The 144,179-nt window shown below is 40.3% G+C and overlaps 5 protein-coding genes across 20 annotated transcripts; 2 read left to right on the top strand and 3 right to left on the bottom strand.

Annotated features, from left to right (window-relative positions):
• Window positions 1-2,339: 2,339 nt before the first annotated feature.
• LOC114907273 (zinc finger protein 615-like) lies at window positions 2,340-43,801 on the bottom strand. 5 transcript variants are annotated; one of them, XM_029242774.1, is made up of 7 exons: window positions 19,097-19,121; window positions 14,329-14,355; window positions 14,174-14,210; window positions 13,624-13,827; window positions 10,744-10,870; window positions 10,368-10,463; window positions 2,340-6,415 (listed from the first exon to the last, which is right to left on the bottom strand). In XM_029242774.1, the coding sequence occupies exons 4-7, from the start codon at window positions 13,636-13,638 to the stop codon at window positions 4,455-4,457; spliced, it is 2,199 nt and encodes a 732-aa protein (XP_029098607.1). In that variant the 5' UTR covers window positions 13,639-13,827; window positions 14,174-14,210; window positions 14,329-14,355; window positions 19,097-19,121; the 3' UTR covers window positions 2,340-4,454. The 5 variants fall into 5 exon arrangements, with proteins under 5 accessions (XP_029098607.1, XP_029098636.1, XP_029098617.1 ...); XM_029242803.1 differs by lacking the exons at window positions 10,368-10,463; window positions 10,744-10,870; window positions 13,624-13,827; ... (1 more) ...; window positions 14,329-14,355; window positions 19,097-19,121 and adding exons at window positions 24,410-25,798; window positions 26,107-26,202; window positions 26,477-26,603; window positions 30,024-30,239; window positions 43,660-43,801 and having other exon boundaries at window positions 2,340-6,043; XM_029242784.1 differs by lacking the exons at window positions 14,329-14,355; window positions 19,097-19,121 and adding an exon at window positions 19,144-19,160.
• A 4,021-nt stretch (window positions 43,802-47,822) lies between these two features.
• On the bottom strand, window positions 47,823-63,948 carry LOC114907352 (zinc finger protein 432-like). The gene is made up of 5 exons (XM_029242900.1): window positions 63,811-63,948; window positions 62,169-62,343; window positions 57,025-57,151; window positions 55,211-55,306; window positions 47,823-50,875 (listed from the first exon to the last, which is right to left on the bottom strand). Exons 2-5 carry the CDS (start codon window positions 62,181-62,183, stop codon window positions 49,155-49,157), a joined length of 1,959 nt encoding a protein of 652 aa, XP_029098733.1. The 5' UTR covers window positions 62,184-62,343; window positions 63,811-63,948; the 3' UTR covers window positions 47,823-49,154.
• A 1,771-nt stretch (window positions 63,949-65,719) lies between these two features.
• LOC114907299 (zinc finger protein 613-like) lies at window positions 65,720-91,360 on the bottom strand. 10 transcript variants are annotated; one of them, XM_029242861.1, is made up of 12 exons: window positions 91,264-91,360; window positions 90,131-90,243; window positions 88,777-88,977; window positions 86,084-86,210; window positions 85,712-85,804; window positions 75,111-79,136; window positions 73,557-73,636; window positions 72,454-72,656; window positions 69,700-69,843; window positions 69,337-69,432; window positions 67,818-67,874; window positions 65,720-66,747 (listed from the first exon to the last, which is right to left on the bottom strand). In XM_029242861.1, the coding sequence occupies exons 3-6, from the start codon at window positions 88,795-88,797 to the stop codon at window positions 77,407-77,409; spliced, it is 1,971 nt and encodes a 656-aa protein (XP_029098694.1). In that variant the 5' UTR covers window positions 88,798-88,977; window positions 90,131-90,243; window positions 91,264-91,360; the 3' UTR covers window positions 65,720-66,747; window positions 67,818-67,874; window positions 69,337-69,432; window positions 69,700-69,843; window positions 72,454-72,656; window positions 73,557-73,636; window positions 75,111-77,406. The 10 variants fall into 10 exon arrangements, with proteins under 10 accessions (XP_029098694.1, XP_029098647.1, XP_029098671.1 ...); XM_029242814.1 differs by having other exon boundaries at window positions 90,708-91,344; XM_029242838.1 differs by having other exon boundaries at window positions 69,700-69,827; window positions 90,708-91,344.
• Window positions 91,361-96,638: 5,278 nt separating this feature from the next.
• Window positions 96,639-104,433, top strand: LOC114907357 (zinc finger protein OZF-like). The gene is made up of 3 exons (XM_029242913.1): window positions 96,639-96,798; window positions 100,958-101,462; window positions 102,175-104,433. The coding sequence occupies exon 3, from the start codon at window positions 102,240-102,242 to the stop codon at window positions 103,818-103,820; it is 1,581 nt and encodes a 526-aa protein (XP_029098746.1). The 5' UTR covers window positions 96,639-96,798; window positions 100,958-101,462; window positions 102,175-102,239; the 3' UTR covers window positions 103,821-104,433.
• A 6,992-nt stretch (window positions 104,434-111,425) lies between these two features.
• Window positions 111,426-131,859, top strand: LOC114907359 (zinc finger protein 649-like). 3 transcript variants are annotated; one of them, XM_029242941.1, is made up of 5 exons: window positions 111,426-111,522; window positions 120,086-120,284; window positions 122,538-122,664; window positions 122,939-123,034; window positions 127,776-131,859. In XM_029242941.1, exons 2-5 carry the CDS (start codon window positions 120,270-120,272, stop codon window positions 129,338-129,340), a joined length of 1,803 nt encoding a protein of 600 aa, XP_029098774.1. In that variant the 5' UTR covers window positions 111,426-111,522; window positions 120,086-120,269; the 3' UTR covers window positions 129,341-131,859. The 3 variants fall into 3 exon arrangements, with proteins under 3 accessions (XP_029098774.1, XP_029098757.1, XP_029098766.1); XM_029242924.1 differs by having other exon boundaries at window positions 122,514-122,664; XM_029242933.1 differs by lacking the exon at window positions 111,426-111,522 and having other exon boundaries at window positions 116,773-120,284; window positions 122,514-122,664.
• The last annotated feature ends 12,320 nt before the right edge of the window (window positions 131,860-144,179 follow it).

Below are 144,179 nucleotides of genomic sequence, written 5' to 3'. Positions count from 1 at the left end.
ATGCTGGTGATAAGGTGGAGTAACAGGAATTTCGATTATTTGCCAGAGACAATGCAAAAGAAATACAGCCATGTTAGACGATAGGAAGATTCTTGAATGTATGTTCGTACAGATGATCCCAAGTTTTAGAAAGGTAGCCTGAAAAAAAGTTTTTTTAATGAGATGGCTCTCACTGAGGAGTAGAACTCAGGAAAATGGTTGTTCTTACTTGTGTCAAAGAAATCTGAAAGGAAATATCCAAGACTAAACTTTGCAGTAAGATGAGCAGAAATCCTGTCTTTATTCCTATACACACCACTTGACCACGGTGAATTATTCTGATTTTTGTGCAGACAATGATAAGAGTGTATGTAGGAGACAAATTTTTTTTTTTTTTTGCCGTACGCGGGCCTCTCACCGTTGTGGCCTCTCCCGTTGCGGAGCACAGGCTCCGGAGGCGCAGGCTCAGCGGCCATGGCTCACGGGCCCAGCCGCTCCGCGGCATGCGGGATCTTCCTGGACCGGTGCACGAACCTGTGTCCCCTGCATCGGCAGGCGGACTCTCAACCACTGCGCCGCCAGGGAAACCCGAGACAAATTTTTAATAAGAACTTTGAGAAAGGACTTGGACTGGACAACCTGAAAAGAAATGTTTCCAGCATCCAAAGGTCAAGTCTCTAAACACTACTAGCCTGGGACTATGGGTCTCAAAACTTCCAGACTCCTGTGCTCTCAAACACAGACAAACTCTGCACTCCCTACACAACACTGACCTCAAATTCAATCTGAAATTTACCACAGACACTCTTTCCCATTGACACTCCTCCCCCAGTTCCAGTCTTCTCCAGATCATGAGCTGGATGTTAAATTTCTAACCTAGGGGAGAAGCAGTGCTCATTGGTTTCACACCTCCATCCAGTTTTCAATTACCGAGTCTTGCAGACCTAACATATAGACCCTAAACCCTGACCAACAAGACCTTCGATCATTAATCTCTACAGGTTAAGCCTCAATCAAAGGCCCCATCACTAACGCCCAGATTCCTCAGTGACTGAAGCTAAATAAAACCCCAAGTGCAGTCACTGACACACATTCCCTCTTCACTGACCCCACAGGCCCCTCACTGGGGATCCTCGCCCAGAATCAGGCTCAGCATATATTGAGTCTCTGAAGACTCCTCCAGTAGCTGCCAAAGGCTGAACCTGGTCCAAAACCATTTCTGATTTTGATGCGCTCTCCCCGCAATGCCTCATTGGCTGTTGCTAGGGACACTGAGGGCTCTTGTTCAGTTCCAGAAGACTTGCACAGGTTCTATGAGGACACACAGCACTGTGACCTCCTAGAGGTTCTGGCGCTTCCAACAGGAGTGGCCATAAAGCTGCTAAGACTGCTGGGTGAGAAGACATGGAAAAGTCTTCTGGGCACCCCCGTGCCTTCCTCTCTTTGCAAGAGATAGTCTCAGTCACAGAGCTAATTTAAGTTTTCAGAGGCCAGAACAAATCCAAGACCAACGTGGTGTGAGATGCATTCTAGTCATCACTTTGGGCAAAAGTGGCAAGATGATGGCGACCTTGTGCTGTTAGGCAGGAACACCTTGGGTACTACCAGTTTGCCTGGAGTCTTATTACGGACAGAGCCCAAACTCGCTCTGCTTGCCGCAGGTCAGGCCAATAAATCGGAAGATGACCTGTTGAGGCAAGGAGTAACGACTTTAATCGGAAAGCCAGCGGACCGAGATGGCAGATTAGTGTCTCAAAAAAACCATCTTCCCTCAGTATGAATGTGGGCTCCGCTTACACAGAGGAAGGGAAGGAGAAGGGACCCACTGCGATGCCAGTCAATGGCTGAGTGGGATGGCTACCAGTCATGCACTAACAGCTACGCACCTGCCCCCCTTCTATTACAGTCTGATATTCTGTGGCAGAGAAGATGCCCAGAGTTTCTAGTTGGATCTAAGGTTGAATTTACTTGAAGTCTGTATTGGGAAAAGCTACAGTCAGACTTCCTCCTGTCTTTCTCCTTTACTCTCACCCTGTTGCCACACACACGCTTTCAACACTTCTGGTCACCAAATGTGTGGGTTTCCCACACACCAAGCAATTCCTGTCAGCTGGGTCCTACATTTTAACTCAATTCTAACACTATCTACTTGGAGATAGTGCCAGATCCCACCAGTTAAGAGCTCAGTCCCACAACTGCTCCCACCCCACCTCAGATACTAATCGCAAATAGCTGGTCCCCAAGTTACCTACAACTTGTCTGACTTGGCTCCAAATTGGAGGTTTGCGTGAGCCCCTTGTTGGGTTTGATTAATCTGCTAGAGTTTGATTAATCTCACAGAACTCAGTGAAACACTTATCTGTGTTTATTAGTTTATTAAAGGACACGATAAACGACAGGAATGAACAGCAAGCTGAGGAGAAACAGAGTGAGGTCTGGGAGTGTTCTAAGCACAGGAGCTTCTGTCCCCATAGAGCTGGGGGTGTGTTAACACTCCCTGTACTTCAATGTGTTCACCCTTCTGGAAGCTCTCCATAGCCCCTACTATTGTTGGGATTTTATGGAAGCTTCCTCACGTTAGGCATGATCGATTAGTAACTCCATTTCTAGCCCCTCTCCCCTCTCTGGAGGATGGGGAGTGGGCTGAAAATTCCAAGTCTTTTTTGGTGGCCAGCACCCATCCAGGAGCCATTCATGAGCCCACCCAGAGTCCCATCAATAGAACAAGAGATGCTCCGCATGCTCTTATCATGCAGGAATTTACAAGGGTTTCAGAAGCTCTGTGCCAGAAACCGGGGGCAGAGACCAATAGGTCTATTTTCTACAATTTCACAAGCTCAAATAGTCAACCTCAAAAGGATACATCCTAAACGATTCTATTTTTCTAATATTCTATAAATGATAAAATTATAGGATTAGTGTCAGAGAAAGGATGTGACAATGAGGATGTAGCATGAGGGAGTTTGTGTTGACAAAGCATTCTGAATTTTCACTGGGGTGTTGGTTACAGGAACCTACATATGTGATAAAGTTTAAGGCGGTATTTAAAAACCATGTTAAAACTGGTGCAATAGAAATAAACCCTGTAGTTAGCAGCAATGTAACAATTTCACTTTCCTCTATTTGATAGTAAACTGTGTGGTTATATAAGGTTTTACCTTTGGGAATAGTGGACTGAAGGTGATTTAGGAAATCTCTAGAATATTTCAGTTTTTGTGATTCTAAACTTACTTCAAAATTAAAAGTTATAAAAACATCACATTTATATTAATTTTATAACCCCCTGCTGCTACTTATAAACTTGGTTAAACACACCAAATATGTTGACTTATACTTATGAAATGAATATATTGCTTCATTTTGAAGTACTTCAAATATTCTGAAATAACAAACTTGGAACCAAAGAAATGCAAAAATTAATTAAATAATTGAACACTCCTGCACTGTATATATTAAAATTTAATCCATGATGAGAGTAACTGCCACTATGTAAAATTTATAAGATCAATGACAAGGCATCTAGAAATATGGCTGAAGGTATCCTTTCTCCAGTTGTTTGTGAGGTGTATTACCCCTTAAGTTTAGACCTGTAACACAATGTTCTCATTCATCATTTCTCCAAGGCTTCTTTCCTTCATTAAGTTGTCTGATACTTTGTTAAAGGCCACCATACTAAATGTGTTATAGCACAGAGTTCCTGGCAAATGATGAGGCAATATTTATTACTGCAAACCCTACCATATTCATCACCATAGGAAAGTATTTCTCTAGTGTTAACTGACATCTCTTGAGGTGTTACTTCTGGGCAAAGGCTTTCCCACAATTATATTTCTACCAGTTAGAAATATTCATTCACTCATGATCTATGATGACCACATATGATAGAGTCTATTACCAATGAAATCTTTCCTAGTCTTTCACATTCTTAGCCTTTATCTCAGTATACACTTTTTAAAAATTTTTTATTTATTTTTGGCTGCATTGGATCTTCGTTGCTGTGTGTGGGCTTTCTCTAGTTGCAGAGAGCGGGGGCTGCTCTTCATTGCAGTGCATGGGCTTCTCATTGTGGTGGCTTCTCTTGCTGTGGAGCATGGGCTCTAGGCACGCGGGCTCAGTAGTTGTGGCTCGCAGGCTCTAGAGTGCAGGCGCAGTAGTTGTGGTGCACGGGCTTAGTTGCTCCACAGCATTTGGGATCCTCCCAGACCAAGGCTCGAACCCATGTTCCCTGCATTGGCAGGTGGACTCTTAACCACTGCGCCACCAGGGAAGCCCTTAGTATACACTTTTTAGACAATAAAATGTCCTAAAACATTTTCACCATGGCTGATTGTGTCTGAGTTGTCTTGTAAATTTTTTCATCAACATAAAATATGAGGTAATTGCTCACTAAAGATAACACCACATTCTTTGCGTTGTGATTCTTCTCTGCATACTATTGTCTTGAGTACAACTGGCAACAGGCTTCCCCAGAGTGACTACCTGTGAATTCTCTTATGTTTAACAAGGATTGACAAGTGGGCAAAAGCTTTCCCACACTCGCTGCATCCATAGGGCCTCTCTCCTGTATGCTTTCTTTGATGAACATTGAGCCCTGACTTTGTGGTGAAGGTTTTCCCACATTCACTGCATTCATGTGGCTTCTCTCCTGTGTGAATTCTCTGATGGGTAATGAGATCATTTTTGCGCAAAGAGAATTTTCCACATTCAGTACATGCAAAGGAAGTTTTTCCTGAGTGAACTCTCTGATGTTGTATGAGGCATGTCTTCTTCCTAAAGGCTTTACCACACTCGTTGCATTTGTACGGTTTCTCTCCAGTGTGAGTTTGCTGATGTGTACCCAGAGTACTCTTCATGGTGAAGCCCTTGCCACATTCACTGCATATATATGGTTTCTCTCCAGTATGAGTTCGCAGATGTGCGATGAGCATGCTTTTCCCAGTTAAGCCTTTGCCACATTCACTGCATACATAAGGTTTCTCTCCTGTGTGAGTGCGCTGGTGTACGTTGAGATGACTCTTCTCTGTGAAGCCTTTACCACATTCACTGCATACATATGGTTTCTCTCCTGTATGAATTCGCTGATGTCCTATCAGCCGGATCTTGGCTGGAAAGCCTTTTCCGCATTCACTGCACACGTAGGGTTTCTCCCCTGTATGAGTTCGCTGGTGTACAATCAGGCGGCTCTTCACAGTGAAGCCTTTCCCACAGTCACTGCATACATGGGGTTTCTCTGCAGTATGAGTTCGCTGATGTACAATAAGATCACTCTTCATGGTGAAGCCTTTTCCACACACACTACATACATAGGGTTTCTCCCCTGTATGAGTCCGCTGATGTCTGATGAGAGGGCTCTTCAAGGTGAAGCCTTTTCCACACTCATTGCATGTATAGGGTTTCTCTCCAGTATGAGTTCGCTGATGTACAATGAGGCAGTGCTTCATTGAAAAGGCTTTCCCACATTCACTGCACATATACAGTTTCTCTTCTCTGTGAGTTTGCTGATGAGTGATAAGACTGTTCTTCAAGGTGAAACTTTTCCCACATACATTGCATATAAAGGGTTTCTCACCTGTATGAGTTCGATGGTGTGCAATAAGCCGCCTCTTCTCAATGAATCCTTTTCCACATTCACTGCATACATAAGGTTTCTCTCCTGTATGAGTTTTCTGATGTGTAGTGAGACTGAACTTTGTAGAGAAGGCTTTTCCACACAGACTGCATCCATGGGGCTTCTCTCCCGTATGAGTTCGCTGATGATAAATGAGCCGACACTTTTTGGTGAATGCTTTCCCACATTCACTACATGTGTAAGGTTTCTCTCCCATATGACTTTTCTGATGTATGTTGAACTGTGATTTCACGAAGAAGGTTTTATCACATTCAGTGCACTCATAATGTTTCAGTCCCGTATGAGTTCTCTGATGTTCAGTGAGCCTGGATTTTCTGGAGAAGGCTTTCCCACACAGACTGCATTCATGAGGTTTTTCTCTAGTATGAACTCTCTGATGATCAAAGAGCTGAGACATCTTGAAGAAGGCTTTCCCACACTCACTGCATACGTGGGCTTTCTCTATGTTGTGAGTTCTCTGTTGCTTAGTAGACAGGGAGTTATTGCTGATGGGTTTTGCACTTACAGGAAATTTAATTTCAGTAAAAGATAGCTCGTGGTTAGCATGGAGAAGGGATTTCCCATCTCCATTAAAATCAGCAGAGTTCTCTAAGTTACAGGTTCTCTTCTGGTTTTCAAAACTTAAATTTGAATTTAAAGGTTTTTCAGGTAAGTCAAACATATCACAATTTTGATTTAACAGGAAATGACTTTTGCTCTGATTAACAATATTTGCAAGTGTATTATGTTCGCAGCATTGTTCCACAATATTTTGAATGCTGTGATTTGGCAAGTGATGCTGCAGAGGGTCATCAACTTTCCTGATTTCTAGGAAAGAAGAGAACAAGGAATCATTCCGCAATCTCTCATAATCTTAATTTGGAAGAAAACTGTTTCAAAAAATGCTTTCATGTGAAGTAACTACTTAGTGACAATTCTATGTGTGATATAATAAGAAATATATTTGGTCCTCCTCCACACAGCTCCTAAAGCCTTGTAATTTCCTAAGTGACAGGAGTATCTTTCAATACTGAGTTTATGCTAATGAGGTGACTTAGCATATAGTTCCTACATAACATCAGGATGGGACTGATCACCAGAAAGACTAAGTGTTTAGAAGGTTGGAACTTTCAGCTCCACCCTGCAGCCTCTGGGAAAGGAGAGAGGGCCTAGAGATTAAAACTCTATAAAAACTCCTAACAAGATTTGCTCAACCTTTGGATGGGTGAACACATCCATGTGCGAGGAAGGTGGTGCTCCCCAGTTCCATGGGGACAGAAGCTTCTGTTTCTGTCAGGAATCCTTCAGACCTTGCCCTATGTACCTCTTCCTCTGGCTATTCATCTGTATCCTTTATAGTAAACCGGTAAACATAAGTAAATGTTTCTTTGAGTTCTGTGAGCCACCCTGGCAAATTAATTGAACCAAAGAAGAGGGTCATGAGAACCTTCAATTTATAGCCAGTTGGTCAGAAGCACAGGTAACAGTCTGGAGTTGCAACTGACATCTGACATGGGGACAATCTTGTGGGACTGAACCCTTAACTTGTAGGATCTGACACTATTTCCACGTAGATAGTATCAGAAATGAGTTAAATTTGTAGGACACCCAGGTTTAATTCTGGGCATAGACAACTGAAGCAAAGGAATAAAGAAGGCAATTGCAGTCTGTGAATCACGGTTAAAAGAGCAATGAATATGTAAGAGGTGGAGGAAATCAGGATATGTTCAAAGAAAAGACAAGGTTCACTGATGGACTTAATGGGAGAAGCACGGAAGAGGTTAAGACTCAAGGATTATTTCAAGAATTATGTGGTTTCAGCCACTGGGTAGGTGGAATGCCTCTTAATAATGTGAAGAATATTACTGAAGGCCAGAATGAGAAGAAAATCTAGCACACATTGTGAAACAAAGCTTAAGGAGGTTATTACTTGTCTGCATACAAAACATGAAGAAGCGGGTTGAATATATAAATGTTTCAAAAGGTCTTATCTGAAAATAGCAATGTGGATATCATCAACATTGATGGATTATTGAAGAAGAACAGATATATGTATGTATATATATATATATATATAAAACTGATTCACTTTGCTGTACACCTGAAACTAACACAACATTGTAAATCGACTGTACTCCAATATAAAATAAAAATTTTTTTTAAAAACCAGAGTATTCAAAGACAGAGTACTGGATAAGACTATGTTTGGAAACATGTATCATAAAAGCTCAAGGCACAGGGCCAAGGCTTTAGCCATTTCAACATGTAGAGTTTGAAAATTCAATCAAGCCCATTGAAGAGAACCAAACATTGACAATTGTGATCAGGTGCAAACTTGCAGACCCAGGTGTATAGAACAAATACAATGGCAAGTAAGAATGTGTCTCCTTAGCATCTGATTTCAAGGTAAATGTGACAAACTATTGAGGTTTATCATATTCCAACAACTTGCCCTCTTCTTCATTCTGCAGACCACCATTTACCTAACTCTAGCAAAGCACTAACACTAACATCAAATACAGATAAAATCTTCCGTAACCAACACTTCCAACTAATACTGTACTTGGAACATACTCTCTTATGTTCCTACACAAAAAGGGAATGATGATACGCAGTTACTCCATCCCTGAACATTGCAAAGAAAGGACTGGCCCTAGAGGATACCTCTGAGTCCCTGGAATATCCCACCTGATGAGAATGTCTTTTTAGGTATGAGATTTTAGGACACATCATAGAGTTTATGCTAACAATGTGATTTGTGGTAGATGCCCATTTTTGTATGCCTGGGGTTTTGGACAACACTGTAACATTCTGATTCTGGGGTCTAGAGGCACCAGGCTTGGGTGAGCTTCCCTGGTTGGCAACACTTCACGTATATTGTCAAACATTCAAACATCATTGCTGGGAAAATTCAGCACTGTTCACATGACTCCACTGGTAGAGGACAACCGGGAACCTTGTGTGCAGCTTCTCCTGGGGTCTTTCCCATGCACAATTTGATCTTTGATGACTTCAATCTGTATTATTTTATTGTAACCAAGAGTATAAAACTACATTCCCCTCCCCAATATTATCTACCGTCTATAAAGTAGGCAAAGTGATCCACTTTAAAAATTGTATAATGCCACTCTTCTACTCAAAATCCTGTTTTCTCAAATTATTCAGAAAAGAATCAAGGTCTTGAATGCCCTTGATAGGCAGTTTGTGACCTATGTACCAAAACCCGCAGCTACTACCCTGTTACCCTTAACTCTAGTCATTTTCCCTCTTGTTCACTCCCTTCTACCCATGTAAGTTTCCCCGAAGTTCCTCAAACACATTCCAGATTCGGGTCTTTCAACTTCCCACTGTCTCACATTTGGAAAACTCCTCACCCAGGAAGATTACTCATATCCCTCATCTATGTGCTCAAAGGCACCTTATCAGAGAGCCACTCCCATTCCAAAAGGGCAGTTCCAAGCCCCAACACCCACTCTTCCATTAGCTGCTTTAATTTTCCTTACAGCAATTTTTACACTAAGACATGTTTTTCTTTTAAATGTGTAGAACTGAAAGAGAACCTCAATTTTTAAAAGGATGGAGAGAAGATTTCTGTTCTCACACACAAACTAGGAAGTCACAGGCCAGCTGCCATGATGAGGAATAAAATACATAGAAAGAAGTTGTACATTAGACAATATTAAGAGAGAAGTCAATTTGGAGCGTCTCTTTCAGAGAACAGAAAGAGCTTAACTCATGGGAATGGAAGAAACTTAAGACTTATGAGAACTGAGAAGAAAATGGAAATGAAAGTATGGAAAACCCTGGAAGGGGGTGGGGACCAAAGAACCACACAAATGCACAGCAGAAACCAGGTTATCATGGGGACACAGCATCCAAGGTGGGGCTGCATGTTATGGTGGGAAATTGTTATTTCCTCATACGGCAGGAAGAAGGTACAGTGGTAAGAAGAGTATGATGAACTCATAGTTCTCTTTCCAGAGAGGCCTGGAAAGTGGGATTTCACAGCAAGAGAGGCGGTAACACAGACAGAGATCTTGTGATGGTAGACGAAGGAGAGGAAGATTTGAAAATCCAAGCAAGAAGAAAACTACAGAAACAAACAAAAAGAAGATGCATATGAAATAAGCGGGGATCAGGGACTTCCCCGGTGGTCCAGTGGTAAAAAATCCACCTTATATTGCAGGGGAAGCGGGTTCGATCCCTGGTCAGGGAACTAAGATCTCATGTTCCATGGGGCAACTAAGCCCGAGTGCCACAGCTATTGAGCTTGCGCACCTCAGCTACAGCCCACGTGCCGCAAACTACAGAGCCTGCTCACTCTGGAGCCCACACGCCACAATTACAGAGTGCACATGCCCTGTAGCCTGTGCGCCACAACTAGAGAAGAGAAAACCCGCACACCACAACTAGAGAGAAGGCTGCGCGCCGCAACGAAGAGTCCATGCGCCACAACGAAGATCCTGCGTGCCGCAACTAAGACCCGACACAGCCAAAAATTTAAAACTGAAAATAAATAAATAAATAAATAATAAAGACACAATAAAAAAAAAACCAACACTCATGGTTTAGAAATAAGCAGGGATCAGATCTCAGAAGAAAACAAAGGGATATATTTTCCTCTTAACTTCCACAAAGAAAAAGAGTTCTTACACTGGAAGAGAGGCACGTGGTAGGGCTGCTTATGTTTCCTCAGACACTATCACAGCTCCGACGCCTTCTCTCCTGACCAGAGTACGACTTCCCTGGCTGCCCACCTTGCTGGGTCTCACCCACTCACCTGGACAGATTCGACCGTGGCTGTCATCTTCTACTGGCCACAGTTGTTCTCCTCGTTCCAACCTGGAGAGAGCATCTGGTTTGCTGGCTTGATACCCTGTTCATGAAAAATGATAGAAGACTTAGACATATTGAACCGGGCTGAGATATGGCAGGAAGGGATAATGATACATGGAGGGAATAAACAGGTTTCACATCTGTAACCTCAAGGCTTTTCTCTCAGGAGAGGGGCTATTATACCCTCTAGTCTGGGGCAAGAGAAGGATCTGAGACTCGACCATTGCAGACGAATGCAGTTAGTCTGAAGTGTTAAGAGGCTGAGAATGGAACGGTCACCGACAGGCACCCTCTGAGGGACCCAGGGGAGCCATCCTCACCTACGGACAGCAGGTTGCTATAGTTCTCCAGCATCACATCCCGGTACAGGTCCTTCTGATCAGGGTCCAGGAGCTGCCACTCCTCCCACGTGAACTTCATAGTCACGTCATCATACGTCAAGGATTCCTGTCATAACACAGTCATGTTTGGCCAAGTGATGTTCTTTGGGTGACATGGAAAAATGTAAAGGAAATTATTCTGCTCACTTTTGCCATATAGGAAATTGGTGGGGTTTTTCCTTCTTATGCTGTGATAAAATAAGAATTCTAGTAAAATACTGTGTTATGGTACAGTCTTCCAGATGGAATAGATGCGTAAGACAGGGTTAAAAATGCCAAGCTTCTCATCATGGCTTGGTCTTTCCTGTTACCAGCCCTCATCCAGGAGCTCACTCAGAGTCACATCGGTAGAACAAAGTCACTCCTGTCACCAAGGAAATGACAAGAGTTTCAGGAGCCCTGTGTCAGGAACAGAGGTCAAAGACCAATATTACAACAGGAGATGTTCCTAGTGTTATTATCACTTAGGGAATCACAAGGGTTTTAGGAGCTCTGTGCCAGGAACAGGGGGCAGAGACCAATACATATTTTCTGCTCTCTCACAAGCATTCACTAATATCAAACTATATGCTACTTACAAGTAGATGAAAACAATACATACTAATTTCAGTGGTCAACATACTAAACAAAATAAGAGAAACTGTACAGGAAATTCCCTGGCAGTCCAGTGGTTAGGACTTGGTGCTTTCACTTTCACTGTGGTGGCCCGCATTCAATGCCTGGTTGGGGAACTAAGATCCCACAAGCCATGTGGCCAAAAATAAATAAATAAAAATAAAGAAAGAAAAGAAGAAAAAAAAACTGTACAAAACATGTATAAAGCATAAAAGATTATTAGATGATCAGGAACTTTATTAAATATCCTATAATAAACCATAATGAAAAAGAATATGAATACATATAACTGAATTATTTTGCTATACGCCAGAAACTAACAGAACATGGTAAATCAACTATACTTCAATAAAAAATTTAAAAAACAAAAAAAGAATAAAAAGTCCAAAAAAAAGATTATTCGATGATCAAATTTATAAGAAGACTATTCTTTAAAGAATATATATATATATATATATACAGAGACAATGCACATATATGTGTGTATATCATTAGGCGGGGTTAATACCATATTAGATGAAATGAGGAAACAGCTGTAGGAAACACGTTTTTACATTTATAAGAAGAAAGGACAGGGACTTCCCCAATAGCACAGTGGTTAAGAATATGCCTGCCAATGCAGGGGACACACGTTCGATCCCTGGTCCGGGAAGATCTCACATGCTGTGGAACAACTAAGCCCATGTGCTACAACTACTGAGCCTGTGCTCTACAGCCCGCAAGCCACAACTACTAAAGCCCTAGAGCCCGTGCCCCGCAACAAGAGAAGCCACCGCAGTGAGAAGCAGGCGCACCACAATAAAGAGTAGCCCCCACTCGCTGCAACTAGAGAAAGCCTGTGCATGGCAACGAAGACCCAACACAGCCAAAAATAAATAAACAAAAATAAATAAATTTATTTAAAAAGAAAAGAAGTTAGGACAGTCAAGGACTGCAGTTAAGGACCCAGCACATCACCTCTATGGAGAACCGTCAAAGTCCTATGTGAACTTGAGACCCATGTGCCATGAAACATTAACATCCCTCAAGGAACTGGTCTGCTTTTTCCTCACAGTTGATCCCTATGATATGTGATATAATAAGAAACATATATTTGGTCTTCAGCCCCAGTTTCTAACACAATTGCTCCTAAACCCTTGGAGTTTTTTAAGTAATAGAGGTACGGGGCATTCTGTGTTATTTATAACAAGTCCCTTTCAAACATACCTGAGTTTATGCTAGCAAAGTGAGTCTTGGTGGACCTCTAGAGAGTTTCAGGATAGGGGTTGGTTGCCCAGGGAACCAACCTTGTGATTAGAGGGTTGGAAATTTCAGCCCCACTTCTAGCCCTCCAGGGAGGGGGGAGGGACTGGAAACTGAGCCAATCAACAATGGCCATTGATTTAATCTACCACACCTACCCAATAAGACCTCCATAAAAAACCCCTTAACTACAGGGCTCAGAGCATTTCCGGGATGGTGAACACATCTAGGTGCTGGGGGTGTGACACTCCTATAGAGGGCATGGAAGGTTCTTGTCCCTTCCCTCATATCTTGCCTAAGTATCTTTCCATTTGGCTCTTCCCAAGCTGTATCCTTCATAATGAACCAGTATAGGTAAGCAAAGTCTTTTCCTGAGTTATGTGAACCGTTGCAGTAAATTATGGAACCTGAGGAAGGGATTTCAGGAACCCCCGATTTGCAGCCAAGTCAGAAGTATAGGTACTGTGGGAAGCCAATACTTGGCATCCAAAGTGAGGGCAGTCCTGTGGGATTGAGCCCTTAAACCTGTGGAGACTGACAGTAACTGCAGTAGTTAATGTCGTAATTGAATTAAATTGTAGACGCTCAGCTGGTATCTAGAGAGTTGGAGAAGTGATTGTTGGTCTGGAAAGACCCACACATTTGGTGCCAGAAGTGCTGGGAGTAGAAACAGTTTGTAGTACTGCCTATCATGTAACTTACGACTCTCTTGTGATGGCTGTCAGAGACATTAGACACAAATTGACAGCTAATATAACTCACAGAATTTTGCACATTCACATGTTATATCTCAATGCGAGTCACGGAATATGAATCCTATGAATAATATATTCCTGATCCAACTTTACCAAGATTTCTCCAGATCCTGCTAGGATCCATTTAAACTTTTCTACTTAACTGCACTGACTTTTACAGGCAAAGCCACTGGGGGATAAAGAAAGAATAAAAGAAACCAAAAGTCACCTGGGCCTGGATCATTTTCTTCTGACTTTGGGAAATGGCTGCAAACTGGGATGCTGTCTTTAGCTCTTCTGGATCAGCTCTAAATTTCTGTTCAAAAATCTCAGTCTCCAATCAAGGATGTCTCCAGAACTGACAGTACTTAAGTATCTTTTCCTCCTTCTTTCCTTTGATCCCTCTTGTTCCTGGGGAGCCAGCACCTGTGGGCTGAAGAGCAACTTACTCTGAGTGGCACATTCTCTTTCGGCCTAGATGCTGTCAGTGTTGCTGGCCACTCATCTTAAATTAAGGCCCCCAAAGTTCGATTGGTCCTTTTAATACGAAGTTTTTACATCTGGGCCAATAAAACACAATATTCCGAATATTTGGGAAGTACATCTTTCTCTTGTAAAGTGGAAGCAGTAAGACTGTGAAAGGGGATGTGGGAAGGAGAACCAGCACAGCACAATGCCCCACTGGCAGGGAAATCCACAGGTAGATCAACTTTAGGAAAGAGGACACACAGACAGGATATACACATTTTTCTTCTTTTAAACCACGTGCGTCCACGTACCTCTTCAGAAGTCTTTTTACATCCCCGGGTTCACACACTCAAATTTGAAGAACATCATGTTAAGCAAATAAGAAGCACCGTCACGTAATTTCTCATTACCATCCACTTCTTGATCCTCAATAAGAGTATTATAAGCATAAACCTATAAAGGATACTCAGCGAAAAATCCTTTAGGAATAAAACTGAAATAAAAACATTTTCAGGGGTCGGGGGGGAGAAGGATAAATTAGGAGTTTCGGATTATCATATACACACTACTATATATAAAACAGATAACCAACAAGGACGTACTGTATAGCACAGGGAACTATATTCAATATTTTGTAATAAACTGTAGGAGAAAAGCATCTGAAAAAAATAGATATATATGTACGTACAACTGAATCACTTTGCTGTACACCTGAAACTAACACAACATTGTAAATCAACTGTACTTCAATTAAAAAAAAAAGACACATTCAGGCAAAACCAGAGAGAATTCTTCATCAGAAGACCTGTAATACAGCATATGCACATGTTCTTCAAGGAAAAGGAAAGGGTCCTCCAATATTAGCAAAGGACCAAGGAATGAAAAGGAACTAAACTGGTAAATAAGCAGTTAAGTCTAAATTAGTACCAGCTGGGAAAATGATCATATCTCAGGAGGTTTTAAAAATATAGAGAGTTAACCACCACTTCCCTGGTGGCACAGTGGTTAAGAATCCACCTGCCAATGCAGGGGACACAGGTTCGAGCCCTGGTCCGGGAAGATCCCACATGCCGTGGAGCAACTAAGCCTGTGCACCACAACTACTGAGCCTGCTCTGTAGAGCCCACGAGCCACAACTACTGAGCCTGTGTGCCACAACTACTGGGCTCACGTGGCTAGAACCTGTGCTGTGCAACAAGAGAAGCCACCGCAGTGAGAAGCCCACGTACCGCAGGAAGAGTAGCCCCCACTCACTGCAACTAGAGGAAGCCCGCGTGTAGCAATGAAGATCCAATGCAGGCAAAATTAATTAATTAATTAATTAAATTTTTAAAAATAGAGTTAAAATTTACCATGATGGCATATAAATTATGAGGTGGGTAAATGAATGAGTGTTCTAAGATCTCTGTATAGATAGAGTATAAACGTACTAATTACAGTAATACTTTGACAAATAAAGGCTGTATATTATTTGTAATCTCTGGTGTCAGAATAAAACTAATAACTTTTAAAAACATACATAATTTCTATGTTACAAGAGACAGAAAATGTAATGTACATGGCTTCTGTGGCAATTACTTAACTCTACCACTGTAGCTCAAAAGCAGTCATACTTTTGGACTTCCCTGGTGGTCCAGTGGTTAAGAGTCCATGCTTCCACTGCAGGGGGCACGGGTTCCATCCCTGGATGGGCAAGTTCCACATGCCAAGCAATGTGACCAAAAAACAGCCATATTTAAAAAACAAAAAAATAGGTGTGCTAGGTTCCAATAAAAGTTTATTAACAAAAACAGGCACTGGGCCAGAGTTAATCCATGGGCTCCAGGTGTCCAACCCTGAATTGGAGCAGAAAAGCCATGTGATCATCTAAATCAAGAGTCAGTAACAGACTCTCCAGGGCCTGGACCACCTGTTTTTACAAATCAAGGTTTATGGGAACACAGCCAGACGCATCTGTTGACTATTGTCTTAGGCTGTTTTTACACTATAATAGCAGGGTTGAGAATCTGAGTTTGGATACATTACCCACTGCAATGCAATTTGAAAAAATAATAATAAAAGGTGAGTTTTGAATATAAGGAGAGGCAAATTGTATTTGCCTAATATGTCTATACCTCTGTTTAGTCAGGAGGCTGGTTACAAAATTAAAATGGAAAAATTCTATACGATTCTAAAGCACACACAGGTCAAGTGTCTGTTTAAAAAGAACGTTTCCTGGGAATAATTTAACATTCAAGCGAAAATAATCAATGAAACTATCAACTGGTAACCTAAAAATCCATTTCTAAGAATCTCTGAAAGGGAAATATTGGCAAAGGTGTGATATTTGACAGGTCATTTTTACTTTCTTCACTATATTTTTCATAAGAGCATGTATATTTTAAAAATCAGGGAGGGGACTTCTCTGGTAGTCCAGTGGTAAAGATTCCGCCTTCCAATGGAGGGGATGCGGATTCAATCCCTGGTCAGGGAACTAAGATCCCACATGCTGCGGAGCAACTAAACCGGCGCGCCACAACTACTGAGCTCGTGCACCTCAACTAGAGTACGCGTGCCACAGACTGCAGAGCCCAGGCGCCCCGGAGCCTGCGCACCACAACTAGAGAAAAACCGCAGGCCACAACTAGAGAGAATCCTGCACGCTGCAACGAAGAGCCTGCGCCGCAACTAAGACCTGATGCAGCCAAAAAAGAAGAAAAAAAATATCAGAGAAATATCAGGATTCTACACTTTAAATAAAATTGCTGTAGCATGGTCATTAATATAAGTTCATGGCTTTCGAAGTTTTATTTCCAAAAAAATAGAGAGGGAAAACAAGGAGGAAAGCAGGGAGAGAGAAAATGAGTTATAAATACAAATTTTACAAAACACAAAGCCACAAATATGGGGAAATTAGCAGCTTTTTTACTCAGATATGCTATGCATCTGCCATCACAGTTCATTATTTAAGGTATTTTGAATCTTCAAAATAACTCTAAGGGAGAGATTTTAATTGCTTTTCTTTTCTTTTTTTCTAAGACGGAAACAGACAAGAGGTCACACAAACTGCACAATGAGCAAGAGGCAGAATTTGGATTGAAAAACCAGATTCATCTCGCTCCGAAATTAATTTTCACTCCACACCAGGCCAAAATTATTTGTAAATAAGATGTCTGTTCATTACATAAAGAAAGGAAACAAGTAAAAGGCTGTTAGTAGAACTTTAATTAATCGTGTGATTGAATAAGTATTTAAAGTAATGGTAGAGGTCTGCAACTTACTTGAAAATATACCAAAACCAACAACAACAAAAGACTGATACATGAACAGAAGGATGGACAGAGGGTTAGGTAACTAACTGGTAGAGCAAGTCTAGTACTATTAATAATAAAGCCTAAGTGGTAGGTACATGGGTGGTTAATATAAAATCCTTTCAATATTTCTGTATGTTTGAAAATTTTCACACTAAAATGTTGGATGGAAAGAAAGATATTGTAGATTTAAGAATTTAGTAAGGTGACCAAACATAAATATTTAAAGTTATGGGCTTCCCTGGTGGTGCAGTGGTTCGGGGTCCGCCTGCCGATGCGGGGTACGCGGGTTCGTGCCCCGATCTGGGAAGGTCTGGGAAGATCCCACATGCCGCGGAGCGGCTGGGCCCGTGAGCCATGGCCGCTGGGCCTGCGCGTCCGGAGCCTGTGCTCCGCGGCAGTGAGAGGCCGGCGTACCGCCAAAAAAAAAAAAAAGTTAGTTGCTGGGATAAATTAGGAGGATGGGATTAACATACACACACTACTATATGTAATATAGATAAGCAACAAGGACCTACTGTATAGCACAGGGAGCTATACTCAGTATTTTGTAATAACCTAGAAGGGAAAAGAATCTGAAAAAGATATCTATATATACATGTATAACTGAATCAATGTGCTGCACACGTGAAACACGATATTGTATATCAACTATACTTCAATTTTTTAAAAATCAGCCAAAAATAAATAAATAAATAAAGTCAACTGCTCTTTTATGTTGTAAAAAATTATAAGGAAACGGGAGTTAGCAAATAATAATACGTGTACAATTGCAATAAAAATAAGTAGTCTAGGCTGGAGATGAAAGGCAAAGGAACAAATCCATAGATAAATGCATAATCATAAAATGTTCCAAAAAATGACACCTAAGTATTTTAAATATTTCACCTCTCTATATATGTATGCAATCACTGAATATAAACCTACTTATAATACCACAAGTTCACGCATTTAAAATAATTTGTAAATCTATATTCCATGAAATAAAGTGAAAGCGAAAATCATAGTACCATTTACACAATTTATATGAATTATGAATATTAAGGACATAATATAAACGCCTAAAACTGAAATACACTAAAATTTTATAAGCATTTTCCTTTGGGAACAGAACTCACGGTGACAGAGATGTTATTTTACTGGTTTTAGACAGAACCTGAAAAGAAATATCCAAGAGGAATGTGCAGGAGTCTTGTAGGACAAAGGATAAAAGCTGCATCTTACATATCGTAAAACATACTGCTATTAGGTATTCATCTGGTGGATCTCTGGATCATTCATCTCGCCAAAAACCTTCATTTCTGAGAGTTTAAGAGTAAGGGGTGATGTTGGGTGCCAAAGAGGATTTTAAAACTAGTGGTGAAGAAGGGACTCGGACCGACCTAAACGGCAGAAGGGTAACGTTAACGTCCATCACATCTGTTACAGAGGCCGAGGTTGGAGCTCAACACACGTAACACGCAGCGGCCAAAGTACTCGGTCCTCCAAAGTATCAGCCCATACACGCATCTGTACCCCAAACGATTACTACCACCACCCGGGTTAATCTCAGAGACTCCCATCCATTAACCCCGAAACAGATACTCCATCTTTTAGCCCCAAACAAAACCCGAACCATAAACAGCATTCACTGACAAACACCACCCTCCAGTTCGCAATCACTGAGCCCTACAGAGAGTAAACGGCAAAGACCCCAACACGTGCCCTCGTGACTAAATCGCTGACCTCTAGGGATCTTTAACCACTAACCACAAGAGAATCTCCTGATTGAAGCCAGAAGTACCCCAACCACACATGCTCTGTTACCCACCCTTTAGGGCTCCCCTGGAAAACAACACCCATTTACGCTGTCCTCCCGCTTGTATTCCACACGCATCACCCAACGCGGACGCTGACAGGCCCGCCCTCCCTCCCCACTGTACACGAAGAGACCCAGCCACTAACTTGACTTCTTCCAGGGACAATCGCGACCCATCCACGGCTGAACTTACTTCGCGGAACTTCGTCGCTTCCCTCATCACCGCGGTACGGTGGCCAACGAGGGTCTGAGACGTTTCTGCCGCAAAAAGACAACTGAATTTCCGACTTCTCTTCAGAGGTAACTTGGCCACGCCCTCTAGCGTGGCCCCGTGGGCGCGGCCATGTTTGGGCATCGGGCGTCTGAAGAGCGAAAAGCCCCGTTTTGCGCTCGTGCGCGGGGAAGACTGGGAAGACGGAAGGTCACCGAAACTCAATTTTGGGGCACCTGAGCCCTTAATAAAAAAGGACATATGCGCATAAACTCGAGCTTGCAGCAAACAAGAAAGGCATGGGGGTAAATCCCTTTCTGCGAGCTGGCAAGAAAATTAAAATGGCAGTGACGTTGATCCACTTTGTACGAAAGTTAGGAAACGGCCCAGTGGGGGCAACCATCTTACAGGAAGTGAAGGAATCCGTACAGCACAACTCGCGTTTGGGAAAAGGCGAACCGTCCGGTAGAGGATATCTGGGCCAAGTTTCTAGAGAAATTGGCCTGAAGGGACTTTTGAACGGCACAGGGCTTGGAGAAGCTCTGACGTTACAGGGATGGCGGCCATAGGTTAGGAAATAAAAACAGCTGGAACGTGCTAAAGCTGTTCGTATGTATGGGGGAAAGGCCACTGAAGGTGGGCCCAATGTGAAGGGCGGTACCTATGACAGAGGGGGGAAGGTTTCCCTTTGGGGTCCAAAGACAAAGGCAGGGCTCAGAAGACCAAGGGTCAAAAATTAGGGAAATATGACTTCAAGGAGAATAAAAGGTTGTGTAAAAAAAAGAGAGTAATCATGTTACACTACGTGAGTCAGTTGCAAATAGCGTTACAAAGTCATAGTAATGTAACACCGTAACTGTGGTTCCAAATAAACCCGTTGGGAGAATGGAGGAAAAGGAAAGGAAATGTCGTGTGTGTGTGTGTGTGTGTGTGTGTGTGTGTGTGTGTGTGTGATAGATATGAGTGTATTGAAACAGAAATGTCTAAACTACTCCAGACTCAAGGGATCATTTTACATTCCCACCATCGATATATGAGATCCACTTTCTCTGATTCCTCACTAGGATTTGTTATAAAGAGGTTTTAAAAGGAATAAGAAAAAGATGACCAACCTAAAATTTTTTTAAAATATTTTTAAATTTTTGGCTGCGTTGGGTCTTTGTTGCTGCGCGCAGGCTTTCTTCTACTTGTGGCGAGTGGGGGCTGCTCTTCATTGCGGTGCGCTGGCTTCTCATTGCAGTGGCTCCTCTTGTGGCGAAGCACAGGCTCTAGGCGTGCGGACTTCAGTAGTTGCCGCGCGTGGGCTTGGTAGCTGTGGCTGGCGGGCTCTAGAGCGCAGGCTCAGTAGCTGTGGCGCATAGGCTTAGCTGCTCTGCGGCATGTGGGATCTTCCAGGACCAGGGCTTGAACCCATGTTCCCTGCATTGGCAGGAGGATTCTTAACCACTGCGCCACTGGCCTGGGGAAGTCCAGGTCCACCTAAAAATTTTAATAGCTAAATAATATACTGGCCACTTATTTTTAAAAATCGCAATACTTAATTTTTATAATGCCAGTCTTACTAATATTCAAATTCATGAAAAGTGAATGATGAATAATATTCATTCTATTGGATTCCATCTCTCATCTGCACAGTAGATAAGAGGTGTCCACCACATACAGCTTTGAATGAATTGTTATTATCATATTATCAAGTTATTATCATGCTTGTCATAGTTCTAGTTCAAAAAATGCACACCAATAAATTTTAGGTGCTAGAAGTTTGGTATGTTTTTTAGGGGGGCAGGATTGAGTCTAGAGTATAAAAATTAGTAAAATGTTTTTGGAGTACAACTTGCAATTACCCAATTTAAACTTTTGTCTTAGAGCCACCAATCAATTTTAAGAATTGAAATTCAGTAGAAATTATTTTTGTGAGAACAAACATGTACAAGGATATTCATGGCATCAATTCTGACAATTTTAAGGAAATAATCTTGTGATTGTTACAAAAACTTATTATTGCATCTTGCATTCACACCTCTGGATAGTGCTCCTGCACAGTAACTGTGACCAATGTGTCCAATGGGATAATAGCAAGCTTGACACCGAGGATAGAAATAGACTTGCCCACTGAGGCATGTTCTGTTTGTCTCTTGGAGCTCTTCTGACACATTGTAATACAGCCCAGGTTAGCCTTGGGATGAGAGACTATGTGAAAAGTGGCCTCAACCATTCCAGGGGAGGCTCAGATACATCAAAAAAGCCACCTAGATCATGTAGCCCCCAGTCAGGACAGCGCACACCAGACAGTCCAACCGTCAACCCACATAACAATTAATATTTATTATAATTAATGTTTGTTGTCTTTAGACATTAAGTTTTAGAGAGGTAGGTTTGTAATGCAGTCAAAGGTAACTAATACCAATATGACTGTACATTAGTAGGTGATGGGTTAAATAAATCATGGGATGTCTCTTCATAAACACTATGGAGACATAAAAAGAGTGAAGATTGTTATTGGTACAGCTACTATGAAAAACAGTATACAGGTTCCTCAAAAAATTAAAAATAGAAGTACCATATGATTCAGCAAGTCTACTCCTGGGTATATATATCCAGAAAAAAAAGAAAACTCTAATTTTTTTGGAAAACTCTAATTTTAAAAGATAACGTGCATCCCAAATGTTCACAGCAGCACTATTTACAATAGCCATGACATGGAAAGCCTAAATGTCTATTGACAGATGAATGGATAAAGAAAACGTGGTATTTGTGCAATGGAATATTATCCAACCATAAAAAGGAAATCTTGCCATTTGCGACATTGAGGGTATTTTGCTAAGTGAAATACATCAGGCCAAGAAAGACGAATATTGTATGATCTCTCTTATTTGGAGAATCCAGAACCCCCCAGACTTGTAGATAATAAAGAACAGATTGTGGTTGCCAGAGGCTGGAAGGGGGTGGGACGGTGGAAATGGTGAAGGTGGTCAAAAGGTACAAATTTCCAGTTATACGTAAGTCCAAAAATGATGATGATAATGATAATAACAATAACAGCGTTGTTAGCCATGAGGGAAATGCAGGTTAAGCTCAAGATCAGATACGACCACAAACCTAATAGAATGAGTAATGTAAGATAGGACAATACCAAGTGCTGGCGAGGATGAAGAGCAATTGAATCTTTCATCTATTGCTAGTAGAGTGGCTAAAATAAAACATACTGAAAATACCAAGTGCTGGAGAGGATGTGGAACAAGTGGATTTCATACACTGCTGGTGAGAATGTCGAATGGTATAGCCACTCTGGAAGAGAGTTTGGTAGTTCCTTTTAAAGCTAAACACAACTTACCATATGTCCTAATAAGCACACACCTGAATATTTATTATAGAGGAATGAAAATTTATGTTCACACAAAAACCCAGATGCCAATTTACAGCATCTTTCCCTATAACATTTGAAACCAGGAAACAAAACAAACTTCTCTGAAGAGTGAATTGATAAACTAATACATCCAGTATGTATACTATTCACTAATAAAAATAAAACAATACAACTCAAATAAGTCTTAATGGCAATTTGCTGAGGGACAAAAAAAAAACCCAAAAAGCTTACATGTTCCTCATTAATAAGAAATTGTAAATTTGTATAAATATAACTTATTTATATAAAATCAAGTTATAAAAATTATTTTGATAACATTTATAAATGACAAAATTATATTGATGGAAAACAGACAAGTGGTTGCCAGAGGTAGGTTTGGATAGAGGATGTGAGCATAAAAAGGTAGCATGAGGGTGTCTGTGTCGATAAAACAGTTGTACGTCCTGCGGATGACGGTTACAATGAAATCTATATATGTAATAAATCACCTTAGAATTACAAAAAAAATGATTAAAAAATTCATGTAAAATCTAGTGAAATCTAAACTCCAAAGGTTAGGAGTTAACAGTATACTACCAATGTCATTCTTCTGGGTTCAATAATAAAATATGGTTACATAAAATGTTTTTACTGGAAGAAGTTGCAGAAAGGATACTAGGGAATTCTCTGGACTACTTTTGCATTTTCTTATAAGTTAAAATGATTTCAAATTATAAATTTTATAAAAATAACTTTGAAGGTGGTTTTGTAAACTATTTGGTCATATTTATAAACTTAGTTAAGCAAGTGCAAGTACACGTTCATATTCAGCTTCCTTTCAAAGAAGTTCAGTATGCTAAATTTACAATTATGTTTATAGCTGAAGAAAAGTAAGAGCTAATCACATATGAGGGTAGGCATAAAACACTCTTGCATCGTATATAACAATAAAAATCAGTGATGAGAAAAGCAGACTTCTTTTTAAAACTATGGAATTACTGACAAGGCCAGAAAGGATATTCAGGTGCATTATCTGATATATGATGAGGTTAGATTTGTAACAAAAAGCACTCAAACATTTATCATTTTCACAGAACTTCATTCCTTTTTAAGTCTTCTGATATTTAACTAAAGATGCTCTATCTTTAGCATGTTCATAAAGGTTTTAATTTCTATATGATTTCCTGACAAATGATGAGGCAGAATGTATCACTGGAATCCTGCCATATATACTATCCTCTTAAAAGTTTTTCTCCAGTGTGAACTCTGACACTCATTGAGGTCTTCTTTCTGGGGGAAAGACATTCCCGTGGTCATCATATCTCCTTTTTTTTTTTAAAATCATATTTCTATGAACAATGAGCTCACTGATGATCAATGAAGATCCCTGATAAGAAAGTCTGTCTTCCCACTGAAGACTTTCCTAGTCTCTGCATTCACAGAATTTGTCGGAGAATATAGAGTATATACTTTTCAGACATATAATGAAGTCAGAAAGTTTTGCCCAAGGCATCTCTGCACTGAATGTATCAGAGTTTTTCCAACATGTTTTCATTGACAGAAAATGTGAGGTAAGGATCACTAAAGGCACTACCACATTCACTATATTCACCAGGTTTATCTCCTGCGCAAATCCTTTCATCTCCTCAGGGCACACATCTGATAACAGGCAGTACCATTCTGCTCTGCTAGAAACACTGGTGTTTAAACAAAGTCTTAGCTGCCACAGAAGGCATTTCCCCAGTCACTGCATTAATGGGGCTCTTGTTCAATCGTAAGTAACGAGCTGTGACTCTCTGTTAAAGGAATTTCCAGCTTGACCGAATCTACTCATTTCTCTTATGTGCATTTTCTTATGTTTAACAAGGTTTGACAAGTGGGAGAAGGCTTTCTCACAATCACTGCATCCATATGGTCTTTCTCCTGTGTGAGTTCTTTGATGTACATTGAGTACTGACTTCGTGGTGAAGGCTTTTCCACATTCATTGCACTCATAGGGTTTCTCTCCTGTGTGAATTCTCTGATGGGTAATGAGGCCATACTTGTGGGAATAGGATTTTCCACATTCAGTACATACAAAGGGCGTCTTTCCTGTATGACACCTCTCATGTTGTATGAGGCATATCTTCTGGCTGAAGGCTTTACCACACTCATTGCATTCATAGGGTTTCTCTCCCGTGTGAGTTCGCTGATGTATAACAAGAGTGCGATTTGTGGTGAAGCCTTTCCCGCATTCGTTACATAGGTAAGATTTCTCTCCCGTGTGAGTTCGCTGATGTATAATGAGAGTGCGTTTCACAGTGAAGCCTTTCCCACATTCACTGCATATGTAAGATTTCTCCCCTGTATGAGATCGCTGATGTACGATGAGATTACTCTTCACGGTGAAGCCCTTCCCACATTCACTGCACAAATATGGTTTCTCTCCAGTATGAGTTCGCTGGTGTACAACAAGATAGCGCTTCATGGTGAAGCCTTTTGCACACTCACTGCATACATAGGGTTTCTCCCCTGTGTGAGTGCGCTGATGCACAATGAGATTGCTCTTCACAGTGAAGCCTTTTCCACATTCACTGCACACATAAGGTTTCTCTCCACTGTGAGTTCGCTGATGTGCAATCAGATAGCGCCTCACTGTGAAGCCTTTTCCACACTCACTGCACATATAGGATTTCTCTCCTGTTTGGGTTTGCTGATGTACAGTGGGACTGCTCTTCACAGTAGAGACTTTTCTGCATCCACTGGTTAAATGGGGTTTGTCTCGTGTTTGAGGTTTCTGATGTTTAGTGAACATGACATTTCTGGAGAAGGATTTCTCACACAGATCACACTGATGGAGTTTGTCTCCTATATGAATGCTCTCCTGAGAAATAAGCTGAGATTTCCTGATGCATGTTTTCTCACTTTCAACGCAGGCCTGGGATTTCTCTATTTTGTGAGTCCTCTGATGCTTAAGGACTTGGAACTTAGCAATGATGTGTTTTATACTTTCAGGAAATTCAATTCCAGAATACAACTGTTCACGATCACCATGTAGAAAGAATTTCTTATCTCCATCAAACTCCACAGGGTTCTTTATTTCATATCTTCTCTTCTGGTTAACTAAACATAAGCTTGATTTCCAAGCTTTTTTACATAAGTCAAAAGTATGATTTTGTGTTAGGGCTAAACGAGTTTTGCTCAGATGAACACTCTTTCTAAATGCATTCTGTTCACTGCATTGTTGCAGGCTCTTTGGAAATCTTTGGTCTTGAGAGTGCTCTGGCAGATGACTGTCAACTTTCCTGATTCCTAGGAAAAATGGAATGAAAGTGCTTAAAAGATGATATATAGTGGGGGGATTGGATCTTTATTTTCTACCATATGATCCCAGTACAAAATTTTAAAGATGTAAGAGGAAATAAATATCAGATCCAAGAAGAGACAAGGAATATATTTAAAGCTAAATACCCACAAAGAAAGAGTGCTCATCTGGGGAGATGAATATGTGGAGCAGCTGTTGTGGGGGCCTCAGTCACCCTCACAGCTGTGACTCCTTCTCTTAATGACTAGAATATGACCTCCCCAATCACTCCCCTTGCTGGTTCTCCCTCACTCACCTGGACGGGCTCTATTCTGGATTTTGTTTTCTATTATGCATGGTTCTTTTCCATGTTCCAACTTGGAGAGTGTATCTGGTTTGGTAGCTTGATACCCTGTTCATGAGAAATGATAGAAGACTTAGATACAGGGACTGGGGTACAGTATGTCAAGATGGGAAAATACTGCATTTTAGAGACAAAATTTCTTGTATGCAAAGTAAAAGTTCTCCTTCAGCATACAGGAGATTATACCCTTTTGTTTGGGGCCAGACAGGGGACTGAAAATCTAACTCTTTGGAAGACCACAGTGACTGCAAAGCTTTCATCAGGTGATGGAGAAAAGGCCAGTGACTGGGCACTTCTAAGTGACACAGGGAGCTGTCCTTACCCAGTGACACCAAATTGTTAAAGTTCTCCAACATCACATCCCGGTATAGGTCTTTCTGGGCAGCATCCAGGAGCTGCCACTCCTCCCAGTTAAACTCCACAGCTATATCCTCCAGTGTCAGCAATTCCTGTAATAATAGAGTCCAGTTTAATATGATGGGAATATTTTTTATCAATATGGAAGAAGCATGAGAGAAGTTGTTCTAATTTTCACTGTATAACCTGCATCTATATACTTTTCTCAAATACATTTCAGTAGAAGAAAAATCCTATCTTTCTATCTATATATTTTAGCACCTATTTCCATTTGCATACTAAAAATATGCAAATGATATCAGGACAAATAAAGTATTCCTACATTACCATGAAACTTCACAGCCAATATGAGAATCAACCATGAACAGCCTCCACATCCAGAATTTACAAGAGTGTTTTTAATAAATGTAAAAAAAACCCCAGAAACTATACAAGATACATCCACAGCAAAAAACAAAACAAAACAAAACAAAAAAACCATTAAAGCTGATTAGGAAGATTTGAAAACAAAGAGAAAATATAGTAATGGAGAAGCAGTATCCAAAGATCTAAAGGTGAAAATTTCAAGACTGATTAAACACTCTGAACTTCAGACTCAGGAATCCCAACAAATTCCAAGCATGAAGTCTATACATAGGCACATCAGACTAAAACTATAATACACAAAATATGAAGGGAAACTATAAAAGCATCCAGAGACAAAAGACAGATTACCTACAACAGAAACAATAGAACTCAGAAAAAAAAAGGAATATTATCTTCAAAGTTCTGATTTTTGTGCCAGAAAGGCCAGACATGAAGGCCACTTGGTATTGAAACACATGACTCTCATTATGGAGTCCTGGACAGCATTACCTTCTCCCAGCCACATTGTGTGACAGTCCTCAGGAGTACTACCAATCAAGGAAGCTCGCCTGAACTTCAGTGTCCAGAGATTTTATTGAAGCTTCATTATATATGCATAATTTATTGAATCACTGACCACATGGCTGAATGCAGGTCCTTCCCCCTTCCTGGAGGCTAGACTGGTTACATATGGCTGAAAGTCACAAGCCTCTAATCACATGGTTGGCCTTTTTGGCATGGACAGCCCTCATCTTGAGTTATCTCATTAGCACAAATCATCTAGGGTCCACATGAGTCATCTCATAGCATAAGCTATAAAGTGCGGTCCCAGTGGTCCAAAATGAAAAACAAAGACACTCTTATCACATGGGTAATTCCAAGGTTTTAGTGGTTACCTCCCAGGAATCAGAGATAAAAGTCAGCCAAATTCCTTATTACATACTAGGTATTCATGCCCCTGTGAGGTGCCCTTCCCTTGAGTATGGGCTGAATTGTTTCTAAAAAAAAAAAAAAAAAAAGAATAGAGCAAAAGTGATGAGATACCCCTTTTAAATTAGGCTATATACAATTTCCAGCTTGCTAATAGAATCTGTCCTTTGATGACGTTGATGAAACAAGATGGCATGTTAGGGGGGCCCACGTGACAAGGAACTCAGTGGTCTTACATGAGCAGACAGGTAGAAACTGAGGACCTCACTTGAGTTCTGGAAATGAATTCTGCCAACAACCATGTAAGTGAGCTTAGAAGTGCATCCTTCCCCACTTGAGCCTTCAGATCAGACCCCATCCTAGGGCTTACACCTTGATTGCAGTCACACGATAGACTGTGAAACAAAGTACTCAGCAATGATATGATACAAAAATAAACATTTGGTCTTTGTCCCTTGTTCCTGGTACCCTAGCTCCTAAAACACTTAGAATCTCCACACCGATAAGTGTTTTTTGTATGCTAATGACATGACAGGTAGGGGGAGGGCACCCAGACAGCTTCGGGATGGGGGCTGGTTGCTAGAGGAACAAACTATGTGATAAAACCTCCAGAGAGGGGAGAAGGGCTGGAGACTGAGTTCAATCACCAATGGCCAATGATTTAATCAATCATGCCTAAGTAATGAAATCTTCAAAAAAACCCTCAAAACTACAGGTTTGGCAAGTTTCCAAGTTGGTGAACACACTGAGGTACTGGAAGGGTGACACACCCCCATACCTTGCTCTATGCGTCTCTTCCATTTGACTGTTCCTGAATTGTATCATGTAAATGTAAGTAAATAAATGTGTAAATTAAGAAAAGTGGTTTCCTGAGTTCTGTGAGTTTTTGAGCAAATTATCAAACCTGAGGAAGGGATTGTGGCCACTCTGAAGCAATACAGATACAATTTCACAAAAAGCCATTAACAAGAATGTTTAATGTCACGTGGTTTGTAATAACAAGAATATCTAAATATTCATTGGCACGTGAATTATTAAATTATCACACATATATAATTTGGTGTTCATTGCATCACGTAAAAAAGAAGAAAGCTGGCCTGTAGACACCAAAATGTAAAGAATTCCAGTACACTGAAAACAGGCTGGAGGATGTCATAAAAATGACAATGGTGGCTGACCCTGCAGAGGTGGTTCATATATGAGTGTAATTCATGGTCAAGGAGTATTGATCTGTTATCTGTGAAGATTGAATTATTTCACACTGAATCTATTTCTTAAACTCAGAGTGAATCTCCACCACTGTTCCCCAAAACCTAGGTTTGATTATGTTACTTCACCATTTCAAATGTCAAATATTTGATTTCTATCAAACTCCAATGTTTTTTTGTTCCAGTTTTATTGAGAAATAATTGACATATATCACTGTATAAGTTTTAGATATATAGCATGATGGTATGATTTACATATATTGCAAAATGACTACCACAATAGGTTCAGCTAACATCCATCTTCTCTCATGTAGATACAATAAAAAGAAAAGAAAAAAAGGAAAAAGATTTTCTCCCTGTGATGAGAATTCTTAGGATTTACTCTTAACAACTTTTCTATATATCATATAGCAGTGTTAGCTATAGTCACCATGTTGTACATTACATCCCTAGTACTTATTTATCTTGTAACTGGCTTTTTTGAGTATGACTATAAACTCATGGAATTTTATATAGCTATATAGGTAATGTTCTTCAGTCAGCTGCACTCATCTTTCTTTTAGATGCTTAACTGGTACCAGGCCAGTGGTAGTCTGGCTAGTGGGGAGCCCCTAAGAGTTATCAATGTTGTTAGGAGTATCATACCATTCACCTAAGTGACATAAACCATTGAATCCCTCAAGAAGCTGGTCTGCTTTTTCCTCAGTCAACACATACCACGGAGCTTTTCGTGTTTCTCTGGTTGTGACGTCTGCCAGAGATAATGCAAAGTGACAGCTGATGTAACTCACAGACCCACCACAGTCACACATTATCTTCCAATATTAGTCACTTGATGTGACCCCTATGAACGATATATTCCTGAACCCACTTTGTCCTGATTTTGAATTCAGAGTCTAAGTTAATTTCTCCCCAGAACCCCATTATCCCCAATTTATACTTCTTTTAGTTGAACTGATTTTTTTTTCAGGTCACCACAAATCCATTAGACAACAAAAGAAAGATATAACAAACGAAAAATCACCTGACCTTGATCATCTTCTTCTATGCTCAGGAAATAGTGAGTAACATGGCTTCTGTCTTTTGTTTCTTCTGCATCTGCCATGTAATTCTTAGAGACAGAAATCTTGGTGTCCAGTTAAAGATGTCCTCAGAAATGATGATATCCAACTCCAAGAATCTCCTCTTTCTCCCCTCATTCCTTCACTTGATCACTCTTTCTCCTGGGGAGCCAGGACCTGTGTGCTGAAGAGCAAATTGACTTTGAGTGTACATTCCCTCTGGGCCCAGATGCTGTCACTTATCCTTAAATAAGGGATCCCAATATTTCCAACTGTTCTTTTATTTGGTGCCCCAGAGGGTTCATACTCTGGGGCAATAAAACAAGGTTTTGGATGTGTGAAATGTATGCCTTTCTCTTGTGAAGAGGAGATGGCATGACTATTAAAGGGAAGGAGGGAAAGCGGAATCAGCAGAGCATGATGCCACGGGTGAAAGCTCAAGCAGATCAAGTTTACAGAAGAGGCCACATGGAAGTTTCCAAGGATCTGGACATTGTGCCTTTAAAAAGTATGTGTGCCCAGGTACCAATTCAAAAGTATATGCTCAGTAGGTACACACACCGCAGTTTTTTTTTCTTTAAGTACTATTTTTAATAAAGTTTTTTTTAATGTGGACCATTTTCTTTAAAGTCTTTATTGAATTTTTTACAATATTGTTTCTTCTTTTTTAAAAAAAATAAATTTATTTATTTATTAATTTTTATCTGCGTTGGGCCTTTGTTGCTGTGCCAGGGCTTTCTCTAGTTGCGGCGAGCGGGGGCTACTCTTCGTTGCAGTGTGTGGGCTTCTCATTGCGGTGGCTTTTCTTGTTGCGGAGCATGGGCTCTGGGAGTGTGGGCTTCAGTAGTTGTGGCTCGTGGGCTCTAGAGCATAGGCTCACTGGTTGTGGCACACAGGCTTAGTTGTTCTGCAGCATGTAGGATCTTCCCAGACCAGGGATCGAAACCTTGTCCCCTGTGTTGGCAGGCAGATTCTTAAAACACTGCACCACCGGGGAAGCCCCTGCTTCCGTTTTTATGTTTTTGTTTTTTGGCCACGAGGCACGTGGGATCCTAGCTCCCCAACCAGGGATCAAACCCGCACCCCCGTCATTGGAAGGTGAAGTCCCAACCACTGGACAGCCAAGGAAGTCCCCATACCTCATTTTGAAGACCACCGTACTAAGCAAATCATTAAGATTGTCTATTTCTCTTTGTATATGAAAAGATTAATCTTGCCCAACAGAGGTTTGGCTTTGCCCTCAGTTCCTGAGAGGGAACATATAAGCCCTTGGAATGCCCCACCCGATAAGAACGGCTTTGCTTACCTGGGAGGCTTGGGCCATACAAGATAGTCTATGCTAATGATGTAATTTATGGTGAGGGCCCTTGGACAACATGGTATCAGCTTGACCTCTAGAGGGGCTGGAGACTAAGTTCAGCCAATCATGTCTATGTTCACTGAGCCCCAGTAAAAACGCTGGACACTAAGAGGTGAGCTATCCCTGGTTGGCAATAATGATAAAACAAAAACAAAACCAGCAAGGATATAGCAGACTAGAACAATATAATCAATCAACTTAAGTGACATTTATTTAACACTACACTCAACAGCAACAAAATATATATTTTTTCAAAAGTACATGGAACATTCCCCAGGAAAGACCATATACTAGGGTATAAAACTGTCAATAAATTCAAAACAAAGGTAGGTTACAAGGTATATGACATGGGGAATATGGTCAATATTTTGTAATAACTCTAAATGGAGTGTAACCTTTGAAAATTGTATAAAATGTGTGTGTGTGTGTGTGTGTGTATATATATATATGGTTTAGATGAAATGGACAAATGCCTAGGAAGAAACAAAAATGAAATAAGATTTTTTTAAAAATTTAATACCTATGTAACAAGTAAAGAAATTGAATTAGTAATTAAAAATCATCACACACAAAAAAAGGCTACTCTCAACTGGCTTCTCTGTATAAAGCCAGGATTACTAAGACACCAAAGCAAGACAAAGACATCACAGAAAAAAAAAATCTATAGAGCAATCTCCTTCATGAATATAGGTGAAAAATTGTTAACAATGTATTAGCAAAACACATGCAGCATAATATAAAAAGGATTATAGACAACAGCTAAGGGGGATTTATCCCAGGAATGCCAGGTTGGTTTCTCATGGGAAGACAAAGTAATGTACTACTCCAAATTAATACAATAAAGGACAAAACCCACATGTTCTTCTCAAAGGATACAGAAAAGGTATGTGACCACATTTAATACCCACTCATGATTAAAACTTTCAAAAAACTAGAAACAGAAAGGAAGTTACTCAAACTAATAAAGGGCAGCTATGAAAAACCAAAACCAACATCATACTTAATGATAAAATTCTGAATGTTTTTCTCCTAGAATTGAGAACAATGCAAGGATAGCTGCCTTAACCCATTTTATCCATTACTATACTAAAGGTTCCAGCCAGTTCAATAGGTAATAAACAAATAAATATATTTTTAAAACTTAAAGGTACCTGTATTGGAAATACAGAGTGCAACTGTTCTTATTCATAGACAATATGATTTTGTATGTAGAAAATCCTAAGAAATATATGCAAAAAAAATTTAGAACTAGTAAATAGGTTTAGCAAGGTTACAGGATACAGTAACAATATATTAAAGAAAATTGCATATCTCTATACTAGCAATGATCCAGCCAATAAGGAAATTAAGGAAGCAATTCCACACACAATAGCATCAAAAAGAAAAAAAATACTTAAGAATAAATTAAAACTAATGCAAGACTTGTATATTGAAAACTATAAAACACTTCTGAGACAAATTTAAAGAGATATAGATAAATGGAGAGACACTCCAAGCCTGTAGATTGGAAGATTCAATATGGTGATGGCAATTCTCCCCAGATTCAGTGCAATCACTGTCAAAGGTACACCAGGAATTTTATAAATATGGAGAAGCTGATACTAAAATTTGCATTAAAAGATAAAGAATGTAGAATAGCTAGACCAATTGTAAAATAGAATTATAAAGTTGGTGAGTGCTTATACTAATCTATTTCAAAGTTTATTTTAAACCCATAGTAATAAAATAGGTACTGTATTCACATAATGATAGATACATAAGTCAGTGCAACAGAATTGAGAATTGAGAAATAAATGCAAGTACGGTCAGCTGATTTTCAACAAATGTGCAAGACAAAGCAATGAGGAAACAGATGGTCTTTCCAACAAATATACTGGAACAACTGAATACCCATTTCCAATTAAATTAAAATGGATAATAAATGTAATAGCTAAAAATATAAATTACCTCAAGAAATTGAGAAGACAAGGCACAGGCTGGGAGAAAATATTTGCAAAAGACATATCTGATAAAGAACTGTTATCCAAAATATACAAAGAACTCTTAAAAACTCAACAACAAGGAAACACAACCCAATTGAAAAATGGGCAAGACCTGAACTGACACCTTACCAAAGAAGATATACAGATAGCAAATAAACAAACGAAAAGATGTGTAATTAGGAAATTACATCATATGTAATTAGGAAATAACAAATTAAAAAAACAATGAGATACCAATACCCACCTATTAGAATAACCAAAATTCAAAACAAGGACCACACCAAATGCTGAAGAGGATATGAAGCAACAGGAATTCTAATTTATTGCTGATGGGAAGGCAAAATGGTACAGCTACTCTGGAAGACAGTTTGTCAGTTTCTTACAAAACTATATATATTCTTGGGACTTCCCTCGTGGCACAGCGGTTAAGAATCCACCTGCCAATGCAGGGAACACAGGTTCGGTCCCTGGTCTGGGAAGATCCCTCATGCCACGGAGCAGCTAATCCCGTGAGCCACAACTACTGAGCCTGTGCTCTAGAGCCCACTAGCCACAACTATTGAGCTCATGCGCCACAACTACTGAAGCCTGTGCACTCTAGGGCCTGCGTACTGCAACAAGAGAAGCCAACGCAATGAGAAGCCCATGCACCACAATGAAGAGTAGCCCCCATTTGCTGCAACTAGAGAAAGCCTGCGTGCAGCAATGAAGACCCAACGCAGCCAAAAAAAAAAAACCCCACCAAAAACTATATATACTCTTAACACATGATCCAAAATCACATTCCTTGCTATTGACCAAAGTCAGTTGAAAATTTATGTCCATACAGAAACCTGATCACAGGTATTTATAGCAGCTCCATCTATCCAAATAATGAATGAATACTATTCAGCACTAAAAAGAAATGAGCTCAGATCAGAAATAAATGAAAAAGAAATGAAGGAAACGATAGCAAAGATCAATAAAACTAAAAGCTGGCTCTTTGAGAAGATAAACAAAATTGATAAACCATTAGCCAGACTCATCAAGAAAAAAAGGGAGAAGACTGAAATCAATAGAATTAGAAATGAAAAAGGAGAAGTAACAACTGACACTGCAGAAATACAAAAGATCATGAGAGATTACTACAAGCAACTCTATGCCAATAAAATGGACAACCTGGAAGAAATGGACAAATTCTTAGAAATGCACAACCTGCCAAGACTGAATCAGGAAGAAATAGAAAACATGAACAGACCAATCACAAGCAATGAAATTGAATCTGTGATTAAAAATCTTGCAACAAACAAAAGCCCAGGACCAGATGGCTTCACAGGCGAATTCTATCAAACATTTAGAGAAGAGCTAACACCTATCCTTCTCAAACTCTTCCAAAATATAGCAGAGGGAGGAACACTCCCAAACTCATTTTATGAGGCCACCATCACATTGATACCAAAACCAGGCAAGGATGTCACAAAGAAAGAAAACTAGAGGCCAATATCACTGATGAACATAGATGCAAAAATCCTCAACAAAATACTAGCAAACAGAATCCAACAGCACATTAAATGGATCATACACCATAACTGAGCGGGGTTTATCCCAGGAATGCAAGGATTCTTCAATATATGCAAATCAATCAACGTGATACACCATATTAACAAGTTGAAGGAGAAAAATCATATGATCATCTCAATAGATGCAGAGAAAGCTTTTGACAAAATTCAACACCCATTTATGATAAAAACCCTGCAGAAAGTAGGCATAGAGGGAACTTTCCTCAACATAATACAGGCCATATATGACAAACCCACAGCCAACATCATCCTGAATGGTGAAAAACTGAAAGCATTTCCACTAAGGTCAGGAACAAGACAAGGTTGCCCACTCTCACCACTCTTATTCAACATAGTTTTGGAAGTTTTAGCCACAGCAATCAGAGAAGGAAAGGAAATAAAAGGAATCCAAATCGGAAAAGAAGAAGTAAAGCTGTCACTGTTTGCAGATGACAGGATACTATACATAGAGAATCCTAAAGATGCTACCAGAAAACTACTAGAGCTAATCAATGAATTTGGTAAAGTAGCAGGATACAAAATTAATGCACAGAAATCTCTGGCATTCCTATACACTAATGATGAAAAATCTGAAAGTGAAATCAAGAAAACACTCCCAATTACCACTGCAACAAAAAGAATAAAATATCTAGGAGTAAACCTACCTAAGGAGACAAAAGACCTGTATGCAGAAAATTATAAAACACTGATGAAAGAAATTAAAGATGATACAAATAGATGGAGAGATATACCATGTTCTTGGATTGGAAGAATCAACATTGTGAAAATGACTCTACTACCCAAAGCAATCTACAGATTCAATGCAATCCCTACCAAACTACCACTGGCATTTTTCACAGAACTAGAACAAAAAATTTCACAATTTGTATGGAAACACAAAAGACCACGAATAGCCAAAGCAATCTTGAGAATGAAAAACGGAGCTGGAGGAATCAGGCTCCCTGACTTCAGACTATACTACAAAGCTACAGTAATCAAGACAGTATGGTACTGGCATAAAAACAGAAATATAGATCAATGGAACAGGATAGATAAACCCACGCACATACTGTCACCTTATCTTTGATAAAGGAGGCATGAATGTACAGTGGAGAAAGGACAGCCTCTTCAATAAGTGGTGCTGGGAAAACTGGACAGACACATGTAAAAGTATGAGATTAGATCACTCCCTAACACCATACACAAAAATAAGCTCAAAATGGATTAAAGACCTAAATGTAAGGCCAGAAACTATCAAACTGTTAGAGGAAAACATAGGCAGAACACTCTATGACATAAATAACAGCAAGATCCTTTTTGGCACACCTCCTACAGAAATCAAAATAAAAAAATAAATAAACAAATGGGACCTAATGAAACTTCAAAGCTTTTGCACAGCAAAGGAAACCATAAACAAGACCAAAAGACAACCCTCAGAATGGGAGAAAATATTTGAAAATGAAGCAACTGACAAAGGATTAATCTCCAAAATTTATAAGCAGCCCATACAGCTCAATAACAAAAAAACAAACAACCCAATCCAAAAATGGGCAGAAGACCTAAATAGACATTTCTCCAAAGATATGCAGACTGCCAACAAACACATGAAAGAATGCTCAACATCATTAGTCATTAGAGAAATGCAAATCAAAACTACAATGAGATATCATCTCACACCAGTCAGAATGGCCATCATCAAAAAATCTAGAAACAATAAATGCTGGAGAGGGTGTGGAGAAAAGGGAACCCTCTTGCACTGTTGGTGGGAATGTAAATTGATACAGCCACTGTGGAGAACAGTATGGAGGTTCCTTAAAAAGCTACAAATAGAACTACCATATGACCCAGGAATCCCACTACTGGGCATATACCCTGAGAAAACCATAATTCAAAAAGAGTCATGTACCAAAATGTTCACTGCAGCTCTATTTACAATAGCCAGGACATGGAAGCAACCTAAGTGTCCATCATCGGATGAATGGATAAAGAAGATGTGGCACATATATACAATGGAATATTACTCAGCCATAAAAAGAAACGAAATTGAGCTATCTGTAATGAGGTGGATAGACCTAGAGTCTGTCATACAGAGTGAAGTCAGTCAGAAATAGAAAGACAAATACCGTATGCTAACACATATATATGGAATTTAAGAAAAAAAAAAATGTCATGGGCTTCCCTGGTGGCTCAGTGGTTGAGAGTCCGCTTGCCGATGCAGGGGACATGGGTTCGTGCCCCGGTCCGGGAAGATCCCACATGCTGCAGAGCGGCTGGGCCCGTGATCCATGGCCGCTGAGCCTGCGCATCCGGAGCCTGTGCTCCGCAACGGGAGAGGCCACAGCAGTGAGAGGCCTGCGTACTGCAAAAAAAATGTCATGAAGAACCTAGGGGTAAGACAGGAATAAAGACACAGACCTACTAGAGAATGGACTTGAGGAGATGGGGAGGGGGAAGGGTAAGCTGTGACAAAGTGACAGAGAGGCATGGACATATATACACTACCAAACGTGGTAGATAGCTAGTAGGAAGCAGCCGCATAGCACAGGGAGATCAGCTCGGTGCTTTGTGACTGCCTGGAGGGGTGGGATAGGGAGGGTGGGAGGGAGGGAGATGCAAAAGGGAAGAGTTATGGGAACATATGTATATGTGTAACTGATTCACTTTGCTATAATGCAGAAACTAACACACCATTGTAAAGCAATTATACTCCAATAAAGATGTAAAAAAAAAAAAAAAGAAAGAAATGAACTATCAAACTATGAAAAGACAAGGAGGAACCTAAAATGCATATTATTAAGTGAAAGAAGCCCATCTAGAAAGACTATATACTATACAATTCCAACTATATGACATTCTGAAAAAGGCAAAGCTAAGGAGACAGTAAAAGGATCAGTGGTTGCCAGGAGTTGGAGGGAGGGCAAGATGAATAGGCAGAATCCAGAGGATTTTTAGAGCAGTGCAACTGTTCTGTATGATACTAAATGGTGGATATATGTCATTTTACATTTGTCAAGACCCAAAGAACATACAACACAAGAGTGAAACCTAATGCAAATTATTCACTTTGGGTAATAATGTGTCAATATGAAAATTGACTGTAACAAATTCAGCACTCTGGTGCAGGATGTTGACCGTGGGGAAAGGTTACACATGTCAGGGAACATGGGTATATGGTATCTCTATGCAGTTCCCACTCAGTGTTGCTGTGAATCTAAAACTGCTCCTAAAAAAAAATAAAGTCATATCCTTATCTATCTATATCTATACATACACACATTACCTTTCAGAAAACATATGAGACATTTCTCATGACCTTGGGTTAGGCAGAGAAGACATGTCACCAAACCAGCAAACCATAAAAGAAGAAAACTGGACTTGTATTACATTTTGCACATCAAAAAACACTATAAAGCTAAAGGAAAAGGTAAGCTACAAATCGGGAGAAAAATTTGCAAATCATGTATCTGATAAAGTACTTCTATGCAGAATATATAAAGAACTCAAAAAGCTCAATTTGTTAAGAAGACCAAGAACCCATTTAGAAAACGGGAAAAGACTTGAATATCTATAAACACATGAAAAGATGATCAACATTATTTGTCATTAGGGAAATTAAGATGATGGTGAAATTCTAGTACACGGCAACTAGATATAATTAAAAAGACTAATAATTCCAAATGTTGATGAGAATGTGGAGAAACTGGAACTCTCATACAATAATAGTAAACTGGTACACGCACTTTTGAAACTTTGTAAAACACACACTTATCTTAGGAACCAGCCATTCCACTCAGAGGAATTTAACAAACAGAAATGAAAACATGTCTAATTTGCACCTGAATATATGTAGCAACATTATTCATCAAAGTCTCAAACTAGGATTTGACAAACAAAATTCATTATATACATCCAATGGATCATTCAAGAATAGAGTTGAAGAGAAGGGAATATTTCCCAATTCATTTTAAGAGGCCATTTAGTTTTAAAAAATACAATACTATATATAATACAATTTTTAAAATGTGAAATACTTATGGGAAAAATTACAAAAAAAGTAAAAGACATTCTGAAAACTATATCACTGAGAAATCTGTAAAGACTTTAATAAATGGAGAGATGTAGCTTGTTAGAAAAAGAATTATTTTCTGAAATAAACCAAACAGACCAGTCTCCACAATTAGTCTATAGAGTCATAAAATCCCACTCATAATCCCAGGAAAGTTTTTTCTGTAGCGACTTGACAGCCTGATCCTTAAATTCAGATAGCAATGCAAAAGGTCTAGAATAGCCAAAACAACTGTGGAAAAGAACAAAGTTGGTGGGTTGACACTATCTGATTCCAAGAATTTATATCAAGCTACAGTAATCAAGACAGAGTTGTATTCATGTCAACATAAACAAATGAATGGAACAGAATAGAGACCAGAATAAGATTAAGACCCACATATATATACATATAGCCAACTGACATTTTACAAAGGCGCAAAGGCAATACAGTGGAGAAAAGAAAGCCTTTTCAACAAATGTTGCTGGAACAAGTAGATATGAATATCAAAAGAAAAAAGAATTAGAACAAGAACTTGGATCCACACATTGCACCATATACATAACTCAAGATGGATAATAAACCTAAATGAAAAACCTAAAAAAAAAAATCTGAAACTTCTAGAAGAAAAAATTGGCAAAAATCCTCTGATCTTGTAATTAGGCAAAGATTCTTAGGTACAACACCGAAAGGATTATTTGTTTAAAAAAAGTTCATACACTGGACTTCATAAAAACTAAATCCTTCTGCTCTTCAAAACATATTGTTAAGAGAATGTTGAAAGGCAAGTCAAACACTGGGAGAAAATCTTTGTAAAGCATGTAACTGGTAAAGGAAGGATTTGTAGCTAGAACATAAAACGAATTCTCAAAAATCAACAAGAAAACACAACAGAAAACTGCAAAAGACTTGAACAGATACTTCACCAACGAAGATATATGGATGGCAACTAAGCACGTGAAAAGATGCTCAATATCATTAATCATCATTAGGTAAATACAAATTAAAACCGCAAGATACTGCTCCACACCTATTAGAATGCCTACAATTAAAAAGAAAGACGAGGGGCTTCCCTTGTGGCGCAGTGGTTGAGAGTCCGCCTGCCGATGCAGGGGACACAGGTTCATGCCCAGGTCCGGGAAGATCCCACATGCCGTGGAGCGGCTGGACCCGTGAGCCATGGCCACTGGGTCTGCACGTCCGGAGCCTGTGCTCCACAACGGGAAAGGCCACAAGAGTGAGAGGCCCGCGTACCACAAAAAAAAAAAAGAAAGACGAGGGCTTCCCTGGTGGCACAGTGGTTAAGAATTCGCCTGCCAATGTTGGGGACATGGGTTCAAGCCCTGGTCCAGGAAGATCCCACATGCCGCTGAGCAACTAAGCCCATGTGCCACAGCTACTGAAGCCCGCGGGCCTAGAGCCCATGCTCTGCAACAAGAGAAGCCACCGCAATGAGAAGCCCACGCACCGCAGTGAAGAGTGGCCCCCACTCACAACTAGAGAAAGCCCGTGAGTAGCAATGAAGACACAACACAGCCATAAATTAATTAATTACTTAATTTTTAAAAAAAGAAAGACGATACAAAATGTGGAGCCACCCAACAGCCATCCATCTGCTTCTTCTAGATATAAAGTACAACCACTTTGGAGAACAGTTTAGCAGTTTCTTTAAAAGTTAAACATACACCTACCACATGATTTAGCCATTCAAATACTGGTGATTTACACAGGAGAAAGAAAAACACATGTAACTGGAACATGAATGTTCACAGAAGCTTTATTCGCAAGAGCTTAAAACTGGAAACAAAACTACCCACCAACAGGTGAATTAGAGACTTCCCTGGTGGTCCAGTGGTTGAGATTCTGCACTCCCATTGCAGGAGGCCTGGGTCTGATCCCTGGTTGGGGTACTAGATCCCACATGCCGCAACTAAATACCACGTATGCTGCAACGAAGATCCCGCATACGGCAACGAAGATACCGCATGCCACAACTAAGACCCGGCGCAGCCAAATAAATAAATAAATAATTTTTTTTTAAAGGTGAATTAATAAACTCTATAGAATGAACTAATCTTCCTACAATGGAATACAAAGCAATAAAAAGAAACTATGGATACACAGAAGGATGAATCTCAAAATATTAATGTTGAGTGAAACAAGTCAGAATAAAAATGAGTGTACACTGTATGATTCCATTCACATAAAACTTTTAAAAACTATAAATTAACCTATAGTAATGAAAAAAAGATTTGTGGTTGCTTGGGGAGGTGTGGGGAATATAAGAAGGATGGATTAAAAAGGGACACAAAGAAACTTCTTAGGGGATGGGTATGTTCACTATCTTCATTGTGGTGATAGTTTCATGAGTATGTATGTCCAACTTACTAATCTGTACGATTTAAATATGTGCAGCTTATTGTCTATCAATTTTGCCTCAATAGATCACTTGGGGGAAAAAAAGGAAAACGTACTGATACTTATAATATAGATAGACCTCAAATACATTATGTTAAATGAAAAAAAGACAGCCCCAGAAGACTACATATTTTATGATTCTGTTTCTATGAAATGTCCAGAAATTGCAAATCAATAGAGGCAGGAAGATGATCAGTGGTTGTGTGTGGCTCCAGGTAGGGGTGGAAACTGAGTGCACAGAGGAACAAGACAACTTTCTGGGGTGATGGAAATGTTTTAAAGTTGGATTGCACTGACGGTTGCACAACCCTAGAAACTCAGTCAAAATTACTGAAATGTATTCTTATACTTGGTGAATTTTATACTAAATAAAACTACAACAAAAAAGACTTCCTTTTCGGGACCTCCCTGGTGGCGCAGTGATTGGGGGTCCACCTGCCAATGCAGGGGACATGGGTTCGAGCCCTGGTCCGGGAAGATCCCACACGTCGAGGAGCAGCTAAGCCTGCAAGCCACAACTACTGAGCCTGCGAGCCACAACTACTGAAGCCCATGAGCCTAGAGCCCGTGCTCTGCAACAGGAGAAGCCACCACAATAAGAAGCCAGCGCACCTCAATGAAGAGTGGCCCTCACTCGCCACAACTAGAGAAAGCCCACGCGCAGCAACGAAGATCCAACACAGCCAAAAATAAAAATAAAAAGACTTCCTTTTCTACAGTACGAAAAAATAAAACAAAAAACCCCACCAACTGAAATTGCAAAAAAATGTCAAGGAAAAGAGTTTACCAAGAAATAAAGGTAGCCAGAAATCTCTGGGACAAAACAAAAAACGTACCATAAATTTTTAAGTGGAGTGGTAGAATTAGAAAATAATCAGAAAGTCAAAATGGGTTACTGAAATTATAATTGAATACTTTTAAATACTGTATGTCAATACTACTTACATTAATGAATACATTTGATTCCAGACACCATACCACTGGTTCACCAACCTGTGTTGATACTATTGAAACAATTTTTATTTTTTTAAAATTAATTAATTTATTTATTTTTGGCTGTATTGGGTTTTCATTGCAGCGCGGGCTTTCTCTAGTTGCAGCGAGCGGGGTGTGGTGCGAGGGCTTCTCATTGCAATGGTTCTCTTGTTGCAGAGCACGGGCTCTAGGCACCAGGGCTTCAGTAGTTGTGGCAAGCAGGCTCAGTAGTTGCATCTCTCTGGCTCTAGAGCACAGGCTCAGTAGTTGTGGCGCAGGAGGTTAGTTGCTCCGCGGCATGTGGGATCTTCCCGGACCAGGGCTTGAACCCATGTTCCCTGCGTTGGCAGGCGGATTCTTAACCACTGCGCCAAGAGGGAAGTCCCTGAAACTATTTTTAAAAAGTATAAATATCTCAAATGCAAATATGTTGAGATCGGAGAAATTAAGTGATACAATTAACTGTCCTTATGTTTATACAGATTATCCCAAATGTAAAAAAACCCTAGCATTAAAAAAAAAGTTCTCACTGCGGAACATAATATAGGATAAAGGAAATGCTTTTACTTAAGTAAGAATGACCCTAAATATAAATATCCAAAAGAAGTATAGTAAACTTGGAGATAAGAAGAACGAAAACTACATTAAATTTCATTAAAAATAGTAAACTTAGCACTAGATCACTCCGAACCACATTGAATTTTGTGAGGACAGCGAGAAGAGTGGTGATGGGGGGAGACAAAGTTGTTAGTAAGGTCCGTGAGGACAGACTAGAAGGAGTGGACTGTGCTTGGATTAACTGGGGAAATGCAGCCTTCATGTCTGTTTCTGGCGTTCAAGGTTTGACCCTGAACGTCCTCAAATACTGAGAGCCCCCACCAGGCGTCTCTATGACTGAGTCCTATATTAAATATCAGTCTAAACTCCACACATGCCCAAGAAACCAACAGGGACATCTCCCTAACCCGGGTCTCTCTAACACTGAGTCCCAGGTTAAATCGCGAACCCGGAGACACCGCGTTCACCGATACAAACTTTCCACCACAGCTCTCAACCCCTGAGTCCCACAAGCAGAGTGATCCAAGCGGACTCCAAACTCTGATAGAGTCGGACTTTCGGTCGATGATTTCTTCAGACTCTTAATCACTGACTGCCAAAAGCCCCATCACTAACGTCCAGACGTCTCTGGGAATGATTCTAAATAAAATCCCGACTAAGGTCCTTCACACGCGCTCACGTTTCACAGTCCCAAGAGGCCGTGAATCCAAGCCCACAACCCGACTCACCTGATCCCAAACCCCTCCAGACACCACTGGCAGCGACAAAAGGCTGAGCCCACCTGCTATTCGGATGCCTTCCTGAGCGGTCCCTAGGGACGCAGACCGGCTAGGACCAGGCAATCTGGCAAGGACCTTGGAGCGCTGCCGGATTTCCGAATTCCGACAGCGCGCTCCGCTCTATGACGTAACATGGCCCCGCCCACCTCGGCGTTTCCGATGGGCGGGGGCCATAAAGGCTGTAGGAAGACATCGAAATCACTCCTGGCCCCCTCAATGCTTTTATCAATGCCTGCCGGTTGGGAGGGTTGGTCAACAATGCTGTGCTAACTGCATAAGATTTCAGAGACCGATGCCTATCCAAGGCCAACATGGCGCGTTCAGCCGGCTGAGGAACAAAGAAAGATGGCAGCGCCCTTCATGCACTTTAGAGCTGATTCGTTACTCTGGAGCGCCATGGGCGCGGCCATCTTAGAAGAAGGCAGGTGTCCGTATGACCGAAAAGGGGTTAGATACCCGGTTGCTTGGGAAGATTAAAAAAGATAGAAGTTAGGGCTTCCCTGGTGGCGCAGTGGTTGAGAGTCCGCTTGCCGATGCAAGGGACACGGGTTCGTGCCCCGGTCCAGGAAGATCTCACATGTCGCGGAGCGGCTAGGCCCATGAGCCATGGCCGCTGAGCCTGCGCGTCCGGAGCCTGTGCTCTGCAACGGGAGAGGAAAAACAGTCAGAGACCCGCGTACCGCAAAAAAAAAAAAAAAAAAAAAAAAGGTAGAAGTTGAGACATCGCTGGAGACGCGGGGGCCACGGAATTGACAAAAGCAGTCGTCACTTAATATCTTAGGTTTGTGGAGAGAGCGGTTGTGTGTGGAGTGGGTAAGGCCTTTGTAGTTTAGAAGAAATTAAGACAGCCTTTGTATAGGCGTAGCCAATAAGGCAGAGTTCGATAAAAATGCTAATACCTGCGTGGGATCGATACATAGCAACCTCTAGTGGGTAAGGGGATGAAGTGAAGGTGCAAATGAATGAACTACATGTTTCCTTCCAAAAATAAGTGACAGTGGGACATTTGAGAATATAGAATTATGAGGTAATGCAATTATCATACTTGGCATAGCTCACAAATTAAAAAAAAGAGCACACTTTAAAATGTTGTTTTTATGCAGGTGTGGGAGGTTTAATTGTAGAGGATTTAAGTTAAAGAGGACTATTAGAAGGCAACCTGGATCCAATTTAAATTTTTCATTCTCTTTGACCCAGCAATTATATTCCACCCATTTATTTGGTGAAAGTTTTCTTAATATTAACTACAGAGGCTTTTGTAATAAAAAAGAAAAACCTAAATGTACAATGATAGATGAATACTTTGGTAAATTATGGAACATCCACTCAACATAGCAGTATATAACAATGAAAGATTGTCAGTATAAATAAGGAAAGGTAAATAATCTTCAGAGGATAAGACGCATCTGCAGGATAGTACATATATTATGATCCTTTTATGGGAACAAACCATAAGTGTTTGTCTTTTTGAAAATTGCGATTACTTAAATAAAATATTTAGCTTGGATTACTTTAGGGTTTTTACTTATGGGTAGAGCATATCAGAAGTTTTCACATTCTCAATTTTTGCAATTATCCATTGTTAACATATCTTTGTATAATAATTATGTATTACTTTAGTATTATAAAAATGTCAATTTTAGAAAAGTTTTAGAAGAATACTGAATGATGTAGATGTTCATAATATAGTAACTATAAAGAGACTAGTCTCATTTTTCTTTTGGAAAAATATACTTACATGCATTTGAAATTTGGAGAATATATTGTTAACAGTGTTTGGCTCTTAGGTACAATATGGGTGATTTAAAATTTCTGTATTGTTTATATATGTTTTCTAATTTCTATACATTAAGAATTGTTTTCATAATTTCTTAATAATATTACGTTCCCTTCAGGGATTAAATTTTAGCCGCATTCACCTGAGATGTCAAGCTCTGAAAGTAGAGTTACACATGTGGTCCAGAGAACTCAGGGCAGCCTGGGCAGCCCATTCTGGGATCCTGACTGATCAGTTTCAGGAATGAGCTGCTCTGACCTTGCCATGGCAGCATGTGTAGGTTCACAGAAGGACAAGATACTAGCATCTGAGGGCCTGGTTGCTGGGGCCCTCATGTCTAATTCTTTGCTGTAGAATATCTGCCCAGAATCCATCCTGTGACAGTGTGGGGTGGGGGTGGGAGCACTAACCCAGGAATTAGGGCAGAGATGTTCAAATGTAAATATAGATCAAGTAAATAAATAAATATAGATCAGAAAGCTCATTTTATAAACCCAGAGCCCTGGGTCCCAGTTCCACAGGTTCTGGCTTAGGTCGTGGTGTGAGGCAAGAAGCCCAGAGAAAACACTTGGAAACAGGTCTGGAGTGTTCTTGGCTCATAAATATTATGCTGGCTGGCTCCCCTCAGTACACTTAGGTATTGTTTCAAATTACATTTGTGCAGAATAGCCTTCCTTGGAAACCCTTTCTAAAATAGCTCGTCCATTACATCCTATATACTAGGCTTAATATTTCTCCACAGCATTTAACAGAACTGAAATTCTGATGTGTATTTTTTCTACTCAGTCGCTTTCACTAGACTGTATGTTCCATGAAGGCCATGGCTTTGCCTGTTTTGTTCACTGATGTGTCTCCAGTGACAAAAACAGTGCCTGGCACAGTCTAGATGCTCAAAAAATATTTTTAAAGGAATGAATTACTCAACATAGAATTGATATAGTATTCAACATAGATTGAATACTGCCACAGTACTGTCTGGCAGATGTCCTTTATCTCCCCCCTCCCCAAAAGCAGGACTCACCATTTGTAAACTGAACTAAATATCCTTATTATATCAAAGAAATAACTCTGGATAGAGACAAGAGAAGAAGAGGCCTACTGCTAGGAAAACTAAGAATTTGTTGCCAGTAGACCTTCTCAAAAAAATTGATAAAGGAGACTCTGACAAAAAAGAAATAACAGAAGGAAACATATGAAACATACAACATCAGGAATGAAGAAAAAGGAATGGAAAGGGTGAATATACCATCAAATATAATAGGCTATTCTCCTTTTGGGTTTTAAAAATTATGTTGGATGGTTGAAAGCAAGCATGACAAGTTTACCTGATATGGTTCTCAATTTGTATATAAGTGTCGAATATCATTTGCTGTTAGGGAATTGTAAAGTAAGGCCATCATTATATACTACCACACCCCTGATAGGATGGCTGGAATCAAATATGACGGTGCCAAGTGCTAGAAAAGACATGAAACAGCCAGAGCATTCATACACTGCTGGTGGGGATGTAAATTAGTACAGCCACTCTGGAAAAGTTGGCAGGTTCTTACAAATTTAAACACAAGCGTAACATATACATATGACTCCCGGGTATTTATCCCAAAGAAACAAATTCTTATGTTCACATAAAATTGGGTACACAGATGTTCATAGATTTTTATTCAAAAGAGTGAAACACCGAACAACCCAGACATCCGTCAACAGCGAACAGATAAACAAACCCATGGTACACCCATACAAAAGATTACTAGTCAGTAACAAAAAGTAAAACTATTTATACACCCAACAAATTGGATGGATCTTAAGGACAATTTGCTGAGGGAAATAAAGCCTATCTCAAAGGATACACACTGTATGATTCCACTTTAATAACATTCTTAAAATAGCAAAGTTGGAGTGATGGAGTGTGATCAGTGGTCAGCATGGGTCAGGGTTGGGGGAGAGTGTAGCGGGAGGATGTTTGTTGGCACAATGCCACATCCCAATTGTGGTGGGGTTTACAGAAATCTATATATGAGATAAAATTTCTTAGAACTCTATATATCATAAAACAAAACAAAACAAAACTCATACAAATTAGTGCATGCAAAAACTATTGAAATCCAAATGAGGTCTATAGTTTACTTAACAGTATTGTACCAATGTCATTTTATTGGTTTTGATGATGTATTATGGTTATGTAAGATAATATCACTGAAGAAGCTGAGTAAGTTTATTCTGGAACTTTGTATATTTTGTAATTTCTTGTAAGTCTAAAACTATTTCAAAACAAATTTTAGAAAAATCATTTTTAAGGTGTTTTTGTAAACTACTTAATGCTACTTATAAACTTGGATAAATACATCCAAACATGTTGAATTACATATATGAATATATTCCTTTTTCTTTTGAAATACATAGACTGAAAGAGATGAATTTAGAGCCTAAGAAATGCAAGAGCAAATCATATAATGATATGAGGTGGGCACAGAACACTCCTGCATTGTATATAACATGAAAATTTAATGTATATAACATTAAAACCCTAAACACAAGGTGGACTTGTGTTCAGAAGAGCCCACTTTAAAATTATGGAATTATTGATAATATGGTTCAAGGTATTGTGTCCCAAAATGGACATCAGGTGTACAATAAGTTTAGATTTCTGAGAGAAAACTCAAGTATACGTCATTTTCATGAGGCTTTTTTCCTCCAGTATTCTCTGATATTTTGCTAAAGTTACTCCACATTTAGTGGGTTCATAAGCTATTCTATTTCTGTATGAATTCATGAGAAGCAATGAGGCAGAATGTATCACTGAAATCCTGCCATGTTCATTGTCATCTGAAAATTTTTCTCCAGCATGCATATGAGACAACTATTGAGGTTTTATTTCTACGATCATCATATTGCTACTATGAATGAGCTCATTGGTGATCTGTTATGATCACTGATGAGATAGGGTTTTTATTCCCACAAAAGGCTTTTCTAGTCTCTCCATTCATAAGATTTATCTTAGTATATACTTTTCAGACATATAATTACCTAGAAATGTCTCCTGAAGCCTTTTCTGCATTGTATGTATCAGAGCTTTTTCCTACATGTTAATTTAGACATATAGTGTGAGGTAACTTATCACTGAGGGCACTAGCACATTCTCTGCATTCATTAAATTTCACTCCTATGCAAATTCCATGGTTTCCCAAGGGTGAAATCTAGCAACAGGCTAATCTACACTGATGACAGTCAAGTAGAGCACACTGATGTTTAATGAATTCACTGAACTATCACGGTTTGTACCCTGAACAAGTTCACTTATATATAATGAGTTCAGAGTCACTGCAAAGGATTATGTACCTTGACCTATACGTTTCTCGTGTGTATTAACAAGGCTTGACAAATGAGAGAAAGGTTACCCCCAATTGATGAATCCACAGAGTCTCTCTCTTTTATGAGTTCTCTGATGTACAACAGGTGCTGAATTTGTGTTGAAGGCTTTCTCACATTAATTGCATACATACAGTTTGTCTCCTGTGTAAATTTTCTGGTGGGTAATGAGACCAATACCAATTATGAATAGGATTTTCCACAGTCAGTACATATAAAGGTAGTTTATCCTGCGTGAAACCCTCTGATGTTGGACAAGGCATATTTTCTTCCTGTAGGTGTAACTATATTCATTGCTTTGTTAAGATTTGTTTCCATTATGAGTTCTCTGATGTACAATGAGATTCCTCTTTGAGGAGAAGCCTTTTCCACATTCACTGCATACAAAAGGTTTCTCTCCTGTATGAGTTCGCTGATGAACGACTAGACGGCTTTTCACAGTGAAGCCTCTGCCACATTCATTGCAGGCATAAGGTTTCTCTCCAGTATGAATTTGCTGATGTAAAATGAGCTCTGTTTCCATGACAAAACCTTTTCCACATTCACTACATATATAGGACTTCTCTCCCATATGAATTTGCTGGTGTATGATGAGATAGCGTTTCATTGTGAAGCCTTTTCCACACTCATTGCATGTAAAGGGTTTCTCTCCAGTATGAGTTCGCTGATGTACCACAAGATTGCTCTTAAATGCAAATCCTTTTCCACATTTATTGCATATATAGGGCTTCTCTCCAGTGTGAGTTCGCTGATGTAACATCAGTCCGCTATTCACGATGAAGCCTTTCCCACATTCGCTGCATCTATAAGGTTTCTCACCCGTATGCGTTCGCTGATGCACAACAAGCCGACTCTTCAATGGGAAGCCTTTCCCACATTCACTGCAGATGTATGGTTTCTCTCCAGTGTGAGTTCGTTGATGTATGATGAGCATGCTCTTCACGGTGAAGCCTTTTCCACATTCACCACATACGTAGGATTTCTCTACTGTATGATTTCTCTGATGTACAATCAGATTATTCTTCCTGGGAAAGCCTTTTCCACATTCATTGCACACATACGGCTTTTCTCCTGTATGAGTTCGCTGATGTTCAATCAGACGACTCTTCATGGTGAAACCTTTCCCACATTCATTACATATGTAGGGTTTCTCTCCTGTATGGTTTCGTTGGTGTATGATGACATAGTGCTTTGTGGTAAAGCCTTTCCCACATTCACTGCAGATGTAGGGTTTCTCTCCTGTATGAGTTCGCTGGTGTATAGTAAGCATGCTCTTCCCAGTGAAGCCTTTTCCGCATTCATTACATATGTAGCATTTCTCTCCAGTATGATTTCGCTGATGTACAATGAGGTTACGCTTCCCTGGGAAGCCTTTTCCACAGTCACTGCATATGTAAGGTTTCTCTCCAGTGTGAGTTCGCTGGTGTTCGATCAGACGGCTCTTCATGGTGAAGACTTTTCCACAATCACCGCATATAAAGGATTTCTCTCTCTTGTGAATTCTCTGATGTTCATTGAGCCTGGACTTTCGGGAGAATACTTTTGCACACATACTGCATCCATAAGGTTTCTCCCCTGTATGAACTCTCTGATGGTCAGTGAGCTGAGACTTCTTAACAAAGGCTTTCCCACACTCACTGCATATGTGGGCTTTCTCTGCATTGTGAGTTCCTTGGTGCTTAATGACTTGGGACTTACTACTGATGGATTTTGCACTTACAGGGCATTGAACTGGAGAATGAAATTCTTCAGGCTTACCATGCAGAAATGATTTCCCATCTCCATTACATTTAGTAGAGTTCTTAATTTCATAGCTTTGGCCCTGGCTGACTAAACTTAAATGTGATTTCAAAGCTTTTATATAGAACTCAAACATATCATGATTTTGCCTGAAAGAGAAATGACTTTTGCTTTGAGGAACAGGATTTCCAAATGCATTATGTTCCTGGTATTGTTCTATACCTTTCAGCATTCTTTGATTTTCCCAGTCACCCTGAAGATGATTACCAACGTTGCCAGTTTCTAGGAAAGAAGAGAACAATGAGCCCTTTTTATTATTGTTTGGAATAAAATTGTTTTAAAAATTCCTTGGTTTTTGAAAAAATGGCACTTTAGTGGCAACCCTATGATAACAGTATAAAAGAAACACCATGTATAAATGTTCCTTATTTCTTACACATGGTAAAAACACAGTAATATAAACGAACCAAAAGGAAAAAAACAGTTAATGTACCAATAAGGTTAGGCAGTTGACAATCTATGTAGACTTGGCTGCTCTCTAAATAGGAAATTGCAAAACATGCAGAGGTAGTAAAATACATGCAAGTCTTTTTTTTTTTGGCCTCACTGTGCGGCTTGCAGGACCTTGGCTCCCTGAGTAGGGATTGAACCCAGGCCCACAGCAGTGAAAGCATGGAGTCTTAACCACTGGACCACCAGGGAACTGCCAAGCAAGTCACTGTTAGCAGCAAACGAGAGGGTATGAAGGAACAGAACTTGAAAATACACAAGACCACAGAGGTGGAAGAGACAACTGATCCAAAATGATGAGGGTTGCATTTGTTTACTCCAAAACTATTTGGAGTGAACAAAGGCACAGTGTTGGTGTTTGGGATATATAAAATGTGCCTTACTTACTTTCACTTCTCATAATTCCTGTTAGGGAAACCCAAATGAAAAAGAAGAAAAGAAAAAAAGTAGGGAGTTGGAGATTGCTAAATGTGGTTTGAAGGAGCAAAGGAGATGGTGGCAAGCGGAGGAAATGAGGATATTTTGAACACTTGCATAAAGAAAAGGCAAGGTTGGGGCTTCCCCAGCAGTCCAGTGGTTAAGACTCCAGACTTCCAGTGCTTCCACTGCAGGGGGTGTGGATTCCATCCCTGGTAGGGGAACTAAGATTCTGCATGGCACACAGCCAGAAAATTTTTTTTAATGTTAAAAAAAAAAAAGAAAGAAAAAGCAAGGTTAACTGATGGGGTCAGTGCAGAGAGTGGTCTTTGAAAGTGAGGAACCCAGGATTACTCTGCTAACTGTATGGTCTGAGCCAATGGTTTGGTAAAAGCATCTCCAGTTGTGATGAGGAAGAAGATTACTGAAATCCACATGTAGGAAAAAAAAGTGCATTGTGGAACCTAAACTTTGAGATGATATTAGATGTGTAGTACAGAAATCAAGAAGCCAAGTGGAAGTATAAGTGGAGGAAACAATGTGGAAATAATATGTGCATACTATTCAAGAAAAGAGGACTGGATGTGTTGGGAGGACATGTAGAATGAAAGATGATGATGGTACAGAACCAACGTCTTAAGACATTCCAACACTCAGGAGTTTGGGGATTCTTTAAGCCCACTTAGAGGATCCAAATTCTGACTACAGAAATCAGGGAAATATGCATACTAAGGTGTATAGAATAAACGTATTTGTAACCTGGCAAGTAACTGTAAAGGACTGTAAACTGAAATAATCTCTTGCATTGTAATCCTGTTCCTAAATTTGCTTCTGTAGATCACCATCAAACTAACTTTCCAAAAACATCACACATATTAGTGGATAACTTGTATAATCAAAACTCTAACCTTTAGTCTATCTGTGTCACGTTATCCTATGTTCCATTCATAGTGAAACAGGGCAACAATGACTGTTAGGAAATTTTGTAACTGGCCGTGTACCATGTAGTCATCTTTGGAAGCTAATGGAATATGGAAACTGTCGCCTTTTTCAATCACTTTCTGCATTCAGTAGAGAGGTCGTATCCAAATTTTTCCCATGTCAACGTCCCTAATAAACTCTTCACTTGCCACCAGCAGCATCTACTTCAGTAACTCTACATTTGCATCTAGGTTGGCAACAGGTTGTACTAAAGGACCAACTTCCTCCTTTAAGACCAGGTTGTGTCAGCTTTACCTTCAGGTTTTTTTTAAAGAACATCTGACTGTTCCTTATTATTGCTAACTTACTGCCACCCAGGTAAAAGGTAAGATAGCCTAGAGCTATAAAAATACAAAACCTACCAACCCTCCACTATGCTACCTCAATTACTCACATAGCAAATCCAAACAGTCATCCTGGCAAGAAAAGTGTACATCACCGTGAATATTCCATGGATTCATGTTTCCACTCCACTCCTCCTCCTGAAGACACCTTCTAACACTGGCTTTCATTTGCCTGACTTCAGGCCACTTTTTGATAGTCAATCCCATGGGCTTGCCCATTTCTTATTTCATGCCTTCATTCCTAACTCATGGCATCATCTTCCTAATTCAAAATGTAGATAAACCTTGTACATATCATGCTGTCATTCCCACTCTGACTGTATTACTATAAGCTCTATTTCCTCTGTTTTTCTAAAGGAATCCCTTTATTGTTCATTTGTACAGTTACCTTCAGTGAAGACTGAACCTCACTCAAAGAGAGGTCTGGCCCTTGCCCTTGGCTACTGGGAGGTGATCTCTAGGCCCCTGGAATGTCCTGCCTGATAGGAATGTCTTTGTTTGCCTGGTGGCTTTGGCCACCAGACACTCTAACAATGTGATTTATGACATGGGCTTTGGGCCACACCCTATCAGTTACAACCTTTGGAGGAAATGGAGACTATAGGTATTAGCCTGAGTTCTGGAGGAGCGAAAGACATATTTCCATGTGGGAAATGTGTGATTGAATCCCAATGAAAACTCTGGATACCAAAGGGTGAGACTTTGGTTGGCAATACTCTGTGTATTATCACACATCATGGCTGGGAGGACATAATGCCGACCATGAGTCTGGAAGCACCACATTTGGACCCTTCCAAGAGTCCATATGACCCAAGAATTCCACTCCTAGATATATACCAAAGAAAAATGAAAACATATGTTCACAAAAAAGTTGTACATGAATGTTCATAGCAGCATAATTCAAAAAAGCCAAAAAGTGGATACCACCCAAATGTCCATCAATAGATAAATGAGTAAATAAAATGTGGTATATCCATACAATGGAATATTATTTGGCAATAAAAAGGAATGAATTACAGATACATGTTAGAACTTCTATGGAAGAATTTCAAAAACATTATGATAAATGAAAGAAGTCTTTCACAATAGACCATATAGTTTATGATTCTATTTATATTAAATATCCAGAACAGGAAAATCTACAGAGATAGAAAGTAGATTAGTGCTTGCCTAGGGCTGAAGGCTTAGGAGGAAACTTTTATAAAGTGATGAAAATCTTCCAAAGCTGCTGTTGGTAATGGTTACATAACTCTCTTAATATACTACAAAACAGTGAATTGTATGCTTTAAGTTGGCAAATTGTAGCATATGTGAATTATCTCAGTAAAGCTGTTAAAAAAAAAGAATATAATGGGAAAAACAAATGATTTAGGGAAATGAATACAGTGCTAACACCTAAGATAAGCCAAAGGAAAATCAGAAATAGCAAATGTATGAAGGAAGTAAACTGAAGGAGACATAAGCTGCAACTTAGGCAGAACTGATGTAGATGTAAAACAGTCTTTTCTAGTTAAAACAGTCAACAGCAGAGACCTCTAAGATGAGAACTCCATAGGCAGAGAATAACATTCAAGATAATACCAGCATGGACAGGGTAAGATGTGCAATATTAAGAGAGAATCTAACATTAAAATAGGATGGTGGAAAGGGCTTTTTTTGTGGAGAGAAGATGATTCCTATGCCTCATACAGGAACTCAGAAATCTTAGGCCAGTAAAAGATCTAGAGCATCTAGAACTCAAAGTATAGACAATATAGACAACAGTAAGGGAGATAGCAATTTGGAGTCTCAGCCAGAAAACAGATAGAACTTAATTCACGAGACTGAAGGAAAATTTTGAGAAAATGGAAAGCAATACCTTTGAAGAACCTCAGAATGGTGGTGGGGGGCAGTGCGGTGGAGAAACTAAGGAGCTGGCTTGATGCACAGTCATAGACTAGGTTACTGTGAGGGCGCAAAATACAAGGTGCAGTTGGATGTCAGGAAGGGAAGTCTGTCTTTCTCAGTGGGGCAGGAGAGTGCGGTAGTCAGAAAACAGTGATGAATTCAAAGATCTCTCCTTGGAGCGAGGCCTGGAATTTCATAGCCAGGGAGGTGGAAGGGATTTGTGACAGGGTTCAAAGGAGAGGGTTACAGAATCCAAGGAAGAAGAAAACGAGGCAAACAAACAAAAATCAAGATGTAAAATAAAATCAGCAAGGAACAGATCTCAGAAGAGGAAAAGGGGTATACTTACCTCTCAAGACCTAAAAGTTCTTTTATGGGGAAAGAGATACATGGAGGCACAGTATCCTCAGACGCCCTCCCAGGCTTCTCGCACTGACTGACTATGATGTCTGCAGTTACCCAGCTGATCCTCACTCACCTGGACAGGTTTGACTGTGGATTTCATCTTCTATTGTCCACGGTTCTTCCCCTCGTTCCAACTTGGACATTGCATCTGGTTTGCTGACCCGATACCCTGTTCATGGGAAACGGTAGAAGACTGAGACTCACTGAACTGGGCTGGGGTCTGTGGGGACGGGAGAATGTTACATTTGAGGGACCGTTTTTCACATCTGCCAAGCGGAGGTTTTTCACTCAGGAGAGACTCATGGGATATTGTGATATAATAATATATATTTGGTCTCCGCCCCCAGTTCCTGGCACAGAGCTTCTAAAGCCCTTGTGGGGACTTCCCTGGTGGTCCAGTGGTTAAGACTCTGTGCTTCCACTGCAGGGGGCGTGGGTTTGATCCCTGGTCAGGGAACTGAGATGGCACGTGGCACAACAAAAAATAAAAATAGGGACTTCCCTGGTGGCACAGTGGTTAAGAATCCACCTGCCAATGCAGGGGACACAGGTTTGAGCCCTGGTACTGGAAGATCTCACACGCTGTTGAGCAACTAAGCCCACGTGCCACAACTACTGAGCCTGCGCTCTAGAGCCCATGAACCACAACCACTGAGCTTGCAAGCCACAACTACTGAAGCCCATGTGCCCTAGAGCTCACGTGCAGCAACTACTAAGCCTGCGTGCCTAGAGCCCATACTCCAAAACAAGAGAAGCCACCGCAATGAGAAACCCACGCACCACAACGAAGAGTAGCCCCCGCTTGCCGCAACTAGAGAAAAGCCCGCATGCAGCAACAAAGACCCAACGCAAACAAAAATAAATAAAATTTTAAAATAAATAAATAAATAATAAAAATAAAATAAAGCCCTTGTAACTTCCTATGTGACGGGCTGGCAGGAACCTCTTCTGTTACAGCATTTGGTTTAAGTTCCAGTTCCTGACACAAGAACTTCTAACACCTTTGGTGTCCAGAGTGATGGGTGTCTTCTGTGTGCTAATGAGATGACTGGTGGCTGGGGGTCCCTAGAGAGCTTCAGGGTGGAGGCTGGCTGCCAGAAAGACCAAGCCATGAGTAGAAGGTTGGAAATTTCAGCTCTAACTCCCTAACCCCTCCATGGGGAGGGAAGGGGCTGGAGATTGAGTTAATCACCCATGGCAAATGACTTAAGAAATCACGCTTACACAATGAAATCGCCACAAAAACTCCTAAAAAACCAGGTTGGGGGAGCTTCCGGGTTGGTGATCACATCAAAGGTGACACACTTGGAGGGGGCATGGAAGGCCCACACTCCTTCTCCCATACCTCACCCTGGGCATTTCTTCCATTTGGCTATTATCCTTTATAATAAACTGGTAATGGTAAGTAAAGTGCTTTCCTGAGTTCTGTGAGCCGTTCTAGCAAATTACCAAACCTGAGGGATGGAGAGTGGGAATGCCAAATTTAAGGTCAAGTCGGACAGAAGTGTGGCTACCCTGGGTACCCAATCTGTTCGACTAGTGTCTGAAGTGAGGGCAGTCCTGCGGGGCTGAGTCCGTAAGCCTGTGGGATCTGAGGCTGACTCTGGGTGGTTAGTGTCAGAAAAGGATTGAGTTTCTGGATACCCAGTCCATACCTGGAGAGTAGGAGAATTGGTTTTGGGATAGAAAAAACCCCAAACATTTGGTGTCAGCTGTGCTGGTAATAAAAACAACTCATGGCACATTGTGTACACCCTTTTATCAGGAGCCAGAGGAGGCACTGAGAACCTGCCATTAGGGCACTGCAGTGACTTCCAAGTGTAAGCAGCTGAGGAAGGAACGGCCACTGACTGGGGACTCTGAGGGACCCAGGGGAGCCGTCCTCACCCACGGACAGCAGGTTGCTATAGTTCTCCAGCATCACGTCCCGGTACAGGTCCTTCTGAGGAGGGGCCAGGAGCTGCCACTCCTCCCACGTGAAGTCCACGGCCACATCCTTGAATGACAGGGTTTCCTGGAATAGCAGAGTCCTGTTTAATTGAGTGTTTCTCTTTGACTGACTCATAAGGAATATAAAGGAAGCTGTCCTTCTCATATTTCTATGATTTTGACACCAATTCCGATGTGTTTTTTTAAACACATCACCAAGCAATTCTCTGACACCAGCTGTGTGTCCTACAATTCAATTCTGACATGATCGACTGAAGAGAGCATCACATGCCACAGCGTAAGAGCTCAGCTCCACGAGACCCCACCACCACCCCACTCCAGATGCCAAATGCAAGTCCAGGGTGCCACCTGTGCTCCTGACTAACCAGCTATAGATGGGAGGTTCCAGTGACCCCCTCCCTGGGTTTGATTAATTTGCTGGAGCAGCCCAGAGAGCTCGGGAAAAGAGTTTACTTATTGTTCACCAGTTTATTATAAAAGCATATGATAAAGTATACAGATTTCATCCAGATGCAAGAGCTGCTAAGGCAAGGTATGTGGAAAGGAGCTTGGAGCTTCCGTGCCCTCTCCTGGTGCTCCTCCAGCACCTCCATGTGTTCACCAGCCCAGAAGCTCTCTAAACCCCACACCTTTGGGATTTTTATGGAGGCTTCATCATGTAGGCATGATTGATCATTAACTCTATTTCTAGCCCCTCCCTTTTCTGTGGATAATGGGGAATGAGATGGAAGGTTCCAAGCTTCTGATCATGGCTTGGTCTTTCTGGTAAACAGGTCCCATTCAGGAGCCCTTCAAGTGTTACCTCATTAGAAAGAAAGGCACTCCTATCACCCAGGAAATTCCAAGGGATTTAGGAACTCTGTGTCAGAAACCAGGATCAAAGACCAAATTTTACAACAAAATATGCTCTTAGTACTCTTTTTAAAAAAATTTTATTGAAATATAGTTGATTTACAATGTCATGTTAATTTCTGCTGTACAGCAAAGTGATTCAGTTATATATATATATTCTTTTGCATATTCTTTTCCATTATGGTTTATCACAGGATACTGAATATAGTTCCCTGTGCTATACAGTAGGACCTTGTTGTTTATCCATTCTAAATAGAATAGTTTTCATCTGCTAATCCCACACTCCTACTCCATCCCTCCATCACCCCCAGTCCCCCTTGGAAACCATAAGTCTGTTCTCTATGTCTGTGATTCTGTTTCTGTTTTGTAGAGAAGTTCACTTGTGTCATATTGTAAATCCCACATACAAGTGAAGTTGTATGGGAGCTCGTAGTACTCTTATTATTTAGGAAATTACAAGGATTTTAGGGACTCTGTGCTAGGAATTGGGGTCAAAGACCAGAAGATTCTCAGAGCACCTCTATTTATAAGGGTTTTAGGAGCTCTATGTCAGGAACTAGGGGCAGAGACCAATGTGTATATTTCTTATTATTTCACAAAAGGCTAACATCATATTAGATACACTGAAAATATAACGAGTGAACTGAAATATGCATTTGAAAAAACAACTAAAGATGAAGCAGACGCAGAAAGAGACAGAAAATATAAAGGAGAGTTTACTAAATATGGAGAATACACTGAGGTCTAACATAGGCCTTACGTAGTTTTTGAAAGAGATTATAGAGAAACAGAGAAGCCGTATGAAGATCTCAGGAATTAAGAAAATTTTAGAACTGATTAAACATCCTGTAACTCAGACTTAGCCAGCCAGCAAAGCCAAGCAGGAAATCTGCTTTTAGATGAGTGAGACTGAAACTATAGAACATCACTTGCAAAAGTCAGATTTGGAAACCAACTAGAAAGAAAAGACTCGGGCTTCCCTGGTGGGGCAGTAGTTAAGAATCCGCCTGCCAATGCAGGGGACACGGGTTCAAGCCCCAGTCCAGGAAGATCCCACATGCCGTGGAGCAACTAAGCCCGTGTGCCACAACTACTGAGCCTGAGCTCTACAGCCCTCGAGCTACAACTACCGAGCCCACGTGCTACACCTACTGAAGCCTGCACACCTAGAGCCTGTGCTCCGCAACAAGAGAAGCCACTGCAATGAAAAGCCCGCGTGCCGCAATGAAGAGTAGCCCCCACTCGCCGCAACTAGAGAAAGCCCGCATGCAGCAACAAAGACCCGATGCAACCAAAAATAAATAAATTAAATAAATTTTTAAAAAAAAAGTGATGAGGAAAGGATTAAAAAAAGAAAGAAAAAAGAAAAGACTCATTACCATCAAAAGAAAGACAAAATTGACGAAATGAAAACAACAGAAGCCAGAAAAATGTTGTGATGAATATATATTTGGTCTTTGCCCCTGGTTCCTGGGACACAGTTCCAAAAAACTGTGGGCTTTCTAGGGTGATAAGAGTATCTTTTGTGTGCTCATGAGATGACCGGTGCCTGGTCCCCAGAAAGACCTCCAACCTCCAGGGAGGGAACTGGCATTGGGGGTTGAGTTCAGTCCCCAATAACCAGTGATTTAATCAATTTGTGCCTACATCAGAAAACCACCATAAAAACCCCTAAAACATCAGGTTCAGAGAGCTTCCGTGTTGGTGAACACATAGAGGTGCTGGCAGGGTTGTGCTCCCAGGGAGGAACTTCTGCGCCCCTTCCCCCATACCTCGTGCTATGCATCTCTTCCATCTGGCTATTCCTGAGTTGTAGCCTTTAGAATAAACCGGTGAATGTACGTAAAGAGATTTCCTGAGTTCTGTGAGTCATTCTAGTGAATTACCAAACCTAAGCAGAGGGTTGTGGGTACCCCCGGATTTAGAGCTCGTCATCAGAAGCTTAGGTAACAACCTGGGACTCTTGACAGGCACCTAAAGTGGGGGCAGTCTTGTGGGACTGAGCTCTTACCTTGTGGGATCTGACGCTAACTCCAGGTAGTTAGTGGCAGGATTAAGTTGAATTGTAGGACACCCAGTTGGTGTCTGGAGAGTCACAGAATTAGGAGGTGTGAGGAAAATACCCCTACATTTGGTGTTAGAAGTGTTCTGGATAACTACAGTTCAGCAGTGTGGAATGTCTTCAATGTCCTGATCCTGTGGCCATGCAGCCTAGGCCCAAATGCCACCAGGGAATGAAATGAGACCTGCTTGTCAACCGAGCTGCCAGATGAGGGGAAATCTGATGGGATAATCTATCCCTGTGTTCTTGCAGAGATTACATCATAGAGAAGAGAGTTACTTGGTTGAGCAAATTCTTTTCTTTTTCTTTTTTAAAAGAGGCGGCAAATTCTTAACACTGCTGATCTTACCACCTTCTGAATTTTTTCACATGAGATGTAGATCCATTTGGAAAAACAAAACCTTAGGTTCCTACCTAATTTCACACTCAAAAATAGTTTGTCTCCTGTTTAGAGTCCTAGCTATAAAACAAAAGAATCTGTGAAAGGAATAGAGACAAATATGAATTATGTTCATGTCACAAACCAAAAACCATAAAAGAAAATAAGTAGTAAACTTTATAAGAGGAAAAATTAAAATGTCTGCATTGAAAAAGTTACCGTGGATAAAGCTGAAAGAAAAGTGACAAGCTGGGAAAATATTTTTTATAAACAAAAGAAAGAATCAATATGTAGTGGATAGGCATGACTCCTATTAATCAGTAAGAAAAAAAATCATTTTGTTAATGTAAAAATGATAAGGACAGGCATATCACAAGAGAAAAAGAATCCAACTGGCCAATAAATATATAACATGGATTTCAACCTTACCTATGATGAGGTAAATGCAAAATAAGGTAAAAGAATAAACATTGGACCATCCAGATTGATGAAATTATACAATTTGATAATGTCCTATTATTAAGTACTGGCAAAGATTTAAGGCATGGATGATCTCACACACCACTTACTATGTAGCAGGCATGGAAAGGAGCAGGACCCTAGGGGGCCTCCCCAGGACAGATAGACAGACACACACACACACACACACACACACACACCCCACACCACCATGTGCTCAGCCTGCCTTTTGTCTGCAGAAAAACTTTAAAGAATAAATTTAATCAGAGAAGTGAGAAAATGCAGACACAAAGGAAAAGAGTCCAACAAGACCAAATAATAATAGTTTAGTCATTAAACAAAGTCAAGGTCCTTTAGTTCCTCTTCCAGGGCTATAGATAATATTCTAAGCCATATCCTTTGAGCTGTTTTGTAGATACTGAAACCCTCACCAGTTGGAAGAAGTTAACTACATGACGACCAGACTGTAGCCATGAAATAAGCTGCCAAAATTCCAAGAACTGGCTTCAAGGAAATGGGAACAAACCAACCGTGGAACTAAAGATTAACTGCACTCAACACAATCAAGATGACGCTGATCAGACCATGGCATGACCGATTTCAAGATGACGGCCAGAGTTGACTATGTTGTTTCTGCATGTAGCCCCCTCCCTCTGCCTATACAGCCCTGAAACTCCCCTTTAAAAGCTCTGGCCCACTGACTGGCAGTGGGAAGTTGGCCTCTGGACACGAGTCCACACTCTTCCCCCAGTTGCCAGCCTCTGGAATAAAACAAACTTTCCTTTCCACCAACCTTGCCTCTCGAGTTATTGGCTTTCAAGCAGCGAGCAGCCAGACCTGACTTTTGGTAACAGATACTCATCTAAATGCTTTGCATAGTTTGACTCATTTCTTTGAGTACAATTATAGACGAATGGAATTTTATACAGCTAATATTCACAAACAGTTGCAGTCATTATTCTATTAGATGCTTAAATTATACTATCTCAGGCCAAAGGGATGTTCTTTAGAGTATAATTCCACTGATGCACAAAACATAACAGATGTATTTATGTACACAGATATGTACATGAACCCACATGCATTTATAAATAGGCACACATCTACAGGCGCACACACAGAGTCAGTAACAGTTACACATTATGTTCCCACACTAGTCATTTACTAGGAATCATATAAACATATGTTCTTGATCCAACTTTGCCATGGCGTTGGAGTTTATCTACAAAATTTATTTCTCTCTAGATACTGAACTGATTTTTTTTTTTTTACAGGCCTCTACAAATCCATTCAGGAATAAAGGAGAGAATAAAACAAGACATGAGTCACCTGGGCCTGGATCATTTTCTTCTGTTCTCTGAAAATAGCTGGCAATGCAGAGGCTCTGTCTTTGTCTCTTCTGAATATACCAAAATTTCTAGTTAGATATAACAGTCGCCAAAGTATCCCCAGAAATAACAATATCTAGGTCTTTCTTCATTCATATCTTGTCTCTTGTTAGCACCTGTGAGTTGAAAAGCAAAATTACTTCTGGAATTGTATTCCTTCTTCCTGTGCACTCACCTTAACACGTGGTCCCCAATATTTCTGTCTCTTCATTTGATTCCCCAGATAATTTCACACCTTGGGCCAATGAAACCTAACTCGCTGAATATATGGAAGTAGCATGAATTTGAAAGGGAAAGTGGCAAAGGAGAATCAGCACAGTACTATATTTCAGTGGCAGATAATTTTCAGACAATTATAGAAATGAGGTCATCTAGGCAGTGAGAAACTGTAAATTTTTCCTTTAAACTTTGATGCCCTCAAGCCTCTTTAAAAGTCTTCATATAGGGACTTCCCTGGTGGTGCAGTGGTTGAGGGTCCGCCTGCCGGTGCAGGGGACACGGGTTCGTGCACCGGTCCGGGAAGATCCCGCATGCCGCGGAGCGGCTGGGCCCGTGAGCCATGGCCGCTGAGCCTGCGCGTCCGGAGCCTGTGCTCCGTAGCGGGAGAGGCCACAACAGTGAGAGGCCCGTGTACCGCAAAAAAGAAAAAAGAAAAAAAAAAAAGTCTTCATATCCCCTGTTTACATACACATTTTAATATGAGGGACAATGAACACATCAAAAAAAGAAGAGAGAGAAAAGGAATATAAGCCATAAATACAAATTTAAAAAACAATTCAAAAATATAAATACTGGGAAAGGAGCAGCCTTTAAATATTCACATATAAAACCTGAAAAGAAATATGCAGTCAACCTGCAGGAGGAATGATAAAAAAAAACTTAAATTAAAAGATTACTAAATTGAAATATGCTGAAGTGTTCTTCCCCCAAACTTTCATTTCTTTGGGTTCAAAAGGAAGGGGTGCTGTAGGGAGCCAAAAGGGATTAGAAAATTTGTGGTGGGGCAGGGACTTGGACCTGAAGTTTTCAGGGAACGTTAACTAACGTTCACCAAGTCTGTCCCAGCAGCCAAAGTCTGGGCTCAACACACGAACCTACCAGGGCTCCTGAGCCTCCGAGCCTTCTGCTGTCACACATCCCTGCACTAAAGACAGTGACCATTACCCCACCGGATTAATACCAAACCAGGTCAGATACACACGTACACTGACCTCCCTTAACGGTTCCTCGACCTTTGAGCTCCAAATCATCCGAGAACCCGAACAAGTCTCCGCATTCATTGACGAACCCCACGCCACCAGTTGTCAATCACCCCCGAAGACCTTAAACCCTGACCTCAGGACTCTCGGTAGTTGATCTGTTCAGACCTTTAAACGCTGACCACCAGAGCCCCCCATGATTGACCCCAAAGACACCCCGATCATAGACATTGTACTGACTCCTCCATGCTCCCTTCAAAAACAAAACCAAAGCACCATCCACCCTTGCGCCACCTTCTCAGACTCAAAGGAACCACAGCCCACCTAAAGGCCGACAGACCGCCCCCATCCCCGTCTTTTCTACAGCCAGACCCACATACCCACCTGGTTCTCTCCTGAACCTGCAGCGACCTCTTCAGGGCCTAACTTTATCCCCCAAACTCCTTTTACTTCTGGTCCCCTCGCCCAGCTCCCTCTCCCGAGACCAACCGACAAGGGTCAGCGGCGTTTCTACCGCGTTTCTATGGTGAACGGATTGGGAGTTTCCGGCCTTTCCTTATGAGGTAATACGTCCGCGCCGCCACCACAGACTCGGCGCCCTGGGGTCGCCATCTTTGCGCACCTGACGTACAGAAGGCGTGGCGGCCGCTGAGAGACCACGGCTGAAGACTCTCCTATTTCCTGGTACCTCAGCCCCTTAAAGGAAAATGGGGAGATTTTAAGAGGCTCGAGCTCATACAAAGCAAACATGACGTGGGGGTAAATTCATTTGAATGGACAGGGCCCGCTTGTGGACGGTGAACGGCGCAAATTTTTCAAAGCCCGGAGCCCATCAAGACCGAAAGGGCTCAGTACATTCTGAGCGGCTGTGACGTCTCGGCTGCGTGGGAAGTTAAAATTGCTTCTGGACACCTCGATAACTGGTTTAATTGCGAAAAGATTTAGAGGCCGTATGAAAACTTAAGCGTGCTTGGCAAAAACAACCCTGGCGGCGCGCTGTAGCCGTTTCGGGTTTGAGCCGTTGGGCAGGAGCACCGTGGACGCCGCCCTCTTAGAGGAGATTCGGCGTCCGTACTGCGGGGCAAATGCTGTCTGCGGAGCTCGGCGTGGAACTGGCAGATGGAAGTGTTTGGGGAAGACCAAGGTTTGGAAAAGTGACAGTACGGGGGATGCAGCGATCACAAAGTGAACGGAAACGGTGGACGTTGTGAGCCTCTTCCCAACCGTGCTCCTTACCCAGCCCATCCTGGGCAGCACTGGACCGCCTTCTGTCACTACAGATTAGTCTGCGTTCTTTTCATAAAATTAGTAGTGTCTGTGCTGGCTTCTTTCACATAGCACGACTGTTTTGAAATTCATCATTTTTAAAAAATATATTTATTTATTTGGTTGTGGCTCACAGGTTCCTTAGTTGCGGCAGGCGGGCTCCTTAGTTGTGGCATGCGAACTCTTAGTTGTGACATGCATGTGGGATCTAGTTACCTGACCAGGGATGGAACACGGGCCCCTTGTATTGGGAGGGTGAGGTCTTATCCACTGTGCCACCAGGGAAGTCCTGAAATTCATCATTTTAAAAGTATCAATAGTTCGTTCCTTTTTTGTTGCTTTAGTATTCATTGTTGGATATTCCAAAATTTAATCATTCACCAGTTGGTGGACCTTTGCATTGTTTCCAGTTTTTTGGATACTGCCAGTGGAACTTCTACGAACATTTGTGTGCAAAAAATAAAATGACCTCAAAGAACTGGTTTTCCCACAGTCCTATGCGTCTTCATCAGGTCACCAAGAAGTCTTTGCCAGCCATTTACAGGCCTGCTACCCATTTCTAACCCTGTTCCAGCTCATATTCTCTTCCTCCTCTCACCCCAGCCCTGAGCTAGAACGCTCATTCACCCTGGGGAAACAGATCTTGAGAACACAGGCTGTGGCACAGATGCAAAGTTCACCTACTTTCTTCAATTACGTTCAACTCCATAGGACCTTGTAAGTCTCAGAAAGCACCGATAAAAGTCATATAACGAAAGGTCAAAGCAGGAAGTCAGTTTCATTTTCTCTCACTGGACTGTCATTACCATGCTGGCCCAATCTCTCACCTGAGATACTAGAATTGTCCCTGCTTATATCCTTGACCCATATGATCTCATCTTCATAGAACAGGCAAGGCGATCCTTGTAAAATGCAAATCAATCATGAAATTTTCCTGTTCTCAATTATCTAATGACTATATTACAGGATTGAATAAATATTAGATGGCCAATATTAGGTGCTTAAAAATACTATGTTGGAGTAAATTTACCCGATAATCCAGGGTTTGTGATGGAAATGTAGGACAGCTACTGCATAGCAAATTTCCATTTCTTGTTCTTTAAGCAGGACTCAAGATTTTTTAGCAGGATATGTTTAATAGATCAAGGGAAAGACTCTGGATAAGAAGAGGGGATAAGAGCTCCACTCATAAGAGTAAGAAGGAATGAAAAAGATAAGGAAAATCACATGTCTAATTGAACAGGTCACAGAGGGGATGGAATCTTTTTTTGGGGGTGGATGGAATCTTTGAAGTGATGATAACTCTCAAAGGTCATAGGCCTGTGAACAAATAAATACAAGGTTTCTTCTCGAGTACATCCCAAGGGGATCTTACGACTTTTCATCTCTTATACTTTGTTCCAATGTACAATGAAACTGACCTTCGGGATGAAACAATTTCCACAATCTACATATAGAGGGTTTCTCTCCAGTCTGAGTTTTCTGAGGTAAAATGATACGTGATTCAATGAGGAAGGCTTTGCCACATTTAGCATATACGTATGGTTTCTCTCCTGTATGGATTTTCTGGTGTTCGGTGAGCCTGGACTTTGTGGTATGTGCTTTCCCACGTATGCTACATCCATGGGGGTCTCTCTCCCAGGTGAATTCTCTGATGTTTAATGAGCCGAGACTTCCTGATGAAGGATTTCCCATACTCACTGCATACATGGGATTTCTCAACTCTGTGATCTTTCTGATGCTTAATGAACTGAGCCTTAGTGCTGCTGAGTTTTCCAATTTCAGGCAGTTTTAGTATGAATTTGCTCATGCTTTGTAAAGAGAGGATTTCCCATCTCTGTTACACCCCACGGGGTTCTTTATTTCATAGCTTCTGTTCTGATTTTACTACATTTAAATTTGCAGAATTTCCATGATTTTGTCTTAAAGGAAAATGCTTTTGGGCTGGATGAACAGTGTTTTCAAAGGCATGATGTTCGTGGCATTGTTCCATCCGCTTTAGGCATCGTTGGCTATGCAAGTGTTCCTCCAGTTGATCATCAACTTGCTTGACTTCTAGAAAAGATGAGAACGTGAATGCTTAGGTGTGGATCAAATCTTTAGTGTTGGTTGCATGATCTCAGTACAAAAGAATCTTTAATAATGTTCCTTATAATCCTGTGATAAGCCATAATGTAAAAGAATATGAAAAAGAATGCATATATATGTATAACTGAATCACTTTGCTGTACAGCAGAAATTAACACAACATTGTAAATCATCTATACTTCAATAAAATAAAAAAAAAGTTCCTTGTTTCTTAGACATTGGGAAAACCACAATACACAAAAATCAAGTCGCAAAAACAAAGTGTACAAACAAGTTGAGGTAATTCACAACGAATAAATGTAGATCTGGCTGCTTTCTAAATACTGCCTTGCAAAATGTGCAAAGGTACTAAAAAAAAAAAACAAGTCACTGTTAGAAGAGAAAATAGAGGTGGTAGGAAAACCTGATCCAAAATTACAAGGGCTGGGACTTCCCTGGTGGTCCAGTAATTAAGACACTGCGCTCCCAATGCAGGGGGCCAGGGTTGGATCCCTGGTCAGGGAACTACATCCTGCATGCCGTAACTAACAGCCCGCATGCTGCAACTAAAAGATTGTGCACTCGGCAATGAAGATCCCATGTGCCACAACTAAGACCCGGCACAGCCAAATAAATAAATATTTAAAAATAAAAAATTACAAGGGCTGCTTTCTTTCATTCAGCAAATCCTTGTTAAATGCCTATTATGTACTGGCCATAGTGCTGGTGTTGGGGACACACGAATATATTCTTTCTTCTCACTTGTGTTGACATCCTGGCTAGCAAAAATGAAATAATAATAAATAAATAAATAATAAATGGATGGACCTATAGATTATCATATTAAGTGAAGCAAGTCAGAGACAGATATCATATCACTTATATGAGGAATCTAAAAAAATGATACAAGTGAACTTATTTACAAAACACAAATAGACTCACAGACATAGAAAACAAACTTATGGTTACCAAAGGGAAAAGCCAGGGGAGGGATAAATTAGAAGTTTCGGGTTAACATATACACACTACTATATATAAAATAAACAACAAGGACCTACCGTACAGCACAGAGAATTATACTCAGCATCTTGTAATAACCTATAATGGAAAAGAACCTGAAAAAGAATATATATATATATATATAAAATTGAATCACTTTGCTGAACACTTGAAAGTAACACAACACTGTAAATTAACTATACTTCCATAAATAATTTAAAAAACGAGCAAAGAAAAAAAGGAAGAAGCCTACAAACTATGAGAAGTGGTCTGAAGGAGCAAAGGTGATGGAGAGAGGTGGAGGAAATGAGGATATATGATAGAGTGAGACACGGCTTCCTGATGAGTTCAAATTGTGGGAGAGGGAATAAAGAAAACAGAACCTCTGGAGAATTCCAGACTGGGACAAAGAGAAGTCTTAGTCCATTCGAGCTGCTATAACAATATACCATAGACTGGGTGGATTATAAAGGACAGAAATTTACTTCTCATGGTTCCAGAGGCTAAGAAGTCCATGATCAAGACGCTAGTAGATTTGATGCCTGGTGAGGGCCTGCTTCCTCATAGACAGCGCCTTCTAGCCCCCACCTCACATGGGATAAGGGACAAGAGCTCTCTCTGGGTCCTCATGACCTAATCACCTCTCAAAGGGCCCACCTCCTAATACCATCACCTTGTGGTTAGGGTTTCAACACATGATTGGGGGGACCCCAACACTTAATCTATAGCAAGAAGCTAAGAAACCATATAAACACACAGAGATCAGGTTATGGTGTGGGTACAGCATTTAACGTGGGGTTAAATGTCAGGAAGGGAAATCACTATTTCCCAACGAAGCAGGAAGATGCACTAGTTAGAAGACTGCTGAATTCAAAGATCACTTTTCTTTTTTTAAAAAAAATTAATTAATTTATTTTTGGCTGCAGTGGGTCTTCGTTGCTGTGTGCAGGCTTTCTCTAGTTGCGGCGAGCAGGGGCTACTCTTCATTGCGGTGCACAGGCCTTTCATTGTGGTACCTTCTCTTGTTGCTGAGCACGGGCTCTAGGTGCACGGGCGTCAGTAGTTGTGGCCGTGGGCTCAGCAGTTGTGGCACACGGGCTTAGTTGCTTTGTGGCATGTGGGATCTTCCTGGACCAGGGCTCGAACCCGTGTCCCCTGCACTGGCAGGAGGATTCTTAACCACTGCGCCACAAGGAATGTCCCTTCAAAGATCTTTGGAGTAAGAGCAGGAAGGTAGAATCTTGTAGCAAGGCAGGTGGAAGAAATAGGCAGAGATGCTGTGACAGAGGACAAAAAAGGAGAAGATGTAAGAAACCTAAGAAGAAAAGTAGGTAAACAACAAAGAAAATCAAGATGTATGTAAAATAAACAGGGACCACTGGGATCTGATCTCAGAGGAAGAAATGGGGGTCTATTTCCCTTTAAACACCTGTGAAGAAAAAGCTCTCATATGGGAAGATAGATACAAGGTGCAGTTGTTTAGACATCCTCAAACACTCTCACAGCCATGGGACTTTCTCTTACTGACTAGAATATGACTTCCCTGGCCACCCACCTTGCTGGTTATCAGCTACACACCTGAACAGGTTCAACTGCGGTTTTCATCTTCTATTGGCCATGGTTCTTCCCCTCGTTCCAACTTGGAGGATGCATCTGGTCTGCAGGCTTGACACCCTGTCCACGGGAAATGACAGAAGACTTAGACACATCAAATTGGGCTGGGATGTCAAGATGGGAGAAAGCTACCTTTGAGGGAAGTTTTCACATCTGCAAAGGAGAGGCTTTTCTCTCAGGAGAGGGAACATTATACACTTGTCTGGAGCAGAGAAGGATCTGAGAATCTACTCCTTGAGAGCATTGTAGATACTGAAGCATTAAGCAGCTGAGAAAAATGGCCACTGACTGAAGATTCTCTGAGGGACACAGTGAACACGTCCTCACCCACAAGATACCAGGTTGCTATGGTTCTCCAGCATCACATCTGGGTACGGGTCCTTCTGATTGGGGTGCAGGAGCTGCCACTCCTCCCACGTGAACTTCATAGCCATGTCGTCATATGTCGGGGATTCCTGTCACAACACGGTCCTGTTTAATATAAATTGTTTCCCTTCTGCTGATGTAAGGAAGAAGGCATGTAAAGGAAGTTATTCTGTTATTTTCACCAAATAGGCTGCATTAATACAAGTAGTTTTTTTAAAAAAACACCTTGTAGTAGAAGGAAAACACTATTGGGATATTCTGCAATTATACATTCATAATTCTATTTATTCAACAAATGAGAAATTTGTATAATGCGTAGCCATTATATCCTCTTGCTAACCAAGAACTATATATACATAACTCTACATATATGTACTTATTTGCCAAACACTATACACATATGGGTGATATCAAGATTAATAAAACATATTATTACATTCATCAAGGGCCTTCCCTGACTTGGTGGATCAGAATTCACCATGTAGAGACAAGAGATGCCAGAATTACAAGAGATGACATGTTTAATAAATGTGTTTAAAATGTTATAAAGAATAAAGTATTTTAGGGAATTCCCTGGCGGTCCAGTGGTTAGAACGCTGCGTTCTCACTGCAGAGGGCCCAGGTTCTATCCTTGGTTGGGGAACTAAGATTCTGCAAGTTGCACAGCACAGCCAAAAAAAAAAAAAAACAGTCTACAGAACAGGAAACTATAGCGGGCCTTAAGCCCTACACACATGAATGCTTTTAAACCTCATTTTCTTCATTTATAAAATAGAGATTAAAATGATCCTTCCCTTGAAAAATAAGAATTAAATAAGAAACCTCTAAACCCCATAGAAATATTGACTGCATATTCATTCAAAAGTATTTATGGAGCATCTACTGTGTGCCAAGCACTATTCTTGGCCCAGAGATACAACAGTTAATAATAAAGTTAAAATCCTTTTTTTTTTTTTATGTGAACCATTTTTAAAGTCTTCCTTGAACTTGTTATAATATTGCTTCTGTTCTTTGGTGTTTTTGTTTTTCAGCCCCTAGGCATGTGGGATCTTAGCTCCCTGACCAGGGATTGAACTTGTACCCCTGCATTGGAAGGTGAAGTCTTAACCACTGGACCGCCAGGGAAGTCCCAATAATAAAGTCAAAATCCTTGGAAAAAAAAAAAAGAACAGGAAACTATAAAGAGAAAATTGGTCAGATTTGAGGAAAAAAGTAAAGAAACATACACCTGTGGCATGTGTCCACACGAGTTAAAAGCTTATGTATAGGCCTTGAAGGGATAATTAGTGAGCTAGAAATTACCCAAAAGGCAACACAGAGCTACTGCAGTTAGGGACAATATTCCATAAGACCACAATAATTTGCAAGAGGGGCTCAGAACTCACTGACAGCTGTTCTGCTGAAAGTGAGGGTTCATTACAGCTAAAGGATACAGATTAACATCAGCCAAGGGGAGAGGCTTGAAGGGCAGAGCCCAGGGAAATTGCAAACATGGAACTTCCAGCTGCCCTCCCACAATGGAGTCATGGGCAGTGTGACTTTTTTTTTTTCCCTTTACTGATTTTTTAATTGAAGTATAGTTGATTTACAATGTTGTCATAGCTTCAGGTGTACAGCAAAGTGATTCAGTTATACATTCATATACATATATTTATATATATATTCTTTTTCAGATTCTTTTCCCTTATAGGTTATTACAAAATATTGAGTATAGTTCCCTGTGCTTTACCATAGGCCCTTGTTGGGTTATTTATTTTATATGTAGTAGTGAGCATTACTTTCTTGGCATAAATGTGTGACCGCAGGCAGGGAGTACCACCAACCAGGGGAGCTCCCTGAACCCCGATGTCCAGAGGCTTAACTGGGGCTGGGTCACATCAGCCTGGTAGGACACCCACGTGCTTGACTTCAGTCTCCAGTCCCTGCAGAGGTCCACTGACACCATGGTATCCACAGCCTCCACCTTAAATCACATTGTGGGTGTGGCTTTTCCTTTTTCCCTTGCTGATTTTAGTCTCTATCCTTTCTATAATATATGTAACCTGGAGGATAACAAGATTTCTGAGTTCTGTGAGTTCTTCTAGCAAATTATCAAACCTGAGGGGGGTCTTGGGGACCCCCCAAACAAAAGGGAACTTCCTCGTTTGATAAACATATATATATATAATTAAATATATTATTAAAAATATACTGCCTTTACTTTAAAAAAAAATGACCCACTTGACTCATGGATACATTTTAAAGATAAATGACTACATATATATGTACATATATATATATCATTTAAATGAATAATTGATTTTTAACTCAATCTCTAGTCCCGCTCCCTTCCCCATAGTATAAGGGATGGGGTGGAGAGTTCCACGCTTCTAATCATGATTTGGCCTTTCTGGTGACCAGCCCCATTCAGGAGCCTACCCAGGGTCACTTTATTTCACCCAGGAAATTCCAAGGGATTTAACAGCTCTGTGTCAGATGCTCCTATCACCCCCATCACTCAGGAAATTACAAGGGTTTCATGACCTCTGTGTCAGGAACCAGAGGCAGTGACCAAATATATATGTTTCTCATTAAGGCTTTGGGATTAAATATCTCGCTCAGGAACATACTGTATGTGTTAGGACTACAATCTGCACCCAGGTCTGCCTTTCTCCAAGCACATGACCTTAACAATGGTTGTATTCCCTTACCAGACACCCTCAGAATAAAACTTACCTCTCCTTGTTACTTCCTTAAAGGAGTTTACTACCCAGAACTCCCTTGGAGGATGGCCACGAAGTCACAGACGCAAAACCTGAACTTCTGAAATCATCCCTTATAACACTGTGGTACATGAAACCACTTTCTTCCACAAAGATAGAAACACACACAAATTGGTTCAGCCACTGTGGAAAACAGTATGGAGATTTCTCAAAAAACTAAAAACCGCAGGGAGAGAGGAAGGAATAAATTAGGAGTTTGTGATTAACAGATACACACTACTACATATAAAACAGATAAACAACAAGGACGTACTGTATAGCACGGGGAACTATATTCAATATCTTGTAATAACCTATAATGGAAAAGTTCCTATACGGAACTGAATCACTTTGCTGTACATCTGAAACTAACACAACATTGTAAATCAATTATACTTCAATTAAAAAAAAAGAAACTAATAATAGAACTACCATATGACACAGCAATTTCATTCCTGGGTATACATCTAAAAAATGAACTCACTAATTCAAAAGGATACATGTACCCCTATGTTCACAGCAGCATTATTTATAATAGCCAAGATATGGAAGGAAACTAAGTGTCCATCAACAGATGAATGGATAAAGAAGATCTGGTGTATATATATATATGATAGAATGCTACTCAGCCATAAAAAAGAATGAAATTTTGCCATTTGCAAAAACATGGATGGACTTTGAGGGTGTTATGCTAAGTGAAATAAGTCAGAGGAAGACAAATACTGTATATCACTTATATGTGGAATCTAAGAAATAAAACTAGCGAATATAACAAAAAAGCAGCAGATTCACAGATACAGAGACCAAACTAGTTGTTACCAGTGGGGAGAGGGAAGTGGGGAGGGGCAAGATAGGGGTAGGAGATTAAGAGGTACAAACTACTATGTATAAAATAAATAAGCTACAAGGATATATTGTATAACACAGAGAATAGAGCCAATATTTTATAATAACAATAAATGGAGTTGACCTTTAAAAATTGTGAATCACTATGCTGCACATTTGAAACTTACATAATACTGTTCATCAAATATATCTCAATTAAAAAAATTTTTTTAAAGATAGAAACACACAAACCTCAGGCTCCATGATTGCCCCAAGAGCAGCAGATCTGAGGCTAGCACTTCCACAGCTTTCTACAGCCCAAACCCTGGAGCCTGGGTGAAAGATTTCTGGGGTAAGTCACCAACTTCCTGGATCATCTTGATCTCATCTTCCACCAAACATGGCCACAAATTATTCTCTGATGATGAGCTTCTGTGACTTTCCTGCATCCTCTCAGCTCACAGGGCCCCTCACCTCCCATCCTGTATCTCAAATATCAGGACTTGAGTTTGAGGCCCCAGGACCTTCATATCTGACTCTTTGCAACACCATTAAAGGAAAATGTGCACAGCCCAAATGCAGTGCTACTCAGGGGCAGAAATGAGTGAATGAAGCTTCTTAGAGGCATCCAGGGTATATTCCTTCTAAAGTCAACTTTTCCAACGAGCATCCATGGTCCTCCACTGAGGAAGGAACAGCTGAAGAGCTTCTACTTCATTTTTCAGCCTAAAGCACTTTCCATAAACGGAATCTCTCCTCTTGCCTATAGTGGCTATTTCTTATCTTTGTCCCCAAGGGAGCAACTACTTTTACAGAAAATACATGTGTTTGTGTGTATAGTGTCTGTGTACGTATATATGTATTTCCATAAAGAGGGACTCACTTGAAGGACTGAAGATAAAGTAACATTCATTGTCTGTCCCAGTGGCCCAGGGATCCTGGGCCTACAAATCTCCAGCTTCTCAACACAGACACACGTGGGCCTCCCCAGATACTGACCATATGACCCTTTGTTAACTGTCAAACCTGGAAAAGACACTAACATTTACTGACGACCAGACAGATCCATCAGTTAGCCCAATATAAACTTGAATGGCATTCACTGACAAATACCACTGTTACGGGCTTAACTGTGTTCCCCCCAAATCCATCTGTTAAAGTCATAACCTCCAGTACCTCAGAATGTGACTATATTTGGAGATAAGGTCTTCAAAGAGGTAATTAAGTTTAAGTGAAGTTATTACAGTGGGTCCTAATCCAATATAATTGGTATATTGTGAAGACACGGGGAGAAGATGGCCATCTACAAGCCGAGGAGAGACCTTGGAAGAAATCAACCCTGCTGACACTGTGATCTCAGACTTCCAGCCTCCAGAACTGCGAGAAAAAAAATGTCTGTGGTACTTTATTATGACAGCCCCAGCCAACTAACACAACCACCACTGACCCCAGTTCTCCATCACTGAGACACACAAGGTAGAGCAACCCACTAAGACTCCAAACCCTGATGTTGGAACTCTCATTTGACAGACACGTACAACTGTGTACAGTAGGTGGTTACCTGTACTAAGGAGAAAGGAATTAGCCTTCAAACGTATACAAACGTTTGCCTAAAATACACAAAGATGGAGCATTGGAGAGTGCTAAATAAATGATACGGTGACTGTTTGGCAAACAGCACACTTAATAACTGTTAGCTATAGTTTTTATGAATGCGAGGGGTAGAGGAGTAGAGGATAGACGCTGGTATGGCTTTCTTAAAGAGGGCGACCAGGAATTCCCTATCCCATTAACGTTTTCATTTACCTGGAATGCCAACCTCTGAAAGGTGAGTTCAGCACCTGGTCCTCAGGGCAGGCTTGGGCAGCCCATTCGGGAACCCAGACGGACGATTTCACTGGGAAAGACGCCGTGACTGCCATGATAGGACGTGCAATTCACAAGAAGTGGAAGAGAGCTGCACTCCGAGTTGAAGAAGAATCTATTTCTGATGCTTTACTGAGGAGCATCTGTCCTGAATCCATCCTGTGAAAAGGCCACTACTTTGCATGTTTTGTTCACCAGCATATTCTGTGTCTACAACAGTGCCAGTGCTCAGAAATATATTTGTTGTAGTGAGTTACTCACACACCCAGAGTTTGGAAATTCAATTATGGGACAGCCACTCCATGGCAAATTTCCACTTTTTTTTTCTTCCTTATAAGCAGGACTGTTTTTAAGCTGTATACATCATTATTGGATCAAGGGAAAGAACCCTAGGAATAGAAATAGAGGACAAGGGCCCCAGCCCCAGGAGAGAATGAATGATGAGGCTAAATCACGTCTCAATTCGTTGAGCTACAGAGGAGCTTAGATCTTTGAAATGGCGGCAACTCTAAAAGGTGATAAGCCTGTGGACAAATGTAAGGCTTGTTCTCCAAAACAGTCAAAGGGATCTCACCATCACCTGTCTCATGTACCAACCTCCATTTTAATTAATTTTATTTTTTGGCCGTGCCTCATGGCTTGTGGGACTTAGTTCCCCGACCAGCGGTCAAACCTGGGCCACCACAGTTGAAACTGCCAATTCCTAAACACTGGGACCGCCAGGGAACTCCCCAGTCCTCCATTTTTAGTGATGTTATTTTCTTCCATTAATTGGGCTTATTCTATGGATCCTAGTCCTTCTTTGATCTGCCCTTTTTATAGTCTGACAGGAGCCTCTATTCAAGAAACAAATGTTTCTTGGAATAATACTGAGCCTGAGAATTGCTTGCCAGTAGCTCCTTTCCTTCAGTGACAAAAATAAATTTGATTGGTTAGTCAATCATTCGCCTTCATTCATTTTTCAAGTCTACATATAATTCATTTCCTATTTTGCTATGTGCTGGGGAATATACAATTATCTATATACTGTCAAGGAATTTATAATCTAGGTGGATGTGAAAATTTTTTTAAAGTATCCATACCTTTTTCTATGTAAAATTAAGTAAATCCTTTCCCTTTCCCCCTCTGATATGTCCCTTAAACAGGAAATTATCAGGATACTTTGTTCCTTATACTATATGTCCTTTTCAACAAATGTAGGTGTACACATCCTTTGATTATCTTTGCCAGAGGGTAAAATTGCTATAGACATGAAACCTAGCTTTAAAAAAAGTTCCAGCTCAAGGGCGGCAAGGACTTTCTGTTAAGTTCATCACTGACATCATCTATAGGTCCTAGGACAGGACCAGGTCAAGGAAACAGTTGTTAAAGTTTTTCTGAGTGGTGTGTGTACAGGATGGGAACTATCTTCTAGGGCAAGAGCTTGGCTAATAGGTTATTCATGAATTTTGAGCTTTGTTCCTCCAGGTGAGATTTATAAAGTTAAGCATATCTAAACATGCTATGTTACATTATCAGATTAAATGTATTCAGTTTCCTTCTGAAGGACTTTTGGTAGACTGAAATAACAAACTGAATAAATTTAGAACTGAAGAAATCCAAGAGTTAACCATATAATGATCCTGGGTGGGAAAAGAAGACCCATGTCCCCCAAACGAGGGGGGTGAACTGCATTATAACTTTAATCAATTATGTGCAACACAGACACCCTCCTTTGATTTAAAGCATTACTGACGTATCAATTAGGCATTTGATTCAAGGTATACTGTCCTAAAATGTACACTATGTATATAATCTTATATATGATTATGTTAGGATTGTGACAGAAATCTCTAAAAGATTCACTTTCACAGGGCTTATTTGCTTCATGAATTTTCTGATATTTTGCCAAAGACATTCCATAGTTGGTGTGTTCAGAGTTTTATTTCTATATGATTTCTCCTGCCAACCAATGAGGCAGAATGTACCACTGACAACCCTGCCACAGTTACTGCCTTCAGAGGTCCAACAATTTCTCTCCTGTGTAAACTCTCTGATACCAACTGAAGTCTTATTTCTGGGGAAGGATTTTTCCATGGTCATTACGTTTCTACCAACTATGTCCTCACTGACAGTATGTGACCTATGAAGCCCTGATAGGGTCTATCTTTCCACTAAAGGCTTTCCCAGTCTCTGTGTTTATACTGTTTGTCTCAGTATACACTTGCCAGCCACAGGATGATCTAGAAGGTTTTATTCAAGGGTTTTCCACCTTCACTGTATCACAGTTTATTTCTGTGTGTTTTCTGTGATGTAAAATATGACATAATTGATCACTGAAGGTGCTACCACACTCACTGCATTCATTAGGTTTTTCTTCCGTGCAAATGCTATTATCTGCTGACACTGCACCTGTGGCACCTGGCTGTCCCACAAGGGCTACTACATTCCTATCTGCTAGGAACCCATCACTGTGGAATGGAGTCTCAGCTGCCACAGAAGGTGTGTGCACGCTCACCACATTAACAGGGTTTTTCCCCTGTATGATATCACTCGAACGTGATGAGCTGGGACTCTCTGAGAAAGGATTTTCCAACTTGACTGAATCTCCACGTTTCTCTCTTGCATGCAGCATCCCTTTGTGGTACACGAGGCATGACAAGTGGGAGAAGGCTTTCCCACAGTCAGTGCATCCATAGGGTCTTTCTCCTGTATGAGTTCTCCGATGTCTATTGAGGCACGACTTATCCCTGAAGGCTTTCCCACAGTCACTGCATGCGTAGGGTTTCTCTCCTGTGTGAATTCTCTGATGGTTAATGAGGCCAGACTTGTGTGAACACGATTTTCCACATTCGGTACATACAAAGGGAGTCTTTCCAGTGTGAAATCTCTGATGTGAGATGAGGCATGTTTTCTGGCTGAAGCCTTTCCCACATTCAGTGCATACATAGGGTTTCTCTCCAGTGTGAGTTCGTTGATGTATGAGGAGATTGCCCTTCTGGATGAAGCCTTTTCCACATTCATTGCACATATAGGGTTTCTCTCCAGTGTGAGTTCGCTGATGCACAATGAGATTGCCCTTCTGAATGAAGCCTTTTCCACAATCACTGCATATATATGATTTCTCTCCTGTATGAGTTTTCTGGTGTGCATTAAGCTGTGATTTCCAGCGGAAGGCTTTGTCACATTCAGTGCATTCGTATGGTTTTTCTCCCGTATGAGTTCTCTGATGTTCGATGAGCCGGGACTTCCTGGAGAATGCTTTGTTGCATAGACTGCACCCATGAGGTTTCTCTCCTGTATGAACTCTCTGATGATTAATGAGCCGAGACTTCTTGATGAAGCCTTTTCCACATTCCTCGCATATGTAGGGTTTTTCTCCTGTATGAGTTTTCTGATGAATAAGCAGCCGTGATTTCTTGGGGAAGGCTTTGTCACATTCAGTGCATGTATACCGTTTCTCTCCTATATGGGTTTTCTGGTGTTCAGTGAGCCTGGACTTTCTGGAGAAGGCTTTCCCACATATACTGCATCCATGAGGTTTTTCTCCTGTGTGCACTCTCTGATGATCGATGAGGCGGGACTTCTTGATGAAAGCTTTCCCACATTCAGTGCATAAGTGGGGTTTATTTATCTTCTGAGTTCCTAGATGCTTAATGAACTGTGAATTTGTGTTCATAGAACTTCCACATTCAGTAAATTTCATTTCACTATGAAATTGCTCATGCTTTGCATGGAGGAAGGATTCCCCATCTCCAAGAGGGTTCTTTACTCCATAGCTTCTGTTCTGGTTGACTAAACTTAAATTTGATTTCAGTGTTTTCCCATGAAAGTCCAACATATCATGATTTTGCCTTAAAGGAAAGTTACTTTTGCTCTGATGAACAATGTTTCCAAGTGCATTATGTTCGTGATATTGTTCCATTCTTTTTGGACATCTTTGATTTTGCAAGTCCTCCTGCAGAAGACAGTCATCTTTCCTCATTTCTAGGAAAGAAGAGAAGAATGAATCTTCCCATAGCTTGGTACAGAGTGAAACTACTTAACAAACGCCTTTGTGTAGGCTGGCCCTTTATGGACAACACTATGACTTCAGTTTAAAGAAACTCCAGGGCTTCCCTGGTGGCGCAGTGGTTAAGAATCTGCCTGCCAATGCAGGGGACACAGGTTCGAGCACTGGTCCGGGAAGATCCCACATGCCGCGGAGCAACTAAGCCCGTGTGCCACAACTACTGAACCTGTGCTCTAGAGCCCGTGAGCCACAACTACTGAACCCATGTGCCACAACTACTGAGCCTGCGCTCTAGAGCCCATGCTCCGCAACAAGAGAAGCCACTGCAAGGAGAAGCCCTTGCACCCCAACGAAGAGTATCCCCTGCTCATCACAACTAGAGAAAGCCCGTGTGAAGCAACAAAGACCCAGTGCAGCCAGAAATAAATAAATAAAATAAATTAATTTAAAAAAATAGAAAAGCATTAAAAAAATATATCTAAAGAAACTCCAAGTAGAAAAGGGAACCCTCCTACACCATTGGTGGGAATGTAAATTGGTGCAGCCACCCTGGAAAACAGTATGGAGGCTCCTTAAAATAGAGCTGCCATATGATCCAGCAATCCCACTCCCAGGCATATATCCAGACAAAACTATAATTCAAAAAGATATATGCACACTGTGTTCATAGCAGCACTGTTCAGAATAGCCAAGACATGGAAACAACCTAAATGTCCATTGACAGATGAATGAATAAACAAGATGTGGTACATGTATACAATGGAATACTACTCAGCCATAAAAAAGAATGAAATAATGCTACTTGCAGCAACATGGATGGACCCAGAGATTATCATACTAAGTGAAGTAAGTCAGAAAGAGAAAGACAAGTACCATATGATATAACTTATATGTGGAATCTAAAATATGACACAAATGAACTTATCTATGAAACAGAAACAGACTCACAGACATAGGGAACAGACTTGTGGTTGCCAAAAGGGAGGTGGGTGGTGGAGGGATGGATTGGGAGTTTGGGATTAGCTGATGGAAACTATTATATATAGGATGGATAAACAACAAGGTCCTATTGTATAGCACAGGGAAGTATATTCAATATGCTGTTATAAACCATAATGGAAAACAATATGAAAAAGAACGTGTGTGTGTGTGTATATATATATATATCTGAATCACTTTGCTGTACAGCAGAAATTAACACAACAGTGTAAATCAACTATACTTCCACTAAAAAATAAAAAGAAACTCCAATATATGTTTGTTATCACTTGGACAAGGGTAAAATACAATAATGTAAACAAAGAAAATAAAAGGTAAAAACAGGGCATAAACGAGGTTAGAGCATTCAAAATGAGCAAATAGAGATTTGGCTGCTTTGTAATTGTAACCTTATAAATTATGCTGATAGTAAAATAAAATCAAGTTATTATGAGCACTAGACCACAGAAGACAGAGGGATATTTTTTTCCAAATGCTATGGGACACATTCATACATGCATAAATCCTTAAATGCAAGGAATCAAGTATTATTCCTAATTATGTGACCTAGGCCACTGGATAGGTGAGTAGTGGTTTTTAATGAGATGGGGACTATTATTGAGGTTCACAATGTGGGGAAATCAAGTGTACATTTCAAACATATCAACCTCCAGGTGGGTTTTGGATATCCAAAACAGACATGAAGAATTCAATTGGCTATGAAGATCCTGAGAAAGGTCTTAACCATGTGGGAAAGGAGATAACAATGTGGGAATCATTTGTATATAAATATTATATATATAAGGATAGAGGACAGGATGGAAAATGTGTAGACTGAAAGTATCAATAGATGAAGGCGTGTGACCAAGTTTACAATTATTATAACATTAAGACTTTGGGTTTTAAAAAGCCCATGGAGGAGCACCAAACATTGACTATACCAATACTAATAAAGGAAATAAGTGATCCTATACTCAGGAAGCTACAAGACTTTTAGGAGCTCTATGCCAGAAACCAGGCCAAAGACCAAGTACATATATATCTTATATTACAATATCATACTAGGGAACTGGCATCTTTTTCATTCACCCTTTGTACTTGTATATATGGAACATTTAAATTGTTCCCATTTCATTGTAGTGATCCCTAAACCCATATCCTGCCATTAATACCATTTTCTTTCAAACGTCTGCATACCCATCTTGGTTTCTACCACTTAAGGGGTCCTAAAGGATCACACTTCTGATCCTGGACCAAGACTCTTGACAGTTTTGCCTGCCATTTGGCTTAGAACTACTGGATGTACTTAACTATAGCTCACACTGCTGCCACCCAGTTCAAAAGAAAGACTACATATCCAAGGATAATACAGATCAAATTCACAATGCCACCACTATACCTCAATTACAGGTGACGGTTGAACAAGGCGGGGGATAGGGGTACAGACCCTCCATGTGGTCAAAAATCCAGGTATAACTTTATAGTCGGCCCCCTGTATCCAAGGTTGTGCATCTGAGGATTCAACCAACCTTGGATTGTGTAATACTACAGTATGTAGTCACTGAAAAAAATCCGCATATAAGTGGACCCATGCAGTTCAAACTCATGCTGTTCAAGGGTCAACTATACTAACAAAGTCCAGAACAGCCTGGAAATAAAAGCTACATTACCAACTTTTACTCCATTTATCCATGTCCACACTCTACTCATTCCTCTACAAATACCTTCTAAAACTGGCCTTCAAGTGGCTTCAGGCCAATCTTTTGACCAAGTTCCTCAAGGCCTTGCACATTTCCAAATTCACACCTTCATTACTTGCCCTTCCTCATCTTTACTCAAATCCCAGATATGCCTCCTATATATCACGCTATCATTCTATGTCACTGTAAGCTCTGTTTCCCCTACATTTCTAAAGTAGTCCCCACCTTTACTGTTCATTTAGACAATTTAGTTCACATAACCCCGAACTATAGCAAAGATGCTGCATTCAAAAGAGGAACTTCCACATATTACCTGCAGATTTATCCTCTGTTTGTTACTAAAATCTTACTCCTAGAATGTACTGATTTATTTCTCACTAATCTCCTCTAGCACACATTAAGCCTGTGGTTCACCAAGTAGGTTCAAGAGGGCCTGCTTACAACATTATGTATAGACTAGTCCAGGCCGTCCACCCCAAATCTACCAAAAATACACACTCTGAAAATAAGAGGTTCTAGTACATGTATTAGGAAACCATGCATTTCACAAATCCTCATCTTCCGGGCTGCTAGTGGTCCAAGGCTCTTCTTTTTTTTTTTTTTTTTTAATTCTACCTTGCATGTATGTAATCTCTACTCAAAAGAATCTTTCTTCCTTTCTTTTTTTTCAAATCAAGGTATAATTGACATACGACATTATATTAGTTTCAGGTGTACAACATAATGATTTGATGTTTGTATACATATAGCAATTTTTTTCAATTCTACTGTTTTTATTTTTCAATTTTAATTTTTTATTATTTTTGTATTGAAGTATAGTTGATTTCCAACATTGTGCTAGTTTCAGGTGTACAGAAAAGGGATTCAGTTTTATATATATATATATATATATATATATATATATAAAAATCCTTAGTATAGGATTTCTATAAATATATTTATTTATATATTTATATAAATTTACTTCTATAAATATATTTATATAAATTTATTTCTATAACTATATTTATTTACATATTTATATAATTTCTATTAATATATTTATTTATATATTTATATAAGTTCATTTCTGTAAATATATTTAGTTACATATTTAGTTATATTTATATAAATTTACTTATATAAATATATTTATCTATATGAATCCTCCTTATTTTTATATATATACATATTCTTTTTCAGATTATTTTCCCTTATAGGTTATTACAAAACATTGAGTATAGTGCCCACAATTTTTTTTTTAATCCAAGTCTCTTCTTAATCTGTACTCATCCCATAGGAGATCTCAATCTGTCCACATTTCTAACTCTAGTCCTAAATCCTTGGGTAGATCCAAATACAACAGAGCATTTGCATCCAAGGTGATGTGAACAAACACGTCTAAATTACAATGGCCAAAACAAAACTCCTGATTTCTCAACCCACATCTCCTTCTCCATACACCTTCTTCATCTCAGAAATGGCGACTCCACTCTTCCCCAGACTCACGCCAAGAACCTTAGCGTCATCCTTCAGTTGTATTTTTCTTTCAACCCATTATCTACTTCAATAGGAAATGCCTTCTCTCCTTTATAAATATATTTCCAAGCTCACTAACCCTCACCCCCTCTACCCAGGTTGAAGACAAGCATTCTGTCTTATACTACAGCAATGGGCTACACTGACTGGATTTCAGGCTTCAACTTCCCTTCTACAAAGTAGTCAAAGTGATCATTTTATTTTATTTTTTAAATGTTTTATTTTATATTGGGGGTATAGTTGATTTACAATGTTGTGTTAGTTTCAGGTGTACAGCAAAGTGATTCAGTTATATATATATATATATATATTCTCTTTCAGATTCTTTTCCCATATCGAAGTGATCTTTTTTTTTTCTTTTGGCCGCACCACGCAGCACGTGGGATCTTAGTTCCCCGACCAAGGATCGAACCTGCACCCCCTGCAGTAGAAGTATGGAGTCTTAACCACTGGACCACCAGGGAAGTCCCACAAAGTGATCATTTAAAATATAAATTATATTATGCCCTACTGTTTTCTCATTTGATTGTTTTTAAAAAATGAAGTCCTTGGGAGTTCCCTGGTGGCCTGCTGGTTAGGATTCGGGGCTCTCACTGCTGTGGCCCAGGTTCAGTCCCTGGTTGGGAAACTGAGATCTTGCAAGCTGCACGGTGCAGTCAAAAAAATTAATTAATTAAAAAAAAATCATGGACTTCCCTGGCAGTCCAGTGCTTTAAGACTTCGCCTTCCAATGCAGGGCGTGTGGGTTCAATCCCTGGTCGGTGAGCTAACATCACAGATGCCTTGCAGCCAAAAAACCAAAACATAAAACAGGAGCGATATTGTAACAAATTCAATAACGACTTTAAAAATGATCCACATCAAAAAAATCTTAAAAAAACAAAAAAATCAAGTCCTTGAAGTGGCCCTGAAAGGTCCTACATGACCTGTCTACTCCAAACTCCACCTACTACCTCACTGCCGTCATCTCCGTACTTTCTCCATCCACTGTCCGTCTCACTCACTCTACTGTACTCATACAGGCTTCCTCCAGATTCCTAAAACATGCTCCTGCCTCAGGCTACTGACCTTGCTATTTTGTCTTCATGGAATGCGATTCACCCAAGGGACCTACCCACATCGCTGATATAGCTGCTTTAAGGCATCTTACCAGAGACATTCCCTTTCCTAAAGGATGTAAGATGAGGGGGCCTAAGCTAAATTCCTAGCTGCCAAGAGCACAATGTAGCCCCCTCACACATGGCTGCATTTGCTGGAAGGGCTGGAAATGAAGTTAATGATCAGACATGCCCAGGGCGATAAGGCCTCCTTTAAAAATTACGGGGTTCAGAGAGCCTACAGATGGCTGAACAGAAGGAGGTGTTGGGAGAACATCACACCCAGAGAGGCCATGGAAGCTCCACGCTCCTTCCCCGTACCCTGTGCATCTCTTCCACCTGGCTTTTCCTGACTTAAATCCTTTCATAACAAACCGGTGATCTAGTAAGTAAAATGTTTCTTTGAGTTCTGTGTGCCACTCTAGCAAATGAATTGAACCTGAGGAGGAGGGAGTCCTGGGAAGCTCCGGTCTACAGCCAGTTGGTCAGAAGCACAGGTAACAATATGGACTTGTGTTTGGCATCTGAAGTGGAGGTCAGGGAAGTCTTGTGTGACGGAGCCCTTAACCTGTGGGATCTCATGCTTTCTCCAGGCAGACAGTGTCAGAATTTAGTTAAACTGTAGGACACTTAGCTGGTGTCACAGAGAATTGCTGGTGTCAGAAGTGCCGTGAGTGTGGCAGTGGTGTGAGAACAAAGAAGAAACACAAGAGGAGGACTGAGGTTTCTCGAGCACAGCCAGGATATATGAAGAAAGAAACAGAAGGTACTAGAGACTGAACGTTTATGTTCCTCCCACAATTTATACGTTGAAATCCTAACCTCCAAAGATGGCGTGAACGTTAGGAATGGAAATCAATTATTATCCAAAGGGGCAAGAAGGTGCAATTGTCAGAAGACAGCACTGAAATCAAAACATCTCTGTTTAGAGAGAGGTGTGGAAGGTTGAATTTCATAGCAAGACAAGTAGAAGGAACAGGTAGTGATACAGTGCTGGGGGAAGAAGGATGGGAAGATTTGAGAATTCTAAGATTTGAGAATTCTAAGAAGAAACTTAGAGGAAAAAAAAAAAATCAAGACCCAGGTGAAATAAATAGGGATCAAATCCAAGAAGAGATATGTTCCTCGACAGCACTAAAAGAAAAAGCTCTTCGGTGGAGGCTATGCTTCCATGTCCTCAGACATACACAGCTGTGATATCTCTGAATGATTAGAATATGACTCCTTTGGCCGCTCAATGCTGGTTCTCTTACTCACCTGGACAGATTTGACTGTGGATTTCATCTTCTACTGGCCACGGTTCTCCTCGTTCCAATCTGGAGAGAGCATCCGGCTTGCTGGCTTGATACCCTGTTCGTGGGAAACGACAGAGAGACAGACTCTTGAATTGGGCTGTGGTCTGCCAACATGGAAGAATGTTACATTTTACGAACTATGCAATTTGCGGCTCAGCAAAGGAAAGGCTCATCTCTCAGGAGAGGGCACGTTATACTCTAGTCTGGGGCCAGAGAAGGAACTGAGACTCATCTACCACTTCAGGGCACCATGGACACTGCAAAACTTTCAGAAGCTGAAGAAAGAGAGGCCACTGACTGGGGACTCTGAGGGACCAAGGGGAGCTGTTCTCACCAACGGACAGCAGGTTGCTATAGTTCTCCAGCATCACGTCCCGGTACAGGTCCTTCTGAGCAGGGGCCAGGAGCTGCCACTCCTCCCACGTGAATTCCACGGCCACATCCTCCAGTGTCAGTGATCCCTGTAACAACACGGTCCTGTTTAATATGAGTGTTTCTCTAGTTACTGAAATGGAAGGCAAGTGAAGGAAGTTGTTCTGCTCTTTTTCACCATTTAGGCTACATCTATATACGGAGGTGCTTTGATTTTTATTTATTTTTAAATTTTTTAAAAAATTTGGCTGTGCTGCGAGGCTTGGGGGATCTTAGTTCCCTGATCAGGGGTTGAACCCAGGTGACTGGCAGTGAAAGTGCCAAGTCCTAACCACTGGACCACCAGGGAATGCCCCTGATTTTTTAAAACTACATTGTCATAGAAGCAAAATCTATCCATGTTCTAACTTATGTATTGCAAAATATTCTGTAATTATACAGTCAACCATCATTCAGCAAATCAGAAGTTTCTGTGACAAGTAGTCATTAATCCTCTTGCTAAACTAGAAACATATACAATATATATTTAAAACATTTGCTGTATATATATATATATATATTTTTTGTAGCGAGTACATATTTGCCAGGTATTAAGTATATTCTAATGACATCAGGACAAACAAAACATATTCCTACATTCACCAGGAATCTTCATAACCATTATCAGAATCAACCATGAAGAAACTCCAGACGCTATAATTAAAAGATACAACTGGGGGCTTCCCTGGTGGCGCAGTGGTTGAGAGTCCGCCTGCTGATGCAGGGGACACGGGTTCGTGCCCGGGTCCGGGAAGATCCCACATGCCGTGGAGCGGCTGGGCCCATGAGTCATGGCCGCTGAGCCTGCGCGTCCGGAGCCTGTGCTCCGCAACGGGAGAGGCCACAACAGTGAGAGGCCCCGCATACCACAGGAAAAAAAAAAAAATAATAAGATACAACATATCAAGTATGTTTTATATGTTAGGAAGAATAAAAACACCTTTCTAAAACATATTAAAAGAATGAGAGACTAGTAAAGAACATTATTCAAAGTAAGAAAATAAATAGCATCCTTCAAAAAACACACAAGTACATATATACATAGGTACATTATTTATATTTACATTTCTAGTCAGGTTCACAACATATCAGATACATTGAAGAGATAATAAACAGGAAGGTAGATATGAAGAAATTACTCAAAATGCAGCACAAGGACAAAATGATGGAAAATATAAAAGAGAGAATAATAAATATAGAGGATAAAGTGAGGTCTCACATTCCCAGCTCAGTTTATGAAAAAGTAAATACAGTAATGGAAAGGCACTACCCAAAGACCTAAGAGCTGAGTTAGATGCACCCGCAAACATCCATACAGACACAGATGTACACACAGCTCAGTGACTGGAAGTACACACTCTTGCACATTTGTTAAGCGACACCAGGGGATTAGGAAAGAAGCGTAGGAAGAGGACTCTTACTTTTTCACTAGATGTACTTTGTCATCACTGGAGTTTTACAAATGTATTCACGCATATTTGTATTATGAAATTTTTTAAAGGTAATGAAAGATGAAGCAGTAGGACTTGGCTTTGAACACAGGGAGGGGAAGTGGACTACCTTCAATAGCTGGAAGTTCTTTTTTTTTTAAATTTAAGTATCATTGATTTACAGTGTCTCAGATGTACAGCAAAGTGATTCAGTTATACATATACATATTGAATATGTCTATTCTTTTGCAGATTCTTTTCCATTATAGGTTATTATAAGATATTGAATATAGTTCCCTGTGCTACAGAGTGGGTCCTTATTGTTCATGTATTTTATATATAGTAGTGTGTATCTGTTAATCCCAAATTCCTAATTTATCTCCCCTTGCCCCTTTCCTCTTTGGTAACCATAAGTTTGTTTTCTATGTTTAATAGCAGGAAGTTCTAAAGCAAACCCTGAGATCGCAACAACTTTACCAGACACAGATACTTTCAACTCCCTCCTGCCAAATCTGTACTCAAACACCTGTTTGATCACCTGTTCATACGGGACCTTGGAAAGTCATGCCACCCTTCCATTTTCTTATGTCATCTAGGTTTTACTCCCAAGCTAACCCTGACCACTACAAGGTTGGGTCCATGGGTCACCTTGCTATGGTCCCATGAAGCACTGTGCCCGCTGAGTTTTCTTGGTCTATTTCCAAAGGGATCTCTGGAGAACCAGCTTTTCATTTATGAGAAGGTTGTAGTTAAGGACACTGTCTGCCATATCACCTCTAGGATGAACCATTTGAAAAGTCCCAAGACCTGAGTGCCATGAAATATACAGTGACATCCTCTGAGGAACTGGTCAGCTTTCTCCTCAGAGTCAATGTCTATCCCATCATCATCAGGAGTCTCTGGCTGTGATGACCGTCAGAGCTATTAGACATGAGTCGACAGTGCATGTAACCCACTGGATACTCCAATCACAGAAGATATTCCAACATTAGTCATTTAGTGTAGGTCCCACAAACAATATATTTCTGATGCTACTTTGCCTTGATGTTGAATTTAAATCTAAATTTATTTCTGCACAAATTCTAGTTTTCCAATTTGTTATTTCTATTGAATTCAATTGCATTTTAAAGTCCCCCCAGAAATCAATCACAGAATGAAGGAAAGAATAAGACAAACCAAAAATCACCTGGTCCTTGATCATTTTCATCTGTTATTGGGAAACAGCCAAAGCTAGGATGTCTCCTGAGCCTCTTCTTGAACTGCCCTAAATTTCTGGTTAGAAATCTTAGTCTCCAGGCAGTGATGTCCCCACAAATGATGATATCCAGGTCGTGAAACCTTCTCACATCACATGATGTATCTTGCTCCAGGAACCACGAACTGTGAGCTGAAAAATAAATTCACTTTGAGTGTAAATTTCCTCTGGACCCAGATGTTGTCACTGCCACCGTCACCCACCTGATTTCAAAGCCATCTGTTCCTTTATTTGGGGTCCCAGAGGCTATTACACCCTGGAGCAATAAAATAGAAGATTGTGAATGTGTGGGTACTGTTTCTTCCTTCTGTGAAGTGGAAGTGGGGTGAATGTGAAAGGGGAGATGGGAAAGGAGAACCAGCACAACACGATGCCCCCGCGGCAGGGGAATTATCACAGACCAGTTTTTGGAAAGAGAACATATAAAAGGTGAGGACCTGGACAGCTATTCCTTGGAAACCATGTGTGCTCATGGACCTGTTTAAAGTCATTGAACCATCTTCACTAATCGTCATTATGTGAAAGAAACAAACAAAGGAAAACCAAGAGAAAAAATTAAAGCATATACAACAAAGATTACTATTTGTGGATATATACACATTTAGTAAAAGTATAAAAACATGCATTATATAAAACGAGTTCAAGGAATGTGATTACAATAAAAAACCACTGAATTGTATGCTTTAAGTGGATGAATTGTATGGTGTATGAATAAAAAAAAAGCTGTTATTAGAAAAAAGCTATGAGTAGAACTCTAATTATATGCTTACTAAAATATTTACAGGAAATGTAGATGAGGGACAGGGAACCACACCCTTATGTAAATGCAGAATCATAACCTGTTCTCAGAAGTGATAAATGAATATTTAAGCATTTAAATTCTATCTAAATGAATGCACATATTGAGTGATTCCAGTCATTAATGGAACAGGTTTTTCTCTTGGTATCCGTAGAAATTCTTAAAAAACAACTCTTACAGAAAAAAAATTTATGATATATTTATTAGTAACGTTTATGATAGGAAATTAAATGATGAGGCAAATTATACTAAAATTTCGGCAGTTTATTGGAATTGTGAAAATCAAGCATAGAAAAATGAAGACTAAAAGGAACTATATGGAAAATTTAACAAACGTTATCGTTGGAGAATAGAATTGGGGTAATAGAGATGTTATTTTACTTGTGCTAGAACAACTCTGAAAAGAAATATTTACAAGTGTGTGTATGCACACACGCAGTAAACTTGCAGGAAGGGCAAAATCCTCATCTTTAGTAGAAACCTTACCACTTTACGTGTGCTTAATCCTCGATCTCCAGCAACGCTTTCATTTCTACGGGGTCGAGAGAAGATGTGGAAAGCCAAAGGCGATTGGCAAACGAGGCCTTGGACTTGAGGAACTGAAGGAGAAAGTCACGTTTGAAAACACCCACCCACCGACCAGCTTCAGCTCTCACAAACTTCTCAACGACTGACACACCTGGACCACCCACGGCAACCACTGGTCACATACACTCGGAATAATCCCGAAACCTGGACTAGATGCCCAGGTTCGCTGACCATGAGACCCCCACTCCTGCCATTGAGCCCGCTACTAAATCCCGACTCCAAACCAGACACCGCTTTCATTGACAAAAGTCATTCCCTACCGCAGTCCTCAATCACAGAGCACTGCAGACAGACACAAAACTCTGATTACGGACTTTCAATCCTAGATTTCGACTGGCCTGTAATCACTAACACCAGAATCCTTCAGGACTGACTCCGTCACCCCAATCATAAATACCCCAGTCACCGACTCCCACTTGCTTCCTCTCCCTCTACGGACCCCACGGCTCTACCCCACCCGGACGCCCACAGACACCTCGTTTCCCTCATTCTATTCCACGCAGAGATCCACACACGGTCCCGATTTTCTCCTGATCCCACCGCTACCTCCTAGAATCCGCACTTCCGTGAATTCTTTTACTGTTGCGCCTTCGCCCAGCCTCCGCGCCGGACTACGGCGGCCGACGAGGGTCACGCAGCGTTTGTACGGAGCAGGCACGGAGATAATGTCTGCGCCCATCTCGCCACGGATCCCGGGGCCGCCACCTTTCAGGACTCGCCGTACAGAAAGCGAAGTGGCAGTTTTTGTCCAAGTAGCCACGGAAGGCACGGAACGGATAAAAGCCATCCAAAGTACCCCCACTTAAACCCTGCGCCGCAAACTGCACGGATTTTCAGAAACTCGAGCTCACACAAGGGAAACGGGGTAGGATACGTCCGCCTCAGCGGGCTGGGGGGAAAAGTAATCCACTTTGCACGAAGATTGGGAAACGACACAGTGGGCACGGCCATCTTAGAAATTAGGTGTCCGTACAAAAACCAACAAACAGCCAAAGGAAAAGGAGAAAACATATAAGACGAAAGGCAAATACCCCGAGGACGCTTCTGGCTCAGTGTGGACGGTGATAGGATGACTTTAAGGACAGAAAAGAGTCTGGAGAAGCACTCGCGGTAACGGGGACAGCATAACGCCGTCAAAGAAAGTAAAAAAAAAAAAAAACCAGCAACTGGCAGAAACCTAGCAAACATTTGGGGGTGGAACATGGTTACCGCCCAGTGAAGGGGAGGAGAGTAGTCATGAGCCAATGGGAAGAGGGAATCCAGGGGTGGGGGTGAGTTTTTCACACGTGACACCCCGCTTCCCTTCTGCCAGTGGTGGAGCCAATAACAAGTGCGGAGCTTTCTGAGAACCAAAAGGCCAGAAATTCTGTAAGGAGTAAATAAGACAACTCCAGGGAGAAAAAAAAGTTGTACAAGAAAGGAAAAGTAATCATAGTATACTAGTGGCTGAACTATATGTAGTATTTACATAGTCATCATAATGTAAACACTAAATCTGATCCAACCATAATTAAGATATAACTCTATTGGAAGAATGGGAAAAAGGAAATGCTTGTGTGAAAAGGGTTGTTTCTGTTTGTAGGGAGAGTTGTTTGAAGCATCCTTCAGGACACCACGGACAGTACCCCCAAATGAAAACTCCATTATCATCACGTGAAAATTAATAAACAGAAACCTCATTTAAAATGGAGTTGGTAGGATGAACTCCACCAAACTTTTGTTGTGAGAAGTACCCTAGGGTAGAAGAAACAGTTTTCCTTTAGTTGGTATTCCTTTTGTGCAGCTACTTTGGAAAACAGTCTTAGAGTTCCCCAAACAGTAAACATATTTACCATATGATCCAGCAATTTCACTCCAGGTTTATATCCAAGAGAAATAAAAGCATATGTCCACACAAAAACTTGTACACAAATGTTTACAGCAGCATTATTTATAATAGCCAAAAGTGGAAACAACTCAAATATCCATCAACCGATGAAGGGAAAAATAAAATGTGCTGCATCCATACAACAGAATATTATTCAGATATAAAAAGGAATGAAGTACAGAAACATGCTACAACATGGATGAGCCTTGAAAGCATTATGCTAAGTGAAAGAAGCCAGTTACAAAGACTAAATATTATGAATGAACTTATGTCCAGAATAGGTAAATCTATAGAGACAGAAAGTAAATCAGTGGTTGCTTAGACATGGGGAGAATGGAAGTTGAATTGATAGTTATAAATATCCACAGTATGATTAAGAAGAAGATAACCAACCTAAAACAGAAAAAAATAATACCAGTAAATAAACAATTAATAAAATAAAATAATATTTTTAGTCGCCCTTAGGTTGGGCAAAATTAAAAGGTTGATGAGGTGGTTAGAAAATAGGCACTCTGATAGAATTAGCCCTTTTCCCCATATATAAAATGAAGGTAATATTTATGTCCACCATCAATGGCTTTCAGAATATTAAGAAAGATAATGCAATTATTATGCATGAACATGTCCCCTATTCAAAAAAAATGTGTATACGCTTAACAAAAACTAGCTATTACTTTTCAGTTGGAGTTCTTGGAAGAAGCTGGATAGCAGCCAGTAAAGTGTATTCACTAACAAAACATGTTTGGACAACAATCTGGAAAAATCTATCCAATTAAAAATTTTCCTTCTCTTTGACTCAACAATTCCAATTCTAATAATTTCTTCATGAGAAAAATTATATGAAAACATTTGAATTGACAGAAAGCCTGCACAGAAATTTCTACCAACAATTTCTGGTCTTCCACCAGAAATTTCACCACCTTCCACCTCAGTCAGAAACATAACCCCTCCCTCACTATTAGCTCCACCCTCTCTACAGCCCTCTCACCTTTCACCCTGGAGGTGTCACCAAACTTCCACCACCAATTTTGGCTGAAGAAGATCTTTTCCTTCAACTAAATTTGTTTACTCTGTGCCCACAGTGAGGCATGCTACCTTCCTCTACCACCTTGGCTTCTCCAGACCCTAAACCTTTCTTCAGAAGCATTCCTGCAAGTCGCTCCACCTGCTCCCAACTCCCTAAAGGAAGACTCCTTTTCCCTTACGGATTTGAGCACCTTTTTCAGCATGGCTGCGCCCGCTATGATGTTATATAGCTTTGTAAGGTACCAGTTGCAAAGCGGAGGCAGACATCTTTGGGCTTGGGACACCTTACCGGGAAGAGACCTGAATCCGGTGGAGATGGGCTAGAGCATGCGTATTACCCTTTGCGACGCTAGCGATTGACATAACGCAGGCAAGTTTTGTGGGGCAGGAAAAGTGGTTGTACGGCTGGTTTTCCAAGATGGCGGGTCCCACATAAATCAGCTAACAGGGCGCCGCCATACTCTGTCATAGTGTCTTTGTCTAAAAGAGGTGAAAGTTAAACGGCCTCTTGGCAGGTGGAAGGACGCCCCGGGGTGATGGTTGGCAGCCTGCAGATTCGGGTGCTACAGAGGATAAACTTGACCTGCGAGGTGGAACAGCCGGGTTTGTGAATCTGAAGAAAGTAATGGACTGTCCCTATTTGTACCCACCCAGCTGGCGCGCGAAGGATCTCTTAAGGGGTCTCAGTTTCGCGTTCTGGGAGCAGAATCAGGTTGAGCTTTGCGGAGGTAGGGGAGGGATACGGGAAGTCTGTGGGAGGAGCAAGACCTTGTAGTGCAGGGGATGAGGGAGTTATAACTCCCGTTATTGAGGGAGTAGGATGGTAGGAAATGGGGCAGCCCTGGGGATGCTCAGGGTATTGGAGTAGCATGCAGAAAGATTGGGATGGCTTGGGGTTAGCATTTATAGGAGAGGTCAGTGACTGGGCGGTCTTGGAGGCAAATCAGTGTTTGGCATGATTTAGGGTGTGGGCTAGTGATTGGGATGCACTTAGGGGACAAGTCTGTGATTGGGGCATCTTTCGGGGAAAGGTTGATTGGGGGTGAATGACTGGTCAGTGATCGGGTATCCCTTGAAGGAAGTCAGGAATTGGGGTGTCTTTGAGGGTGTGTCAGAGCCTGAAAAGGTCTTCTGGGGGAAGATCAGTTCTTAGGACAGCCTTAGAGGGATGTCAGCGATTGGAGCGTCCCAGGAGGGTCAGTGACTGGGGAATCCTTGGTACATAAGTCAGTGATTGGGACGTCTTTGGGAAGGTTCACTAATGGGAGTGTCCATGAAGGAGGTCAGTGATTGAGACATACTTGGTTGGCAGTTCAACGTGTTTGATGTCCTTGGCTTAGTGAGTGTTTGCGATGTACTTAGGGGAGGGGGTCGGTGATTGGGGTATCATTCCCCAAATCACCCCAAGGCCAGTGAATGGGGTGGCCTTGTGGGGAGGTTAGTGCTTGGGGCAGCTTTGTTTCTTTTCTTTGAGGGTCTCCAGTGGTCACTGAGAGTCATGGGGATCTGGGTGTTTGGGTCTGGATAGGCTAATGATAATCTGTTAGAAGTCATGAACTATGAAGTAGCCATGTGGCCCATATTTTGGGTATGATGTAGTTAGGCATTGTTACCTGAGAGATTTATGGGAGTTGGAGCTTGAGCAGTCTCTGCATTTTGGAGGGCTTTGGGGGTTTTAAGGCCCATTGACTTCTCATAGACTACATTAGTGCCTTCTTCAAAACCTGCTTTCCAACATCCTCTGTCCTCTAAATCAAGTTCCAACCCCCGGGGCCGCACAGCAGGAGATGAGCGGCGGGCAAGCGAGCGAAGCTTCATCGGCCGCTCCCCATCGCTCACATTACCGCCTGAACCACACCCCCCTTCCGTGGAAAAATTGTCTTCCAGGAAACCGGTCCCTCGTGCCAAAAAGGTTGGGGACCTCTGCTCTAAATCACCTCCTCCTCTCACTGTCTCCACGGTGCTTTGTAATGACCAAGATCTAAATAAAATCTAAGGTAAAATGCTTTTACGAAAGATGTGGTATCTGGCCCTCTAGTTTTCAAATTTACCGCATATTTCTCTAGGATCCTCCCTTTCTGGACCTTCTGATGCACAAGAGGACATTCCCACATCCAAAATCTTGATAGCCAGAAATACACGTTGTTAAAATTTTGATATGTTTCCTTTTCCAAACTTTTCTGTTACTCATTTTATTACAAAGATGTGATAACACTGCATAAATGGCTTATAACTTGTCTTTTTAAAGAAACTTAACCTTCAAAAAAGAAAGTTAACCTTATACGATAAAATTGTTCCAGATTACTGACTTTTGGTACAAAGTCTTATTGATAGCTGCACAGTATTCTATAATGTGGATCTCGTTGCAATGGTGACTGAAGTTATATTAAATCTTTGCAATAATTTGGATAGACATGACTTTAAAATATTCATATAGATCTGGACATTGCTCGTTAAGTTTATTCCTAGATCTTATCTATATTTGCTGCCGTTACAAATAGCTTCTTTCCCTTTAACTTTTTTTTTTTTTAATATTTATTTATTTACTTGGCTGTGCCAGGTCTTAGCTGTGGCGTGCGGGATCTTCATTGTGGCATGCGGGATCTTTTTAAGTTGCGGCATGCAGGCTCTTAGTTGCAGCATGCAGGATCTAGTTCCCTGACCAGAGATTGAACCCGGTCCCCCTGCATTGGGAGCGCGGAGTCTTAACCGCTGGACCACCAGGCAAGTCGCTTCCTTGAACTTTGAATTACTTTTATTTTATAGGTATAAAAGTAGATGATTAAAAATTTTTTTTTCATTTCCTTACTGAACTCTTATTATTACTAAAGTGTTTAAAGTGATTCTTGTAGGTTTTCCAGGTAAGCAGTCAGCTGCAGTTAAGTTTAACTCAGAGAAAAGAATAGGGACTTTGGATTTCGGCAGACCTAGGTTTTTCTCCATATTCTGCCACTTACTATGTGAACTTGGGCATTTCTCAACCTGTGATTCTTTTCCCATTTGTTTAAAAAAAAGCTCAGTACTAACTACTCATATAGTTAGAGTACCTAGCACATAGTAAGTACCCAAGACACGTTTTAGCAAGCAGTATTCCAGTATATATATACCATTTCTCTGGATTTTAGGCTTTTAAATTTTTCTTCTTTTTTAAAATTTCTTTATATAATGGTCCTTCTCTAAATGTAGATCTAGTTTTGAATAATTTTAGCACAATTACATAATTTAATGAAGATAGCTTTGTTGTTGATGTTTATTTATTATAAAATAATTAATGTTTGTTGTAAAATAAACCATCAAATAATACATGTTACTTTTTTTCTTTATCACATTAACCAACCACCTGAAGAAAACATAATTAAATTTTAGATTTTTATATGTGTGTATATCTAAAATACATACACACATACAAATAAGGACGCACAAAACTCAGAAAAAAATTATGCTCCCAGTTATAGTTTATTACAGCAGTGAATTTCTGTAATCCCCCAGGTCTTGTCTTCCTGGGATGAAGTAGTTCCAATGAAGGAAGGAACTGAAGGTACCAAGATCAACATTACATCCTTCACCAGAGACTCCGTACTGGAGCTTCAGGGAAGAGACCAGAATCAACAATAGAACAGATATTAGAGTTGCTGGTTGTTCCTAAGGGCTCCAGAAAATGTCCAAGTCCCAGGTGAGTTGGGTTTTTTTGTATATTTATTTTCCATTTGGCTTTCCAGTAGATTTTAGGAGGTTAAATACATATATTTAAAATATATGTTTATTCAATATTTACGAAGACTACACTATACCAGATCAGCATGAAAAGATAAGTGTCAGAATTCAGGAAAAAGGACTGAGACAAAAGATCAACTTCACAGTAAGGACGCAATGAGAATATGTAAGTCATATGTTTATACAAATTGTTTAAAGTTAACACATAGATTATAGCCTGCGAGGCTCTAAATATTTAATAAAATTGAGCACAAACTTGTCTCTAGTATCCCCTGTTCCAGTTATCTATTGCTGCCTAACAAGCCACCCCAAAGTCTAGTGGTAAACGTTTATTTTGATCATCCTCATGGATTCAGTGGGTCAGAAAGTGAGACAGGACCCTATGGTGATGGCTTTATGTTTTTGGGTTACAAAGACCATCCTCAGGTTCAGTGATTTACAAGAAGAACTCAACAGTACTCAGCAATGCAGTTATAATCACAGTTATGGATTATTACAACAAAAGGATAAAGATTAAAATCAACAAAAGAGGAAGGTGCACAAGGCCAGGTCCAGGAGACACCAGGCAGAAGCTTCCAGTTGTTCCCTCTCAGATGGAGTCATGTGAACATTGTTTTAGTTTCCCAGCAATGATTTGTAACAACACATACTGAGTATTGCTAATTAGTGTCTAGGCTTTTTATATGAGGTTGGTTACATAGGCAATGGCTGACCTTAGTGTCCAGCCCTTTCAGAAGTCAAGTTGCTACAGTGTGGCCCAAGCCCTCCACCATAAATCACATTGATAGCAATAGACTATTTGGTGTGGCCCAATGCTCCTGTGTAAACAAAGATATTTCAAGGGCTTAGAGGTTACTTCCCATAAACTGGCAAGAGCCAGACCTTTCTTTGGCATGTGCAGGATATGGACAATACAGACTTTCTGTGCTAATCCTTTACTGTACAGCTTGTCTTACACACCATGATGTCTGGAACTTCAGCTGGGAAGACTCAAAAATTTGGAGGCTGGAATCATCTGGAGGCTTCTTCTTTCCCATGTCTGTTTTCCAGGATCACTTGACTCAAAAGCTAGGCTTAGCTGAGGTTTTTGACCAGAGCACTTATGCATGTCCTCTCCATGTAGCTTGGACTTCTCACAGTATGATGCTGTATCCTGCGAGAAACAGACTGAAGTTACACTGCCTTTTCTGCCTTACCCTTGGAAGCTAGCATTTTCATTTTGTTACACTCTATTGGTTAAGAGCAAGTCACTAAGACCAGCTAGATTCAAGGGGAAGGGAATAGGGTCCACCTCTTGATGGGGAGTGGAAGAAGGTTTCCAGAAGGTTTTTTGGAATGGGAGATAAACTATTGTGGTCTTCTTTGGGAAATATAATTTACCACATGGCCATAATGAAAAAATTGTTGGTGATTTGTTTTGCCTTAAGGAGAAATCTCTTCTAGGAAAGTGAAATAGTTCATGTCCCTTAAGTAGGAAGAAATTTCTTTGATGGGTTATTATTTTGATCATATGGTGCTCAGTGCCTTCAGTGCAAGCCACTGATAAAGTGGTAAGTTTCGTTTGGTTATTTCTCAGCAGTCCTCAGATAAGCCAGTGGTGTCCTGCCAAAGCCAATATCAGAGTGATCAGAGTGCTTCAGGGTTTCAAAACAGTGTAGCCCAAATCCATGGCCTCCTGGTGGCCTGGGGTGAAACCTAGATTATCAAGAAGAATGGATGGATTCTGTGACTATCAAATGGTCTTCCACTAACAGTCCTCAAAATTCAGTTTTTTATTTAAATCAGTGGTTCCCATCTGGGGATGATTTTGTCTCCCCAGGGCACATTTGAGAATATCTGGAGACATTTTTGATTGTCATGACTGGGGAGGGATATTAATGGGATCTAGTAGATAGAGGCCAGGGACACTGCTAAACATCCTACAATGCACAAAGCCTCCCCACACACACACACACAAAAAGTCTCCATAACAGAGAATTATCCAACCCCTAAATGTCAATAGTGCCAAGGTTAAGAAATCCCAGTCTATATTAATTAACAAACAGTTCCAAGTTAACTTTACTAGCAAAGTCTTAGAATATTCCCATCATGATCTCTTCACACCCAAAAATGTAGTGTAAACTCTCAGTTCATAGTTAATACTTAACCTCTTTCTTTTAAAAATATCCAATATTAGTGAAGCTTAAAATATTCTTAGTGTCAAAGTTTCAAATAGTCTAGAAGTTTATAGAGCTAAACCCCTATGTCCTCCGTCAGTCCTTTTTCTCTACCACCAAGATAAATAATCCAAAAACGTTTATGTGTATTATTCTGACTTCCCATGTCACTAGTTACATATGTAAATGTGAATTCATATGAATTTGAGTTGAGGTCCCTGGCTCACCCTCAAGCTCAGTGATTCTCTAGAAGAACTCACTGGACTCAAGAAAGCAGTTATACTCACAGTTATGGATTATTAAAGTGAAAAGATGCAAATTAAAATCAGCAAAGGCAAAAGATACACAGAAGCAGGAGCTTCCAGGTTTGGAATTTTTAAAAAACGATACAAATGCACTTACTTACAAAACAGAAAGACTCACAGACATAGAAAACAAATTTAGGGTTACCAAAGGGGAAAAGGGGGGGCAGGGATAAATTAGGAGTTTGGGGTTAAAATATACACACTACTATATAGAAAATAGGTAACCAACAAGGACCTACTGTATACCACAGAGAACTATATTCAATATATTGTAATAACCTATAATGGAAAAGAATCTAAAAAAGAATATATATATGTATATATGTACACACATACATATATATTTTTGTTTTTTTGTTTTGTTTTGTTTTGTTTTTTGCTGTACGTGGGCCTCTCACTGTTGTGGCCTCTCCCGTTGTGGAGCACAGGCTCTGGACGTGCAGGCTCAGCGGCCATGGCTCACGGGCCCAGCTGCTCCGCGGCATGTGGGATCTTCCCGGACCGGGGCACGAACCCGTGTCCCCTGCATCGGCAGGCGGACTCTCAACCACTGCGCCACCAGGGAAGCCCTACATATATATTTTTAACTGAATTACTTTGCTGTATACCTGAAACTGACACAACACTGTAAATCAACTATATATCAAAACACAAAAAACAAAGAACACTGATATAGTGTAGCCCAAGACCTCAGGAATATAAAAACCTTCATCAGGCTGGATATTTCAGGGGTTCAAAGTTATCTCCCAGGAGCAAATCAAGGACAGGCCTTTCTTTGGAATGTACAGGGTTTGGGCAACCCAGGTCTGCTTTACTACACAGTACCTAAATATACACATTGTCATAACTAATGTTAGAGTTTATATACTTTCTTTTAACATATATACACTTAACCACTTATTTGGAAGTCTCTCCATTATCAGTATATAACTAACAAATAATAATAAGTGGAAAATGTTTTGAGTACACCACCTGCTCTAAATTCAGTCATTTAATTTCACAACTTAGGAGGAAACGTATTTTCAGTGTTTTGAATGCTCATGGTTTCACTGTGCTATCATTCATATTACTTCTTTCTGGAATGCCATGCCACCTCTTCCCTCTGCAATTCGCCGTAAAACATAGACTTGATCTCATAAGAATTAGTTCCAGATTCACCTCTGTGAAGTTTACCCTTTACAATTTTTCTCCTCCCCATTGATGCCCACATGGTATATATTTATATATACTTACTTGACATGTATAAATCTATTGTTCTCTTGTGCACTTACTTCTCTCTCTTTGCAAGCTAGTGTGTTCCTTCAGGGTAGAAGTGAGACTTATTTACAAAGGAATGCTTGATATACTGTCTGACATATAGGTGCATACACACAGGTTGTGTGGGTTCCTAGATTAAAGGACTTAAGCATGTTCTCTATTCTACTCCTTTTTTTGTGAATGGATGAACATGTGAGTCAGTGAATGACTGGATGGAAGCACAAAGATAGGATATTTTAAGTTAAAAAATTGGTTTTCCTACAAAGTATAATGCAAAACTAGTTACATAGAAAGAAGTCAAATAGCTTACCATGGGAAAAATAATAAGAATTTCCTATTTATCTTCCTAGTATGAACCAATGATGATCCCTTTAGGATGAATAGGAATGTTCTATTACAGGGCTCACTATCATTCAAGGATGTGGCTGTGGTTTTCACCTGGGAGGAGTGGCAGCTACTGGACCGTGTTCAGAAGAACCTGTATCAAGATGTGATGTTGGAAAATTATATCAACTTGGTATCAGTGGGTAAGAAGAGCATTTCCTGGGTAATGTAGGCAACGGATTGCCTTTTCTTTCTCAGGGATGAAAGGGGTGGAGGCTTACAACTGCCTTACTTTTTTAGAATTGAGTTTCATACATCATAGATTTCAGTACCCTGTGGCCTCTAACAGTATTTTTCTCTCACTTCCAAAGAAAAAGTCCTTTACTTGGCTGAGGTGCAATTTGTTCAGGCCCTTAAATGTAACCTTTCCCAGTTTACAGAGGGCTTGTATTTGGGTCCATGGGTCCTCTGTAATTCCCCTTGAGTAGCATATCAAGTTACCAAAACAGATGCATTCTACCGGTTGGAACAAGAAACACCATGGATAATAGAGGAAGAAAGCCAGAGTCAGATTCACCCAGGTGAGTGAAAAAATAGCCCTGTGGGATAAAAGGAAGTTAAAATCCTAGTTGGCCAGAAAGAGGGAGGTACCTCTGAAATGTCTGGAGAAATCTTGAAATTTTTAAGGTTTCAATGTGACTCAGAACAGCTGGCGTGAGCTCCCATATACATTAATATTGACTCCACTTTTTTTTTTTTTTTTTTTTTTGGCTGCACTGTGCAGCTTACGAGATCTTAGTTCCCTGACCAGGGATTGAACCCAGGCCCTCGGCAGTGAAAACGCCATGACTCCACTTTCTAATCTCTCCGTATTAGGTCTCTTTTGCCTGGTTTTAAAAAGCACATTTCCTTATTTTAGATATTTTGATCAGATCCCTCTCTAGTCCATCTTGGAACTTGCTCTCCTAAATAATCTTTCTCCTTGTTATCCTCAGTTTACCTGCCTTCTCCTTGTCTCTACCTCCCTAATCCATGGTTATAGCTCTCTTTTCTTATATACTCAAGCATTCATAAATTCTCCCTTCTTCCCATTCTGTGTATCTCTCATGCCTCTTGTAGTTTATTCCTTCTTTTTTTCTTTTCTTTTTCATTTTCTTTATCTCCTTTCACTTATAAATGTCACAGACTTTAGGTATATACCCACAGTCTCCTTTCCTCTTCTCTCTTTGGCCTTTGCTGAGATTCTACTCCTTCTATTACATGGTCATTATGGATTCATTGGTCTGTTTCTAGAAGACACATGGCAAGTTGATAATCATAGAGACTGGCACAAAGGAAACCATGGCAACCTGGAAACTATGGAGAGTTACCACAAAGATAATGCATTTGGAAAAATATCTTCTCTGAGCTTAAACCTTGATATCTCCTTAGCACAAAGATCTCATACACTTGACATACTTGGGAAGCATCTGAAACCTAATCTAGAGTGTATTACTCAGAATAAAAGCTATGCAAGAAAGGAAGTTGAATTTATTCAATATGACAAATTATTTCTTTACACTAAGCATGAGAAAATTCATACTGGACAAAAGTACAATGAATATAATCAACATATGAAAGTTTTCAGCCATAAGTCACAGCTTATTAAATATTGGAAAACTCAAACAGCAAAGAAACACTATAACTGCAGTGACTGTGGGAAAGCCTTTTCTCTGAAGTCGGACCTCATTAAGCATCAAAGAACACATACAGGAGAGAAATCCTTTGGATGCAGTAGATGTCAGAAAGCCTTCAGGCGGAAGTCCCATCTCATTTTACACCAGAGAACCCATACAGGAGAGAAACCCTATGAGTGCAACAAATGCGGGAAAGCCTTTACTGATAAGTCATGCCTTAATAAACATCAGAGAACTCACACAAGAGAGAAATGGTTTGAGTGTCGTGTATGTCAGAAAGGCTTCAGCGATAAGTCACAACTCACTTTACATCAAAGAACTCACACAGAAGAGAAACCCTACAGATGTGAAGAATGTCAGAAAAGTTTCAGTAATAAGTCACAGCTCATTATTCATCAGAGATCTCACACAGGAGAGAAACCCTATGGTTGCAGTGAGTGTGGGAAAACATTTCCCCTTAAGTTTAGCCTCATTTTACATCAAAAAACACATACAGGGGAAAAACCTTATGGATGCAGTGAATGTGGGAAAGCCTTCATCCAGAGATCTGAGCTCATTAGACATCAGAGAACTCACACAGGAGAGAAACCATATAATTGCAGTGACTGTGGAAAAGGCTTTAGTGTAAAGTCACTCCTCAATATTCACTTGAGAACTCACACAGGAGAGAAGCCCTACGGATGCAGTGAATGTGGAAAAACATTCTCCATCAAATTTAGTCTCATCCTACACCAAAGAACTCATACAGGCGAGAAACCCTATGAATGCAGTCAGTGTCAGAAAGCTTTCACCCAAAAGTCACATCTCACTATTCATCAGAGGTCTCACACCGGAGAGAAACCTTATGAGTGCAGTGAATGCCACAAAGCCTTCAGCCGGAAGTCATATCTCCTTATTCATCAGAGAATTCACTCAGGAGAGAAACCTTATGAATGCCATGAATGTGGGAAAGCTTTCTGTCACAAGTTTAGCCTCATAATTCATAAGAGAATCCATACAGGAGAGAAACCCTATGGATGCAGTGAATGTGGGAAAACTTTCCCTATCAAGTTTAGCCTCGTTTTACATCAGAAAACACATACAGGAGAAAAACCCCACGAATGCAGCGAATGTCAGAAATCTTTTGCCCAGAGGTCACATCTTATTATACATCAAAGAACTCACACGGGTGAGAAACCTTATGGATGCAGTGAGTGTTGGAAAACTTTCTCCCACAAGTTCAGCCTCATTTTACATCAGAAAACTCATAGAGAGAAATTGTGAAGAAATATCCAAATGATATCCAGAAGTTGTCATTGAAAGGAAATAGCTCCTTACACTCCAGAGTTTACATAGGAGTGAAACCTTAAGACTGCAGCAGATGTGGACCTGTTTTCTTTTCAGAATCACAACTTATTACTTATCAGAGAGCAGTACTGCATAGAATGCCAGACGGAGGAAATACCTTACCCGATGAAAGTCAATTGAATGTAGCCCAGAGAGAATAAATAGGAACTTCTGCATATGTTTTAATCGTGGGGATGTTGTTGGTATGAAATTCAGCTACACTGGTATCAGAGAATTGACATTCAGGGGAAAAGTCTATACTTTAAAGAATCTTGGAATCGTGCTTTCATGGGTATCATTTTATGAGGGAATTAATTTTCTGTAACTGTGACATAATAAACAGCACTATAGAAAGTATTAAATATGTAAATAAATACAGTAGTCAGAAAACAAAGCAAAAGTTATATCAGAACCATGTGAGAATATGTAAGTGTTTTGTACCTATTTTTATTATAAAATGATTGTTTGTATTTGGGAATTGCGTGTGTTAGCGTAACAGTTGTGACTTCCTAGTCCATGTGCTTAAATGTCATAAAACTTTACCATAGAACATCTGCACTGAGTCTTTGTATCATTACAATGCTACATAAATTGTAACTGAACTACATGGTTCATTATTTTAGTAAAAACTCTTCAGGGCTTCCCTTGTGGTGCAGTGGTTAAGAATCCACCTGCCAATGCAAGGGACATGGGTTCAAGCCCTGGGACGGGAAGATCCCACATGCCATGGAGCAACTAAGCCTGTGTGCCACAACTCCTGAGCCTGAGCTCTAGAGCCCACAAGCCACAACTACTGAGCCCATGTGCCACAACTACTGAAGCCTGCGTGCCTAGAGCCCGTGCTCCGCAACAAGAGAACCACTGTAATGAGAAGCCTGCACACCTCAAAGGCCCCCGCTCGCCCCAACTAGAGAAAGCCTGCACGCAGCAACAAAGACCCAACTCAGCCAAAAAAAAAAAAAAAAAATCTTAATACTGAATATCTCATCTCCTCTACCACCCCCCACTGTATGCTGGTATTAGTAAGTGGGCCTGGAAATTTTTGAGTCTCTCTTGAGTGAAACTTTCTTTCATAGATTCTAAGATGGAAAATTTTCCCCACGTATTAATAACTCTGAAGTTAAAATACAGCATACAGTTGATGGCTTGACATATATATTTATTTATTTATTTATTGGAAGTTAACAACATTTTTAATTTTACTGCTGCTTTTTCTATTACAAACTACATCAAGGTGTGAATGGGGCTAAGGCTGCAACATTGATTTTTTTTTTTACAATTACATTATTTTATTTAGGTTTCTTTAAGGAATTTTTGTATATTTTACACATTTTAAATTTTATAGCATATATATAGGAACATATTTATAGAAATATATAGAAATAGAAAATACGTAACCTGGAGGGACAATTCTGAAACACAAGATCCTAAATGATACAAGGCCATTTGTGGACAAAAGTCTCACCTGCTATTTTTCTGGTTACCAATTCTGATGTGTTGCAGAGTGGGAGGGGGTTTCCCTACAATTCAAATCAATTCTGACCTATCTACCCAGAGATAACATAAGATTCCATAGGTTAAGGGTTCAGTCTTATATGGCTGTCCTCCTCTCCACTTCAGAGGATAGCAAGTCCAGATTGTCCCCTGTGCTCCTCACCAACAGGCTACAAATTGGAGGTTCCGATGACTCCCTCCACAGATTCAATAATTTGCTAGAGAGTCTCACAGAACCCACAGAAACATTTTACTTACTGGATTATTGGTCTATTATAAAAGGGTATAACTCAGGAACAGCCAGATACAAGAGAGGCATAGGACAAAGTATGGGGAAAGGGTGCAGAGCTTCCATGCTCTGCCTAAAATGTGACTTTTCCTGAACCTCCACATGACCACCAAACCAGAAGCTCTCCAAATCCCATTCATTTGGAGGCTTTGTTACATAGGCACGATTGATTAAATCATTGGCCACTGGCTATTTTTTTTTTTACAGTGTGATATCACCATGTTTATCTGAAAAATAAATAAGTATACATATAATATATAAATTCATACAATCTGAGTAACTACTGCAGAATATTTTTGTCATTGTAGTTGAACCATCAGAAGATACTCCTATGAAAAACTTTAACTCCAAACCATATTTTTGACAGGGTAATGATCCACAGTTTTGTACATTTTAGAGTTCACTATGTTTGATGGCAACTAAGCTGAAAAAATATGCTAATTTTTCCTTCTTATCACCATCATGTGCAAATTACACATATTCTTGATGAACGCAAATGTTACTAAATTCTGCATGTAAATATTTAAGTTTTGATGGTTTCACTGATTCTTTTGCCAGTATACCTCCACAAATTACATACCGCATACCCAGAACCCACAAAATTCAAAATTTCTAGAATCCAATAAAGATTACCAAGCCTACAAAAAACAGGAAACTATGATCTAAACTGAGGAGAAAAATCTATCAGAGTTGACACAAATGTTAGCATTAGTAGACAAGGACATTAAAAGAGTTATAACTGTAATCCATAAATTTTAAAAGTTAAGTAGAAACATAGAAGATATTTTTAAAAACCCAAACTGAATTTCTTTTTTTTTCTCCACAACTCACTCACACACACACTGTATTTTATTTTTACAAGAGATAAATAAACTGACATCAAGCATTGTAAATGGATGACCACAACAAAAGCAACAATGATTGCAATTACCAAACACGAAACACACTCATACTATGTCATAATATTGGCATTCAGTCCAGTAATCCTCCACTGTAACAGCCCCTCTACTTTGCAGTGAAAATTGATTTGTATATTTTTTCCCTCTGAGTCCTTGTGGGATTTTTTTTTATTCAAACAGAAAGTCACAAAAATTATAATCACCCTCATCAATTCACTCAGTCCCATGTAATTAATTATTTTTCATCTTGATCTTTTGTTAGCATTTTTATGAATTCATCAGTTTTCCATTAGAGTTCTGAAAATGCTTATTCATTCAGTTCGGCAGTATAGTCAGTTACCAGAAACCTGTACTTGTCAGAGTCTTTTCCATGAATTCCTTGAAGATGAAACCCCTTTATAGGAACATTTTTGTGAGAGCATCAGAGTACACCCAGAGCTGTCTGTAAATGACGAAAGACTTAAAAATGACCACGGTTAATGATTTGATGAAGGGCTTCCCTGGTGGCACAGTGGTTGAGAGTCCGCCTGCCGATGCAGGGGACGCGGGTTCGTGCCCCAGTCCGGGAAGATCCCACATGCTGCGGAGTGGCTGGGCCTGTGAGCCATGGCCGCTGAGCCTGCACGTCCTCCACAATGGGAGAGGCCACAAGAGTGAGAGGCCCGCGTACCACAAAAAAAAAAAAAAAAAGATTTGATGAAAGTTCATAATAATGCAACTGACAAGGAAATTTAGTTATTTCTGAGATATACATTTTAAAGTAATAACTAGAATTATGACTTATAACATTATATCAGAACATATAAGATTTTTAGAAATTTCATGTAATGTCTGAAACATTTATATTAACATATTTCCACACAAATAACCCAAAGAAAGTTTAGTGTTAGTTGTTTTTCTTTTTTGTTTGTTTGTTATTTTATACTGCAGATTCTTATTAGTCATCAATTTTATACACATCAGTATATACATGGGCTTGACATATTTAAATGGAGAACTTGGTACATAAAATAGTAGTGTATCATACAACCGAAGTTATCTTAGATTGGATGAAATACAGTAGAAGTCAACATCTTTATAATTTTCTTTCTTCTAAACCAGCCACATATTTAGGGTTTGAAGATGATGACTGTTCACAGGTTTTATGCCCCATTTAAGTTCTAAACAGTTTGAGCGAAAGTCCCCGGTATGAGAAGATAAAATTAAATATTAGCTTGAGTCCTGGTATTGCTTGATTGGATAATGTGTTTTGTTCCTGTGGTCAAATAAAATGGTCTCCTATTTCCCCCATATTGCACAATATGTACTTCCTTTTGAAAGAGCATAAGCCAAACTTTAGATATGTTTTTATTAATCCCTTTCTAGAATGTAACTGCAAAGTCTCAAATTCTTTTCTGAAATGGGGATTAAACTCAAGTTACAATGAGCTTGACTTTAACTTTACAAGATTTGGTTTCCTTTTCAAGCATAACATTTTACTTTAAAATAAAACACAGACATCAACAACAGTAAGAACAAGCTGCAGACTGGAAGCATATATCGCAACACTTAACTGAAAAAGACGAAAACTTAGACTGTAAAAAGAGCTCTTATGAATCTGGGGATGCAGAAGAATGAGGATCACTAAGACAAAGTCTCAACATCCAGTTTGACAAGGGTTAAGTTGTAATCCACTGCAGCTGCTAATCAACAGTGCACTGAGAGGAATTTAAATAGAAAACAGAATGAGGCACTCTGGGCTTAGAATGTACATGAATAGGCAAGCCCCATAGGTAGTTAGATGAATATCTCAGGAAGAATTTTAATGACACTGCATTCTTACATCTTCCCATACAGAGATAAGCCCTAAAAAGATTAACTTGAGAAATGTTTTTCTTTATGATTAGCAATAAATCTTTTACCAAGATGTATGCCTTACTGCATGTAGTTCCTAGGCAAAACTCATATATAGAAGGGCTTCTCCCCTACCTCTTCAGAGCGATTTCTTCAGAGCTAATGTCACCACAAAACTGGGTTCATCTCTTGGTGACTGCCGAGCCAACAGGCACAACCAAGCCAAAGATGGGGAGAAGGAAGGATTTATTACTTGTAGTAAGTAAGAAGAACACCATGGATCTTTTCCAAAGCAGTGTCTCCCAGGAACAGCAAAACTGGGGAAGTTTTAAGCTAAGGGTACATGCATATTCAAGAAGGGGCTTGAGCAGAGAAGAATTCAGCATAAAACTGGGGCAAAAGTTGACAGTGTTCAAACTTTAGTTGACTGAAGTCAGGAGAGTCAAGATCATCATTCTCTCCTCTACTTAAGTGAGGGCCTTAGTTCCTGTGCAACACAAAGATACATTATTATGTATATCCCTTGAGGAGGAACTAGAACTCTGCTTTATCACTGCACTATTGTTTGACTGCCTTTCCTCTGTTCCAGCATTCCTTTGTTCCCTTAATATTATTGATTATTGAGACCTGTTCAAGGGCAAGAATTATGGCTAGGCTTAGATGACAAAATGGCTTAGGCCAAAATGGGTCCTCTCATGTCAAGAAAGCCATTCCTGGTTCTCTGTCTCCAAGGACCCCCTAACCTATATGCTTATACTAACTGAGTGGCTGCCTCCCGGGCTATGATCCTCAGCAAGAACCTGAATAAAACTTACAACTCACAACTCTTATGTTGTGTGTCTTTAAGTCAACAAATCAATAAGAAAATGACAACAGAGTAAAAATCAATAGGCAAATATCCATGGAAGAGGTGATTCTGAATAGCCAATTAACAGGAAAAGATACTAAACTTCACTTTTAACTGGAATCAGGCCAATTTGTGGAGGGCCGGTTCTCAGATTTTATTTCTTTCAACTTAAAAAAAAAAAATTATAGCAAGTCTTACCTGATAGGATAGGATAGTTTTAATAGCTTTGGGGGACATATCTGTAAAGTTACCGTTGACCGACTTATATGTCTTAAAAGTTTGTAAGGAATACTTGATTTGCCTCTGCCTTAGTGAAACAGGAAGGAAGGGGGCAGGGCACAGCCATTGAAAGAATGACACAGCCATTGAGGATATGATATAAACTGGTTAGAACTTGCTAGGCCCAAGATTTGACTTCCCATAGACCTTAAACCTCATTATACACTCACTGTAATACATTAACATGCTAAATGACACACCCACCAGTGCCATGACAGTTCCAAGCCTGAACAAGAAGGACCAAAAAGTGGGTGGTGGCCCAATTCCTGAAAATTCCTGCCCTTTCCCCCAAACAGCTGGAATAATCCTCCCACTTGTTAGCCTATGAAATTACTCGGGCAGCTCTCACCTTCTGCCTATGGAATGTGTACTTCTCCGTATAAGCTAGCTTTCACTTTATTATTGCTCGCTCTTGAGACCTGGGTTGTGACCATTCTCTTGCTCCCCCCTTCTGCAACAATAGCTCACTGCTGCTATAGCTGGAAGAAGCTTGGACTAAGATGCAGAGATAGCGTAAGGGGTGAACAGAGAGAAGGGGCTGGACATAAAAAAAGTGACAAAGCAGAACATAGATGCTCCAGAATCGTCTCCCAATAATCTCAGATACAAGCAGAGGTGCTAAGACCTTGATGACATAGTCCCAGAAAGAATAGTTGTGTGTAATTTTGAAACCTAGCAGAACCCTGTGGGTCCTCCCGGGTATAAAAGCCTTTCTGTGTCCCCCCTTTCTTGTTCGTAGGAAAAAGTCTTCAGCCTCCTAGACATTCCATGAGTTCCAAAGGGCAGATTCAAATAGCTTCTAATTAGGGAAGTAAGGAACGCAGTAACAAAGGAAAAGCAGTCAAGAAACAATAGTGCCGCGGTAAAGCAGGGTCCTGGTTCCTCCTCAAGTGATACACATAACAATATACCTTGAGTTCTGTAGCAACTAAGGCCCCCACCCAAGCAGAGGATGGTAACTTCAGGCTAAGCAAAAGATTCCTGGACACCGCCCTATTACCTCACCACCAATCAGAAGAAAGTCACATATCCTGCAGCCCTCACCCCAAATTTTACCTTTAAAAACTCTTCCCCCAAAACCATCAGGGAGCTCGGGTTTTTTAAGCACGAGCCACGTATTCTCCGTTCTTGGCCCTGCAATAAACCTCTCTCTGCTCCAAAGTCCCAACATTTGGGTTTGCTTAGCACACGAATTTGTGTTCAACAGCAATTTCTTCAAAAAATATTGGCACTGCATTGCTGATGCTCTGACAGCATCACAGTAGTTTTTGTATCCACTTATTTCATAGACCACAATTTCAAATTTCAACACTTTGTGTTTTCCGAACTGGCCTGAAACAAAAGACAACCTCGACAATGAATTCACACTTTGACCCGCACTCACCTGCTAAGTCTAACCTCACAAGCTGAGATGCAGGGACTTGTCATGGGCCCTTCTGTTACCCAAGCTTGGCGGGCCATCCTCCTGTTCACTTTGGGGGGAGAGGGGGAGTGTTCTCCGCTGTACGGACACCTGAAATTTCTCTGACATGGCCGCGCTCATTGGGCGTTTCTTTCTTGACCGCTGAAGTGGACGGCGCCCGCGCCATGTTTGCCTTGTATAAGCTCGAGCCTCTGAAACTCTATGTAGCTTGTGCAGTGTTGTTCGCAACTCTTCCAGCCTCGCCACACAGGGGATGAAGTATCAGGTGAGGGAACAGTTCAGGGGCCTTTTACTGGTCTCGAGCCATCCGGATTAGTGGCGCAGAAACAGCCATCTCTGTTCTGAATGATAAATACTCAAAGATGGCTGCCCCCAGGGAGGTGAGGCGCAGAGGGCGCGGACACATTACCCTCTAAGGAGAAGCCGGAAGTCCAATTGTCCGTGCTGCGTAGAAAAGTTTCAGTCCCTCATCGGCCGCCGTAGTCCGGTGCCGAAGCTGGCTTTAGAGAACCCGAAATGAAAGGATTCACAAGTGTAGCCGCTAGGAGATCGGAGTGGGATCAAGAGGAAATCAGGTCAGTGTGTGACTCTCTCCGTGGGATAGGTTAAGGGGTGAGAGAGGATCTGTGGGCGTCCGTGTAGGTAGGAGCCGCAGAGTCCGCGGGGAGAGCTGGTGGTCTGGCACCATGGGTCTGAAGTTGGGATGCCTTTGCTGTCGGGCATGGGGGAGCTCTCGTGGTCGTGCATTAAAGGTCCATAGAAATCAAGGACTCAGAGTCCTGAGGTCAGAGTTTGGGGTCTTTGCAGTTCACTTTGTTAGTAGGGCTCAGTCATGGGGAACGGGAGGGGGGTTGGTATTTGTCAATGTAAGTGGTGTTTGAATTAATTTGGCGCTCAGTGACGGAGTAGCCAGGGGTGAGATAGACCAGATGAACGCTACAATTCCCTTCAGTCCTTGAAGCCCACTTTCCTCTCCAAGGACTGCTTTGGAAGTCTCCTTAGGGTGCTACATCACCTTCTCCTTTCGTCCCCACAGATACGAAATTTAGGTAGATCAAGCATTAAGCAAGTCTAAAGTGGTAAACTTTCTAAGGTGAGGTTTCTTTCCTCCTTACTGAGAGTTTACTTGGATATTTCTTTTCAGATTCTTTTTTTTTTTTTTTTTTTTTTTTTTTTTTTTTTGCGGTACGCGGGCCTCTCACTGCTGTGGCCTCTCCCGTTGCGGAGCACAGGCCCAGTGGCCATGGCTCACGGGCCCAGCCGCTCCGCGGCATGTGGGATCTTCCCGGACCGGGGCACGAACCCGTGTCCCCTGCATCGGCAGGTGGACCCTCAACAACTGCGCCACCAGGGAAGCCCTTCATATTCTTTTTGACACCAGTAAAATAACCCTTCTGGTCCGTCAAATTCTGTTTCCCAACTTTCGTTCAAGTGTTAGTATATTTCAATTTTTGTCTTGTTATTTTCTCTTAACTTTCATAATTCAGATAAACTATGGAAACAGGTGTAATTTGCCTCTTTTTAAAAAGTTAATTTCATATTTTAAACATTTCCATAATACAAATTCTCTTAGTTATTACTTTTAGGATTACATTAGGATTTGGTATTTACCCGAGGGTTTGTTTCCCTGACCCACATCTCCTTCTTGGTTTTTTGCCTTTGTTGCAATTGAAATTAGGGTCTTTTTTTTTCCTTCTATTTTTTAATCTCCTTTCAATTTCTTTAACATAGTAAAACAATTTAAAAATATATTATTAAATACTTTTTTTTGGTTACTACACTGAAATTTTATGATTACTAATAGCTTTTTCCAACTCAACAGTTCATTATGAAATTATTATGAAAAATTCCAAACATAGCAAAGTTGAATGAATTTTACAGTGCACATGTACTATACCCACCACTTAGACTGTACCATTAACATTTTACTATATTTGCTCTGTCAGTTATCTATCCATCTCTCCATTCATTAATTCATCTTGTTTTTCTTTTTTTTGATTACTTTTATTTATTTATTTTTCTGGCCTCGCCGGGCGGCATGCGGGATCTTAGTTCCCCGACCAGGGATGGAACCTGTGCTCCCTTCAGTGGAAGCTCGGAGCCTTACTCACTGGACCACCAGGGAAGTCCCTCTTTCTTTTTTAAAAAAAATTTTGGTACATTTCAAAGTAAACTGCAGACATCAGTATACTTTCCCCTAAATACTTAAGCATTTCTATCAACTACAGTTCTTCCAATAGCTTAATTAATTCCTTTATATTTTCCAAGTGAATGATGATCCGAGCATTTCCAAATAATATTGTCCCAGTGACAAATGTATGGATTTGCGAATGAAATGAATCTGGCTTTTAAAAATCTGGATTCTTGCTCTTACTGATGACTTGGGTGAATAACTGTGATAGTGTGATTTTCAATAAGAAATATTTGGTCTTGGTCCCGTTTCTGGCACAGAGCTCCTAAAACCTTTGGACTTTTCAAAGTTTTGAGAGTGATTTTGGTGTCTCTTGTTATGTTAATGGAGTGACTTTTGGAATGCACCTAAGGATGGAGCTAGTTGTCTGTACTGCCAACCATGTGATTAGAGGGTTGGAACTTTCAGTCCCACTCCCTGACCTCTTGGGAGGAGAAACGGCTGGAGATTGAATCAACAACCAATGGCCAGCCAGTTACTCAATCATGCCTATATAATGAAGCCACTTTAAAAACCTAAAAGGAAGGGATTCAGAGAGCTTCCGGTTGGTGAACTCGTGGGGGTACTGGGAGAGTGGCTCTCCTGGAGAGGGCATGGAAACTCCACACCCTTTCCTCATGCCTTCCCCACTGCATCTCTCCCATCCGGTTGTTCCTGAGTTATATTCTTTTATAATAAACCGGTAATCTAGTATGTAAAATATTTGAGTTCTTGAGCCACTCTAGCAAATGAATTGAACCTGAGGAGAAGATCTTGGGAACCTGTGATTTATAGCCAGTTGGTCAGAAGTACAGGTAATAATCTGGACTTGAGACTGGCATCTTATGTGATGGTGGGTGGGTGAAGGGGGGGTAGGAGGGCAGTCTTGTGGGACTGAACCCTTAACCTGTGGGATCTGATGCTGTCTCTGGGCAGATAGTGTCAGAACTGAACTGAAGTAGGATGCCCAGCTGGTGTCAGGAGAATTGCTTCGCGGTATGGGGGGGACCCCCTTCCCTCCACCACAATTTGTAATCAGGTCCAGAACACTTATTTAGTTACTGAACCTGAGTCTTGTTCTTCATTTGTGCAAATAAAAGTTTAGTCCCTCTCTCAAGTTTGCTGAGAATTAAGGGAATTAAAATATATAAAATTGTGACGGTTAGTGGCACATACATAAACAGCTATTTTTCTGTGTTTGTACTTTCATACTTTGTAAAATTTATCACTCATGTCACTCATTTTTTTGTAATGAAAACTTAAAAGACCATAAACTTACAGTAATAATTAGGCAACAATAATTTTATATTCTATTACACATATTTTACATCTTGTGAAAAGATAATTAAGAAAATAAAATGACCTATCTAATAATATCTAGGTATAATCACATTATCTTTTTGGTCTCGGTATTTTTTGGTATGTCTGTATAAATATATGCACACAAAAATGTCACCTGCCATTCCAGTAAACAAGGAATGTTGCCCGCCATCAGCCACTGCATCAGCACGCCCCCAGCCCAACCATGGTGCACCCAGAGGGGAATTCAGGATGGGGAAAAACAGGATACTGGCCCTAGATTGTTAAGATGCATATCTAAGGAATAATTTCAAGGAGCCCAGACTCTTGCATCTTCCCATACATAGAAAACCACTAAAATCATTAACTTGAGATACGGTTTTTTTGTGATTAGCAGTTATCTTTTCACATTCAACTACATATTTCTTTTTCAGCAAAAACTTATGTATATGTCCTGGGTCCTCCTTACCTTACCTCAGCAGTTCCTCAGCTACTGAGAGGTTGCCTCTCAGGCTGTAGTCCCCGTGAGGTCTTTGATAACACATAGCTCTCAACTTTTAGGTTGTGCATTTTTCTTCAGACGTGTTTTACACATTTTGTATTATGGCAGAAAAACATTTATGCTACATATAACTTTGAGTTACATATTTTTTCACTACATATAGAATGTTTTAAATAGCTGAACAGTATTCCATTGAAAGTTTATACTAATCAGTTAATCCTCTATCACTGCATCTATATAATACTTTATGTATACATTTATGTATAAATATATAAATATAAATATATTATTTATACATTTATGTATAAATATATATACACACATTTATAGGAATATGTATCTTTGCATGCTTATGCCATTATTTCCTTTGCAGAAATTTCTAGAAGTAAAATTTTTGGTTACCAATGATAACTATTTTGAAATTTTCAGTATACAGTGTTAAAATATTCCACAAAAATGTTCCGCCATGTAACAGACATCAATTTTCTTTTATATAATTTTATCAATTTCTTTTTGTGGTAAAGCACACTTAACATAAGATTTATCATTTTAACCATTTTAAAGTGTATAATTCAGTGACACTAAGTACAGTCACAACATTGTACAAACATCACCACTATCTAGTTGTAGAACTGTTTTATCATCCCAGATGGAAACTATGCATCCATTAAGTACTCACTTCCCATTCCTGTCTCCCCCGCCAGTCCCTGGCAAGCACTAAATGCCTTTTTGTCTCTATAGATTTGCCTATTCTGGACATTTCATATTAATGGAATCATATAATATGTCGCCTGTTACTTCTGAATTCTTTCATGTAGCATACTGTTTTCAAGGTTCATGTTGTAGCTCCTTTGAGTACTTTATTCCTTTTTATGGCTAATATTTCACTTTATGGATTTTGTTTATTCATTCATCTGTTGATAGACATTTGGGTTGTTTCCACCTTTTGGCTATCATGAGTAGAGCAGTTCCGAAATTTGAGTACAAGTTTTAATACCTGTTTTCAGTTCTACTGGGCATATACCTAAGAGCAGAATTGCTAAGTCAATAGTAATTCTGTATTTAACTTTTTGGGTAACCGCCAAACCGTACTCCACAGAGGCTGCACCATTTTACATTGCCTCCAGCAATGTATGAGGAATCTAATTCTCCACATCCTTTCTACCACTTATTACTTTATTTATTTTTATGGCCATGCTGATGGTTATGAAGTGGTAAAGTGGTATCTCATTGTGGTTTTGATTTCAATTTCCCTAATGACAAATGATGAGGAACATCTTTTTATGTGCCATCTTTATACGTTCTTTGGAGAAATGTCTATTCAAGTCTCTTTGTCCACTGTTTAAATTGTCTTTTTGTTATTGAATTGTAATTGTTCTTTATATATTCTGCTCACTAGACCCTTAATCAGTTATATTATTTGCAAATATTTTCTCCCATTCTGTGGGTTTCCTTTTCACTCTCTTGGTAGCATCTTATACAGACTACTTTTAAATTTTGATGAAGTCTAGGCGCTTCCCTGGTGGTGCAGTGGTTAAGAATCCGCCTGCCAACGCAGGAGACATGGGTTCCAGCCCTGGTCCGGGAAGATCCCATATGCCGTGGAGCAACTAAGCCCGTGTGCCACAACTACTGAGCCTGCGCTCTAAGGCCACGAGCCACAACTACTGAAGCCCGCGTGCCTAGAGCCCGTGCTCCCCAACAAGAGAAGCCACCGCAGTGAGAAGCCTATGCACCACAACAAAGAGTAGTCCCCACTCGCCACAACTAGAGAAAGCCCACACACAGCAATGAAGACCCAGTGCAGCCAAAAATAAATAAATTAAATAAATTAAAAAAAATTTTTTGATGAAGTCTTATTTTGTTTTGTTCTTTGTATTTTTTGGTGTCATATCTAAGGCTCTGTTGTCAAATTTGAGGTCAGATCGATTTATGCCTAGGTTTTCATCTAAGAGCTTAATAGTTTTACCTCCTACATTTTTCTTTTGGCACTTTGACTTAAGAAGGCGCTGACTTTTTTTTTCTTTCTTTTCTTTTTATCAATTTATTTATTTATTTTTGGCTTTCTCTAGTTGGGGCGAGAGGAGGCTACTCTTCATTGCAGTGTGTGGGCTTCTCATTGCAGTGGCTTCTCTTGTTGTGGAACACAGGCTCTAGGTGCGCAGGCTTCAGTAGTTGTGGCATGCAGGCTCAGTAGTTGTGGCATGTGGGCTCTAGACGGCAGGCTCAGTAGTTGTGGTGTGTGGGCTTAGTTGTTCTGTGGCATGTGGGATCTTCCTGGACCAGGGCTCAAACCTGTGTCCCCTGCATTGACAAATGGATTCTTAACCACTGCACCACCAGGGAAGTCCCAGGAACACACTGCCTTCTGATCTCTGTGGTTTCTGATAGAAATCAGCTGTTCATCTTATTTCATATCCATTGCATATGACAGTTGGTTCTTGCTGCTTTGAAGATTCTCTATCTTTGGCTTTTGATAGTTTGAACTTTATGTGTCTCACTGTAGAACTCTTTGAGTTTAAAAAAGAAAAGAAAGTGATTTTAAGTTCTTTGCATATTGGCTCCCTTTGGGGCAATCCTTCAAACTTAGCCAGGCCATTTATAACAGTGCCTTAGGCTTCTTTTCCTGCTTCTGCTGAGCCTGAGTACCAGACAGAGGTGAAAGCTCATGTTCTTCTCCGTGTGTCTATTGTACGCAGGCCTCTTGTGTTAGTCCTTTAGGGAACCCAGAAATAGGTCAAAACAAACAATTCCTTGGGGACAAGATTTACTTTGCTCCCTACAGGTCCAGGTATCCATCCACACCACGAATACAGGCTGCCGCTCTGCCACAATGGCTGTGGGGTAAGGCTAATTTAGAATGCCATAAAAAGTCTCCTGTTTCAGTGACCTTTCTCCTGGTCAGGTGTTCACTTTGTTTCTGTAAACCATTGACTGTCTTCCAGAGTTCCAGTAAGGTTGATTCTGACAGTTTTTGTCAGTTTTTTTAGTGCTCCTGAGGAATCCCCTGGAGGTGTCTACTCCACCATTTTTGCTAATGTCACTCTACGATGCTGTCAATTTTTACATATAGATTGTATAACTGGTCAGTTAACACTCTTATTTTTGGTGTTCACTAAAGTTGACCTCCATCTTTTATGTTAGTAATTTTTTTTTTTTAATGTTAGTAATTCTTACTTGATTCTTTTATCAGACTGCATTGGGAGTGTTTCCAGAACAGTGGTGAAAAATAATGGTATTGTTGCACTAGCACATGTGTGCATACGCAAACACATGCACACACACACACACACACAAACCCACCCGTCTTTTTAATGAGTGCTTTTATCTCTGGCTTTCAGCTGGACATATGTGGGATTTATTCAGTTTTGTTTTTTTATTATGGTTCTTTTTCTTTTTGAAAGATATACAGATACAACTTAAGTCATATCATCTTCTATTTCTCCCCTTCTCTTCCCATGGATAACTGCTATCTTGTTATATATTACGCATATTTTCATACTTTTACTAGATGTGTATGTATCCACAAACAACACATACTCTTGTTTTGTGTTTTAGAAACAGATGAAGATAGTAGTATATATTTTTAAAAAAACTATAGGTTGTGTTTTGTTTTTTCATGCTAAGGCAATAATGAATTCCTGACCTACCCAGGGCTCATATTTGAAATAGATGTTGGATTTTTTTTTTTTGCTGTACATGGGCCTCTCACTCTTGTGGCCTCTCCCGTTGTGAAGCACAGGCTCCGGATGCACAGGCTCAGCGGCCATGGCTCACGGACCTAGCTGCTCCATGGCATGTGGGATCCTCCCAGACCGGGGCACGAACCCGTGTCCCCTGCACTGGCAGGCATACTCTCAAGCACTGCACCACCAGGGAAGCCCTAGGTGTTGGATTTTTATGAAATATTTTTCTCAGCATCGATTTTGGCAATCATGTGACTTTTCTAATCTATTAATATATTGTAGCAGACACTCTTGGTTCCTTGCTGTGCAGAGTTGATGTAGCTGACCTGAGACTGTTCTCCTTGGAAAGGCCTGCTGACAAGATGCCTTCCCTGGCATCTGGGAACTTAGATTTTGGGAGGGTTCCCACTCTTCCCTATCAAGAGTGGCTCACTGTGCCAAGACTCTTCTTTCAAACAATATGGTTTGTCTTGAACATGTGTTTTCCTCTGGGATTCTGGAATTTTGGTATGTACTAGGAATAGCCCCCCATAAAAGCCATGGGCACTGAGTCTCTAATAGGCTAACACATTTCACATGAGTTATTACAACTTGTTGCTGGGGAAGTGAGCATATCCTCTGTGACTTCATGGAGACAGGACTCTTGGAAGCTTGTGCCTCGTTTTCCCCCAGACTTTGCCACACCTTTTCCCTTTGCTGATTTTGCCTTGTCTACTTTCATGGTAATAAGTCAGTTATGTGCTAAATCTTGGGAGTCCTAAGGAATCACTGAATCTGGGCGTCGTCTTAGGGACCTCCAGCACACCTGCCAAACGTCCATTCACTTCCTTCTCCTTTTCTGCCAGATTCTCCAGACATTCCTTGGCTTGTGGCAGCATAACTGATGTCTGCCTCTGTCTTCACATGGTCTCCTCTTCCCTGTGTGTTTCTTCTCAGTGTGTCTGGTATAAGGACACTCATTGGATTTTAGGGCCTACCTGGATAATCCTGGATGTTCTCATCTTGAGATCCCTATAATTACATCTGCAAAGACCCTTTTACCAAATCAGATCACATTCACATGTTCATGGGGTTACGATGTGAACATATCTTTGGGGGTGTGTGGCACCATTCAACCCACTACAAAGGAGTATGTGGACACGTGATTTTAAGGGGAAAAAATGTCCAAAGCCTGACTTCTATATGTCTTCTTTCCCAAAACTGATCTGTGTGAGAAGTCTTCTGCCATTCTTCTGCCAGGCTTTGTGCTGTGCTGGTTTTCCTTTCCCATATTCCGTTTCTCATTCATGCTACTTATACTTCACAGAAGAAAGGCATACCTCTCCCCATTTAGATTGTTATGTTTTACTGCCTCAGGGGCATCAAATAAAGGGACAGTTAGAAGCACTGACCTTGACTTAAGGTGGGTGAACAGCAGCAGTGACAGCATCTGGGCCCAGAGGGAATATATCACCCAAATGAACTTACTCTTCACTCCACAGGTCCTGGCTTCGAGGAGCAAGAGAAATCAAGTAAAGGATGAGGAGGATGTTCCTGGAGTTGCATATGGTCATTTCGTGGGACATCCGTTACCTGAGACTGAGATTTTGGAACAGAAACTTAGGGCAGATCCAGAAGAGACTAAAAACAACATCCTAGTTACTTGGTATTTCACAAAACAAGAAGATGATGAAGGCTCAGGTGACTTTTGGTTTGTTTTATTCTTGATTCCCTCATGGATTTCCAGAAGGCTGAAAAAAAAAAGCAGTCCAATTCAATGAAAAGTATAAATTGGGAAAAAATGGGCTCTGGGGAGAAATAAACTACCTTCAAAATCATGATGAAGTAGAATCAGATATATATTGTTCGTAGATTTCGTACTACATGACCAATGTTGGTATATAATGTATGACTCTGCAGGTCCCTCCTGGTTACATAAACCATCAACTAGCATGTAATCTGTCAGCCACTGCAACCAGAGAATCATGAAAAGTTATTTGATATGCATTGAATCTGAGGAGAAGGCAGATAATTTCCTCAGGAGATGTCACAATTTCATGGTACTTAACTCTTGGGAAATTTCTTTGATGGTTTCTTTCTAGAGGTGATAACATGCATTGTGTTCATAGCATTCTTCTAATATTGATAGATATACAAGCAGGTTGTGTATGGCTGTTTCTTATATGATTATTCTGAGTCCTCTGCTGGACTAGACCAAGTAGAATTCAGTGCACAGAGTTTTTCAAAAGACCACAGCTTGGTGACTTATATACCCACACTTGTTTTGGGCTGGTTTTATCCTTGAATAAAACCTAAAGTGCCCAGGAAAATGTAAGGTTTGCACAGTTATCAAAGGACATCTGTGAACAGGTTGTAGAATGGGTGTTTCAGTACAGATTTGGCCACAGGGAGTTATAAATTCTTGTTTGGTAATGGCTTGGGTTTTTGAGATCCACAGTTTGCTTTAGAACTTTACCTTATCTCAGAAAATACAGAGCCCTTCCGCGTGTTCAAAATCTAGTTATTACTGTACTTTTCGTGCCCAAAAATGTTAAATATTTTGTGTAGATAGGAAAGAGCTAGATGTTGTTATATTTAATTGGAATAAAATTAGTGAACTATACTGAAAAGAAGAACTCATCTAAATATTGAAACTAGCAAAATAATAATCATCAAATTGATGTTTGGTCAGTTTAAAGCAATTACATCTAATCGTGGTACTGCTACTGTGCCATTCAATGAGGTACCAGTATTTTTGTGTGTGATGACGGTTATTATGTATTGACACTAAATCTAAATTCCCAAGTTGATAGAGCTATTAAAAATGAAATAATTGATCAAGTAATAAGGAAAATTTAACCAGAAAAAGTTCAATTGCTTATAAAATTTTGATAAATGAAAGAGAATATCCCCCCAAGAATCTAGTTGTTACCTCCCACCTCCTTATTGTCTTTATTTAATTTATTTATTTATTTGCCTTTATTTTAATTAAACAAATGACTCGTTGTGGTATAATTATATATATATAGTCTTTGTCTCTGGTTCCTGGCACAGAGTTCCTAAAACCTTTGGAATTTCCTGAGAGATAGGAGTGTCTTTTTTTATCCATAACAAGCCCCTTTGAGCCATATGTGAGTTTATGCTAATTAGGTGACTCAGGATGGGCCCCTAGAGAGCTTCAGGGTGGGAGCTGATCCCCAGAAAGACCATGCCTTGATTGGAACTTCTGGCTCTACCCTCTGATCTCAGTAGACAGGAGAGGAGCTGGAGATTGAGCTCTCTCACTTGTAGGCAGTGGTTTAATCAGTTATGCCTATGTAATGGAACGTCCATAAAAACCCCAACGGGGTTCAGAGAGCTTCCAAGTAGGCAAACAGTCCGCTTTCTGGGATGGTGACTCACCCCAACTCGACAGGGACAGAGGCCCTTGCACTCAGGACCTTTTTAGATTTGGCTCTATGAGCCTCTTCATGTGACCATTCATTTGTGTCCTTCATAATAAACTATAAGAGTAAGCATAATAATTTCCTGAGTTCTGTGAGTGGTTCTAACAAATTATCAAACCTTAGCAGAGAAGTTATGGGAACCCCCGAATTTGTAGCTAAGTTGGACACAAGTGCAGGGAACCTGGAATCTGGGACTTTGGACTGGTGGCTGAAGTGAAGGCAGTCTTGTGGGACTGAGCTCTTTAGCCTGTGGAGCCTGATGGTAACTCTGAGTTGTTAGTGTCAGATTAGGATTGTATTCAAAGACCAACTGTTAGGACAAAAGATGCTCCTAGTGCTTTTATCACTTAGGAGACTACAAGGTTTTAGGAGTGCTAAGCCGGCAACCAGGGACAGAGAACATTATATATATTTTCTATTATTTCACACCTTCCATTTCAATAATGAGAGAAACACTCTTATCGCGTGGACTGTGTTGTTACAGGGCACATGGACTGTGTTGCTACAGGGATCGCTGACACTGAAGGATGTGGCCGTGGACTTCACATGGGAGGAGTGGCAGCTCCTGGACCCTGATCAGAAGGATCTGTACAGGGACGTGATGCTGGAGAACTATAGCAACCTGGTGTCCGTAGGTGAGGACGGCTCCCCTGTGTCCCTTGGATGGTGACTTTTCTTTCTTCAGCTTCTGAAAGAGTTGTTGTGTCTGTGGTGCTCTGAAGTGGGAGATTTTCAATCTCCTCCCCCCGGCCCCAGATGAGAAGGTATAATCTCTCCGCGTTTTAGAGACAAGCCTTTAATTTCCAAACATGCAGATCGTGCAGTCCCTAAAGTGTACCATTCTCATAGCATCACAGATCCCTAGTGCCATTTGATGAGCCTAAGTCTTCTGTTATTTCCCACTAACAGGGTATCAAGTTAACAAACCTGATATACTCTCCATGTTGGAACAAGGAGAACCACCATGGACCTTAGAAGATGAAGTTCACAGTCACCCCCATCCAGGTAAGTGAGAGAGAACCAGCAAGAGGGGGAAGGCTGTGGAAATCACTTTCTAGTCCTTTAGAGAAGGCATCCCAGTGGTGAGGGTGTCTGAGGATACAGAAACAGCCTCCATGTATCCCTTTCCTCATATGAGAGCTCTTTTTCTGTGCAAGAACTTAGAGGAAAGTATACCACTTTATCTCATCTTGGAATGAATCCCTGTTTATTTCTTCTTAGATGTCAACTTTCCCCCTCCTAGGATTATTCTTGCTTGGTTTTTCAAATCCTCCCATTCTTCACTTGTTAGAGTATGATTTTATGTTCCTTTCACATCTCTTGGTATGAAATTCCTCCTTCCGTGTCTCTCTTCTAAGACAAAACTTTGAATTCATCATTGTCTTCTGACTCATACACCTTCCTGCTCCATTGTGAAATATTTATTTCCCTTTACGACATCCAACTGCACCTCAGGTGCCTTACTCTTGTAGTAATGTGGTCTCTTAATGTGTATTCATCTGCTTGCTTGACTTTTCTTTTTATCCCCTCTGAGATTCTTCAAAGGTTCTGTTGTCATCCCTCTGCTCTGTCTCATAGGCTATAAAACCTTACTTTATTCAAATGTGTTAAGCTCTTTGTGGAGACTTGCAATTGACATGTCCCTTAACACTGTCTAATATACCTGCTAGTACCATATATTTTAACCTGTCTCCATGGCAATTCCCAATGAGTTCACTCTTTTTGTGTGAGAAACTAGAACCATCTTCCCTCCCAGAAAATCCCTTTCCAACATCCTTTTTAAAATTGAGATTCTCTTGTACTTCTGTACATCTTAAATCCTGGCATTACCTTGAATCTTCTCTACCCTCTGGGCTCCTGTATTTAATGCCTCTGCTGTTCCTGTTCTTTGTGTAATTAGGAAAGACGTTTCTAAAATTTCTCATTCTCATTTCCTAGCCTAAACAAAATCATAAAACCTCATGCCCACCTTACTGTAGTTCCTTTTTATATTTGTTAATTAATCATTCTCTTAGTTAAACTTTAGATTTTGTTGCTGGATTCTTTTCCCTAAAGCTATCCTTTTCCTCCTCATAGTCTGATGGCATTAATTCCCTGTTGACCATATTACTATGACATAGAAATTTCTCTTCTATCAAACACCTAAGTCCCCACTCTCAAAGAGGAGGCAGAAATTTAACAAAAATAGAGTTTCAGTTTTATAAGATGAAAAGAGTTAATGGAGAGAGATAGTGGTGATGGTTATACACCATTGTGAATGCATTTTAATACACTGAACTGTACACTCAGAAATGATTAAGATGGTAAATTTTGTGTTATGTGTAATTTATCACAATAAAAATAAATGGGAAAAAATACACAGATACTATGTCTGGTGGTGAAAACGACTGTAAACCCCAAACCATCAGCATGGAAAATGACTAGAGATGAGGTCAATGGGGTAATAACTGGGGGTTTGCAATAGGTCATTTGGTCACATAGGGCCTTGTCATCCATTTCAAACACTTGATTTTCCTCCTAATGAGAAAACCTTTAGAAGGATTAGGGTATAGCAGTGACGGGATATAATTTATGTTTTAGAGGTATCACCTTGGCTATCAGTAGAAAATAGACTGGAATAGGCAGGTGTTGAAGCAGAAAACCAGATGTGAGACCTGGTTGTTGGTGACTTCAACCCAGCTTGAGGATGGTATGAAAAGATTCTGGAACAATAAAGACTGAATTTGCCACTTAAGTAGGTATGGGGTATGTTTGTTTCCTAGGTAACAAATTACCACAAACTGTGTGACTTGAAACAACAGAAATGTATTCTCACGGTTTTAGATGCTAGAATTTGAAAATCAAGGTATTGGTAGAGCCATGCTCCCTTTCAAAGATCTAGGAATGAATCCTTTCTTGTCTATTCCTTGCTTCTGGTAGTGGCCAGAAATCTTTGATGTTCCTTAGATTGTAGACACGTCATTCCAGTCTTTGTCTCTGTTATTACATGACCTTCTCCCTGTATGTCTCTGTGTGTCTGTAGCCAAATCTCCGTCTCCTTAGAAGGACCCCAGTCATTGGATTAGGGTTCACTCCAATCCATTTTGACCTCGTCTTAACTTGATTACATATGCAAAGACCCTGATTCCAAATAGGGTCACATTCATAGCTACTAGGGGTTAGGGTTTAAACATCTCTTTGGGGGACATAATCAACCCACAATATGGAGTGTGAGAGGGGAAAAAAACAGACGGAAGATGATGCTAAGTATTTTTGATAGAAGAGACTAAATTTAGTGGGAAACAAAGAAATGTCTTTCAGAGCAAAGATTTTATGAGCAAAGCTAGGACAAATCATGTAATATTTACAAATTAAGCTTTTTAACCTGTGAAATGTTTCTGCTATCATTGAAGGCTGAACAAAATTCAAGTAAATGGTAAATATAGAGACTATTTCAGAAATTTAGAAGAAAAGTAGCCTAAAGTGGTATAGAGAGAATGAAGAGTGATAGTATCATAAAGTATCTTAGGTGAGAGAAATAGCTCAGTTTTGAATTAAGATGATAAGGAAACATGGCAAGAAACTGGAAATGTGCAAGGCCATGTGGGGACTGTCAAAAGATTGGCCTGAAACCAGCCATGTGGAGACCAATGTTTGAAAGTATTTGTTGGGGAGCTAATGGAGTGGAAACTTAGATAAACTGGGTACATCATGGTAATGTAAACTTTTATCACCAGGCTTACTGTTGTGACTTTTATGGTTAATAATAAAGGAGGCATGGTGGAGGTTAGGTTTTGTATATTCTAACTCTAGATAGTCTTATTTTTAACCTCGGTGGCAGCATTATAGAAATAATAAGGTATAGCCAGATGTTCTAAGAAAAACTAAAGATAAAATTGTCACGTCTTGATTCAGGAGGAAGGTGGTCCTATAAGACCCTTTAATTAATGCCAGCAGAGACATTACTGTATGATTAAGGAAGAAGACGCTGTTGTTGGCAAGTTGAGAGATTAGTATATCAGGGACAATGAAATGGGAAAAATTCCACCATGACATCCATACAGGTACAGAATAGTGAAGAAGGTGAGCGTTCCCATGTCTGGTGCAGCAGATCTGCTTCTAAAAAAGACTGTGCCCCACTAGCCTGTTGTGAAAGTCCATCAGGATCATCATGTCCCTTTCTGTGGGAACGTATGAGAATGTGTCACAGCTCCATGCAAGGTTAGAATGTGAGATTGGTGCTTTGGGAAAGTGAATTTGATGATGGTCTACCTAATGAAGAAGAATGGCAAGTTTTATCAACAGGATGAGCACCCAAGAGTCTGTTAGAATTTTCTTGAAATCATGACCTGTATGTCCAACATTCTGAGTTGCCTCTTTGATGTATATGTTCTAACACCCACGTCTTCTTCTTTCTCTACCAGCGTGGTTATGTTAGGGTCTCTTCAGAGGGCTCTAGGAATCCCAAAACTCTATGTTGACTGACTAAAGCTTTCATCTGTGCCTTCATCTTTTTTCAGTCTTCATGTTTCTCAGAAAGTGATCTCATACAATACTCTGACCTTAAATAATATATATTTCTTTGTTTTGGGTTTTTTTTTTTTGGCTGCACCATGCAGCTTGCGGGATCTTAATTCCCCAACCAGGATTGAACCTGGGCCCATGGCAGTGAAAGTGCCAAGTCCTAATCACTGGACTGCCAGGGAAGTCCACTTAAATAATATTTACATACTGATGTTTCCACATTGCTATTTTCAGTCAAGACCTTACTCAAGTCTTATCATCTGACTGGCTTTTCCGTGTCTGTGCTTGGATATTATCTCAAAAATGATATGTTTCAAAATGTACTTGGTTTCCCTCACATTCTGAACTTGGTTTCCCTCACATTCTGAAGTTCGGCGATATTCCTCGTCTTGTTAAAAGGCACTACCCAACTACCCAATGGGTCAAGCCAAATACTCAGGCGTGCACTTTGATTCCCTCTTTTGTTACCTCTCCTCACATCAAATCCATTAGTGAGTCTTGTTTATCCTTCCTTCCAAATAAATCCTGATATCTTCCACTTCTTATTTCCTTTGCTTCTTCAAATCACTGTCACACTTGGAACTGCCTACTTTATTCCTTATCGTATTTGTTTATTGTTTCCCTTTCCACCCATAGAATATGGCTTCAGTGAAACTAAAGAATTTTTACCCTGACAGCTGTTATCTTTTGGGTTGTTTGGTGTTTTATATTACTGTGTCTTTAACAATTTCCAAGAGACAGGAGTTAGTGTTTAATGGATACAGAGTTTTTCAGTTGGGGAAGATGAAAAAGAACTAGAGATGAATGGTTGTGATGGTTGTACAACAATGTGATTGTACTTAATGCCACATAAATATACACTTAAAAATGGTAAAATTTATCTTATATATATTTAACAATTGTGAAAAGTTTTTTTTTTTAAAAAAAGATAAGGTACTTTTATACTTGGAATTTCTTTTATATTTGATATCATAGGTTTTCCATTAAAGAGCCAGCTCACCCCAAGGTATTTTTTTTAAGTCTTTATTGAATTTGTTGCAATATTGCTTCTGTTTTATGTTTTGGTTTTATGGCCATGAGGCATGCGGGATCCCAGCTCCCCAACAAGGCACCGAACCCACACCCTCTGCATTGGAAGGTGAAGTCTTAACCACTGGACCACCAGGGAAGTCCCCCAAGGTATTTTTGAAGCAGTTTTATTCCATATGATACTCATGGAAGGGTTAATTGTTCTCTTTCCTAGAAATTGATAAAGTGGATGATCATATGCAGCCACACTGGCAAAACCAAAATATACTGAAGAGGTTGGAACAGTGTTATGAACAGAATGCATTTGAGAATATTATTTATCAGAGCAAAAGTTGTTTTTCTTTGAGACCAAATCATGATGTATTTGATTTACATGGGAAAACTTTGAAATCATATTTAGATGTAATCAACCTGAGTACAAGCTGCAAAAAAATGGAGCCTGCTGAGTTTAATGGAGATGGGAGATCCTATCTCCATGCTGATCATGAGCAAACTCATACTGAAATTAAACATCGGGACATACACAAAATAGAGAACACCCACGAATGTACTGAATGTGGGAAAGCCTTCCTCAAGAAGTCTCGGCTCAATGAACATAAGAGAATTCATACAGGAAAGAAACCCCACAGATGTAGTGTCTGTGGGAAAACCTTCTCCAAGAAGTTCAAGCTCACTGAACATCAGCGAACTCACAAAGGAGAGAAACCCCATGAGTGCTGTGAATGTGGAAAAGCCTTCCTCAGGAAATTTCAGCTTACTGAACATCAGAAGACTCATACAGGAAATAAACCCCATGTATGCAGTGTATGTGGGAAAGCATTCTACAGAAAGTTCAAGCTAACTGAACACCAGAGAACTCATACAGGAGAGAAACCCTATGAATGTCCTGAATGTGGCAAAGCCTTCTTTAGGAAGGCAGAGCTCGTTATACATCAGAGAAACAAAAGAGGAGAAAAACCCCATGTATGCAATGAGTGTGGGAAAGGTTTCTCCAGAAAATCACAGCTCATTCTGCACCAGAAAATTCATACAGGAGAGAAATCTTATATATGCAGTGAATGTGGAAAAGGTTTCATACAGAAGGGCAATCTTATTATACATCAACGAACTCACACTGGAGAGAAACCCTATGGATGCACTGAATGTGGTAAGGCCTTCAGCCAGAAGGCATGCCTCATAGCACATCAGCGATTTCATACAGGAAAGACTCCCTTTGTATGTACTGACTGTGGAAAATCTTGTTCACAGAAATCAGGACTCATTAAACATCAGAGAATTCACACAGGAGAGAAACCCTATGCATGCAGTGACTGTGGGAAAGCCTTCACTACAAAGACAATGCTCATTGTCCATCAAAGAACTCACACGGGAGAGAGGCCCTATGGATGCAATGAGTGTGGGAAAGCTTTCTCCCACATGTCATGCTTGGTTAAACATAAGAGGACACACACAAGAGAGAAAAAAGTAGATTCAGTGAAGGTGGAATATCCTTCCACAAAGGGTCACAGCTTATTAGATACTAGTGAACTCATGCAGGGGGAAAACACTGTTAATATGGTGACTGTGCAGATGCCTTCTGCAACCCCTCAGACATCATTAAACATCAGTGGGCTCCTAGCAGATAGGAATGTAGTCCTTATGGAACAACCAGAGGCCAGAGGTGCACCCTCAGGAGAAAACAGAGAGTTTGTGCAGGAGAGAAACTTCATGAATGCAATGAATGTGCTTATGCCTTCAGTGGTCAATTATATCTTATTTTATGTCACAAAAAACACATAGGAAAAAACTGGTACATTCTATTTGGAAAAGCCTTGAGCAATAATGTATAGCTGATTATATGGTTATGTATAAAAAGCAAACCTATAAAGGCAGAGGTTAGGAAAGCTGTGTTTTGGAAGATAGACCCTATTATCAGTGATTACCAAGGTCATCAGTGAGCTTATAGTGTGTAAAAATATGAGAGTGGTAAAGTCCTTCCCTCAATAGGTGTCATTACATACTGGAGAGAAACTTGGAAGGCAGTGAATGTGGCAGGGTTTTCTGCCCCATCCATTAGCTGATGAAATCATATACAAATAAAACACTGTGAACACACTAATTGTGGAATATCTTACTAAAGTTCTTGTGAAGCAAAGCCTGTGAAAATGAGAAACATTCGAGAGCTTTATGTACCAATTCCCACTTCATAATACATTACACAATATACCTGATGTACATTTTTGGACAGGAAACCTTGAACAATATTCCTAGTTACTATGCTTATGATTCCATAATTTTAAGGAGAAAGACAGTCTACCCCACATCACTGGTTAAGGTTATCATGTTATACTCATTTCTCCTAATTTTGGATTCTTTTTCTTTTTTTAAAAAAAAATTATCTTCAATGCCCACCCAATATATGATTAGCTGCTGCATTTCTTAGGCTCTAAATTTATTTAAATATTATTTCAGACAACTGAATTCCCTCACAACAGAAATGAATATTAAATTCATAAATATAACTTAATGTCCTTGGATGAGCTTAAGTTCGATTTATAAACAAGACTAAGCATTATACCATAAAGGTCACTACAAATGTGATTTTTAAAATTTTCTAGACTTGAAAAGGTAGTGAAATCAGGTTTGCAAAATGAACTGAAAGCCCAAGGACAATTAGTAATTTAAACCTATAAATTAACTAACAAAATACATTCCAACATAACTCTTGGTAGTTTTTTTCCTGAAAACATGAAAATAAAATGGGCAATTTGAACACAAATTAAGATGACTCTTCTTGCTTCCATCCTAGCTCTCTCTTCTCTGATTATCCAAATTATTCTCAGAATCCTGGGAATATGAAAATCTAAACTGGATAACTATTCAGCTGCATTCTTCCCTCTGGAGATAGCTCCCTGCCCAACCCTTCCTTTTGCCTCATTGATGGAATCGATATAGATGTCAGGAAGAATGTTGGGGTGGTTCCATTTCCTCTCAACTAAGGGACTCTCGAGTCTTACATGTTTGAGTGTCACATGAGGAAGAGAAAAGTAGATCATCATAGAATCAACTGTGGCCTGGTATCATACTTCACAGAGCTGGATCGACTGAATCAGATTGGGAATAGGTCAAGGAGCTCTGGAAGTGTGGGCTCAATCTGGTTCTAGACTGGAATACTATAGGCCTTTAACCAATCTGGCAAATATTTTCAGAATCTCTGTAATTACTGAGCTGTAGCCAGGAGTAATGTCAGTAGGGACTGGCATAAAACTGATGTAGCGTTAAGGTTCAGACCAAGTCTACTGCTGGAAAACTGGGATTTGAGGAAGAGCATGAGGTCAGGTCCCTTAGGGAGAAGCTAGGAGTGGAGGCATGTAAGTAGATGAGGTATCTTAGTGGCATTGTAAATGATTTTTTAAAAACACATGATGTAAAAACTTAGAATTACTTGAAGAGAACATCTCAATTGTTTTCTTAAGGATTTTAATGTGGAATATATGAGGATCTTAGATCATGTATAAACATTGCTATATCAGTTTCAATACAAAGAAGAAATATAACAAATATCAAATAACAAATATCATCTTCCTGAGTTTGTGCTCAAATATAAGGTCTTGAATGTAAGTTATAGTCTGTAAAATTTAGACTGTAAGCTTCATGAAGAAGTAACAAGTACTTCTACTGTTTAGGGACCTTCTGTTAACCCCTATATACCAGATGTCTAGAATGCCTGGCAAAGAGTAGGCACTCATTGTTAATTGGCTGAGTCTCATCCAATAAGCAATCTGGTCTTGCTCAACTGAGATCTAAAGTAGGATCAGAAAGGACCAAACTGTTTCCAAGTAACTTTAATGTATCTCAAAACAAACCTCAAGAATATTTATAGGAGTGCAAACACATTAATTAACAATGTTTGTCATCCAACCAAAAATTACCAAGCATGCATAAAAGCCAGAAAGTGTGACCAATATTGAGAAAAACCAATCAGAAGTGACCGGAAACTGACGATGCTAGATTGAGCAAACAAGGACAGTATGATAACTGTATAAACAGTTATAACTGTATTCCATTGGATCAAAAAGGCAGAGAAGTGATTAACATGTTAATTATAACAATGTGTAATGGGGTTTAAAAATATTTTATATGTTACATGTTCATATTTTATAAGCCCTCCCATAATATTGTTTCTTCATTCACTATCTTGAGAAGAGAGTGGAGGGCAGTTTGAGAGATTTCCATCTGGCGTTCCTCACAATGATACCTCTTACCCCATTGGCTGAGAACTCAAGGCTTTTCTCTTTTTAATAAAAGCTTTTATTAGCTTTTGTTCTCTTTGTACGTGAGTTTCTTCTGCCTTGTCATCAACTTCACTGGTCTTTTCTTTTGCGTACCCTAATAGGTTAAAAAACTGCTCATGCTTTTTAAGACTCCCCCAGCACAGCCCCTTGTATCATTTTGGATAGTTTCTATTGCTGTGTCTTCAAGTTAACTAATCTTTTCTTATGCCATGTCTAATTGCCATTAATTCCATCAGTGTATGTTTTCTTTCAAATTGTAGTTTTTAATCTCTAGAAATTTGACTTGGGACTTTCTTTTTATATCTTTCACATCTCTATTTAACATGGTTTACTTTTAACCTATTTGTCACTTAGTATTTAAAGTGGTTTTCTAGAAGGTAACATATAGTTAGGCCTTGCTTTTTTATCGAGTTGACAATATGTCTTTTTATTGGGGTGTTTAAATCATTTATGTTTAATGTGAGAATGTAGTTAGGTTGAGATTAAAAATGTACAATTTGCTATTCATCCCATCTATTTTTTTTTTTAATTTATATTTTTGGCTTGTGCTGGGTCTTCGTTGCTGTGCGTGGGCTTCCTCTAGTTGCAGCAAGCGGGGGCTACTCTTTGTTGTGGTGCATGGGCTTCTCATCACCGTGGCCTCTCCTGTTGCAGAGCACAGGCTCCCGGCACACAAGCCTCAGTAGTTGTGAAACGCAGGCTCAGTAGCTGTGGCGCACGGGCTTAGTTGCTCCGCAGCATGTGGGATCTTCCCGGGCCAGGGCTCGAACCCGTGTACCCTGCATTGGCAGGCAGATTCTTAACCACTGTGCTACCAGGGAAGCCCCCATCTATTCTTTGCTCCCCTTTTCCTACCATCTTTTGGAGTAACTGAGTATGTCTTATGATTATTTATCTTCTTTGTTGGCTTATTTTATTTATTTATTTATCTATTTGTTTATTTATTTATGGCTGCACCATGTGCGGCTTGTGGGATCTTAGTTCCCTGACCAGAGATTGAACCCTGGGCCCCCAGCAGTGGAAGCACGGAGTCTAACTGCTAGACCACCAGGGAATTCCCCATAATTTTGTTATTTAAGTGGTTCCTTTAGTTTACAGCATGTATCATTAACTTGTCAGTATAAGTATTATTATATATACCTCTTCGTGTATAGTGACAGAATCTTATAATAGTATACTTCCATTTTCTGTAGCCAGATTAGCTTCATTGAAGAGACTGTCTTCTGGATGCTCCTGGGATATGTATTTAGGGGATGGATAAGCTGGTTTTACATGATAAATCTACATTAGCATTCCTAATTCCATATACTTTTGGATACTTTACAGAATATGGAACAAGGAATTTCTGGCATTTAAACTTTAATGTAGTTCATCTTTGAGTCAAGTTTCAGTCAACCAACCAAGCAAACTGTTAGAGCCATTCTCACTGAGCTCACACATAAAAGCCAGAATCAATTCATAGTAAGCCCATATTAAATTTGCTTGATCCAAAATCATATTCCTTCCACCATAACCCCACAAATGTTTCCCAGATTTCTACTGAACACATTAAGCAACATTTTAAAAAGATAAATACTTCATGACTACATTGGGTTTATCCAAAGAATGCAAAGTCAGTTAAAAGTTGTCTAATTTTATAAACAATGTAATTCACCACTGTATTAGACTGCTCTTGTTGCCATAACAAAATACCAGAGTAGGTGGCTTAAACAACAGAAATTAATTTTCTCATAGTTCCAGAGGCTAGAAGTCCAAGATCTAGGTTCCAGCAGATATAGTTTCTGGTGAGACACTGCTTTCTGGTTTCTCTTCTTATAAATAAGGACACTAAACTTCCTGGAGCCCCACACTTACAACCTCATTTAACCTTAATTACTTACCTTAGGAGCCCCATCTCTGATTAGAGCCACACTGGGTCTTAGGGCTTCAATATGTGAATCTGAGGAGACAAACATTCAGTCCATAATATTCCTCCACTGGTCCTGTCCCCTCCATTTCATGTCCCTCTTGCATGCAAAATACATACATTCCATCCCAACAGCCCCAAAAGTCTTAACTCATTCCAACGTTAACTCTAAAATCTATATCCAGGCCTTCTCTGGTGGCGCAGTGGTCGAAATCCGCCTGCCAGTGCAGGGGACATGGGTTCGATCCCTGGGATGGGAAGATCCCACATGCCGTGGAGCAACTAAGCCCAGAGCCCATGCTCTGCAACAAGAGAAACCACAGCAATGAGAAACCCACGCACTGCAACAAAGAGTAGCCCCCACTCGCCGCAACTAGAGAAAGCCCACACAGCAACGAAAACCCAATGCAGCCAAAATAAAATAAAATACAATGTTAAAAAAAAAAAAAAAGTCTATATCCGAAGTCTCATCTAAGTCAGATATGTGTAAGACTTGAGGTACAATTCACCCTGAGGCAAAACTCCTCTCCAGCTTTGGACCCCTGAAAACAGGTAAGTTATGTGCTTCCAAAATACAATAGTGGGACAGAGGTGGGATAGATATTCCCATTCTAAGAGAGATAAATCGTAAGGAAAAAAGGGGTGACATGTCCCACGCAAATCCAAAACCTAGAGAAAAAAATTCCATTAGATCTTAAGGCTTCAGACTAAAGTCTTTTGTTCAATGCTCTACCCTCCAAGTATTTTAGGTCACTGTTGTAGGTGGGAATCATAACACTCGCTACAACGAGGAAATAAAACCAAGTAACTTTACTTTTCCATTCTGCACACCAGTAGTGAGACAGGCTGGAATCTGGGACACTTTGCTGCAGTGCTTGCACCTGGACAAAAGTCTCCTCCAGCAACAGAATACAATGAAACTACAATAGAAGGGACTAAAAATAACTGCTGTGCATGCACAGTTGGGGCCAATTATGAACAAGATAAAAGACCAAAACCCAACTGCCACTTCTGAGGTACTGAGAGCAAAAGCCAGGGTCCTGTGCTTAATCCCTGCACACAGCCCTACAGGGGATGGGCAGACTACCTAAACCACCCTCCTGCCCCACCCCTAGACCTGCGCCCTACCCTCACCCCATTTAAGGGACCAACTCCCCACCCCCCTACCCCCAGCAAGAAAGGGAACCTGTTACTTGTTTTCTCTCCCTCCTGCTGCAGCACCAGTCACAATAAAGCCTTGCCTGAGTTTCTTATCTGGCCTGTTACCAATTTCTATTGATTAAAGAGTCCAAGAACCCTAGTCTGTAACAGTACAATGTACAGCTCCACGAAAAAAAAGTGTTATTTTTGTCTGCTTTTATACCTTTCATATTTCCAGCACCCAGACCTCTGTTTGCCACACAGTACGCATTTTATAAACATCTGCTGGGTCAATAAATGAATGATTAACCTCTTTACTTCGAAGGTTCTCTGAGCCAGGTTGTACAATTATAGGGAGTGGGGTTTAATCAGTTGGGCTGCAATACTTAACAGAATCACTTCCCTTTGTCAGAGCTTTTCTTAAAAAAAATAAATTTATTTATTTTATTTTTGGCTGCATTGGATCTTCGTTGCTGCGCGCAGGTTTTTTCTAATTGCGGCGGGGGGGGATACTATTCGTTGCGGTGCGGGGGCTTCTCTTGCTGCAAATCACGGGCTCTAGGTGCCCAGGCTTCAGTAGTTGTGCCACACGGGCTCAGCAGTTGTGGCTGCCAGGCGCAGACTCAGTAGTTGTGGCACACTGGCTTAGCTGCCCTGCGGCATGTGGGTTCTTCCTGGACAAGGGCTCGAACCGGTGTCCCCTGCATTGGCAGGTGGATTCTTAACCACTGCGCCACCAGGGAAGTCCCTTTCTCAGAGCTTTTGCTTTAAAGTATTTCCCATCTTTGTGGAAGCCCTGGCTCTTCCCACCGTGGTTGGGGGAACCACGCTTCTTCGCAGCCTCAGCCCCTTTTGCCAGCCCCTGATGGACCGTGTTCCCCATTTCCCTCCACACCAGTCAGAACAAGAGCCGTATAATCCTGCATTTTGCCCACTCTCAGACCAATGCCCTCCTCAGCGGTTCTCTAAACCCTACAATGGCCTTAAATGCAGCTTCCTCCAACACCCCCTCCAGCCAGCATTCCACTAACCGGTTCTTCTTCAATTGTTGCTAGGCTTGGCTTGGGTCCCTCCCCCCGCCCCTAAATTTCTTTGAGATGGTTGCGCTTGTTAGCTTCTCTTTATCCTTTAAATCAAAGTGCCTTCATGTCCGCGACCATCTCTGCGCTCCCTGCAGAGATCCGGGCAGGCTTGACTTTCTGAGAAGCTAAGCTTTTGTGCAGCGCCCCTGGCGAATGCTGCAAAGTCGGGGCCCAACGGATCAAGTGACCTGGAAAGGGGGTGAAATAGGTCGTTTTCAACTGCTTCTCACCGTTTTTTACCTTCCCGCGGAATGCAGGAAAAGGAAGACCTCCCCCGTCGTTCGGCAGTACGTGGGAAAATGGCGGCTCCCGGTAAAGACCCTCGAAACCGGCGCGGAAATATTGCGTCATAGAAGGACCAGGAGGAGCCAGATTCCGGGGTCTCTGGAACTGCGGTTTTTGGACCTCGTCGGCCACCATCCTTTCAGCTTCTGAGGGTCGTGTCCGCCGCGTGGGTTGGTCGCCGGGCTGCAGACATTGAGGCAAAGTGTTTAGAACAGCGGTATCGTGATTTGCCTCCAACGGTGAAGACGGAGTTCATCCATCAGGTCAGTGTCCGGTTCTGGGCGTGTCTCGGGGCCAGGGAGAGCGCGTTGGGGTGTTTTGCTGTTTTTGTTCCAAACGACGTAGAGGTCGGTGTTGGGGGGAAGCGAGTGGTGATCCTCGCTGGGGTGTTGTGTGTTAGCGGATCAGTCGGGGAATCCGTGTTGAGAGTTTCCCATGGAAAGGGAGGTCACGGGGTTCCGTGTTGGGACGAGAACTTAGGAGGTTTTTTGGAGAGTAGCGTTTGGGGTGGCTGAGGTTGGGGGGATTGGGAGTCGTATCCGCGTTGGGGACAGCGTTTGGGGAGCTTATCGCATATTTAATTTAGAAATGGGGTTTCTGGTCTTCTTGCGTCCATGTTTACTGTATATTCCTATTGAAAATAGGTTTTCAGGTTCATCCCGACCCAAGTAATGACATTCTCATCCTCCTAAATACGCCCCCAGAAAACAACTCTTGTTTAAATTTAGTATATCTCATTTTTGGCGTTGGGATCAGGTGTGTAGGTATTGGTATAATTTTATATATTTTTATCTAACTTCCTGTCATAACGATTTCCATATTACAAACTCTTTGGAAGTTTTCTTCTTTCTTTTCTTTTGAAAAAAACTGTTCCAGGGCTTCCCTGGTGGCGCAGTGGTTGAGAGTCCGCCTGCCGATGCAGGGGACACGGGTTCGTGCCCCGGTCCGGGAGAATCCCACGTGCCGCAGAGCGGCTGGGCCCGTGAGCCATGGCCGCCAAGCCTGCGCGTCCGGAGCTTGTGCTCCGCAAGGGGAGAGGCCACAACAGTGAGAGGCCCACGTACCGCAAAAACAAAAACAAAAACTGTTCCAGTTATGTTCCATCACGTGGGTGTTTTGATTGAGGTAGAACTGATGTAGATCTAGGTACTACACTTTCAGGAACACGTGATGGATTTCCTCTAACTCAAGTTTTTTTGTTTTTTCTTTGACCAGCTGTGATTTTTTTTTTGTATGTGTCTTGGACATGTTTTATTATGTTTATTTGTAAGTAGTTTACACTTTTGCTGTAACTGTAAATGGTGTCATTTTTTCCCCATATGACTCCGCTTCCTCTTTTTTGTTTCTTTTATGTAATGCACAAGAGCAAAAATTAAAAAGATATGCTGATTTTGTCACCTCATTCCACTCATGTTATTACTGATAGCTTCAAATTGATTACTTCATCTCTTCTAGTTGAGCATTTTTGTCATCTGCAAATAATGTTGGCCAGGTAGCAAGTGATGGGACTGGAGTAAGAAGAACCTGCTTCTGCCTCTGACCTGGGTAGGTTAATCACTGAGTTAAGCTTCATCAGTTGTGAAGAAAGCTGTCATGGTTCCCACTTCATAGCTGTTAGAAAGATTAAATGAGCAAAAGTTCTTTAAGTACAAAGTGTAGTGCCTGGCACATGGTATAGTCTGGATAAATGGTACCTGCACTTTATCAAGTTATTATTCTTTCTCCAAGCCTTCCCCACCCCCAGCTTTATTGAGATGTAATTGACATAAAACATTCTATAAGTTCAAAGGTGTACAACGTGTTGATTTGATACACTTATGTATTGCAAAACAAACCACCATAAGTTAGCTAACATCTGCATTATGTCACATAATTAGCATTTCTTTTTTGTGGTGAGAACATTAAAGATCTACTTTTTTTTTTTAAAGATCTACTTTTTTTTAAAACAACTTTCAAGTATATAATACAGTATTATTAACTGTAATCACTATGCTGTATATTAGATTCCCCTCAAAGGCTTTTTAATTTTATTTTCATTCATAATTTCTTTCTCTTTAAAATTTCCTTTGATTTATGTTGCTAGATTTCCCAATATCTTATATTCCTAGAAGAAACCATACTTGTTCATAATGATTTGTTTTTTTAACATGGGGTTGGATTCTATTTGTTAATATTTTATTTAATATTTTTGCATCTAGAAATAAAAAGATGTTTTGGATTTGCTTCAAAAATAATGTGTGTGGGGGGAAATAATAATCCAGTGGTGGTGGGGAAGTGAGTGGTGGTGTATATAAAAAGAATTATATTTGAGTTGATAATTATTGAAGTCACATGATGGATGTGTGGAGTTTGATTATACTGTTCTTTGTTGGGTTTTTTTTTTGTACATGACGTTTAATTATACTGTTCCATCTTTTGCTTGAAATTTTTTTAAAAATTTGTGAAAATTTATAGGTGAAACTGATATGTACTTTCCTTTAAAAGTTTTTTTCAAGTATAACACTAAAAATTAAAGAATAGAATATTACAGCACCTTAGAAGCCCCCACCTCATCCTTATCTCCTCCCTCCTCTCCAGAGGCAATTATTATCCTAAAAACATCATATTAAATATGCCTGATTGTTAACTTTATATGAGTAGAATCATACAGTACATGTTCTTTTGGTTCTGGCTTCCTTTGTTCAGTATTTTGTTGTGAAATTCATCTAAGTTGTTGCATATAGCAGTAGATTGTTTCTTTCTATTGCTGTATAGTATTCCGTTCTATGACTATACCCCAGTTTATTTATCCATTCTGCTATTCATAGACATTTGGCTTTTTACTGGCTCGTGGCTATTATGAATAACGCTTATGTGAACATTTTTGTACATGTATTTTGGTGCTGTTGGATATATACTTAGTAGAATTCCTGAAGTATAAAGTATGCTAGATACAAGGAGAAATGACAAATGCTCAGTCGTAACAGGTACATGTTAATATACCTGTCTCAGTAACAGAGACCAAGGAGACAAAAATCCAGAAGGCTATAGATTAATGGGCCAGCAAACTTTTTCTGTAAGGGGGTAGATAGTAAATATTTTAAGCTCTACAAGCCCAGTGATCTCTGTCTGTACCTATGCAACTCCGCCACCGTAACATGAAAGGAGCTTTTGAGAATACATAAAAAAATGGGTGTGCCTGTGTTCTAAGAAAACATTATTTACAAAAACAGGTCACCAGCCCACCAGTGCTGACCCCTAAAAGATTAGAATAACATGATTTAAAAACTGACGAATATAAAACTCTCCATTCAACAATTTTTCTCAAACACACATAGAACATTTCTAAAAAATTACTGTATGGTGGGCCATAAAGCAAGTCTAAACAAATTTCAAAGGATTGAAATCATACAGAATATTTTCTTTAACTGCAGTTGAATTAAGCTCTAAAGCAATACCAAAACAACACCTAGAATTTCCCCATTTGTTTGGCAAGTATGCCATAACCCATCTAAATCATCCATGAATCAAAAATAATTACAGTGGAAATGTCTGAATTGCATTTTTAAAATTGAGATATAGTCGAGTGAATTGCATTTTATCCTACATGTCAGTTCTTGTTGAATTCAACTAAATGAGTCAGTGGAGGGAATTTATAGCCTCAAATACATATGTTAGAAAAGAAGGAAGGATGAAAATCAATGAATAAACATCTATCTCTATAGGTCTCTTTCTTCTAATCTATCAATTAGTATTTTGAAATGCCTGCTTCATACAATTAGTTGAGAAATTTTTCATCGTTTTCTGTGATGTGTGAGAGTTTACATAATATTGGCATCGTCTGTACTGTACAGATTAGGTAGAACTCATAAAGCCCTAATGACTTTTTTCTTCTTTTTTTCATGGAAACTCACAGTAGAGAGAATAGTGTAATATGTACCCATCACTCGGCTTCAGCGTGGCCAATCATGCTCATCTGTGCCGCCACCACTTTTGTTTTTCCTTTGGAGCGTTTCATAGCAAATCCAAGGTTTCATGTCCTTAAACTTGTAAATCTTCCAGTATGTATCTCTAACTTGTAAGGTCATTTAAAAAATTTATAACCAGAAGGTTGTTTTCAAATGTATCAAAGTTAATAACAATTCTTTTATTTCATCCAATATCCAGTCCATATTCAGTGTTTTTATGATCATCTCAAAGTTGTCATTTAACGTTGGATTGTTTGCATCATGATCCAAGTAATGTACGTGCGTTACATTTGCTTCTTATATCTCTTAGGTCCCTTTTATTTTATCTTATTTTATTTTAAACTAACTTTATTGAAGTATAGTTGATTTACAAAGTTGTGTTAATTTCTGCTGTCTAGCAAAGTGATTCAGTTATATGTATATATATTCTTTTTCATGTTCCTTTCCATTATGTTTTATTACAGGATATTGAATACAGTTCCCTGTGCTATACAGTAGGAGCTTGTTGTTTATCCATTAGATCCCTTTTATTCTATAACAGTCCCTCTTCCATTTTTTATTTTGTCCTCATGTCTCAATATGTTGTGCTAAGAAGCATACAGCATCATTAATGAAGGATTCTTGCCTAAAAAGTTAAATATAGAAATAATCAAACCTCTAATTTAACTACCCAGTTTATAGGAAAAACTGAGAGTAGGGGAGGTGAGGAAGGATAAGGAAGCAATCAGCCAAATCCAGAAGGTAGTATATCCTATGGGACAAATGACTTGTTCCCTTCTGCCTTCCCTCCATTCCTTCCAAAGCATATATGGTTATTGATTTATAATGACTTGGCAACATCTTTACTTTTATTTCAAGTGGGGATGTTTTTAATTTAAAATTTAAATTTTTAATTTTAATTTAAAATATTTTGTGCTCATTGAAAAAGATGTAAAATTCACATCCTAATCTATTGAACCAACCATAATAATTTTTTATATAATTTTTAAAAATTTATTTATTTATTTTTGACTGCGTTGGGTCTTTGTTGCTGCGCGCGGGCTTTCTCTAGTTGCGGCGAACGTGAGCTACTCTTCATTGCGGTGCGCAGGCTTCTCGTTTGATGGCTTCTCTTGTTGTGGAACATGGGCTCTAGGCTTGTGGGCTTCAGAAGTTGTGGCGCACGGGCTCAGTAGTCGTAGCATGCGGGCTCTAGAGCACAGGCTCAGTAGTTGTGGCACACGGACTTAGTTGCTCCGTGGCATGTGGGATCTTCCCGGACCAGGGATAAAACCCATGTTCCCTGCATTGGCAGGCGGATTCTTAACCACTGAGCCCCCAGGGCAGCCCCTACCATAATAATTTTAACATTGTTATATTTCCTTTTGTGAAATACAGAATCATATGATACATAATGGGTAGAAATGTGCTTTGTTCACTGAGCTGTATATTATGGACATTTTTAATTTCAGGAAGTATGTTAAAATTTTAAATTATTACAGAATTTTCCATTAGATGGATTGTAACTATTCATTCAATTAATCATCTCTCAGTGGACCTTACATATGTTTTGTGAACCTTACATATATGTTTGCTCACTTTGCCACTGTTTTCTTTGCATAAATTCCCCAAAACAGAATGTTGGATCAGAAGCGATTTTATTTTGAAAATGTTCAGTACATAATGTGAGAATATCCCCCAGTAATATTCTATCATATAATACTTACAGTATTTATCTAAAGGAGTGTTATCATTTTTCATGTCATTTTCATGTCAGTTTCAAGCACTAACTAAACTCTTATTTTTTATTACTGTCCATTTCAATTACTTGGGTTTTCTGGGTCTATAGTAATATTGTGCAGAAGGTTATTTAACTCTTTTTTTCTACTATTAACAATTGCTATTTGATTCTTTTTTCTAATTGCATTTGGAAGCATGGTCGGACCAGTGATGAATGAAAACAGTGATTTTGCACCCCCTCTGAGGAAGGCTTACAAAGTGTCACTGGCTCTCAGTTGGGCATATAAAGTGTTTAATGTTCGCTTTGTTTTTGTTTTGCTTTAAATCTTTTTCCTTTTTTCTTTTTTAAGTTTGGAAAGAAATAAAGCGTTACGTGTACAATTAAAATGTCAACTACAGGTCCCAACTCCATTCCTTCCTCTTCCTCCCTAGATGTAACCACTAACTTGGAATTTTACATTATGATTATTTTTGGACTTTTAAGTGTGTGTGTGTATCTACAAACAATATATAATATTTTTGTGTGTTTTACAAGTTTACATAAGTTATGTTAATTTTATATATCCTTTTACCAGAGATTTTGTTTATTTTTTTTTTTTATCAGTGAGTTGGTTTTTTTTTTTTTCACAGTGTTACTGACACCAAATGTGCATGACTTTTCCCCCACACCGGCCAGTTCTCCAACTCCCTGGATGTCCTACTGGGTGTCCTACAGTTCACCTCAGTTCTGGCACTACCAGGATTCAGCAGAGACCTCCTCCGCCACAGGTTAAGGGCTCAGTCCCACATGACCGCCCCCACTTCAGATGTCAGTTGCAAGTCCCAGGGTGCCACCAGTAATTCTGGCCAGCTGGCTATAAGTTGGAGGTTTCCATGCCTCCCGCTCCAGTTCAGTAATTTACCAGAACAGCTCACAGAACTCAGGAAGACACTTTACTATTACCAGTTTATTATAAAGGATACAGAAGAACAGCCAGATGAAGAGGTACACAGGGCAAGGTCCAGATGAGTCCTGATCACAGGAGCTTCTGGCTCCATGGACTTGGGTTGACCACCCTCCAGGCACCTCAGAATGTTCAGCAGCTCAGAAGCTCTCCAAACCCTGTGGTTTAAGAATTTTAATGGAGGTTCCATTACATAGGCGTGCTTGATTAAATCATTGGCCATTGATGGTTAGGCTCCATCTCCAGTCCCTCCCCCTTCCCCAGAGGGCCAGTGGTGGGGCTCAATGTTTCAATCCTTTAATCATGCCTTGGTGTTCTGGGCGCCAGCCACTATAATCTCATTAGCATACAAAAGATACTCTTGTCACTGCAGAGATTCCAAGGGTTTTAGGAGCTGTGTGCCAGGAACCCAGGACAAAGGCTGGCTATCTATTTCCCATTGTACCCCAGCGAGTCTAAGGAAAGTAGCCACTCCATTCCAAGCCTATTATGGGTTTGTAGCAAAAGCAGTACCAAATTTAATGAACTGTTTTTTCAATACCATTTAGACTTTTTCCCCTAACGTATTATTTATTGGCTCCTCTTGGCTGCCAACCTGACATCCCTGCCCCCTTTGTTAAGAAAACGCCTATTTTATTTCAGTAACCATCCACCTGGGAACTTGACCTTAGCCTCAGTTTGGTAGGAAACGCAGATTAGTCTTCCCAATGGGGGTAGTTCCATTGCTATTCTCAGTTTCACTGATGTGTTCCAGGCATGAGCATTTGGTGCAGCCCTGATCTGCTGGGCGTGAGGGAAAGTCAGGCAAGGAGCTTCTGGGAATCGTTGGGTCCTTCATCCTCCCACAGTAGAGATCTCAGTTCCAACCCATTCCAGCCTAACCACCTCTTCCTACCTCTCTCCTGTCCATAAGGAATTCTGCACTTGAGATGTGTACCATCTCTTTTTGGGCTGCACTGCAGGGACGCTAGACTGAAGGGCTGGGGCTGGGGCTGGGACAGAGTGGTCTCAGGATTGGAGATGGGGGTGGTGTGCATGTTCACCAGTATGTTTACCAGTAATTGGTCAGAGAATGGGCAGAGACGAGCTCTCTGGGTGTGGAGGATTCAGGAGAGCTCAAGAGAGTCTTTAAGAATAATTTGCTGCCTCATGGGATGGAAACAAAATTCAAGTTGACCTTATGGTGTTCGTGTCCTCAGAGTGTGAGTTTCTTTTGTTTTCTTTCTTTCTTTTTTTTTTTTTCCTGCATGTGGGACTTAGTTCCCTAACCAGGGATTGAACCGGAGGCACGGATGGGGCTTCCTTTGCATTCCTTGTGTGG

Source organism: Monodon monoceros, unplaced genomic scaffold, assembly GCF_005190385.1.
Source record: "Monodon monoceros isolate NGI ecotype Baffin Bay Population unplaced genomic scaffold, NGI_Narwhal_1 Super_Scaffold_10, whole genome shotgun sequence".
NCBI lineage: Eukaryota > Metazoa > Chordata > Mammalia > Artiodactyla > Monodontidae > Monodon > Monodon monoceros.
The sequence above is the reverse complement of the archived record's forward strand: the minus strand, read 5'-3'. Positions and strand labels throughout refer to the sequence as shown.

What these genes read in the sequence shown, in the direction of transcription:
- LOC114907352 (XM_029242900.1), bottom strand. An exon ending in TAGCAACCTGCTGTCCGTGG is followed by an intron (nt 55,307 to 57,024) that starts GTGAGGACGGCT and finishes TCCCATGAACAG; the next exon opens with GGTATCGGGTCAGCAAACCA. An exon ending in CCACAGTCAAACCTGTCCAG is followed by an intron (nt 50,876 to 55,210) that starts GTGAGTGAGGAT and finishes CTTCTTTCCTAG; the next exon opens with AAACTGGCAACGTTGGTAAT.
- LOC114907357 (XM_029242913.1), top strand. Translation starts at nt 102,240, where the DNA reads ATGGAGAGTTACCACAAAGATAATGCATTTGGAAAAATATCTTCTCTG.
- LOC114907299 (XM_029242861.1), bottom strand. Translation starts at nt 88,797, where the DNA reads ATGAAAATGATCAAGGACCAG. An exon ending in TGAAAATGATCAAGGACCAG is followed by an intron (nt 86,211 to 88,776) that starts GTGATTTTTGGT and finishes GTGTTGTTACAG; the next exon opens with GGATCACTGACACTGGAGGA. An exon ending in CCACAGTCAAATCTGTCCAG is followed by an intron (nt 79,137 to 85,711) that starts GTGAGTAAGAGA and finishes CTTCTTTCCTAG; the next exon opens with AAATGAGGAAAGATGACTGT.
- LOC114907273 (XM_029242803.1), bottom strand. An exon ending in CCAGAATAGAGCCCGTCCAG is followed by an intron (nt 25,799 to 26,106) that starts GTGAGTGAGGGA and finishes CATTTTTCCTAG; the next exon opens with GAATCAGGAAAGTTGACAGT. An exon ending in AGAAAGACCATATGGATGCA is followed by an intron (nt 6,044 to 24,409) that starts GTGATTGTGAGA and finishes ACATAGAGAAAG; the next exon opens with CCCACGTATGCAGTGAGTGT.
- LOC114907359 (XM_029242924.1), top strand. An exon ending in TAGCAACCTGGTGTCCGTAG is followed by an intron (nt 122,665 to 122,938) that starts GTGAGGACGGCT and finishes TCCCACTAACAG; the next exon opens with GGTATCAAGTTAACAAACCT. An exon ending in TCACAGTCACCCCCATCCAG is followed by an intron (nt 123,035 to 127,775) that starts GTAAGTGAGAGA and finishes TCTCTTTCCTAG; the next exon opens with AAATTGATAAAGTGGATGAT.